Source organism: Nuphar pumila, chromosome 6 (assembly GCF_984573655.1).
Source record: "Nuphar pumila chromosome 6, dmNupPumi1.hap1.1, whole genome shotgun sequence".
In the NCBI taxonomy this organism is placed as follows: domain Eukaryota; kingdom Viridiplantae; phylum Streptophyta; class Magnoliopsida; order Nymphaeales; family Nymphaeaceae; genus Nuphar; species Nuphar pumila.
The window spans coordinates 81,530,948-81,675,126 of NC_143254.1; the positions used below are offsets into that span (position 1 = coordinate 81,530,948).

General features: G+C 35.9%; 1 protein-coding gene across 1 annotated transcript; it reads right to left on the reverse strand.

Moving 5' to 3' along the window:
- Positions 1–28,554: 28,554 nt before the first annotated feature.
- LOC149834952 (S-adenosyl-L-methionine-dependent methyltransferases superfamily protein) lies at positions 28,555–95,290 on the reverse strand. The gene is made up of 7 exons (XM_090010348.1): positions 94,323–95,290; positions 75,424–75,694; positions 75,221–75,313; positions 52,438–52,609; positions 52,089–52,334; positions 51,711–51,902; positions 28,555–29,602 (listed from the first exon to the last, which is right to left on the reverse strand). The coding sequence occupies exons 1-7, from the start codon at positions 95,238–95,240 to the stop codon at positions 29,407–29,409; spliced, it is 2,088 nt and encodes a 695-aa protein (XP_089866474.1). The 5' UTR covers positions 95,241–95,290; the 3' UTR covers positions 28,555–29,406.
- Positions 95,291–144,179: the final 48,889 nt, after the last annotated feature.

Sequence of the window (144,179 nt, forward strand, 5' to 3'; positions counted from 1 at the left end):
TTCCTACAGCATCGCAGTGTGCGTACAGTGAAATATCAGAAATCTGGCTCAATTTGATCTGAAATTTGATATTCTTTTGCCTTTATCAGCATGACTTAGGCATCTGAGCCAGAGTAATTACATTCAAACCATCAAATCTGTGTTTGTGCATTCGTCGGATTTCAACATTTTTTTACAGATTGATCGATCATCTAGATTGGTCACTGTGTTTTCCGGCAATCACTATTTTCAAAGATACTTGAAGTTGATTTTCGGCATCGATCAAAGAACTGGATCAATTCTAGCCGATCGGAATTGTGAAGGTATGTAGCTGGCTGGAATCCTCTGCTTAAGCCAGAAACTTCACATTTATCGTGAAGATTTCTGACGTTGTTGCTATTTCTGGTGGAGGATGTCTGTTGTTTGAAATTCCAATCAATGCGCCTGTTTGAAATTCCAATCAATGATTGTTGTTTGAATCTGGTTGATACTTATTGTTTGAAATTTCTGATCGATGCTGGTACTATTTTTCGGTGATTGTTGTTCACCACATCTTTCGGTGAATATTACTGTTGTTGGAAATTGTGATCATTGCAAAAAAAAAATCTTGTTTCCCTCTTTTCCTTCTCTTTACCTTTCTAGCCTCTATTTCCCTTTTTGAAGGGGAAAATAAAAGATAGAAAAGAAGAGAGAAGAGAAAAGAAAGAAGAGAGAGAAACTCTTTTGCAAAGGTCTCACTTGACCTTTAATTTTTAAAAAGATTTTGAAAATTACTCACCTCCATTTTTGAAAAGTTTGCGGAAAAATATGGCGAGACGGGATTCGCTCGTCGGTACGAGATTCGACCATTTCTGGCGCCTTTACGAGGGGTAATCGAACCAAGGATCAAATTTATGCCTTTTGCTTTGCCTAAATATTGTCTAAGAATTTATTCTAAGTTTAGAAAATGCATAAGGAATCATGCTTGTGCAATGCAAATGCAGATATTTTTGCTTTTGAGAAGAAGATATTTAGAACTTTGATTTTCTCAAGTGATTTTAAAATACATTTGAAGATACTTAAAGAAATGATTCAAAGGGTTGAAATTGGTTTGAAAAAGTTAGATTTTGAATCTAACTCAGAACTTGAACAATGGATCTGGAAGAAGGAACTTTGAAATTCTAAGTCTTGGAATAATCAGAGTTTGGAAAATGGATTTTGAATTGAATAAATGAAAAGAAAAGGAGATTTGAAACTTGAGATAGAATTTTTGAGAAAAAAATAAAGTTTCAAAGTCAAAATGAGTTTTGAATTTTTGAATCTAGATTTCAAAATTGAGATGGAATTCGGAAATGGAATTGAATTCCGGATTTAAAATTTGAAATCAGAATGGAATTTGGACTTTAAGAAATTCAAATGGAATTTGAAAATAGAATTGAATTTAGGAAGTCTAGATGGGATTTGAAAATGGAATTGAGTTTGGAATTGAAAATCAAATTGAAAAATGGAACTGGATTTGAAAAATCTGAATCCAGGATGAAATTGGATTTGAAAATCTGGAATCCTAGATAGAATTTGGAAAATTTAGAATTGAAATCTGGAATCCTAGATGGATTTGGATTTTGAAATCTGAAATCTGATGTAGAACTGGATTTGAAGTCTGGAGTCCTAGATGGAATGGGATTTGAAATCTGAAATTCTAGATGGAATTGGTTTTGAAATCTAGAATCCTAGATGAACTTGGATCCAAAATCTGGAATCCACGATGAAATTGGATCTTGCAATCTGGAAAGATGAGATTGGATTTGAAACTCTGAATCCAAGGTGGAATTGGGTTCTAAATCTAGAATTGGATTTTGAAAATCCAAATGAGACTTTGAAGATGGATTTGGATTTTGGAAATCGAGATTGAATTTAGAAGTGGGCTTAAATTTAGAAAAAAAATCAAATTTTGAGATTCAGAATCAATCTCAAAACCTTGATTTTGTGTAAATGAATTGGATTAAGACTTAATTTTTAGATAGAACTTTGGAGATTTTGAAAAATAAAGAATAAACTTGATTTTAAACTTAAATCTTAAAATCAGGAGATGAGTTTGAAAATTCCCAAGTTTAAATTGAACTTTGAAATATGGTCTGGGATATTGAATTGAATTTAAAATCGAAGCCTGAAAATGGAAGTGAATTTGAATTTTCAAAGTTGAATTGAACTTTGAAATTGGATTTGAATTGGAGGTTGAATTTTGAATATAGAAGTGAATTCAAAATTTCAAAGTCAAATTGGACTTTGAAACTGAAGCTTGAATTTTGAAATAAGATAGAATGAATTTAAAAAAAAATTAGAGATTGATTTGAGAAATAAAGAAGATATTTGAAAACATATCTCAAAATCACTTGGATTTTGAAATAATATGAAAAGAATTTTGAAAGTATGATATAATTATATCCTAAATGATGAATGAATTAAAAGAATTTGAAAATTGGATATTGAAAAGCATATTTCATTCTTTAAGTGAATTAAAAAAAGATTTAAAATATAATACATCTCTGACTATAGTCATAAAATGTATTATAAAATAATCTATATTTAAATTCAAATGAAGAATAAAACACATTTTTGTGCCTTTATAGAGTTTGAAATGAAATTAACTCTCAATATATTTTGACTATGGCCATTGATATATATATATTTTGAGTTAATTTCAAGTTAAACTCTGATAAGGGAAGAAAAATTCAGAAAATATGATGATTTTTTAAAGAGATTCAGTGTGGATCCAATGTTATTCCATAAAAGATGAAAACCCTAAGTTTTGTTCACATTTTGACTATGGCCATAAATGCAAATCGTCAACTTAGGATTTAATCACCTTTTATTGGAATGGTGCACATGTCATTCATGTTCTCATTCGTGAATTTTTGAAATAAAAGAGGAAAATGACATGAAACAAGCATTTCTAGAAAATATGTGTGCTCATACATTCTAATCTAGTACAGGAAATGTAAAGTTTTCATTAATATCTAGCTATTACAATATTGAATTTAATTTAAAATTACAAGAGTCTCTAATTCTATGAAGGAAAATAAAAATTTTCATGTATTTCTGCAAAACAGGGTTAGTACAAGGTAAAAGATACATGTGGAAAGGAAATATTACATTGTATTTAAAATGCAAGATGATGAAATATTAATATATCTACTTACTGCTAGAAGGAAAATTTAATATATCATATTGGATGAGAAAATGTATATATAGATTTAATGCTCTACACTAACAAGAAAATAGATGGTATAGAGTGCAAAAAGAAATGCAAATGGCACCAACAAAGGTAAGTGGGTGAGGTGATGAATTGACACCGGATGGGGATATGCAGGAGTGCAGCTACTGGTAAGTGATGCTACTACACAAGGAATGAAAGGAGATATGCATGCTTGGATGAATAACAAGCTGTAAATGCAGCAAAGGAGCATGAGGTAATGCTTGGTGGAGTGGCTGGGCTAGTAACTTATATGATATATCAAAAAAAATGGCAGGTAAGTGGTGAGGGTTGATATGTAGGAGCATCAAGGTGGTGAGATGGTATGCAAGTTCACAGGTGTTGATGTGAACATATTGAGAATGATGTTATGCCTATTGTAGCGGGAATGCAGATGATGTGTTGTGAAATAGTGACAACAGGTGGGTGTTGTGAAGTAAAATGCATGAAGATGGTAAATGTAACAGTGAAGGGAGATATGGTAGGGTGTACTGTACATATGAAGTGGAGAATGAAAGGTGTTGGTGGATATGTGGGTGTAGGTGAAGTGATGGGATGTGGTGCAAAGTGTAGGTGGGTTGTACATTGATGAATGTGAAATGGTGTATTGATGAAGGGGCTATAACAGATATGTGAAGGCAACAGCTAGTGTTGTGTAGAGGGTAGAGATGTGTTGTAGATATATGGGATTAGGTTGAAAGAGGTGCACAGGTGAATGGGACGAACAATATTGTTTGCAGGAAAAGCATTAACAGCAAATATGCTGTATAGTGGTGGTATGTGGTGAAGATATGGGTAGTGTAATGCAGTGAGAAAATGGTTTTGCATGGATGGAGAGTGTTGGTAAGGCACAGGCTGTAGGTACAGCAACCTGAGTTGCTTGTGAATGGAGTGCAGTGGTGATTGTGCAATGGAAGTTTGTTGTTGTAGCAGGTGATTAAAAGATGCAGGTGGAAATGAAGAGGTGACGCTATGCACAGCGAATGGGAGGGAAAGTGTATGATAGCAGGTGATGGACGTGTAGTGGGGGTGCACAAGTGGAGACTCTAAATGTGCATACAGTGCAGGCGTGACAAGTGAAGTTGGAGGTAATAACAGTAAGGTAATTGTGAACAGTGCAATTTGCAGCAGTAGAAGAATTTTGACAGTAGGTAAGTGGATGCCGAAGATTACGGCAACATGGTGGGTGGCTTGTTGTTCCAGGTTTTATTTCTTTAAAACAAGTGGCAAATAACAGTAAAAATGAACAGGGACAACCCTTCATCGACTATCACGTTGCATCCAGGAGAACATATTCACAGCAGAGGTCCTCAGTTGCTACTGCAGTAGCTATTGTATTTTCTAGTATCTTCAACTATAACTTATTCAAGACATACTATCTTCATGGATATATAAAGAGATATTGGTACCATAATCTGGAAGACAATGACAAACCTTAGAAAAGAAAAGAACATCTCTAATGCTAGGCCACAACAGTTGTAACCCTTTTCACTAATGATCCCATTTGTGAAGTATCTTTTCCTGAAATGAGGCATTGTATCCCGTTGATTCTCGTATCTTTTTAAACAAAGACCCATTCTAATAGCCACTAAAGCACACACAATATCTCCCTGTTCATGTAACTTTCCAATTTGCTTCTTCTTCTTCTTCTTTTTTTAGGAAGAACATTGTAGTACTCAGCGTTGCTCTGGTTTCTTGACCAGTATACCCAACTACACCGATGACCCATTCTGTACTCTGGAGTTGGCAGTGTTGTAGGGGTGGGAGGTATATAATGGGCATTGTGGAAGGAAACGAAGGAAGATGTGCAGTGAAATGGTGATCTACAATGATGCCCAGAATCTATGTACTAATGATAAAGCAAATCTTTAGAAATATTAATAACACCGAGTATGCAGAAAAACACCAGCAACACGATGAAACCTAAAGGAATGCAATAGAGAGACATATACGGGATCAGGAGGCAAGAGGAAAATAAGAAAAAAAATGCAAAAACAGATCAAACTTGCAACAGTAAGATCAATTCATGAAAATTTCTTAATATTCTAAAAAAAAGAAAAGTGTTTTATCCATGCATATTCCATGATATTGAATCAGGCAGAAATTTTCAATGAAGAGGGTGATGAGAGTCCAAACACCCTAGACCAATCGACCGATCCGAGAGGTTGCAGGGGAAGAGGATGCAGCAGGAGCACTGCTTGGGGGAACAAGACCCCCCCCCCCCTTATAGTGATATACATATTACTAGTAGCATCTATCAGGTATACAGATGTATATATTACAAGAAATGGGAATGGATAATGTTGGTTAAACATACGCATGGTGATATATAAAATAAAGTTGAAATTCAAACACTGATATAAAGATGGAGCAGGATATTACATGATGAATTCTAAACGATAAATATCATGGGATGTAATAATAAAACCAGAAATGTTAACCAAGGGATACCAAATCATTATACTATATCATGATGAAGCAAATTAGCGTAAATGGCAACCCTAGACCATAATATGATGCTGAGAAAATAGGTAAAAGCATATAAGGGAAACAGAGGCCATACAAAAATGAAGATGTTGGTTATGCAAGCCACAAAGAGAGGCAAACCTGATAATGATCCTATAAGCCACTTTATGACAGAGACGATTTACAGAAGAACAAAATTGAAAGGGATAATGTTGATGATGAGATAAATGTAGAATGTGATGCTTTAAAACAAGGCCATGGAGAATAGCATGATAAGAATTCAAACTTCCTTGAATGGATCAGTCAAGAATAGATCTCATAACCAATGCCAACTTGTTCCTAAAGAAAATAAAGCATCTCTAATGGGTTATAATGATCTTCTTTTGCAGCAAATGTAAGCCCAGATTTTACAGTAGGATCACACACAAACGATTTAGGACCTTGCTTTAGAGTAATGAATTGGAATTTGGCTATTTCTAGCAAACCAAATATGAATCCCACCTCTTTTTCTTTTAGCACCAAGCACATATTGAAACTTCACGAACAAACATTAGATCTTAAAGTAACACTACGACCATCATGAATAAGGAATTTGCAGAGTCAAATGTTATTAAGATAGGGAAGATATAAACTGAAAAAATAAAAAAAGAGATAAAACAAGAAATCAGAGTTGAAACAAGAAAGGGAACTATAAATCAAAAATATCAATCGATTATTAAAAGCAAAATAAAAAATCTGATGCGAATAGGGAATTGAAACAGAAGAAAATAAAAAAATGGAATCAACTACACAGTAAAGAAGTAAAATACGAAAGAAGAGAAATCTGTTGGAATGGTGGCATTCCAATTGACGTTGCACAGGGTGGATCGATCCTGCTATATGCAAGTCGATCGTATCCTTGGTGCTTCTTAGTAAAAATAAAAATAAAAATGAGAAAAACAGGATTAAATGATAAATGTTCTACAGAAATTAACACGGAAAGGAAATAAACATAGAAAGGAAAATTTCAAGAAAGGGATGTCGTAGAACCGAAAAGAGGGACAAGTGATATAAAAGAGAGTGGAAGAAAACAGGAAGAGGGAGGAGAAGTCACTTACCTCCTACTGCTTTCGCTGATAGCTGAAGATCCTTCGGTCTACCAAAGGAGAGGCTCCAACGAGAAGGTAATGGGAAAAGGGAGAGAGGAATGAGAGAACGGATCGGAGAAGAAGAAGAAGGGGGTAAGGGTGAAAACGGATGCAGAAAATGGATGATCCCTCGTCAACCAATTGATGTGTTTATATAAAAAAAAAAGAGGAAGAAGATTCGAGAAGGGGAGAAGCGGTTGGAGATGAACAGGTGATCCATGAAGGACGAAGCAGATGGAGGGGCGATCGATGAATGCTTCGAGAGGGAAGAGGCACATGGAGAGATCCTCCACTCCCTTCCCTGCGGTCTCTCCTCTGCAATGAGAAGCCGTTGGGTTTTTTTCAAATCGAGGGTAAATATTTTTAAAAAAATTCAGAAGAACGGCTCCTTTCAAAAAGTTTTCTAAAAAGGTTGTTTTTAACAAAGCGATATTTCGATTTTCTTTCTCTTTTCTTTACATTTTCTATATATTTTTGTGTTTTTGAAATAAAAACTTTGAAACTAAGGGATTTCTAAACTATTTTTGTAAAAAAAATTGGAAATATTTACAAAAAAAGGGTTTTCTGAGAATTCGGGGTTAAACTTTGGAAAATTCTTCAGAAAAAGGGTTTAGATCCAGATTTTGAGAAAATATTCAAGTTTTGGACCTTGAATTGAGAAATACATAGCAGTGGATCCCAACGGATACCAGATGGACTGTCCGAGTCATTCAAAAGCTATTTTTGGTATTTTGGTAATTTTAATTTGAAAATTGGATAATGAGGCTCAGATTTGGGTTTTGACACTGAATACGGATCCCAAAATTGAGTCAGATATAGAAAATAGATTCTGATTCCAGTGAATCCGAGAAATAATTAGAATTTTAGCTCAAAATTGACTCAATTATTCAGAAAATGGGGGTCAAGGGCAAAAGGAAAATATTTACAAAATTTTGAAATTTTTGGGGTGTTCACAGAAATACTGGTGAATGCTATTGTTGTTTGTTATTTTTGGTGAATGTTTTTAACAAAATTTGATTGGATGTCTGAATCCGATGTGAATGTTGAGATTACTGATTTTTGAATCAGTGATTACTGTTTTCCAATAAATGCAATGAGGTTTGTCTGAGCACTATGTTTTCACTAATTTTTGACAAGGGGATTGTTCTCTGATCGTCGCTGAAGAAGAAATTTGATTATCTGAGTTTTCTGGGATAACTGAGTAGTGTTTTCTGGGATAACTGATATCTAAATTTCCTATAATGTGTTGATTATCTGAGTAATATTTGATTCCAGGCCAATTGATTTCCGACATCAATCGATCTATTGATTCTTGAGCACTAATTGTTGAGCAGTGTCAAATTTGAATGTTGATCATGGACATTGAGAATTCAGAACTATCAAACTATTGTTTGAAAAGATTGAATCGGATTTCAGGCTTGTTGTTACTAACTGTTTGATACAATGTTGTTAGTTAAGTGAGCTATTAGTTGTTAGTTAAGTAATTAGTTAGTTGTTTTGTAGTTAGAATTACTTAGTTACTTAGTAGTTAGATTTAATTAGCATGTTTGTAATTAGATGACTTTATTATTTTGATATTAGATTTAATTAGTGCTTCGGTATTAGGTACTTAGTTGATTTGAAATAATTAGCATTGTCAATTAGGTGATTAGTAATATTACTTTACATAGTTAGTAGTTAGTTTGCATACATTCGCATTATAGGTTTAGTATAGTTTTATTTGTCATTTCATTTCTTTCACATTATCTCTCATTTGTTTTAGCATTTAATTAGTATATTTTACATAGTGTAGTTTCTATTATTCTCATGTGTTGCTCGTGTTCTTTTGAATTGTGCAGGATAGCACGGAGTGGAGCAGAAGCGACTAAGTGACACGAAGGCACATGCATAGAAGACTTTTGCTTTTCTTTTAGAATTTAGGAATTTAATTCAATTTTTTTATTTGTAATAAAACCATTTTAAGCCCTCTGCATAGGGTATTCATTTGATGTAATAGTTAATTAGCTTTACTTTTCTCGTACTTTTTCATTTTGGCAATAAATAGTAGTTTAGTTGCTTGTTTGAATACAAAGTATTCTCGTTCTCTGAGTTCGGCCCGATCTCTACCACTAGTGAGAACCAGTTTTTATTATTTGATGTCTGGTTTTCACATTGCTTTCACTTAAAAATCTTTTCAATACTATAATTTCTTCAAGAAAGACATCAATTCCAATTTTTGATAGTTGAGATCTTTGATGTGTGTGGGATCGATTTTATCGGTCCTTTTTCAACCTCATTTGGTTTTTTGTATATTTTTGTTGGAGTGGATTATGTTTTCAAGTGGATAGAGGCAGTGGCCACTAGAACCAACGATCACAAGGTAGTGCTTAAGTTCTTTAAGTATAACATCTTTAGTCGGTTCGGTATGCCACGAGCCATTATTAGCGATGGGGGAAAGCATTTCAACAACGTGCAGGTTGCTTCTTTATTGAAGTGGTATTATATACATCATAAGATAGCCACCCCATACCACCCACAAACCAGTGGGCAAGTTGAGATCTCCAACAAGGAGATCAAGAGGATCTTAGAGAAGATAGTCATACCAGACTGTAACGATGGGTCTCAGCATTTAGATGATGCCTTATGGCCATATAGGACCCCTATAAGACTTCCATTGGCATGTGTCGTACCGATTGATTTTTGAAAAAGCATGTCATCTTTCTGTTGAGTTGGAACATAGGGCCTACTGGGCCATCAAAGTATCCAATTTTGATTTATCCCAGGCTGGCAAGGAGTGCAGATTGCAGTTTAGTGAGCTGAAAGAATTCTGCAACGAGTCATACGATAATGCCAAATTTTATAAAGCTTGAACCAAAGCCTTCCATGACAAGCACATTCTTAGGAAGGAGTTTGTGCTAGGATAAAAAGTTTGGCTATTCAATGCTAGGTTGAAGCTTTTCCCAGGCAAGCTTAGGTCTCGATGGGATGACCCATTTGTGGTCCACATAGTTTTTCTCCATGGTGCAATCACGTTAGTGTACCCCAAAACGGGAGGGCTTTTCAATGTAAATGGGCAAAGTTTGATGCCCTACATCTTAGATCTTGGTGAGGGACAACACATTGAGTCCATTGACCTCATAGACTACAAGGGCTAGCAATATCTGAAGTTTGGCTAAAGACTTAAAACCCAGTGTTGCATGAGAGACAACTCATGATAGATAGGATGAATTGTTCTTAGGATTGAGCCATGCATATACTTGATATGCTTCAATGTGTATGAATTTTTGAATCATACAGGAGATTGAGGAGCCCTGTGTTTTATATTGCAACATAAGACATCTTATCAAGGGCGCTCCAGCATTTATATCCAGTCGTATCTTTCCTTCTTTCACTGCCCTATTCATGCATTCATATAGTTTCATTCAAGCATGGGGGAGTGTCACTAAGGACAGTGACATTCAAACATAGGGGGAAGGTATGATATACATAAAAAAATTTGTCTATGTATAAAAATTTTGAAAAACTTATAAAATTAGGTATTTTTAAAGCAAAAGTTTAACAATATATGATGGCTTTTACATATCTTTGACATTTTTAAGATAAATTTTAAGCCTCATGTAAAAAAAATCAAAAATGATTTAGATGAAAAGGTTACTTATGTGGCGTTGAAAGAAAATATTTGTTTATAACTATTAAAGTCTATTATAATTTACATAAATACAGATGCATTGATTTTTTTTAAATGAGCAATGTTAGCAAAGAAAGAAAAGTAAGAGCATATAAATAGTATTTTGACACTTCTAGTTGTAACACATTTAAAAGCAAGGTTTAGGCACAAATTGAAGTGCTTGCACTTAGGTGATTGAACTTCTAATCATTGGGTCCATATATGAGTTTAAGTGTCTGTACTCAAGCGAATAGGGCAGCCAAGAATATCAAAACTCTCTATGCACTTATCACATGAGGCATTTTGGATTCAAGTAATAAAGTATGAGGGATGTTCTACACCTGGTGCCCTAAAGTCATCTGTTATGAGAGCCACCGGCCCAAAACTCGCTGCAAGAATGTTATCATGCAAAATTTTACTTTCGCAAGTCAACTGACCTTTTGAAAAAGATTTTGAAAACTCGCCTTCATTTTGAAAAATATGAGAAAACATAAGAAATTGGGACTCGCCTGTCGGTATGAGGTTCAATTGTTCCTGGCACCTTTACCAGGGGTAATTGAACCAAGGATTGAACAATATGCCTTGTTTTGTTTAAATGTCTAAGAAATTATTCTAAGTCCTAGAATGCAAAAATAAGGAAATAAACGCCCATATGACATGATTTGGAAAAGTAGTTTGTTGAAAATATGATGCATGCCTGAAATTCTTGGAATTGCTTTGAAAATGCTTTAAAAAAAGAGATATTTTAAGAAAATTGATTTTTAAAGAAGGAAAATCCAGATGATTGGGCGTGTGGCTCTATGATACCTTCTTATTCTAAGTGATTCATGAATGTAATTTTTCAAAATTACTTTTGAGAAAAAAATTGAGAAAAATCATTGAGAAATCTCCTTTGTTTCAGAAATTTGTTTTGTACAAAAAGATAAAAGAATTTTTTTTGCCTTATAGAATTCGAACAAGATAAATTTGTCACATATACCTGACTATGACCATGAATATGTATTGAATGTACTCTATTGAATCATAATAGGAGGATTTTGAAATATGGAAAATTATTGGAAATATGCAATGATTTCTAAAGATGACCTAAGAGTGTAGGTTGTTTGTAACTTAAAAGAAATTAATAAATCTGAGTTTCATTCGTATTCTGACTATGGCCACAAATACGAACTCCACTAAGTTTATTGACTTCTTAGAAAAAGGTGCAGGTGTCATTTGTGTTAACCATTGTAGAATTTGAAATATGCATATGAATGTCAAACCATAGCAATTAATTATTGAAAATAAACTATATGTAAATGCAACCCTAATCTATTTAGAAAAGGACATTTCTACTATTTTTGGTATTTGATTAAAATTTATATTGAATAATGAAATAAAAAAAGAGAAAATATAAAGAAAATATAGTCTTGGACTTTCCTGCAAAACTAGCAAATAAGTTAGTAGTTTCGGGATTTATCCAATAATATCTAGAAATTAAGGGATATTTGTTTGTAATAAGTCTTTTTCCCATGCATTCATAAAATAATTTTTTTTAAATAAACTAAATAAACACACATGATTTAATAAAATATGAAGTTAAACTAATTATAAAATTAGAAATTCGGAATTGAGGAAAAAATAACCAAAATACCCCTAAAAATTTATATTAATTACAAAACAGGGTTAAAAATTAGGGTTTTCAGAAAATATTTTGAAATACACTTAATCTGAAGACCAAACAAATTCAAAATGTTGCCAAATTGGGTGGAGAGAATCCTGACATGATCAAGAACATGATCAAAGTCTGAAATCATGAAAACAATTTATTAAAATAATAAAAAAATAATAAAAAATAAATTTGCCAGTAGTTCAGCAAAACAGGACTTTGCGGAAATCCAATTTTTGAGAAACAACTAAATAAAATATCAAATGACTTCTAAAAATCATGAAAATTGACATGGTCACTGTTAACAATCCTAAAAATAGCATGTAATCTAAAAATAAACTTTTATGATTATTCAAGAAATAAATATTAAATAAAAAAAGAAGAAAATCGGATATTGAACATGCTATTTTATACCTATCATGGTGTTGGATCAGAATAAAATATCAAATAGAGGTAAAAATTTATGAAATTTGGTAGAGATAAACTAGACATGATGATAGAGAGACTCCTTTTTACGGATCAGAAAACTAACCTATGGTTAGGGAGATATGATTCTGGCAAGATGCACTTGATTCTGACCAACGCCTAATGATTCTAGAAAAGTAGATTATGGTTTTGAGTTAAAAGAAAATAACAAATGATGATAAAAAATCACCAAAATCACATGATAAAAAGTATATATGCAGTTGAATTAGTCACTTTTTACGGATTAGAAAGATCATCTTCGGTTAAGGAGATATTGCTTCGACAAGATGAACCTGGATCTGAACCATGCCTGACAATTCAAGAAACATAGGCTCTGATGTCAGGTAAAAATAAAATAATAAATACCATAAAAAATCACAAAGATTACACAAGAAAAACTAGATGCATAGACAAAGATGCCACTTTATACGGATATGAAATATGATCTCCAGTTAGGGAGATATGATTTTGACAAGTTGCTCCTGATTCTGCACAGCGTTTTGACGGTGCAGAAAATAGGTTTCGGTTCTTGAATTTAAAAATGGGTCATCTCATACCCAAAAATCATAAAATTTTGCCAGATTCATGCAGACATATGGATATAACCCTCATAAAAAATTTAGATCAAAATGATGAAAAAAATGCACATGAAATAATGTTGTTAATGTGTGGCCAGAATCAAGATTTATGCAGGACAGTCAAAGAGCATTAAAGAACTTGATCTAACATGCATAAACGAAAAGGAAACTATAGATTCAATATTTTTTGATTTTTTTATGGATGAAATAACATAAATCTAAATCTACTATGCTCATAAAAAAAAATACAAAAAATGAAAATAGCATGGGATTTGCTTTGATATAGCTGATCAAAAGAGAGATTCGAGCTATGAAAGATTGAATCGCCTTCTTTTTTGTGGCTGAAATAAAATCGATATCCAAGCATCAAAAATATGAAATAAAGTCATGAAGAACAAGGGTTTACCTGCAGCTGGATTGGTCATGGAAACTACCATATAAAAAAACACATTAAAAAGGAAGAAGGAAAGAAAAAGAGGGGGGGAGGCACCATGAAAAAAATAAGCAAGGAAAGGGAGAGAAACTTTACCTTGGGTTGGAGGAGCCGGAGCTAAGGGAGAGAGGAGATGAGAGATAGTTTGTATGTCCACCCTATAGCCCTATTTATAAAAAAAATTAGCTAAAGATAGGGCTTCTAGATGATTTTGGATTAGCACTCAAAAGTTTTAAAAAATTGGAGACTATGGGGGTGATTTTCCTAATTGAGTCTTAATTGGGTTTCATGTTTTGATTTTTCTAACTTCAAACTAACAAAAACACCTAAGAGACCTAAGCAAATTGAAAATTTCTCAAATGTGGCACCACCTAGGTGGGCCCCACATTTGGTTTTAAAACAATTAAAATAAAGGTTTAAAAAGATTTAAAAATAAAAGATAAAATCAAAAGTAAAAATCAAAGTCCTAAACCAACTAAAATTCTGAAATAATAAAGTTTAGAAAATCAAATGAAAAGGCAATCCAAAAGTGATGCCACCTATATGGATTTCATCTAATGCAAATTGAATTGGATCTAAGATCCATTTTGAAGTTTGAGTTTGATAAAAATTCAAATCAAAAATCCGATTCGGATCCAGATCTGACACACTGAAAAGATATTTTTCTGAAAAGAGCATTTCAAAATATCTAATGTAAATCACTAGGTTTTAAATTTAAAAGATCAGTTTTGAACCCAGGATTGAAATCAAAAGAAAGTTTAAATTCGGATATGGATTTGAAGTTTTAAAATGATAAATGGATCTGGATCTCGAACCATGAGTCTAATCCTTGTTTGAAAATGATGAAAGATCCTAGATCGAAGATAAAAACACTTAAAATAGATCCTGAATAATGAAAAGAATAAGTTGAATCAGATCAGAGATAGAATTGAAAATTGGATCCGGATCAAGATAATGTGATGAAAATGGATCCTGGATATTAAAACTAAAGAATGGATCTGAAATGACAACTGGTTGGATCCTAGATATCTAATGAGATAATTCAGGTTCAGAAAGAAAATTAGACCCTGGATATAGATAATAGAATGAATTGAATAAAAGATCTAGATTCAGAATAGAGAATAGATATCATATTCAGTATTGGATCTAATGTCTGAATTAAAACGTGAATTGGATCTCAGATATAGATAAAATATCAGATAAAGGAATTGATCTAAGTCCGGATTGGGAATTGTCCCATCTTAGAAATCGACAAAATTGATGTTCTAAATAAAAATGACCGAGAAATGATTTTCGCCCTATAGGGTGAAGGGTGACACTGGGCTGAACTGGTTTAAACTAGATTCTAGGGTTTCTAAACTCAGATGAACTAAAAAGACATTGACTCAACTAAACTCCTAGACCAAGTGATCAAGAAATGACGCAATGGTGAGAATTCACTCTGGAGTGAAATGAGTGACGAAAATGTGTTGGGTTTGAGCTGAAATGAAGGTCAGTCATATTGAGGTGAACTAAATTTGGAGCTTAAACACTAGCTAGGCTGACTGGGGTTAGTTCAATTTTAACTGAACTGAGCTGAAATGGACTCCAACAATGTGGAAAACAACTTTGAACTTGAACTGGACCAGTCAAACTTCTGATGAGCTCAAGTTAGACACATGGGAATAGGATCTACTAGAATTTACTGACTCTAAGATAATTGGATAGACTTCGAGCTAGAAATGAGCTCATTATGTGAAATGAACCAAATTTAGCTGAAATGAATTGACACTACTCATTGTGAGCTCAGAGGAGGTAGAAATGACTGACATTCTAACTCTTTTGAACTTAAAAATAAGCTGGGTTGAACCTAACTGACATGGATCTAAGATGACCTAGGGGTGAAATAGTAATTTTATTGACAAAATGAAGGTGAACTGACACCTAAACTGGAATAAACCTAGGGGTTAGACTCCTACATTGTACTACAGGGTCGACATCTGTGAGGGGAGGTGTCCAGAATGGACCTGGAAAAATTGGGGTGTTTACAAAGAATTCATTAGAAAGCCCGATCAATATTGCTAAAAGCATAAAGAAAAACTATATGTAACTATGAAAATTCAAGATGTAGTGACCCGAGTGATTAAGTCTGAGGGATAGTCTATGTCTAGTGCCCTAAGGTCGTTTGGCCTGGGAGTCACTGGCCCAAAGTTCATTACATGGGTCATGAAATCTGAAAATTGACATAGCGCTCAATGAAAGAAAAAGAAAAATAAAAGAGCTTAAAGAAAAGAAAAACATTGCTTGAAAATTTTTACAAAATAGTTCAAAAGCATTTGTGTAATAATAAATAGAGGATGACATGAGTAAATAATTTTTTCTAAAAATAAAACATACATAATCTAAAAGTTTAAAGAGATAGAAAGAAATTCTTCTACTATGGAGGCATAAGTGATTTAATAAATAAAAAAGAATGTGAATACCTAAAATATATTTGTTAAAAAATAGCTTTTAATTACCTAATATTTTTTTTAAAAATTATAAAATTATGCATGAAAAAGATGTTTGTAGGTATCATCACTAGAAACCCTCATGAGACCTTACTTGTCTACTGGGGTAACCCAGGGGTTTAAAGGGCTTGTTTCATAAGCTAAATGCAATTGTGATTCCTACGAAAGTGAGTTGGGCATTTTACATTAATTCTGCATTGTTTAGAATATAGTTTTATTTTTTTGTAGTCGTGGAGTCGCATTTGCTTGAGGACTAGCAAACAGTAAGCATGGAAAAATTTGATAATGCATTCATGATTAATACAAAAATCATGCATTTATGTATCTTTTATTGTTTTATATCCCATGTTTATGATGTTTCAGGAATCAAGGAGCTATAATTCGAATCTCGTAAAATTTGGAGTTAAAATGAAGAAATTATCTTCATTTTATGGTGTTAGAATAAAATTCAAGGTGAATCGGATCTCAATCCAGTCCAAATCACATTAATTGGATCATGGATCCAATTCAAATGTGATCAGTAAACTCAAAACCCAAATCCAATTCAAAAATTTTCAATAAACCCCTTTTGGAATTGGCGCCACCTTGTTTTTTTCAATTTCTATTTTAATTAGGTAGTGTTTTAAATTTTTTAAGAATATTAGAATTTAATTTATAAATTGTAATTAAAGGCTATAAATACCTCACATGGGGGGGCTTGAAAGGGGTCTTCACCCCATTTCATGCATAGCTCCTCTTCTCTAATCCCCTCTTCTTCTTTCATGTAAATCCTCTAGACTCTTCTCTTCTTATTCCTCTGCTTCTTCCTCCTTTCCTTCCTTTCTACTTCCTCTTCTATTTTCACCATGGATCTGAGCATGGAGATCCACTCTAAAGGCTATGTTGTGTGTTTCAAGAGGTGTTGATTTCTCTTTATCAACCAAAATCCAATGCAGTTGCTAGATCGCACACCCGGTGAGTTTGATCTCTTCTCTACCCCCAAATCACGCATTTGCGTATTTCTCTTTTGATTTTTCATTCTCAATTTTTTTTTTGTTTCTTTGATTTGCTGCAATTTAATTCTGTAATTTTTATTTTTCTTCTTGTTCTTGTTCTTGTTCTTGTTCTTGATCTGATCTTTAATTTGAAAATGCAAAAAATACATCGATTGATGTTTTTGGGATTGACGCATGTTCAATCTCCAAATCGTCAATTGATTTGCAATTATGTTTTCCTCTTTTGTTCTTTCTTTTTTTTATTTCATTTTAGCAATTAGAATTCTGTAATTTTCAGTTCATGCTTTAAATTTGTTCTTCTTTCATTTGAGTTCCAATTTGAAAAATCCAAAAAGAAGAAGAATCGATTGGCGTTTTTGGAAATGGTGCAAGTCCAATTCCAATTGGCCGATCGGATTGGATTCATTAGATCTAGTTTATAGTTTTAATTTAAGTATTGTTGCTTTTGTTTTTCTTCATTAGATCATATTAGATCGGATCAAATCAAATGATCTGTGTTTGATCTGATTTTTCATTTCAGCTTTAGCAAAATCATAAAAAAAGAATGATGATCCATGCTCAATTGGCGCAAATCCAATTATAGTTGTTGATTGTTTCATTCCATAAGCATAGATTTAATTTTTGCATTTCATTTATTATTTCTTTGATTGTATTCTGTAATTAGTTAGATTAGAAATTGTTTCACTTGCTAGAATTTTGATTGATTCATTCCTTGATTCGATTAATTAAATCAAAGTGTAAAAATTGATAATTCTAAATTTCTGTTTCATTTTAATTTTCTGTCTGATTTTATTTTTAGTATAAGTTGAGTTTTCAGATTCTAAATTGAATTCCATAAATTAGATCAGATTCTTGAATGAATCTAGTTTCTTTCTGGAGAAATTCGTCAAGATCTGATTCTGTTTCACAGATTATCACGGAATTTTTGGTGACTTATCTAGAAAACTCTAGTAATTCTGTTATGTTTCTTTTTGTATTTTTGTTGCATTTTGTTTTTAGGATATCTGAAGCTTCCAGATTTTGAATTTGAATTCGTAAAGTGGATTTGATTTATGGATGAATCTACTTTCAATCTGGAAAATTTTGTTTAGTTCTGATTAAGTTTGATATACTGACACAGTCGGATACAAGAAGTTGTTAGAAAATTTTTGAGCAATTTTCTGTTTCTATAATTTCCTATTCATTTAACTGTTTCGAGAGTTTTGCACAAAATTTTTTTAATTTTGTAAATTATTGAGAGAAATAGAGAGAGGAACAAAGATTTGCATATGGTTTTTATTGATTTGGAGAAGGCTTATGATAGAGTACCTAGGGACATTCTCTGGTGGACAATGATGAAGAAAGGTGTTTCTCTCAAGTACATTAGTATAATTAAAGATATGTATGAAGGAGTAGTAACCAATGTTCACACTTGTGGAGGGGTGACAACCAATTTTCCTATAACGGTTGGGTTACATCAAGGATCTGCTTTAAGCCCTTTCCTATTTGCTATAGTGATTGATGAGCTTACGAGATCAATTCAAGAAAATGTGTCATGGTGTATGTTGTTTGCTGATGATATTGTTTTGATTGATGAGTCTAGAGTTGGGGTTAATGCTAAGTTAGAATTATGGAGACAGACATTGGAAGCAAGAGGTTTTAAGTTGAGTAAGAGTAAGACAGAATACATGGAATGTCGATTTAGTAAGCAACGAAGTAGTGATGGGAGTGTAGTGAAGCTTGGTGAGCATGAAATACCTGTGGATGATTGTTTCAAATATTTGGGATCTATCATTCAAAAGTATGGAGAAATTGATGGAGATGTAAATCATAGGATAAAGGTTGGGTGGATGAAATGGAAGAGTGCAACTGGAGTGTTGTGCGATCGTAGAATGCCATTGCGGTTGAAGGGAAAGTTTTATAGGACGACTATTAGGCCCGCTTTACTATATAGTACGAAATGTTGGGCTGCCAAGAGACATCATATTCAAAAAATGAGTGTAGCTGAGATGCGTATGCTGAGATGGATGTGTGGAAATACAATAAAAGATAAGATTTGAAACGAGGAGATACGTAAGAAGGTAGGCGTTGCACCCATTGAAAATAAGATGAGAGAGAATCGTTTACGGTGGTTTGGACATATTCGACGAAGGCCTAATGATGCTCCAGTTAGAAGGATGGAGAAATGGGAAAATATATTAGTTAAAAGAGGTCGGGGTAGGCCTAAGAAGACATGGATGGAGGTGATAAGAAAGGATATGAATGCTTTGAACCTCACCGAGGACATGGCATAGGATAGAAATGAATGGAGGAGAAGGATTCATGTGGAAGACCCATAATGATTTTCTTTGTTGGTTCATATCGCCGACCCCAATTGTTTTGGGATGAAGGCGTAGTTGTTGTGGTTGTTGTTGGATACAGTTCCTACGCGTGTTAGGATTCTTTCTGCAAATTTTTAGCAGAAACTGAATTCATTTGCTATACTGGTCTGCAATTTTTCATAAACTAGTTCTCACAAGTTTTCTGAAATTGCATAGGACAGGTTTATAGTTTAGTTTGCTAACCCCTTTTAGCGTAGTATTTTGCATTTCATGTTTGTGTGTTCACTTTTTGTAGGTAGTTACCACATACTGGGTGCAGTGTGTTGAAGTAGATTTGGATCTCCCGTGAAGGAACAAAAGCGAAAGCCCCATTTTCTATTTTAGTATTTTTTTTAATTTCTAGTTAAGTAGGGCCTCAAGGCCACATTCAAAGTTTGTAATTAATTTTCTTTCAGCACTTGGGTTGTAATAAGTATTTGATCATTTTTTTTTACATTCTTAGTTAATTTAAAAAAAAAATTGGCAATAAAGCATTCATTTGCTTAGATTACAAAGTTTCTCAAAACCGTTCCTTGAGTTTAACCAGATCTCACCCTAGTGTGAGTTGGTTTTTATTATTTGGTGTTCGACTTTTACAAACCATTTTTGAAAAAATATATCTTTAAAATCATTTTTATAAAACTTACAACAATTATCAATAATATTTCAGCATTTAGTTAAATTATTTAATCATTGATTTTATAAAAATTGGGGAATTTATGTGGTTTGAATAAGGTATTTGGATCTAGATCTCAGTGAAGATCCAAGAAAACTAAAACTACACAAACGTAAGTTCGAATGAACACATAGGATCCATTGGATCTTGAGTTATCCAAATTTAGATCTTTGAATGATTTGGGTCAACCCGAATGGGTTTGGGTAAGGTTTAGACTCATATTGGGATTTGAACCAGATATGGGAGAGTTTGGATCCGTCTGAGACCCCAAATGGGTCTCACCTCACTAGGGATTTGGATCTATTAAAAATCTAAATGGATATTCTAAAGGTAAATAGGATTTTAGGTTCATTTGGAGACCCAAATAGATCTCATCGAGGTAAAAATGGTTTGGATTCATTTGAGATTCAAATGGATCTCATTCAAGGTAAATGAAATTTGTATCCATTTAGAGACCCAAAAATATCTTTCTAAGTAAAATGAGACTTGGATCTATTTGGAGACCCAAATAAATCCTACTAAGTAACATGAGAATGTTGGATTCACGTGGAGATCTAATTAGATTTCATTAAGCAAATAGGGTTTTTAGATCCATTTGAGACTCGAATGAATCCCATTAAAATAAAATGAATTTATGAATCTATTAAGAGACCCAAATAAATCCCATTTAAAATGAATAAGGGTTGAGTCTACTTAAACCCAAATAAATTTAATATATATATATATATGTTCCCATTAGACCCCATAAAACCCCCTATCACCTCGCTTCACTTCAGCTGCCCGCAGCACCCATAACACCCTCCCCTAAGTTTTTTATTTAAAAACCTTACACTCCTCCTATCCCAGACTAAGCCTTCGGAATGGTGCAGGTACAGTACAGAGCTCTACTGAGTGAAAAATGCATCGAGTATAGGAACAATGTGCCTTGGCTTGATTAGTGATGTGTGGTGGTAGCACGACACGCGATAGGCAACGATATCATCATTAGTGCATTATTGTATGGCAGCACAAACGTGGAGCGTTGTTTGGTTAAGTAGTGTCAGCAGATTAGAGGATGTTGCCTTTGGAGATTTGGTTAAGGACCTCTCGACATGCAGGAGATTCCTATGCATAGTGTTTGAATGCACGGAAGTGCATGTGGGTTAGGGCTAATTCCCTCAGGGATCACCTTAGGTGATTTCAACCGAGTATGGTGACTCAGAACTAGGCGAGTGAATGTCTAGGCATCGATGAATGAGTCTGGGTGGTACTCTTTGCTATGGTGTTCAATCATCAACTGGTCTTCAGATTGGGGGCCGCAAGGTCTTGTTCCTTCAGTGGCGAGGTTTGGCTGTAGCGTGCACATGAATTCATAATATGATCCATGGCACGCAAGGCTAAGGCAAGTTTGTGTCATTTTCAAAAGTGATAGTTGGTATGAGACAACTATGCACTAAGTGGCATGGACTAGATAGAATATGCATTTGAAGATGCGCTTGATCAGCTTTCGCTAGAGAGTTGCGCACGAGGTGGTGCGTAGGGCAAATGAAATGATTTAGCACATGGAAAAGTATTGGTGTGCGGCCTTTGATTGTTAGGCTGGCCAGACTGGGCAGTATGGCGCCATCGCGGGTTTGCAAAAAAATTTATGTCTATGACAAATTAGCATTAGAGCAAAAAGATTCACGGAGACTTTGTTGTTCATTGAGTGTGACACTAAAGGGGACAGTGATGATTTATCTTGGTTACATAAATTTGTGCAGTTGAAGTATTGTTGACCAAGCACAGAAGCAATATATTGTCAATGGCAAGCAGAAGTGTAAAGTTGTTGTTCAGTTAGCTAAGGAAACGTAGATAAGTCAAAGATTCCTACCAGTTGTGTGTTAGGCTCGCAGGTGAAGCATGATGTTTGCCTTGTGTATGCAGAGAATGTGTGTTGGATTCATTGGATGGATTTACACCTTTGGGTATGGGAGACTCAACTAAACTTCTATATTCTCTGCCAAGATTGTGGGTTATCGGAGTGCCCATCTTGAGCAGAATGCTCATTGTTTTAGTCTCTTTAGTTGGCAATTCTTTTGTGGATTATGTGTGCGGAAAAAGTTATTTGTAGCTCATCGGTTTGGTTCCTACAGGAACGTTTTATTAGCTCCGAATGAGAGTTGCAACATGCTAGATCCGGATGAGAATTATAGTGTTGAGCTATATTCTATATTGCCCCTTGTGTGGACGAGTGCCTGGAAAGACGCTTTGAAGGACTTCTTTGAGGTGATACGCAAGGTGATACGCAAGTAGGCATCCCCCACTTGAGGACTAGTTTGGATCATTGGAAAATCGCAACTTGGTGCCTTAAGCGAGTTGATTTCTCTATGGCACACGTTGATGGTTGTTCTTCTCTATGAGGACCATGAAGGGCTTGGAATTGTGCTTGTTGTGGTTGAAAGGCACCTCAGTCATGAGCATGAAGATGATGAATTTTTCATGTGGGCGAGGATGACCCGCTTGTGTATGGGACTACACTGGGGTCCCATGAGCAAAGAATGCTCAATGTTGATAGAGCAGAAGACCGTTAAAGTGATCGGAGGTGCATTAAGGAATGGGACTTGGCGTGTTAAGGTTGCGACGATGGATGAAAACCAAAACAAGTTGAGTAGGGTGAAGAAAAGAATTAAACAAAAGAGAAGTACAAAGGAAAATTGGCATATCAGTTAAGACTATGTTCTTACCTATATCGACATTATTGAGGACGACAATGGTTTTGGTGGGGGAGAATGTCCTAGACCGAGCCTTCGGAATGAGGTAGGTGCAGTGCTACTGAATAGAAAATGCATCAAGTGTAGGAATGTGTAGTGTATATTGGCTTGATCGGTGATGTGCAATGATAGCACGACACGTGATAAACAACGGTATCGTCATTAATGCATTGTTGTATGGCAGCACAGACGTAGAGCGTTGTTTGGTTAAGCAGTGCCAACAGATCAGAGGATGTTGCCTTTGGAGATTTGGTTAAGTACATCTCGACTTGTGGGTGCATCCCATGCATAGCGTTTGGACGCATGGGTGTGTGTGTGGGTTAAGGCTAATTCTCCCAGAGATCGCCTTAGGTGATTCCAACCGAGTATAGTGACTCAGAGCTAGGCGAGTGAATTCCTAGGCACCGACGAATGAGTCTGGGTGGTGCTCTTCGCTATGGTGTTCAATCATCAACTGGTCTTCAGACTGGGGGCTGCAAGGTCTTATTCCTTCAGCGGCGAGGTTTAGCTATAGCGTGCGCATGGAGTCATAATATGCTCCATGGCACGCAAGGCTAAGGCAAGTTTGTGTTTTTTTTGGAAGTGATAGTTAGTATGGGACAACTATGCACTAAGTGGCATGAACTAGATGAAATATGCATTTGAAAATGTGTTTGATCAGCTTTCGCTAGGCAGCTACACACATGGTGGTTCGCAAGGCCAATAAAATGATTTAGCACATGAAAAAGTCTTGGTGTGCAGCCTTTGGCCGTTAGGCTAGCTGAGCAAACTGGCATCATCGCGGGTTTGCAAAAAATTCTATGTCTGTGACATCCCCCTCCCCCTCCTCTCTCAGTTTCTTGTTACAAGAGCCCCCCCCCCCCCCCCCCCTCTCAGTTGCTGATACTTTGAAAAATATATATGACTTGAATTTTGTATGCATGAATCGAATTATGTAGGAATTACATATATTCGAGGTTTAGATGTTCATATTATGGAATACTCATGTCCATGTATGCATGCATGAAATTTCATGTATTATATACACATGCTTGGATTTGCATACATATGATTTGGATTTACTTGTTTTGTATGTGCATGCTTCGAGGTTTAATTTATAAATATCTTAAATGTGATGTTCATGTGGTTATGTTATGATATTCATGCATATGATGATATACTTTTATATGATGTTGATATGCCACATGATATGAAGTTATGAATACATGCGATAAATTTTTAAACTCATGATTGAGCTATGGTTCATGAAACTTTATTGGTTATACTAACTACATGATGGTATGACTTGAAATGCTATATGATGTGATGCATGTTGAACATATACATGCTTGTGCTCGAATTGGTGGCCATCGACCATGCGAGCAGTCAGTTGCGTTTATGCATATATGGCAATATAATCCACTTAATAAAATAACTCATAAAGGAACTATTCCCAAGAGGACGATCCTGTGAGGTTTTACATATCCAAGGCTGGATAGTCCAACCAGGATGAGTCTGTGAGGACGTACAGGTTCAACACCAATAGTCCAACAGAGTTGAACCTGTGAGGGTGTACAAGTCCAATACCAGTAGCCTAGTTAGGACAATTCCATGAGGGTGTACTGATCCAATACCATGTAATTCAGCAATAATGAGCTTGTGAGGAGGTACGTTTTCAAGATCAAGTAATCTGACAAAGAACTTGTTTCAGTATGAGATAAATCACGGTGAGTGAACAAGTGAAATATATTGATTGTGACGAATTGTGATAATCGAATGAGCTGGTTGAGATAGCCATTTATGAATTTATGGATTTAGTTTTACTCTAATTGTTGTAGCATGATTAAATATTGAACTTGGATCGACTATATATGTAACACTTTGGATTTTCAAACTTTTATTAATAGTGTAAATTTATTTATTATATGTGTGCCCTTGCTTTGAGATTTGGTATTTAATATTATTGAATTTAGTTTATCTTAGAAATTGGATCACAGATCAGTTAATATGGGTTTAGATCGGATTTGTTTTGGCTCAAAGGTAAAGAATATGATGTTGAGGGGATACGAGATGTGACGGCGTTGTCGATGAGCCAATTATTTTTCTTTCCTGGGAACTGAATTTGGATACATGATATTATTTTTGGTTTTGTAATATTATGTTCTTTGGAATGAAAGTACTTTATATGTATCATGTTGTCCGTATTCTTAAATTCAGTATAATCGTTGTTGAGTAGAATATAACCCGACCAAGGTTTTGAACCTGAGTTAAAATATGCTTCTGCTGATGATTTTAAATATAAAAAAAAAAGTTTTAATTTTCATATAATTTTAAAAATGATTAAAAAATTTTGGGCATTACAATAGATCACGATATGATTATAATGAATATGTTGATATATTAGGTGAATGACATATTGTGCCAACTTAGTTACTTTGCTAATAAATGCATTATATTTTTCTCGTTGACATATATCATGTATGTATACCATGATAGATATATAATATCATGGATATATGATTAAATGAATTATGTTATTATTAATGTGCTATCTGTATTAGCTTTGTACACTTACAATGTGTTCTAATATAGACCTACCAAGCTTTCACGAGTTTGACTCATTTTATGGGCATACAGGTTTTGTTGCAAATGCGAGATGTGATGTCATCGACGAGTCAATCATTTTTATTTCTTGGACACTGAATTGAGATACATATTACTATTGTGTTGGTTTTGTAATACTTTATTCTTTTGGAATTGAAGTATTTTAAATGAGTCATAGTATCTGCATTTAAATTAAATACAATCGTTTTTGTGTGGAACGTAACCCATCTGAGGTTTTTAACCAAAGATAAAAATATTTTCGTTGATGATCTTTAGAAGAAAAAAGATTTAATTTTTACGTGTTTTACAAGTGGTTAAAATCTCGAGGCATTGCAACAAGCCTATGTCTCGACATCGGATCAGAGAGATACAGCTCAAAGAACAATGACTCTTCTACAGAAAATTCGTAAATTTTCTTAAATATATGTGAATTTCCTCCCACTTAAAAAGAGGTCTGCACATTTTTTTTTGGACATTATGAAGTTCACATAATCATATTTGTGAACATCATGAATTTTGCATATATGATATGAAAATCGCATAAAAAATGTGTGCACTTTCTATTAAACTGAACCTCATGGTCAAAACTTTGCATAAATAGTGTGAAGTTCACACAACCAAATCTACGAACTTTCTGAAACTGAAACCTCTTGAAACTTGCAAGATTCGCATGAAAATAACATATTCATACGACCTTATTCCATTCATTCAAACTAAATGTGGTCAAACATATATTCATTTCATTCATTAAAAAATAAACATACTCATACATATATATTCATTTCATTCATTAAAAAATAAACACTCACATATATATTCATTTCAATCATTCAAAAATAAACATGTTCATACATATATTCATTTCATTCATATAAAAATGAACATGTTACATTCACAGTACATATTTCACATTAGAGGGTTTGATCTTTGACTTCTTAATGCCAATCGGGTTACTATTTTTGTCCACAGATCTTCTCTTCTCTCGAGCAAATGATTGAAACGAAACTGCCTCCTCTGCAATCCGACTCTTGATCATGTGAATTCTACAATCCGACCTGAAGCATGCACTTGCTCCTTCAAGAGCTCATTTTCAATCAAACATAGCTCCACATTGGTGGTTTGATCTTTGGCTTCTTAATACCAGTCGGATTACTATTTTTATTTGCAGACCCTCTCTTCTCTTGAGCAAATAATTAAGGTGAAACCGCCTCCTCTGCGCACTCTCCACAAATAAGATCTTTTACTTTTGTTGAAGATATCAAGATCATTTACCACCTTAGCATCTCCACCTCCTATCTTCTCTACCTTAACCATAACATCTTCCCCTTGTTGTTCTAAATCCTTAAAATATGAACCATCATTTTGTTATTTTTGAAGCATTTTAAATATCGAAGCATCACAATTAATGCTAATAGAGACATTTATAAAAATATGAGGACCTTTACATTTAAGTCTTCAATAAATTTATGAATCACATGTGCAATATTTCCAAAATTTCGACATGTTTTAATTATAAGAAGTTCACAGATAAAGTTGTGCGAACTTCGTTAGTTACAAAAACAATTCACATATTTGGGAGAAATTTTCTATATTTGTGAGAAAATCTACATATTTAGGATGGTATATATGTGAATTTAGTCAAGTATATTTACAAAGTTTAGAGGTTTTGGGTTTAACAAGATATTCACAAATATGATTATGTGAACTTCATGATGTCCGCAAAAAAAATGTGTGAACCACCTTTTGAGAGTTTGTGATAGCGAACAAGCAGAGTGATATCGCGCGAACTTTATGAGTTTCACACATGCGAAGGTTAAAAAAGTTCTTTTATAATTGACTATTTAAGATGTCAAGCATTGCGAGAAACATGACATTTTTTGTGTAGAGTACGATCATTTTCTGTATTCTTTTCTTGTTGCCAAATAAGGTCTGAACTAAACCCAATCAAGGCACAACAAACATCTGGACTGATCCAAAACCACCATCGATGGTAGTCACCAATCACATAGCAAGTCTAACAAGCAGTGATACCAAGCAATAGGGTTGGTGAACAGATGGTGTTCAAGCTTTCCCTGTTCTTGTGGTAAGTGGAGCCGAGCTTGAACACATGGCAAGCCCAAGCTGCCTTGTTTATAAAAAAATGTATTTTTTAAAATAAAAAATAATAGAATTTTGACTCTAAATCTACTGAGTCAAGCTTAATCTGGTTTGTTTACAAAATAAATGCATTGTTTCAATGCTGCAAGATATTGAACTTGCAAGCCAAACACTTCAACCATCTATAATGCAATATAAAATAAATATATGTAAAACAGATTAATATGTATGTGTGAAATGATAGGTGCTAAATGATACAGGTTAAATGACATTTTCAGGGTTTCTTATATTTTAAATTCTTACCATACAGATCTATGTACTTGATTTTATAGGAATCAGCTCTTAAAGTGTTCTATTTTGATACATGGGTGGGTTTTTATAATATTCAAAAAAATAACGGTGCAAAATCTTTGTAAAATTTCAAGGCTTCAAATATCATTTTTTCATCAAAAATACATGATACAGGTGTGGATTCCTCATAAATCGACCATGCCCAACACACTTATGAGGTCAGAAGTGCAAAAAAAAACACCAGAAGAGCAGAAAAACCCATTTAGCACATATTCGCACCTACCCATTTCTCATGTAAAATATTTTTTTTTTTGAAAGGCAAGCTGGGTTTAGGCAGACCCCCGACCAATTATTATTCAACGCACCACTGGATTTTGAACCTACAACATCCCACCAGAAGGAGACGTGCACTGACAACTACTAACCAAGGGGAGACCTGTTTGTTGTAAAACATATTTATTTCTAATTAACAAGCCTATACTAGCCGAGCCAAGCAGAACACGAACTAAGACACGAGCAGCTTGTCTTGTTTCCTACATCAGCAAATTGCTCTTCAACAGTGAACATTCTTCTAGCAGGAAGGTCGAGTTTAGAATGTTTGTTTGCCGTCTTTTCTTCTTTTTTTTTTGGCATATGGAGTGTTTGTAACGGCTAATCATTCCCGCACAGATATTGAAAGAGGTGAAACACTCATGAGGTTGCAATTTAATATGGTAAAGAGAAGCCAAATCACCAATATTCGATTTTTGTTGGCATTAGGCTAGTTGATACTGATAAGCAGTTGCAAATTTTTTACTGATCAAAGCATAGTTTGAACAAATTAACTCGGTTACATCTTTGGACAAATCAAAAAAACTAAATGATGCATTTGAAAAATGTAATAGTTGGAGAACCCACCAATAAGCGTGTGGTATAGAGTATCAGAAGCTTTAAACAAAACTGCACATATCATGAGCATTCCACCTCTCCTTACACTGCTATACATAAGATCAGCACCCATTTCTCCTTTTCTTCCCTGAAGAAAAAAATAAATTGGAAAAACAAAAACTAAAGTAGCTGAAACCATAGGCCAAAATTCCCTTATGCATTTCCTCGGTAACATAAAAAACTCACCCTTGAACGTAACCATATGTATCCCATGGGTTAACCATATGTAACATAAAACATTATTCTAGAAAACCAGTGAACATTTAGTAGACCCTCTCATTCTCTTCTTGCCGCTTCCAGTACAGGGAGAGCCTTCCACTAGAGTCTGCTTCCATAGCTGCAGGCCTCTAGATCTGTGTAACTCATGCAGTATCTAGTACAGGAGAACTTCACTGGCAAGGCCCAAGTGACAGGAGATGATGAAGAACCAGAAATAAGTACCAGGATTTGGAGCCCCGGTAACTTAATTACTATGATATATGATTGTTCAGCCTGCAAAGACAGCAACAAGAGCTCCTCCAAAAGCCATCTTATCACACTCTTGGGCAAAAGTTCTACAAGACGTTACCCACCGGTGTATCTTTCATGACAAATAGAAAGCCATATACAATATCAGGGATCTTAACTTTCAAACATTCTTAGGACTGTAGCTGCAAAAAATTGATCAACATATTATTAGTGGGCCCAAAGAAATCCATGTGATTCAAGGCCGCCACATGGTTTTTTGAGTGCAAATGATCCCCTCCTTGTCCTGGGAATAAGTCATTCTGATATCCCAGTGCAATGTTTGGAATATGGCTTCTAGAGGATTCAATATCTCAATCTTATCACGGATGATTACCCAACCACCAGGCCTCAGTATACGGTCCATCTCAACCACCACTCCCAGAGCCCTGCACCTGCAGCATAAGGCATTGTATCGATTTAAACCATAAAATGTTCCTTTGCAGAAAATACATTTTAGTTTGGAAAAAAGTAATGGGAAATAATCATAGCACAAAATTTACCAACCAACCAGAAGCAAGATTAAAAATCTGAAGGTCACATTAGCTAGAGCAGATTATAGCTAAATACAGGGCATGTATGTTCATGAGATATTTTTCATTTCTCTTGTTCTTTTATTTGCCATCATTGAGGACACACGCAAACTGAAGCAGCGAGAGACGAAGAGCAAAGATCACCAGAGGAAGAGATAAATAGAGTTTGAGATTATTGAAATTAAGGCCTTCTTCGGGGGGGATGGGGGGGCTCTTTATGGTTTTCTTTTTCACTGTTTTTTTTTAGCAAGAACCTCTCCTTTATAAGGGAGAGTTGCTGGAACTACTCTCATGGGTAGCCGTTACCCAGCAAAACGGGATTCTACCGACTTTCCCTCATTAGAGGGAGCGGTAATCGTATCCCGTTTTCTTATGTCCATCCACATGAGGCATATTTGAATATGCCTCATCTGGATAGGCCCACTACTAGGTGGTTCATGCGTTGGAGAGAGAGTGGGCCCACCTCTCCTCAATGCATGAACCCATATATGAACATGGTCATCCATGATCATGTATAACCAACATCTCCCACTTGGCCATGTGAATAGAATCACGATAAAGAATTTTACATCTTACTGTTGGAGTATTTTACTTGCATCAAAGTTCCTTAAATGAGTTATTTTCTTTGCTACTCATCCAGTTATATGTCTTATTAGACATATTTTAATCTCATACAGGATACATGTTTTGAGAACATTTTCTCTGATATGCCTTTTGTTAAGAGATCAACAATCATATGAGATGTAGGTAAGTAACTAACTGTGATTTCATTCTTTTCAATAATGTCATGAATATAATGATATTTTACCATTATATGTTTACTTTAGAATTGTTTGCTCGGCTCTTTATAAGAGAAATGGCAACTTGGTCATCACAATAAATTTGTATTGGCCCGTTGGTTATATCCCGCTTCAAATCATTAATGAAGCGGCTTATCCAAATGGCAAATGTACCAGCAGCATTGCTGGTAATATACTATGCTTTCTAAGTATGTTGAGCTATGCAGCCTTGTTTCTTGCATGACCAGGAAACTGCTCCTCTTCTGAGGAAAAAAATATATCCATAAGTGGATTTACTATCATCTCTGCTACCAGCAAAGTCAGCATCAAAATATCCAATCAGTTCCAAGGTATCATCTTGAAAATATAATTTCAAGTTTATAGTCCCTTTAAATATCGAAATATTATTTTCACTGCTTGCCAGTGAGGCCAACCAAGATTACTTTGGAGTAACTAACGAGGCCAACAACAAAGCTCATATCATGCCTCTTGCATCAAGCTTCCAACAGTTTGTGCATAAGAGACATTTAGTCTTTCTTATCTTTCAAAAGGATTATCATTCTTGCTTAATTTGACACATTTTATTACAGGTGTTCTAACAGGCTTGCAATCACTCATTCTAAATTTCTTGCGTATATGATTTATATACCTTTCTTGACTCAAGCTTAAAAGTTTAGAATTTCTATCTCGAGTGATTTTAATTTCAAGAACATAAGATGTTTCTCCTATGTTTCATATCGAATTAGGAATTTAACCATGGCTTGGTTTTGACAATAATATCATTATCGTTTCTAGTAAAAAGAATGTCATCTACATACAGTGAGAGGATAGAGAATTTGCTCTCACTTTTTCAAACATAAACAGAGAGGATAAAAAATTTGCTCCCACTTTTCCAAACCTAAACAGAGTCGTCAAATTTATTTGCCACAAATCTCAATGAAGTAATTGCCGTATGAAACTTTAAGTACCATTGACGTAGTGCTTTATGGTTTTCTTTTTCACTGTTTTTTTAGCAAGAACCTCTCCCTTATAAGGGAGAGTTGCTGGAATTACTCTCTTGGGTAGCCGTTACCCAGCAAAATGGGATTCTACCGACTTTTCCTCATTAGAGGGAGCGGTAATCATATCCCGCTTTCTTATGTCCATCCACATGAGGCATATTTGAATATGCCTCATTTGGATAGGCCCACCACCAGGTGGTTCATGCGTTGGAGAGAAAGTGGGCCGACCTCTCTCCTCAATGCATGAACCCATGTATGAACATGGTCATCCATGGTCATGTATAACCAACATGACCCACTTGGACATGTGAATAGAATCACGATACAGAATTTTACCTCTTACTGTTGGAGTATTTTACTTGCATCAAAGTTTCGTAAATAAGTTATTTTCTTTGCTACTCATCCAGCTATATGTCTTATTAGACATATTTTAATCTCATACAGGATGCACGTTTTGAGAACATTTTCTCTGATATGCCTTTTGTTAAGGGTTCAACAATCATATGAGATGTAGGTAAGTAACTAACTGTGATTTCATTCTTTTCAATCATGTCATGAATATAATGATATTTTACCATTATATGTTTACTTTAGAATTGTTTGCTCGGTTCTTCTTCATAAGAGAGATGGCAACTTGGCCATCACAATAAATTTGTATTGGCCTGCTGGTTATATCCCGCTTCAAATCATTAATGAAGAGGTTTATCCAAATAGCAAATATACCAGCAGCAGCCTTGTTTCTTACATGACCAGGAAACTGCTTCTCTTTCGATGAAAAAAATATATCCATAAGTGGATTTACTATCATCTCTGCTACCAGCAAAGTCAGCATCAAAATATCCAATCAGTTCCAAGGCATCACCTTGAAAATATAATTTCAAGTTTATAGTCCCTTTTAAATATTGAAATATTATTTTCACTGCTTGCCAGTGAGGCCAACTAAGATTACTTTAGAGTGACTAACGAAGCCAACAACAAAGTTGATATCATGCATCTTGCATCAAGCTTCTAACAGTTTGTGCATAAGAGACATTCAGTATTTCTTGTCTTTCAACTGGACTATCATTCTTGCTTAATTTGACACATTTTATTACAGGTGTTCTAACAGGCTTGCAATCACTCATCCTAAATTTCTTGCGTATATGATTTAAATACCTTTCTTAACTCGAGCTTAAAAGTTTAGAATTTCTATCTCGAGTGATTTTAATTTCAAGAACATAAGATGTTTTTCACATGTTTCATATCGAATTAGGAATTTAACCATGGATTGGTTTTGACAATCATATCATTATCGTTTCCAGTCAAAAGAATGTCATCTACATACAGTGAGAGGATAGAGAATTTGCTCTCACTTTTTCAAACATAAACAGAGAGGATAAAAAATTTGCTCCCACTTTTCCAAACCTAAATAGAGTCGTCAAATTTATTTGTCACAAATCTCAATGACGTAATTGCCTTATGAAACTTTAAGTACCATTGACGTAGTGATTGCTTGAGTCCATATAGGAATTTTTTCAAACTATATACTTTATCTTCTTGGCCTTTAACAACATAGCCTTCAAGTTGTCCCATGAAAATGGTTTTCTTAAGCTCACCATTTAGGAATGCAGTTTTAACATCCAATTGATGTAGATCTATATCGTAACAAGCTACAATAGCGAGAATTATCCTTATTGAGGCAAATTTTGCAACAGGTAAATATGTATCAACATACTCTAACCATTCTTTATGAGAAAAACATTTAGCTACCAAACTAACTTTAAATTTATCAATAGTACCATCGGATTTGAATTTTTTCTTTAAAATCCATTTGCATCCAATGGCTTTCCTTTTCTCAGGTAAATCAGTCAATTCCCAGACTTGGTTTTTCTCAATGAACTCAATTTCTTCGTTCATGTCTTTTACTCGGTTTGTTGACTAAGTGATTTTATTGCCTCATTATATGACAGGTTATCTTCTATGTCATCAAGGTTTAAGGCATAACATAGTTCCTCTGACAAGTAGACATAATAGTCATCCAAGTATGACGAAGGAGCTCTAGACCTTTTGTGGCCAACTTGAGTCTGATGAGAAGTAGACAGAATAATAACAGTTGGTTCATCATTACTTAACTGTTCTTGTGAATCATCAAAGTCATACTATAAATCAAGAAGATCATCTTCATTTATTTCAGAAATAATTGGTTTCATGTTTTGATTTTTCAAGAATACATCTCTACTTTAAATTAAACCCTTATCAGCATGGTAAAATCTATAACCTTTGGATCTTTTAGGATATCCAATAAAGATACACCTTATAGATCTTGTATCGAGTGTATCTCTTGATCGCTCTGTAACCTTTATATGAGCTATTGAACGCCATATATGAAGATGACTTAGGTTAGGTTTTCTTCTAGTTCATAACTCATAAAATGTAGAGACAATAGCCTTACAAAGAACCCTATTTAGAACATATGTTGTATATATCGTTTCTCCCCAAAATACTTTTGGTAACGAAGCATTAGATAACATGCATCTAACCATGTCAAGAAGAGACATTGTATCTTTCAGCCACACCATTTTGTTGGTGTGCCCGAAGTGGTAATTTGAGGTTTGATCTCGTTAGCCTTACAATATTTAAAAATTTTATTTAAGTTATATTCTCCTCCTCGATCAAGCCGTAAAACTTTAATCTTTCTATAAAGTTGGGTTTCAACTTCCTGATGATATTCTTTAAATTTTTCTAATACTTCATACTTTATGTTATAAGATATATATAACTATATCTTGAATAGTCATCAATAAAATATATGAAATATTGCATTCTTTTATGAGTTTGAGTCCTGAAGGGATCACAAATATCTAAATGAATGATTTCTACCAATTCAGATACTCTAATTACATTATTTGAAAATGGTTTTCTTGTCATTTTTACATAAATACATGATTCACATATGTGCAAAGAGGTTTCTTCAAAGTTAGGCATTATATTTAATTCAACAAGTTTTTCCATTTTTTTTAAATTAATATGTTTGAGTCTTTGGTATTGTATATTCACATCCACATTAAGGACATTATCACTATAAGCAAAAATAGATGAGATTTTATTCATCTCGGAATCTGAAATTTTAAACAGTTCATGTTCTTTGTCAAAAACCCTATCAAACAAAACCCGACCATGTTTGCCCATAGTAACCTTTTCAGGTAAAAACCTAACTTCAAACCCCTTAGCGACCAATGCTGAAACAGACACTAGGTTTCGTCTCATGGATGGTACAATCAAAATATTTGATAACAGAACAGTTTCTTAGAGTTTCAATACGATAAGCCCCAACACCCATATCATCATAGTAGATGTTGTTCCCCATGTACACCCGATGTCCCGGAGTTTATACTCGACCATGTCCACCATTCCTTCCTTGCTCTTGGCTATATGTCGCGTCGCTCTAGAATCCACCCACTATCCAGAAAGTGCCTGGTCCACATATGAGCATTCTGATTATATCATGTCTCTCATTTTGCCTGCCATTTTTATTGTTCATGCTATTGTTGTTGTTCGGGTAACTCTAACAATCTTTCTTGAAGTGTCTAGGTTTTTCACACTTGAAACACTTCACTTAAGAGGCAGACGGCTTGTGGAATGTTGGACCCTTTTTCTTATCAAATTTGTCATTATTTTTGAAGAACTTTCTTTTGAAATATGGGTGCCTAAAAAGACTATGGCTACTACTAGGAGCAGCTTTAGCGAAATGTAATTCGCTCTTCTTGTCTTGCTGCATATGTTGCTCAATTTTCAGTTGAGCTGACAGCTCTTCCAGTGTCAGGCTTTTAGAGTTCAACCTAAGAGCAGTTTGGACAATCTTCCATGAAAATGGTAGGCTATGTAGAATAGATATTTGCATACGATCAGGAATCACATTCCCAATGACGGCCAAGTCTTTTGCCATTACTAACATTTTATTCACATGGTCAACTACATTGTCATTTTCTTGCATCTTATATGAATTATATTGCTCTGAGAGCAATTGAACGTGGGTTTCTGAGGTAGTGTCATACTTTTTTTAGATAGCTTCAAACATTGACTTTGCAGTAGAATAATCTTCAAACACCCTAATGAGATCAGTATCCATGTAGGTGAACATAATGGTTCTGGCTAACATGTTATCCTTTTTATATTTAATATAAGCATTTTTATCTGCTTCAGGAGCTTTGTCACCTAGGTCTATCGTTTCAGTAGTCAGGGTATTCTCAATGCCCTCTAAGGTCAAAACAAGAGAAATCCTCCTCTTTTAGATATGGAAATAGATTCCATTCAATTTATTGGTTTTGGCTAACTCGGTAGCACAGACCCTACTAGACATTTTTCTGATATTTGTTATTATATATTGGCAAGATATGATAAAAATATGTCCAACATCAAACAAAAGGATAAAGAACATAGCATTAGCCATGAGTACCCAAAATATCATGTTTATAATCAAAAAATAAATGATATAAGACATTTATTAAGGCAAATATCAAAAAAAAATGAAAGAACATTAAGTTCTTACTTATTGCAATCAAATAGATATTTATAAGGCAAAGTGTACAAACTGACCACTTTTTTGTAATTTCAAAAAAGTTAGAGGTGGTTCTATGAAAAAACAGAAAAGATAGAACCCTTAAGATAATAAACAGAACTTTCTGAGTTAATCAGAGAAGTTCAAGAGTCTTTCTATAATTTTCAGAAAATTAGAAGTCTACCTCAAGTATTATTTTATGTATAGGTCTCTTTCTGGAATTTACCAAAAATTGAGGCCCCTGCTTTATAAAATAGAGGGTATAGATGCAAATACGAAATAAATAGAGAGGGTAGAGTTGTAAATTTATAATGCAGGATATAAGCAAAATAATAGAAATGATCAGGGGAAAATCAGTAAATGAACTGCAAAAGGATATAACAAGTATTTATCAAAATGATTATGGGTATAACAGTAATTTTGCTTAAGAAAAAGTATAAAACTAAAAAAGAAGGTTTTTGGAAACAGACTCCCTTTCATTTTTTTTTGTTTTCGTTTTCGGCAGTCATTGGAAGCAAGAGGTTTTAAGTTGAGTAAGAGTAAGACAGAATATATGGAATGTCGGTTTAGTAAGCAACGAAGTAGTGATGGGAGTATAGTGAAGCTTGGTGAGCAAGAAATACCGGTGGATGATTGTTTCAAATATTTGGGATCTATCATTCAAAAGTATGGAGAAATTGATGGAGATGTAAATCATAGGATAAAGGTTGGGTGGATGAAATGGAAGAGTGCAACTAGAGTGTTGTGCGATCGTAGAATGCCATTGCGGTTGAAGGAAAAGTTTTATAGGACGACCATTAGGCCCGCTTTACTATATGGTACAGAATGTTGGGCTGCCAAGAGACATCATATTCAAAAAATGAGTGTAGCTGAGATGTGTATGCTTAGATGGATGTGTGGAAATACAATAAAAGATAAGATTTGGAACGAGATACGTAAGAAGGTAGGCGTTGCACCCATTGAAAATAAGATGAGAGAGAATCGTTTACGGTAGTTTGGACATATTCGACGAAGGCCTAATGATGCTCCAATTAGAAGGATGGAGAAATGGGAAAATATATTAGTTAAAAGAGGTCGGGGTAGGCCTAGGAAGACTTGGATGGAGATGATAGGAAAGGATATGAATGCTTTGAACCTCACCGAGGACATGACATTGGATAAAAATGATTGGAGAATGATTCATGTGGAAGACCCAGAATGATTTTCTTTGTTGGTTCATATCGCCGACCCCAATTGTTTTGGGATGAAGGCGTAGTAGTTGTTGTTGTTGTTGTTTTCGGTAGTCGTTCCTCCAGCGCAACCTTGTCTGGCAGAGCTTCCTCCGACGAAGCTCCTGACCGGCAAGAAAACTCCCAGACCGGCACAACCCTTGACCGGCAAGAAATCTCCCAACGCAACCTCAAGTCCTGCGAAAGAAAAAAAAATCCTCTGCCAGTGTTTCCTGTAGGTAGCCTCTTTGATCCCCTTTTCCCTTTGTTTCAGAAAACAGGGGTCACCAGTTTTCGGCAACCTTCTGTGATATTTTTTTTTTTTGTTTTCCAACGACAAATAAAGAACGAAATAACCTCTTTTTTAAAAAAAAAAAGTTGTAATATAGTAACAAAGGTCACCAAAATCCAGTGACCTTTCTGTGGCCAGATGCAAACCCCGATTCGGGGTCTGCCTTTCCTTAAAAAGAAACAGAACCCCAACCCAAACTGAAAGAGGGGTTTCCCTCTGTCTCAGATGGGGGCAGACTGCTGGATTCCGACAGAGATCGGTACCACACGGGCCCCCTCTTTTTTATTGACCAGGATTTTTTTTTTAAAAAAACTTTATATTTTTGTTTTGTTTTCCATCCGATAGTGAAGCAGAGGTCTCCAGATCCGGTGACCTTGTGTATGCCCTTCCCCCTTTTTTCTTGTTTTTTTTTTGTTCCGGCAAAAGCCAGACAAGAAAAAAAATGTTTCCTCTTTTTTTTATAATTATTATTTCTTTTATTTTATATACATATGAATGAAGAGGGGTTTGGGTTCACGCCTTACTCTAAAAAAAAAAGTGTTTCCAGAGTTTTTTTTTCTTACCCCAATGAGCCAGTTACTATTTACCGATTGGATTTTCGACAACCTTTGCTCGAAAAACACAAAAACAAAAAAAAGGAGTATTGACCATTTTATTGCTTTTCTTGTTTTCTTTTAATTTTTGGTGGGTTCGAGTGATCGACAATCGGATTCCCCGCACTACGATCTGCAACTCTGAATGACCATCGGTGAGCAAAGGATGAGTACACTACAACGTTGGCTCTGATAGCAGTGAGAGACGAAGAGCAAAGATCACCGAAGGAAGAGATAAAGAGTCTGAGATTATTGAAATTGAGTAAGGCCTTCTTTAGGGGGGATCTTTCTGGTTTTCTTTTTTACTGTTTTTTTTAGCAAGAACTTTTCGTTTATAAGGGAGAGTTGTTGGAACTACTACTCCCCTACGTAGTCGTTACCTAGCAAAACAGGATTCTACAGACTTTCCCTCATTAGAGGGAGCGGTAACCATATCCCGTTTTCTCATGTCTATCCAGATGAAGCATATTTGAACATGCCTCATTTGGATAGGCCCACTACCGAGTGGTTCATGCGTTAGAGAGAGAGAGTGACCCACCTCTCTCCTCAATGCATGAACCCATGTGTGAACATGGTCATGTATGACCAACACGAACACTTTTCTTTACACGTTACTCGCAAGCTCCATTCAGCAATTCCTCTCTCTCTCTCTCTCTCTCTCTCTCTCTCTCTCTCTCTCTCTCTCTCTCTCTCCATATATATATATATATATATATATATATATAACACTAAAACACAGAAAGTGGCATGGTGGCTTTGATGAATTAGTTGTCATAGGTATTTTAGTAATTTAAAAATAATACATTACAACTAGTAAAGTATGTTAATTTCTCAAATGCACATCCTGGTGAGAATTAATGCTTCAAACCACCAAATCATTTTCAAGTTAAGGGAACAAATTTGTGATGAACTTATTAACATTCCAGAAAAGCCACGAAAATAACCTCTCTCAATATAAGTTCATCACAAATTTGTACCCTTGAAAATGATTTGGTGGTTTTGAAGCATTAATTGTCACCCCCATGTGCATTTGAAAAATTAACATACTTTACTAGTTGTAATGTATTTTATTTTTAAATTACTAAAATACCTATGACAATTAATTCATCAAAGCCACAATGTCACTTTCTGATTTGTAGTGTTATAAATTCGTAGTGGACTTGTTAACATCAACAAAAGACCATGGAAGTGACAAGTCTGAGCTGGAACAGTTACAGAAGTAACCTTCATGTTAGGACTAACATCCCCCTCAGGCTGTACATTGGTAAGAACCATGTGCAACAGCTTGGCTTTTAGCTCCCAATGACATCAAGTGTAAAGACTCTCCAAATACAAGTTTCAGTTCCAACTCTTGATCTTCGGCCTTCTCTCAGAAAAATGTTTATCTAGCTCCATATGTTTGCTTTTGTTATGTTGAACTAGATTAACTGATATGGCAACAGCACTCTTTTAATCGCAATACAATTTGTGATAGTCTGCCCAAGGTTCAAAAATAGATGCCTCAGAACAGCCCCTGCACACACACACACATTCCTATAAGCATTTTTTCAAGGTATATCCGTTGTCTGCTCTTGGCATTGATGCACAAAGACTATTGAAGATTTATAGATACCTGGATCCAAACACACCCAATATCCACTTAGATTGGGGGCCACCATCCAAGCAGAATACCGGGTCTTTGAAACCCAAAAATCTCCTTTTAGTAAAAATAACTAGAAAAATCCAGAAATTAGGTTTATTTTAGTTTAAAAAAATGCATGGTTGATTACCTGAACCACACGTGCCTAGAGACTACCAAATATTAGATTTAAAAGTACATAAATAAAACAAAAAATTACACCCAATCAAATCATCCTCAGCAACCCTAGCAATCAGGATTAAATTGTATTTCTTGCCTCAAGATCAGTATACACGGTGCTTCAACGAAAACATTGTTCCTGCTGTTGGAAATGAGAAAAACACTTGAATACAGACCAAAAGCATGAGAGAGAGAGAGATTTAATCTAGGGTAATAAATAATGCATGAAGTTTTAGAAACATTTCAAGAATTCTTCATTTTTAAAGAGATTTTATGGAAAGGTAATGTTTGATTGTGCTAGTTTTGGGATGACATTTGCACAGAAAAGGATCAGAGAAGAGAGATACAATTGCACAGGGTTTGAATTGGTATTCTGCAATGAATCTTTTGAGGACTAGGATTTGCTCTACTGGACCCCAGCAGCTGTCATCCATTATTTCTTCTTTCTCCAACTCCGAAGATCGAAATAGCTGCTTCAGCTTCAGCCAATTGAATTTTTGATATTCTTTTTTTATGGCACAGAACAAATGGCATCTTCTTCTAGAAATCCTTGTTATTCTTTGGTCTCATTGCTTTTTCACAAACAGCATGAAACATACACTTGCATCATCAAATCAGATATGTAACCACTGGAATTCCATAATGAGAGTCAAATGATGGATATGAAGGATTTTTTATAAGACTGTTTTGGGAAAGATAACTACTAAACAAGAGCATTTTAGGTATTCTTAAAGACTCTTAGTGTTAAAATGGATAATGTTTGAAATAAAGATACTTTTAGAGGTAATGATGTTTGGCTAAATATCCAAAAATGGTAGGATTCCAAAAACAAGGGGGATCCACCAGATATTTTAAACAAAAACGAGGGGGAGACATTTTTCATATTTAGGAGACTTGGACTCTTTTCATCAACTCAACTTTGAATTTGGGTTTTAGAACACAAAATAGACAGTGTAGACTCTCTAACTCATGCATTAACTACACCCATATCCTGCCAACCATGTTTGACCTTGGTCTAGGGTTTAGTTTGATGTTTCAGCAAACTAATCATGCCTTTCTCGTCTGATATTCGATTGAGGTGCATGAGAGCTTGTTTCAAAGGTTTGAGTTCTATATATCAACAATGACTAGAATATGATTTGTTAACTAATAAAACTTTGAAAGAAAGACTAGTTATACCTTAAGCTCGGACTAAACTAGGTCAAGCCATAACCAATAATTTAGTTTAAGCAAAAAACATGGTTTTCTAGAAAAAAAATGGAGAAAGGAACATGTAAATGTGATGCATTACCCATATTATGAAAGATATAATAAGTGAATCCAAGAAAGATGATTACAAACAATTCAACATATAATCATCAAGGTCATGCTCATAAACTCAAAAGGCACATCAAAATAATGGGTGTCTACAATATCAATCTTAAGATAAAATATATAACCATATCTCTAACAATCTATCTGTGAGAAGATGAGCTCATTCAAGAATGTTTGCTAGATCACCAACAATGAATACTCAAAGAGCTCCAACCAAAGTACCGAAATGAACACTCATAAGAACCAAGAAAGGTTCATACACAAAAAAGGATATTCAACAACAAGAGAAAAAATAATAATATTATTGATGGTGATCCACACAAAAAATACACACATTTGAGAGGGGCAATGCCCCATATTTATATACAATAGAGGAGCAAGAGGAGAGAGTGGTTGGGAGCCCAACGACTCTTTGTATTTGACTTAGTCAAATGTTGACTAGTCAAATACAATAAAAAAGAAACTAAAAATAAAAAGAGAAAAAACTATACTAACTAAACTAAAAGGAAAAAAATAAAAGTTCCTAGTTAGCCTAGGTTATGATACATTATTTAACACTCCCCGTCAAACTTACGGTTGGATAACCAAAAGTTTGTCCAAGAGAAAATGAAATCTAAGAGCTGCGAGAGGTTTGGTAAAGAAATCGGTCAGTTGATATTTTAAAGGAACATAAGGAAGATCAATAGTGTCGTGTAGGAATTCCTCTCATACATAGTGACAATCCATCTCAATGTGCTTGGTTCGTTTGTTGAATGTTTAGTTGCTGGCAATGTAAATAGAACTTTTGTTGTCACAGCATAGTCGTGATGCTCCTGTACTGTGAACAATGTCATTAAGCAATCTCCTTAGCCACACTACTTTCATAGTAGTTGTAGTCATGGCTCTGTACTCGGCTTTAGTTAATAAGAGAGAGACTTTTTGTTGCTTATTGCACCTCCAAGAAATCAATGATTCACCTAAAAATACACAAAAATCAGTAGTTGATTGTCGATTATTTGGATCTTCTCCAATATGAGGAAGAAGCAATTAAATCTGAGGAAGAAGCAAACAAGAAAAATCCTTGAAAAATAGAGGTTTTAATAAATCTAATAATACGTAAAACAACTCAATATGAACAGTGGTAGGAGCATGTTGAAATTGGCCTGTTGTGTGAACAGGATGCGCAATGTCAGGTCTTGTAATGAAGAGATAAGACAGTGCCCTGACAAGTTATTTATAAAGTGTTGGATTTTCAAGAGGTTCTTCATCATCAATCTTCATTTTGACATTTACAACTTCGGAAGTATCGACATTTTTCTCATCAAAGATGTCAGACCTATCAACAATATCTAAAGCAAACTTAGATTGAATCAGCAAATAGCCTCTAGAAGAATAAGCAACTTCTATACCAATAAAAAATTTTAAAAAACCCAAATCACTCATTTTAAAGTGTATTTTGAGAAATCTTTTAATGTTTTCAACTCCCTGTTTATCACTTTCAGTGAGGATCATGTCGTCTACATAGAGAAGAAGGATAATAATACCTGCATCAGAAATCTTAACAAACAAAGTTGTATCATTAAGACAATATTGAAAACCAAAATCAAGCATAACTTGACTAAATTTGTCATACCAAGCTTTTGGGGCTTGTTTAAAGACATACAGAGCCTTATTTAAACAAACAACCTTTCTTTTAGGAATATCAATGCCAAGTGGCGGTTCCATATAAACTTATTAGGCTAAGCTTCCATTGAAAAATGCATTTTTGACATCTATTTAATATATAGGTCATTTCTTTATTGAGGCAAGGGCTACTAAGGTCTTAATTGTGGTCATTCTAGCAACTGGAGCAAAGGTCTCTTCATAGTCTATTTCATACTCTTGGAAATAGCTCTTGGCAACTAATATGGCCTTATATCTTTCAAGAGTTCTGTTACTCTTGGTTTTAACTTTATACACCCATCGACAACCTATAGGCTTTTTGCCTGGTGGAATATCTTGAATAGTCCAGGTATTCGCCTTTTTTAAGGCATTTAATTATGTTGTCATTGCTTCTAATGTTCTTTTGTTATAGCATAGTTAAAAGGTTCTATGTAAGAATGTATTAATGCAATGTATGCATGATACTTAGGTGAAAAAGACTCATAGGACATAAATTTTTCAGAGACTTTTGACACTCTAGATGACCTTCTTGTTTGTATTTTTTTCTGTTCTTCATTACTAGTATATTTTTCGAGAGCACATGGATATTCTAAATTAACCCGCCTAGAGTACTGAATACAATCTTGATTATTATGAAATGATTATGCATATATCATATCATTTTTATCTTCTTAGTTTTCATCAATATCACACTCATCAATCTTTGAAACTAAATACAATAAAAAAGAATACTCATTTATTTTCTTAGTGTTCTCACTTTCAAAAAAACTTTCTTTTTTCCAAAAAGGATATATTTCTTGACATATATAACTCTTTAGTTTGAAAGTCAAAACATTTGTAGCCTTTTTGATAATTTGCATATCCCAGAAAAACACAAGGAATAGCACAAGGAGAGAGTTTGTCATTTTTGTCAGAAAAAACAAAACGCTTGCATCCAAAAACCCTTAACCTAGAGTAATCTGAAATTTGTTTGAAAAGTTTTTCAACAGGAGATACATTTTTTAAAGAAGAGGATGGCATTCTGTTAATGAGAAAAACTGCACTTAGTGTGGTTTCAACCCAAAAAACTTTAAGCACTTGATGTATAATAAGTAAAGTTCTTGTTGTCTCTATAATATGCTTATACTTTCTTTCGACTAAACCATTTTTTTGAAAGGTATAGGGACATAATCTTTGATATATGATACCATGTAGATTTAGATAATCTTTAAATTCTTTTGATAAAAACTCTCTTCTTGAATCAGTGCGAAAGATGAAAATATCATTTTTAAATTGATTTTTAACTAGATTATGAAATATTTGAAAGTATGAGAAAACTTCAGACTTATGTTTAAGAAAATAGATCAAAGTAAGTCTTATAAAATCATTCACAAAAAATATATAATATATAAAGCCACCTTTTGATATAACAGGTGTGGGTCCCCACACATTCGAATGTATTAACTCCAGTGGTCGAGAAGAAACAAAGGTTCTTTCTTGAAAAGGTAATCTCTTTATTTTACCAAGAATACAATTTTCATATGTAAAGTTTTCAAAATTACAAAAAAAATCATCTTTGGTACACTAGCATGGCCAAGTCTCTTATGCCATATATCCAAATCCACTTTCTGAACATTACAACACAATATATTCTTGAGTATTTCCAAAAAATCCATGTAGTATAAGCTCGTTTATCTATGACTTTCCCCAATCAGCTTCCCTGACTGGCGATTCTGAACTCGACAACCATGAGAGAAGAAAAAAACATTACATCCATAGTCAGATAATTAAGAAACAGATAAAAGATTTAAGTTAAGTTTAGGAATATATCTAATTTGTGGAATACAAAGTCTTTTGAGTTTTGAGAGGTTTTTTTCAAATTTTCCTATTCCTTTTATCTCAAGAGATATTTCATCAATGGTGAAAACATTTGACCCACTTGAATTATAACCTATGTCACATGGGTGCGGGTGCGGGTGCGGGTGCGGGGGTGCGGCATTTTCAAAAACCTAGGGTGCGGCAAGGGCAAAAATGTAAAAAACAATTATATATATATATATATAATTTTAAAGTTTTAACAATTAACATTGTCATAATATCATTCATCAATCATCATTCATACAATATATCAACCTAAATATCAATCAAATAAGTAAAGCAATTACATAAATCAACCTAAATATCAATCAAATAAGTAAAGCAGAAAAGAACTAAATTACATACCAAAGTATATCCTGATGAAGTAATTGATCTTAATCATTTTTTTCTTCATCATCAAATGCATCATTAGAAGGAATGCTGGGCTCAGCTAAATCCATGTTTGTTATGTTGAAATCATGTTCTCCCTCGAAGTCACACTCTTTTGAGTTTACATCCCAAAATTTGGATGTTCCTTGTCTGCGTTACAAACCCAATTTAAAAATGTTAAATACAATACAAGTATATTTAAATGAAAAACTAAAAAATAATTAAATAACTAAGAGAGCAAATTAGTACCTGTATTCATCATTTGTTCGCGAAAGTAATCGAAGATTTGAATGAACATATACTAAATTCTCTGCATGCTTGCTTGTGAGTTTGTTTCTCTTCGTGTTGTGGATTTGAGAATATATGATCTAATTTCTTTCACAACAAGATGAACTTGCAGGTTGCATTAGCAATCTTAATGCAAGACGTTGGAGAAGAGGTGTTTTTTATCCAAATGTTGACCACCATGTGATAGGATGTATATTATCCTCTTCTCTCGCGAATAATGTTGGTCCATATAATCTCAAAGATGAAAATTTTTCAAACTCTTGTGTGACTTGACGTAGAAGATATGTTTTTGGAAAAAGTATTGTCATACACATATTTTTATGTCTTGATAGCTCTGGGTCTAAATTTAGAGGGACACGACCAACACCACCAACCCGCCACTTATTTGCATAATATTTTGGATTAAGAGAATGTGTCATGCAATGCAAAGGAGTGTTGCTCTTATCCCGTCTTCTGACTAAAATTGAATGAATATGATTAAAAATTTCTGAATCATCCAATGCAGAATTTTTTTCTTCATGCTTGAAAACTATAGCTTGTATTTTTTCAATCATATTATCCCACATTTCATAAATTCTGTGAAGCATGGGCTCATCCTTGTCAACTTCTCTTAACATTTCCCAAACAGGTTGCGTAAATTGAAGTATAACACTCTGTCCCAAAACTCATCATCAAGAATGAATTTTTTAATTTCTTGAGCCTTGAAATCATCATCAGCACGATAGAATGTCCAATTTTCATCAGTCACCATGTTAATCAAAGCATCATTCACTCTTTTAATCCTCTTCACCATCACAATGATGGACGCAAAACGTGTTTCAGCGACCTTCAACAATTTCAAGTCAGAATGCCTATTAAATATAGCATTAGCACGATGGTGGTTAACAACAAAATTCCTAATGCTTTTGACATTTCTTTCTAAATCTTCAATCTATGAACATAAAGCATATGCTTGTGAATTTTCTTCTTCTTTGGGGTTGCAGATGCTCTTTAGGGTCATATTTAAGTTGTGTGCTACACACGGAGTCCAAAAAATATGAGGGTACTCACTCTTCAAACTCAACGTTGTACTTTTACAAACTGGTGTGTTGTCTGTAATGATTTGTACCACTTTCTGATCACCCACTTCTTTTATGACTTCTATAAACAATCTCTTCACATACTCTGCATTTTTATATTCCCCAGATGCATCAACTGCTTTCAAGAATATTGGGACACTAAGCGAACAAGCAATGAAATTGATCAGTGGACGCCTTTGAATATATATTCATCCATCAGATACAATAGAAACTCTATTTTGCTCTCATGAATATTTTTTAATCTCTAGCAACCTCTCCACATTTGCCCTTTCTTATGCAAGAAGTGTGGTTCGTATTTTTTCTGAACTTAGAGACACATAGTCACTCAAATTACAATTTGCCAAGGATGTTACTAAATCCTTCCAATAAGGATTTCTAGCCGCATTAAATGGGAGTGAACTAGAATAAAAATACCTTCCAACTTTTCTATCCAATTTTTCTCTCCCATATGTATTGAATGTTGCTTGTATCGTTCATCTACCTCCTACATTGACTTTTCTTCTTTTTTTTTCAGCATCTTCTTGGTGGTTTGCAAATGGAACACTAACTGCAGAAGAATCGGCCATTGCCTTTCTCTTCTCATATTCTTCTTGTATTTTCTTGTATTGTCTTCGCATTGCCTCATCAACTTTTCTGCATCCTAAAATGTCATGTCTTGGTATCTTCAACAAATGAGCCTTCACTCTTGTGTAAGACCCAACAAAATCTCTTTGGCAGAGCTTGCGTCAAAATCTCTTGTTTCCACCATCTCCTTCCAGTTTTTGCAAGTTTATCTACATGTACCCATAGTGGCCCCTCATCACCAATCCCACTACAACTATCAGCAAAAGTAGCAGCAGAACTCACATGTTGGGATTAGGATGACGCAAGTCATTTTCCTTTATCCGTTATTTTTATCCTAAAAACATAAAAAAAAATACATTCAAAATTTTAAATCAATTATACAAACATTATCTTGATATAAAAATATATATAAAATCAGGAGCAAGGAGGGGGGATCTGCCCCTCTCTGCCAAAAACAGGGAGGGACTCAGCCCCTCCCCTGAAATAAGAGGGAGCAGGGACAGAGGCTCGACCCCCTCCCCTGCCGAAAACAGAGGGAGCAGGGGGGGATCAGCCCCTCCCCTGCCGACCCAACAAGAGAGCGAGAGGGGGGGGGGGGGGGCTCGGCCCCTCCCCTGCCGAAAACAGAGGGAGCAGGGGGGGCTCAGCCCCTCCCCTGCCGACCCAACAAGAGAACGAGAGGGGGGGCTCGGCCCCTCCACTGTCGAAATCAGAGGGAGCAGGGGGCTCGACCCCTCCCTTGCCAACACAAGAAGAGAGCGAGAGAGGGTACGTACCTGCGAAAGGAGAGGAGCCTAGGAGGTGGCGTCGGTAGGAGAGAGCTCGAGCTGAGCGGGAAAGGAGAGGAGAGATTAGGGCAAAAAAATTTTTGCCCTAATCCTCCTTTTCATCGGGGATTTTTTTTAAACGCCGAAAAGTGGACAAAATGACCCTGGGTGCGTTGACCGCATCCAGGGTCGTGTTGACCGCACCCGGTGCCACACACACACACCCGCGTCACGTCGCGGCAACGTGGGTGCAGCACCTGTTTTGCCGAGTCCCTGTGAGTTAGATTATAACATCCGGATAACATATCAATATTTAGTATCATATGAAAAGAAGCACCTGAGTCAAGAATTCAAAGAGATTTACCTAGATCGAAGATACTGAAAGAAGAGACCGCGGCTCCAGTGGATGAAGATGCTCCTTTAAGTAGAGGTTGAAATGTCTCCACTAATTGAGTTAAGGACATGTTTCCAATGGATGGACTTGATTCTTGTGGAGGTCCAAGAGAGGCAACCTTCTTCTCATAGGGCTTCTTTAATTTTGTACAATATGTTTTTGCATGTCATGGTTCACGACAATAGTAACAAATGACTTTTTTTCTTTCAAACTCATTTCCTTGCTTCTCATCGTTTGTCCTACCATAGTGTGGGGGTTTGTAGGTACCAACATAGTTTTCCGATCGAGATACGGCTAGGACCGAGTCATCGTCACATTTAGAGATTCACGTTTTAAGCCTATTTCTCTCTATACTTAATTCTTCTATCGTATCTTTTATCGAAGGAACTTTCTCTCGATGAAGGAGAATGGACTTGGTAGATTCAAACTCCAATCTTAATCCATTAATAAATTGGAAAAAATGCTTCGTATCTATTTGATTTTGACGGAGCTCTATGTCTTTCGAACAATGCCATTTTGGTTCAAGAAGAGCTAACTCTTCCCATAATTTGGATAAGCTATTATAGTATTCTCTAATGCTTTTATCCCTTTGAACCATATTTCGTACTTTATCTTGTAAATTTCACACACGTGAAATATCTTTAAGAGAGTACATTCTCTTAAGATAATCTCATGCATTGTTTGCATGTTCAAATTTTGCAAGACTTTAACACTTTTTTATATCAACACTACTAATGAACCAAGACATATCTTGGCATGTTCATTCCTTCCACTTTTTTCGTAAGTGGTAATGGCTTTATTTTTCTCAATCTTCGTAAGAGGCATCTCTTTCTCATCTTCTACCTTTGTAAGGATTAGTTTAGGTTTCAGATTAGTCTCATCTATTAAACCCCACAACTCATTTCCTCATATAAGGTTCTTCATAATTGAAGCCCATATTACATAGTTAGAGTCACTGAGCTTAATGGTTTTAATGGTGACATTATCATTGTCATCCATTTTACAAGGTTTGAGAAAGAAAAAAAGAAAGAAGAATGGGGAAGGAGAAAAGAAGAAAGTGAAGATAACGAGAAATCCACGACCGATAAAGAGCATGTACACTCCAACAAATAAGCACCACCAATCTTTTACACGATCACGATCTCACAAGTGCTTGAATAGGAATTTGCAAAAGAGCTTCACCACTTTTTAAATTTTGAATGGCACGTTTCTCGATATACCGAAAACAAATTTAGCTTGATCTACTAGCTCCGATACCATGTAAGAAGATGAGCTCCTTCAAGAATGATTGCTAGATCACCAACAATGAATACTCAAAGAGCTCCAACCAAAGCACCAAAATGAACACTCACAAGAACCAAGAAAGGTTCATACACAAATACCTAAAAAAGGGTATTCAACAACAGGAAAAATAATAATACTATTGATGGTGATCCACACAAAAAATACATGCATTTGAGATGGGGGCAATGCCCCATATTTATATACAATAGAGGAGCAAGAGGAGAGAGTTGTTGGGCACCCAACGGCTCTAAATAGAGCCGTTAGGAGCCCAAAGACTTTTTGTATTTGACTTAGTCAAATATTGACTAGTCAAATACAATAAAAAAGAAACTAAAAAAAAAGGAAAAAACCTATACTAACTAAACTAAAAAGAAAAAAATAAAAGTTCCGAGTTAGCCTAGGTTATGATACATTACTTAACACTATCTACATTAAAAAAAAGCATGCCTCGAATTCATTGTAATTGGTTCAGCTTAAAAAAAATCTATGTGTTCCTAAGGGAAAAAAAAGGACCACTTCACATGAGAAGCCCATGGGTTTAGATTTAGGATGCCCCAAATAAATTATTTATTTCTGTAGTCTCAAGAAGACTAGCAAGAATGGAGAGACTGCCAAATCTCCAATTATTTACTTCCGTTACCAGATGTAGAATAAGTTGCACTTAATTTTTCCCTAGGTTACTCATTTTTTACCAGCCAGCAGAGCTCCAACAAGCATTTGATAGGAAGGCCAAGTTGATGCTTTGGGTATTTCCAAACGAGCAGAGGTTTAACCAAATCTCCCATTATTGTTCTTAAATGGCCATTTTCCCCTTTCCAAGTTTCCCCCAAACCCATTAAATTAAACTGCCCCTGCAGCTGAGAGTGAGTTGATTTGTGATGCTAGAGTTTTAAGTTTTCACATTCTATCTTGCAAATAATATAGTCAATCCCTTATTCATTGATCCATGCCTTCTGCAGCCCCACCCCAACAAAGTCGCTCCTTTATTGACTTTTGGCTTCAAAAGTGAGAATAGGGGAAATAGATAGCTTCTACTATGGTTTTCATCCTTAGTGAAAAGAAATTAACCAAATACAACTCAAAAGTACATAATTTTGGGTGGATTGTCACGACATCTCGTCTAGTTGTTACTTTGTGTTCACATAGCTTGACAGGCTTGCACACAACGTTGTTTGCTTAGGCTTAGCCTGTATGATAGGCCACCAGATAGCCTCATCTGGTCATATATAAAGACCCTAAAGCTGGCAGGTCAATTCAATGATTTTTTGAACCTTCATTAAAGAACCTAATTTAACTACAAATCCTCGCCGCATCTGATCCTACATGCAACTCAAGCACATGTCTAGGATTAATAACTAATAAAGCCGGTATGCCAACTTGTATGTCTATCATTTTATCAAATTCTCCACTAAAGATCTTGACACCAAATCTTGTAGCAGGTCTATTGTCAACAAGCGACCAACCTCATGTTAAAATATATATGTTTGACGTACATAATACATATATATATGATGTATTTCTATATTGTAATAGGAAATACCTTCTAGGGGTATTTTGGTAATTCTGTTCATGTAATAAGGTCTGCCCATTAGGGACAGAACTGACTTTTTTCTTCTTATTTTTTGTACTTTTTCCTTTTTTATTTTGACCAGGGGCAATATGGTCATTTAGAGCAAAGAGTTGTTGGGAACGACTGCTCTATTGGTCCCATATTGCCCTCTTGCTGTGTATAAATAGGGACCTCTTGTCCCTTTGTTGGTTATGCATTATTTGTGCATTCCTCAAGTAATAAATCTATTGTTTTTAAGTGTGTTTGTTGGCCCTTAGTGGCTCGTGTGATTAAACCATTTTGGGTTGTGTTTTGCCGCTTGTGTGAGGTGTGAGAGCTCTTTCATTTCATTACACCTCAAACTGAAGCAGATTATGAAAGTAAATCTCCAATGTGGATTGATTTTCTATCACCTCCTACCCCAAATAACCTGCATTCACTTGGTATGCAACTACCAATGTTGGCATAAGTTAAATGAACAGAAACTCATCCTGATGCCAGTATTTAATTTTTTTTTATTCTACATAAACAACAAAAGAATCTCAACGTCAACAGTCATGAGCAATTAAGTATATACTTGTTTCTTCAGGTCCCTTGGATAAAATGTGCAAGAACTTTAAAAAAAAAACATTGATAACAAATGATGGACTGTATACCTGTTTTTAAGACTAGAGAATAAATGATCTGCATGCAGAAGATCATATGACCGTGGATAGGTACTAAAAGGTTCACACCAATCATGGTAGATACCAAGAAGACCACGTTCAAAGATGATAGATAGTGTGTCAGGAGAGATTGGTACAACATTCATCACCCAAACCTTGTGTGACCCTAAAGCTGCAGCCAATCTGTACAGAGCATGCTTAAAACTTTAGATTCCATTACCAACATTGCCAATGAGGCAATGACATATCTGATCCTTAAATATAGGACAAATTGGAAGTTGGAAACTATGATTGGTTTCATCACTGAAAGTACATATGGTAATGATATGAATTGAAGAATACATGAATATCTTCAACAGGAAATCTTACCCTCCATAGACGGTTTTCATATCCATTATGTTTTGCACATTAGACCAATCAATACCTAATCCATCAAGATATGACTTGCTAACAACGGCTTTCCAGTGTTCAGTGTCTGCAATAAAATTCTCCCTTGAATAACTCAACCATTCAGGGAAAGTTTCAAGCCTTTTGGGCCATTCCTCTGGCCACTCGGTTCCCCTTTGTTCAATGGAAGATGGAAGTACATTCAAACAAGATTTCATTGGTGTGTACCTGTGCCAATACTTGAATAAGAATGCAAACCAAATTCACCAAGAACATAACACAACCAACCAAATAAATTACCAACAGATACATCAAGAAAAAAGTAACTTACCAAGCTGCATCAGGATTTTCTTCTTCATTACATAGAGGTACAATTTTTCTACGCAACTCATATATATCATTTGAGGATGGTTTTTGATATATCTTAACACCAGTTTCACTAACTTCATCAGTTTTGTGAGCAAGTATATTCCAACAGATGGATGCTGTTAACGTTGACATTGCTGAAACACAGAATGTCAGAAAAAGGAAAGTCAAAAGACAGAAAATCATGACCAGAAGGAAATACTTGCATAACCACATGCTGAAAGATGGCCAAAAACATCTCTGCTGAACAACACTTGCTAAAGGGAAACCTGACATTTCCTTAACATTCATTACTTTTCAGCATTTATGCTGATATACCATGTAAGATATATGCAGACAGGCCCATCAATTCACCACGAAGAAAACATTCATATTTACATCATTATGAGATGGAACTTCAATGTCAGATGAAAGACTGGATCATCCTGTTGCAGCCTTCGCTTCACCAAATAAAATATATTTTATCATGGTGCATGAAGCAAATGTTCCATTTCATCCAAGAATTAGTATATAATATATAAGAAATGATAGGGTGCTCCCAGAGCACCTACTCCCACCTAAAAGAAGCTTCAAATTTTCAAAATTCTCAAACATTTTTGTTGACCAGACCCTATAGATAAGATCTACAATCATTATATAGTAGAAAACAAGTTTTGGATCATGTGATTATGGCATACATGCAGTTTTTTTAAGATCTTCAAAAATCAACGGCCCATAATGTACCAAAATTTCATTACTTAAAAATCCTATTTTTATGTCCACAACATGATCCAAAGATGATTTTTATCAAATAAACTCATTCTTGGATGCAACCTACAACTATGATTTCTAGTAGGTAGGAGTAGGTGCTCTGGGAGAACCGTAGCACTACTATATATATATATATATATATATATATATATATATATATATATATATATATATATATATATATATATAGTGTGTGTGTGTGGGTGGGGGGTGGTTGAGAGTAATGTTTGCTACCCTCGTGGGTAAAGAGCCTCTAGTGAAAAAATATAATATTTTTATTTTTTCAGTTTTTTTGTACATCTTACCTTCCCGATGTGATCAAAATATTAAGTTTAGTAGAAATTCACCTTTGGATCATGTTTTTCTGACATACATGTCAGACTTTACGAGGGTTGAAAAATCAATATCCTACAATGTACCAAATTGTCAAACCTCAAAAGAACATATTTTCACATCGAAAAACTATGATCCAAGGGTCGAATCCTACTATTTTGACCATGCTGAACACAACAATGAGATCAGATTTGGTCAAAACTGTTAAATTGTAATTCATAAGACAATGTATTTTCTATATATATATATATATATAAAAGAAGATACATATGATACATATACATATATATATTTCATATATATGTACATGTATCCATCTACTTTATATATATATATATATAAAATATATATTTATTTCTTGTATTAGTTGTAGGGGTATTTTAGTCATTTCAACATTTTACGCATATTCATATTTTTGAATATGATTGTAATTCCTTATTTTTAATTTTTCTTATTTTTATAATTTTTTGATTTCTTATTTTTGTTCTTTTTATGTAATATTTCTGTACACAGTCGGTACAATGTACAACAGTCAGCTACATAGTTTAAAAAGATAGACGTTGGGCTGATTCCTAATGTCTCTAATAAGAGCCGTTGGGAATAGCCCAACTACTCTTCAAGTGTGCCTTATAAATAAGGGCTATGTGAGCCCATTGAATACATGTATTAAAGTAAGGAGTTTTGTCGCCTTAAGCTTATAAACACTATGCATTTATTGCACTTCTTTTATGGTGTAAAGCTTATAAACGTTGTGTATTTATTGCACTTCTTTTGTGGTGTAAAGCTTATAAACGTTGTGTATTTATTGCACTTCTTTTGTGGTGTAAAGCTTATAAACATTGTGCATTTATTTTGTGTCTTGAGTATTTGAAGTATCAAGTTATTTGAAAACCTGATTTTTTGCAAGGATTCTTCATATGGTATTAGAGCCGTTGAAAATTATTGAAGAAGGAAGGTGATTATTGAAGAAGATCGTGTGCCTCGAAAAGCATGCACCTACCTTTCTCTTGATCCTCGGCGTGTAGACTACTTGCAATATATATCGAAAGAATCATATCACATCAAGTAAGCTCTAAAGACTCGCTTGTGGTAAAGATTATTGAAGAAGATCGTGTGCCTCGAAAAGCATGCACCTACCTTTCTCTTGATCATCGGCGTGTAGACTACTTGCAATATATATCAAAAGAATCATACCACATCAAGTAAGCTCTAAAGACTCGCTTGTGGTAAGGTCTTCTTCACTCACTTCTTCTCAAAATGGGAGAAAAAGACTCACTTCTTTCTTGGGTTCAAACTCAATGGCTCAAATTATCATATTTGAGCCGGTAACATGGAAGCACATATCAAGGGTAAAGGCCTTTGGGAATATGTCCAAGGCTCAATACCAGAACCGGAACCAATGATTACTTTGGTAGAAAGAGGAGAAATAAAGATTCTTGAAGGTGAAGAGAGAATCAAAGCGCTTGAAGACTATAATAAGAAACATGAGGAATGGGAGATGAAAAATTTTAAAATCATATCATGGATCTTCTCATCCGTTGAAACAAGAATCAATGCCAACATTATCAAATTCAAAAAAGCCTCTCAAGCATGGCAATATCTTGAAAAAATGTACACTTCAAGAGACTTGTCCCACAAGTACTAGCTTCAAAAAAAGGCCTTGACCCTCCAACAAGGCGAAATGACTATTATAGAGTATTTCGCGGAGTTGTCCTCTATTTGGAATGAGTTTGCTATGCTTGAGCCCAAATGGAGTGGTGAAGCCATTGAGCTTAGGCATAAACAATTAGAAGAAGATCGCATTTTCAACTTTTTAAATGGGTTTAGACCCGAATTTGAACAAATATGATCCTCCCTTCTATCCGCCTTTACTTCCCCTTCTCTCGAAGATGTAATTACTAAATTAAGTGGAGAAGAGACTCGTATGGGTATAAGCAAAAATAACCCAAGTGTTCTTGCTACATATTCCAACCAAGAAGAAGGTGAAGGTGTTAATGTTGTTTCAAGACCGGGAAACAATTTGAGAACCTACAAACCTCCCCACTTTAAAAATCAAAATCAATGGGCATGGTAGAAAAAGAGATTATAGCAAAATTGTATGTCATTTTTGTAAGGAACCAGGGCACATCAAACCGGTTTGTCCAAAATAGAAGAAGTTGCTAGCCATGGCTACCATATCCCAACCCCAAAAAGAAGAAAGTTCATCTTCTTTCAATGGAGCTCTCTCTTTACATCAAATTGTGGAAGTGCTTCAACATCTTCTCAATGAGGCAATTTTCGGAGCCGCCATGTCAACTTTCTCTTCTCTCGGTAAGACTTCTTGGCTCTTAGATTCGGGTGCTTCCTTTCATATATCTTCAAGTATTTGTTCATTTTTCGAATATTCAAAAAATTCCTCCCCATCTTTTGTCTCAACCGCGGATGAAATTTCTCTTGAAATCAAAGGAATTGGGAATTTTGAAAAAAAGGTTTTTTATCTCAAAAATTAGATTTATACCAAAATTGAACTTAAATTTGCTTTTGATCTCTCAACTCTCGGACCATGGATGTGATATAAAATTCCCATCTGATAAATGTTGGATACAAGATCGCCAGTCCCAGAGGTTGATTGGGGAAGGCTCTAGAAAAGAAGATTTATACTATGTTGACTTCCTTCAAATTCCAAAAAAACCTTTTTGTAATGTTGTCCAATATAAAGATATTAATGTATGGCATAAAAGGCTTAGACATCCCAATAATGTTAAAATTTCTTATTTATCTTTTGTTAAACATCTTTGTAAAAGTGATTTCACTTGTAATGATTGTACTCTTGGAAAGATGAGAAGTTTATCTTTTAATCAAAGATCAATGTTTACAACAAAACCATTTGAAATTGTCCATTCGGACGTATGAGGACCGGCACATGTTTTATCAAAAGGAGGTTTTTCGTATTATGTGATTTTTGTTGACGATTAAACTAGATATTGTTGGATATTTTTTCTTAAGCACAAAGATGAGGTATTTACGACATTCAAAACATATCATATGATGATCAAAAACCAATTTAATTGTGACTTGAAAATTCTTAGAACTGACTCTAGAGGAGAATACTTATCAAATGAATTCAAAAGATATCTTGAGAGTTATGGTATTCTCTATCAAAAATATTTTCTGAAAACACCTCAATAAAATGGATTAGCCGAAAGAAAACATAGACATATTATTGAAATTACTCGAACCCTTCTCATTTCGCAAAACATACCAAAAAAATTTTAGGCCGAGGCAGCTCTCACATCTGTCTATCTCATAAATCGGCTTTCATCCAAAAATTTAAACAAAATTTCGCCCTTTGAAAAGTTTTACACAAAATAACTTGATTATAATAGGTTAAGAATTTTTGGATACAAATGTTTTGTTCTTACGGACAAGAATGACAAGCTTTCACCAAAAGTTATCACATATGCTTTTCTTGGTTACTTTGAAGCCCAAAAGAGGTTTCGATGTTACGATATTAAAAACGATAAAAATTATGTGTCCAGAAATGTGAGTTTTCTGAAAAATGTTAGTGGTTTTGAAAGTTGTGAACCTTATGAAAAAAATATGGATTATTTCTTTTTTATTTGAGTTATTATCTAGAAATGATGATGCTAGTGATGATGAGTTCCCACATAATAACTCTAGTGATAATAAAGTTGAGAAAAATAACTCTTTATTACACCCACCCACCTATCAATGTATTGACGAAGGAACATCTAGAGATCCTATCATATATTCCCATAGAGATAAAAATAGTTTTAGAAGTGCAATAGAAAAATATAACGAATCTAGTGAAACTACCTCTTCAAACAAAGAAAATCCACGAAGAACAGAGAGAAATACAAAAGTCTCTTCTAGGTTCATTTCTTATGATTCATTCGCACCTAAACATAGAGCTTGCCTTAGTGTCATTCACTCATATGTGGAACCCAAAAACTTTGAAGAAGCCAAAAAAAAGTATTGAATGGATAGAAGTTATGGATAATGAACTTAGAGCTCTCAGAAAAGCAAAGAACTGGGAATTTCAAGATCTTCCTAAGGGTAAAAAAACCATAGGGTGTAGATGGGTGTTTAAGGTCAAAACCAAAAGTGATGGATCTCTTGAAAGATATAAAGTTCATCTAGTAGCCAAAGGATATAGTCAAAAATACGGGATTGACTATGAAGAAACATTTGCCCTTATTGCACGAATGGTTACTGTAAGATTGAAAAAGAGGAAATAGTGTTTCGGGTCTGGATCCTGTACCAGACCCGAATTCACTATTCACCTGCCCAGACTCGAGTTCATTCCTGTGTAAGTGTATAAGCTTGTTTTATATTTGTATCCGGGTTCGGATATTTTGCATTTTCCCTTGCATCTTCATCTTCAACTCCATCACCACCTTCGTCATCAATAAGATTAGCTTCTTCAATATTTTCAACTTCCATCTCCAAGTCTCTTAAGAAATCCTTCATTCAATAAAATATGACACATTTGAGTTAACATGCAATAGAGAAAGACAAAAAACTAAATTAAAAAAATTTTAATCAAGTTAAAATATCAAAGAAACTTTTACGGTTTTACCTCATCTCCATCTAAAACTCCTTCTTGCATGACCCATTCATCCATTGGTGTTTGCAAATATATATTGTCCAAAGAAATTGGGTCAAGACTTGTTCTCTTTAATTGCTTTTCTCTCAGACGTAAATTATAATGGACAAACACTAAGTCATTAAGTTTCTTTTGAGCTAATCTATTTTTTCTCTTAGTGTGAATTTGATCAAAGGTACTCCAATTTCGTTCACATCCAGATGAAGAACATGTTTGACTAAGTATACAAATAGCAATTTTTTTAAGATCGGGGGCACATATTTCATGCATTTTCCACCACATTGCTGCATAAAGTCAAAACACACAAAAATGAAAAGTTGATTAAAGAAATATTCTTTTGCACAACACAACAATAATGTTAAAGATAAATCACCTGGCTTATGCTCATCTCTAGTCATAACAGCTATAGAAGTACCAAAATCTGCACTTGCGTCTTCAAATAACTCAAGTTGCTTGCATGCTCTTACTCTAGCTGAAATATTTGGCTCCAACTTCTTAATACATTTAATTAAACCACGCCTTACTTCAAGATGCTTTGTGAATTACATGAAATAGTGCAAATAGTCAAATACATTAAATTGATAATTGATAAAAGAAAGTTCATATTCAAAATTTAAAATAATTAATAAAAAGATATAAACAAATACATACCTTAGAAAATTGTGGACTATAGTGGTATTTGGGATTGAGATAGTATGTTGCTGCATGAAGAGGGTGATGAAGTTGATTTTCCCAACGATTGTCAATTATTTTCCAATAAGATTTATACTTTTTCTCGTCATTGTCATGAATTTCTTGTATAGCCTCTTTGGCTCTATCCATAGCTTCATAAAGATAACCCATTGTAGGATTTTCTTCTCCATCGACCATTCTCAAAACTTTGACCAGAGGTTCTATAGTTTTAACAGTTGATTCTACGACTCTCCAAAAATTACTATTCAATATAATATCCTCCATCTCTTTTCCCTCAGCAAATGATGAATATTTTGAATTGTTCCATTCATCCGATGCCATCATTTTTCTAAGACCACTTCGATGTTCTAGCAAAGATTAAAGCATGATAAAATTAGTGGCAAATCTTGTAGTAATCGGTCTTAGAATTTCTTTCTTATTAGAAAATTGAGTCCTCATTAGGTTCAAAACAAAAGTATGATTGCAGATGAACTTCGTGATCCTTTTTCCTTTTTCCACACATTCAGCTATGCTTTTTATCTTAGACAAATCCTCAAGCATGAGAACTATGCAATGAGCTGCACAAGGAGTCCAAAATATGTTTTTTCTCCTATCCTCCAACATCTTTCCAGCTGCTTGATAGTTGGCTGCATTATCTGTGATTATCTGCCATTTTTTAATTTCAAAACATTATTAACATACTAAACAAATTATAAATATCAATGTTTAATAGAAAATTACAAAAGAACAGAATAATATACCTGAACAACATTCTCTGCACCTACTGTTTCCACCACTTCATCAAATAATTTTAATAAATTTTCTTGATTCTTCACGATACTTGTTGCATCAACTGATTTCAAGAAGTAAATGCCCCTTGGACAATGAACCAAAAAATTTATCAATGTCCTTTGTGTTGCATCTTTCCAACCATCAGTCATAATAGAACAACCCATTTCAACCCAAGACTCCTTGTATTCTTTGAAATAATCATCATTTTTTTTAATTTCTTCTTGTAACAATCTTCCAGAAATCTCAGATGAAGAAGGCGGCTTCAATCCCATTCCTACTGAGGAACAAACTTCAATCATCTTGGTAAAGTAAGGAGAATTGGCTGCGTTGAAAGGAATGGCTGAATGATAAAAAAATCTTGCAATAGCTGAACATAACCTATTTCTAGCTTTTTTATCCAAAGTTGCTTTTATTCCAAGTTGTTTCATTGATGGAGACCCTGCCTTCACTTGAACAAAAGCATCAAGATTATGCTTTGGGGCATCATTCATCAATTTTTTTCCCTTTATATATCTTTTCTCAGAAGACTCATCACTTTCATCTGACAAGTCCATATCATTATCATTTACTTCAACAAAGGAACCAATCTCATTTATAATATTTCTCTTAGATAATTTGTGTTCCTTAAATGACTCCGAATTCTTACGAATTTTTTTTCTTACAGATTCTTCGACTTTGTCACATGGTTTCACCTCTCCTTTAATACCAGCAAGATGATACTTAAGTCTATTAATGCCACCACTCATTTGTTTTGTACACCAAGTACATTGTACCCTCTTCTTTTTCTTATCAAGTGGTAAACCAAAATCCCACAGAGGGTCCTTTCCTTTAGTGAATGTTATTGGAGTCCTTGAAGATCCTTCTTCTGACATTTTTTTGATGATTTGATAAATCTAAAACTGTTAAATTTGAAAAGTTAAAAACATACGTACGGTTAGTAGATTATGCACAAACCCACCAAGGAAAGTTAAAAACATAGTGTCATACAAGTATAAAACTAAAACTATACATGGTACACTACATAATGCACAAAAACTGAACATTGTATATGCTTATGAGCATAAGCAAGTTATCATTTTTTTTACTATTAACACTAGCACAATCAAGTTATCAACAACAAAAAAAAACCATTAGTGCAAGCTTCGTTGCCAAAAAAAATAAATAATGGATCCATGCTAATTTTTTTGTCAAATCTGTTTGGTTAAAATAGCGAAAGAAATGAACTTGATCAGCGTTCACACATAATACATGTACACATGTATCCACGTAATCAAATTACACCTTTCCTTTTGCATTTTGTTTCCCTGAAAATACTGGTTGCTGAGATTTTACAAATGCATTTTTTGGTTAAAGTCATGACCATCAAATTAATACTGTTTGAGAGGAGCTTTTTCTTGTCCTTTTTGTAAAATTATATAAATACCCCTGGTGATGTACAATTTATGTAACCATGTGGAAGTTCTCAATGCAAAAATCCAGTGAACTTGTCATATATTTATTAAAGGCTGAGGAATTTGACTTGCAGTATTTGTGTGTTTGTGCCTAGTTTTCAATGTGTATCCCTGATAACAATTCAGCTCCTGAAGTCATCAGAATTTCAGTGTGCAGGGTTGTATGTGTACATGCATGGATATACAATATGTTTATCATATAGTGATTCAGATTGTCCTTGGACACAATTCCCCCAAGCATAGAGAGCCAAATGAAAGTTTGGAATTTGATGGAAGGATTTGAAGTCACATGATTTGGTGTGGAGAAAGCAAGAACCTGCTGTAAAAATGAGCACCTTTAGTTTGGATCTCTTGGAAGGATGAAAGATAAATTTCATCGAATCAAAAGCAAAGGCATGATAAATTAGCATGCTTTGAGACAGTATCGATAGCGTGCACCTCAGTACCTAGAGTGTGCGCCTCGCCTGTGAGGCGTACGCTTCAAGTACTGAGGCATACACCTCGCCTGTGAGGCGTACGCTTCAAGAACTGAGGCGTACGCCTCACAGGCGAGGTCGCAGCAGTCGAAGGACCACCTTGAATCCTTGAATCCTTTATAAAACTCGCCGAAAAATCTTGCCGGAAATTATCGCAGCGGCAGAAAGAAACACAAAAGGGGAAAATTTGAAAAAACATACCTGGTGGCGTCGAAAAATGTCGCTGATGCACTATTTTTGCTGGAGAAGACACGTCGGAGCTGCGACGATGCCTTACTATTCAGTATTCACCGTCGATGTGCCTTCGTCGGCGTCACTGTTCACGCCGGAGTTACTGTTCGCGATGCAAATACAAAACGCAAAAAAATAAACACTGTTCACGCCGGCGTCACTGTTCACGTCGGTGTCACTGTTCACGCCGAAAACTCCTTTCTGGCGTCACTGTTCACGCCGGAAACTCCTTTCCGGCGTCGCTTTTCTCGCTGGAGTTCTCGTCGAATGGATGGAGCTGCAGCCGCACCTTCTCGGCTTTTCCTCTCTTCAGTCGAGGGTTGAACACAATGAACAGTGAAAACCTAAAGGGTTTTCGACTTTTCGTTAACAACTTAAAGGGTAAAAGAAATAATGTTGCAAAAATGCCATTAACACAAACCATCCGAGTTGTCCGATTATATTTGACCCATGACTCGTCCCGAGTCGCACGAGTCCTCCAGCGAGTTTTGTAAATCCGAAAACGACAGAACTCGCCCGAGTTCAACGTGACTCGTGACTCGGCCGAGTCAAGCCGAGTCATGCCCGAGTCTTGGCAACCCGAGTATGCCTTACCGGGTTGACTCGCTGGAGGGCCGAGTCAGCCGAGTCAACGAGTTGACTCAGCGAGTTTTTAAACGTTGATAGAAACCAAGAGAAAGTTCACAAATACCAAAGACAGTGGAGAGATTAAAGATTTGCTGATATCTGCCTTGTCAGAGTTAAAGTTGAAGCAGAGTGATGAAGGCACTTGGTTTGTTGATTCCGGGGGCAGCGACTCATGTGACAGGCGATGCAGGTAAAATTTCTAATCCTATCCCTTATTTTGGAAAAAGTAAGATTGTCACTGGAGATGGATCCCACCATCCTGTTTCACATGTTGGAAAGATTGTCATTCTCATGTCACATTCCACTCTTACTCTTTCTGACGTTCTTCATGCTCCTGACATTAAGAAAAATATTGTCTTCGTCTCCAAACTTATTGATGATAATAATGCTTCAGTTGAATTCACTCCCTTCTCTGTGCAGGTCAAGGACCTACGCACGAGGGAAACATTCGCTGAAGGAAAGAGACGAGGCAACATGTATGTCTTTGAAGAAGCTCCATGTCATGATGTTCGCTCTTCTCACCTGATTTCGAAGCTTTCATCAGAGTCGTGTTTATCCTCTTCAGCTAGTGTTTTTAGTATCTCTGAATGTAATAAAGTCATTCTTATGGCATAGTAGGTTAGGACATTGTGGAAGTCATTTTATTGAGAAACTTGTTTCTAATAATCTCATTCCAAAAGAAAGCCTTATGGGGATGAGAGCAGTCATAAATGTTCCAGTTGTCTTTTATGCAAGAGTCATGTATTGCCTTTCCATTCCATTAATAAGAGAGCTTCAAAACCTTTTGACATTATTTGTTCTGATGTGTGGGGACCCGCCCCAATTGTCTCTGGGTCTGGAAGCAGATATTATCTAATCTTTGTTGATAGTTATTCTCGATACACTTGGATATATTTCATAAAAAATAAGTCAGAAGTCTTCTCTTTGTTTCAAATTTTTCTTTCTTCGGTCAAAAACCAATTTTCTGAGTCCATTCAGTTTTTCCAATGTGATGGAGGTGGGGAATTTTCATCCCGTGATTTTATTTTTTTTCTTCGAAATAACGAAATAGGAAGAAGGGTGTCCTGCCCTCACACTCCTCAACAAAATGGGATTGCTGAATGAAAACATAGACATATCGTTGAAAGTGTCATGAATATGCTTCATGACAGCAATCTTCCCACCAACCTATGGACAGAAGCTTTTCATTCTGCCGTGCATGTGATAAATAGATTGCCGATGGTTGTTCTGGAAAATAAGTCTCCTTATCATTGCCTCTTTGGAGCTCATCCTAGTTATCATGATCTGCGTGTTTTCGGATGTGTTTGCTATGTGCATATTGATCGGTCTCTGAGAAACAAGTTTCAAGACAAGGCCCAGAAGTGTAGGTTTGTGGGATACGCAGATGACTACAAAGGATATAGGTGTTATGATCCCACCAACAAACGTATCAGAATCTCAAGAAATGTTGTCTTTGATGAACAAAATTTTGATGACAAAGCTGATGCAACGAATATACCAACTGAAGTTTACTATCCTTGGTTGAGTTCAGAACTTTTTGCTAGCTCCAGTGAAGCATGTTCATCAAATTGCGTGCAGCAAGAAGAAGAGATGTCTGAAAACACTAAGACGTCGGGGCCACAGAATTCAGAAAAAATATCGAGCAGATACAAAGGCATTGTCTATTCTAGACAGAGACCGATAACATCAAGCCATTCAGATCATGTCTCAGTCAGCAATCTGACTCCTTCTCACTCTTGAGGTCAGAAAATCAAGCCGCATACGACATCCCATTGACAGGTGGGTTAGCTATAACAACTTCTCCTTGGATCTTCAACTGCTCTCAATAAGGAAGATGAGCCCACTATGTACTATCAGGCAGCCACTTCTACCAAGTGGGTAGAAGCCATGAATGATGAAATGCAAGCTTTGCATGAATGTGGAACTTGGGAAGTTGTTCCCAGAGCGCCTGACAAAAATGTTGTCGGATGTAAATGGGTCTACAAGATAAAGTACAAGCCAGATGAAACCATTGAACGATACAAGGCAAGGCTCGTGGCAAAAGGATTTACTCAAGAAGCAGGGCAAGACTATGATGAGACTTTTAGTCCGGTTGTAAGAATGGGAACAATTCGGATTATTATCTCTCTGGCTGTTGAACATGGGTGGAAGTTGAGTCAGCTTAATGTAAAGAATGCAAACCTCTGGGAACTCCGAGTGTGCTTCATCAAAAACTTAGCGTCCATGATGGAGATCTGTGTGATGACCCCACCAGGTATCGAAGCATAATAGGAATGTTACAGTACCTCACATTCACTAGACCTGATATTGTTTATTCAGTCAATCAAGTGTCTCAATTTATGCATGCGCCACGTACTGGACATATGGAACTTGTCAAGAGGATCCTTAGATATCTGAAAGGGATTATTGGGGATGGACTAACATACTCACCACAGCCATATGGCAAAGATGAGCATAGACTCACTGTATATTTTGATGCAGACTGGGCAGGAGATCCTGATGAACGAAGATCTACATCAGGATATTGTGTCTTTATTGGAAGAAATTTAGTCTCTTGTAGCAGTAGAAAACAAAAGGCTATCGCTAGATCAAGTACTGAGGTTTAGTATAGATCTATGGTTGCTGCTACTGCCGAAGTCACATGGATCAGACATCTACTGACTGAAGTAGGAGAAAAGATCTCCCACACTATCTTGCTATATGACAATCAAAGTGCTATAAACATGTTGTTCAATCCAGTACATCACAGTCGTACTAAGCACATTGAGATTGACCAACACTTTGTGAGACAGAAAGTCGAAGAAAAAGAGATTGAGCCTGAGTTCGTCAATAATGAAAGACAAGTTGCGGACCTATTTACGAAAGGGTTAACAAAGGATCGTTTTTGGACGCTTAAAGGCAAGTTGTGCATGGTCCATAACCATGATCAACTTGAGGGGTGGTGAAAAAGGTGAAATAGTGTTTCGGGTCTGGATCTTGTACCAGACCCGAATTCACTATTCACCTGCCCAGACTCTAGTTCATTCCTGTGTAAGTGTATAAGCTTGTTTTATATTTGTATCCGGGTTCGGATATTACACCAAACCCGACCCGACCCACTGTGTATACTTAAGTATATTAATTCAAACATTAGGTCATGATTTCAAAAGTGAAATCGTGACAGCCGCAGTCGATTTTTGCATCCCTCTTCTCGTCTCTCTCTCTCTCCTTTTTTCTGTTTTCTCTCTCTTAATGCAAATACAGATAAAAATCTAACAAAGATGCCTTATTACCATCGTTTCTATTAAAAAATAGAACATCTACCAAACGGATGTTAAAAACACCATTTTAAATTGCGATCTTAATGAAGAAGTGTATATGAATGCTCTTTCAGGAATGAAGACTCCTAAAAGAAAAGTATGCCATCTCAAGAAAGCACTTTATGGACTAAAACAAGCCCCAAGGCTTGGTATGACAGATTTAACTCTGTAATGTTGAAAAATGGTTTCTCTTCATGTTTTACGGACACCGCTTTATTTGTCAGAAAATCCAACGTAGGAATAGTAATATTGCTGCTATATGTCGATGATATGCTAATAATTGAAAGCGATTCTAAAGGAATTAAGAGCATAAAATCTATTTTAAAAGATAAATTTGAAATGTCTGACTTAGGATTTCTGACCTACGTTCTGGGAATTGAAGTTACATACTCATATAGAGGTTATTTTTTATCTCAAACTAAACTTGCTTCTGAGATTCTTGACAGGTCAAGTATTACAGATGATAAAATTTGTGAAACTCCTGTTATAGTAGTAACCAAAATAAAAATTGATGATGGAATTTTTCTCAAAGATCTCACTCCCTACAGACAGCTTGTAGGCTCCTTGATGTATATGAGTATTACTAGACCAGATATTTCACATGCAGTTCATACTGCCATCCAATTTCAACATGCACCAACATCCGTTCATATGAGTGCAATTTTGCAGATTATCAGATATATAAAGGGATCGTTGAATAAGAGTATTTTTATTCTCTTCCTCTAAATTAAATTTAATAGCTTATACTAACTCTGATTGAGGAGGTGATCCAAATAACCGTTACTCCACCACTGGCTTTTGTGTGTTTTTAGAAGACTCACTAATCTCATAGAGATGTAAGAAACAATAAAAGGTATCATTATCCTCTACCAAAGCTTAATACCGAGCAATGGAAACTACTACCATGGAGATTGGATGGATCCATCAGCTACTAGAAGATATGGGGATTAATGTAGAAGGGCCCACCAAGCTATGTTGTGATAATAAGAGTGCAATTGATATTGCCAAAAACCACACATTTCATGAGCGGACCAAATACATCGAGATGGACTGCCACTATGTCCGAGAAGTATATCTGAAATGAGTCAATGATCTTCCACATGTAACTTCAAAATATCAAGTGGTAGATTTCTTCACCAAATCGTTGTGTTCTTCGCGATTCAACTTCCTTCTTGGCAAACTTTCGGTCATTATGCCCTAAGATTGAGGGGGGGGGGGGTTAAATTGTAATTCATAAGACAATGTATTTTCTATATATATATATATATATATATATATATATATATATATATATATATATATAAGAAGATACATATATATATATATATTTCATATATATGCACATGTATTCATCCACTTATATATATATATATATATAATATATTTCTTTCTTGTATTAGTTATAGGGGTATTTTAGTCATTTATATATTTGATGCATATTCATGTTTTTCAATATGATTGTAATTCCTCATTTTTAATTTTTCTTATTTTTGTAGTTTTTTTATTTCTTATTTTTGTTCTTTTTATGTAATATTTCTGTAAGCAGTCAGCCCACTGACTGTTGTACATAGTTTAAAAAGAGACATTGGGCTGATTCCCAACGTCTCTAATAAGAGCTGTTGGGAATAGCCCAACGACTCTTTAAGTGTGTCTTATAAATAAGGGCTATGTGAGCCCATTGAATACATGTATTACAGTAAGGAGTTTTGTCTCCTTAAGCCTATAAACGTTGTGCATTTATTCACTTCTTTTGTGGTGTAAAGCTTATAAACATTGTGCATTTATTGCACTTCTTTTGTGGTGTAAAGCTTATAAACACCCTGTATTTATTTTGTGCCTTGAGTATTTGAAGTATCAAGTTATTTGAAAACTTGATTGTTTGCAAGGATTCTTCACAAAAACAACCTTCCCTTATGAGTTATGACTAGGGGGTTCCTTACCCAAGAGGGTAGCAAATGCTATATATATATATATATATATATATATATATATATATATATATATATATATATATATATATATATATATATATATATATATATATATATAACCCAAAAATTACATGTATTGGTCTTTAGCAGTATCAATGCATACAGAGACACACCAAATGTAAGTTTCTGATCTATGCATATATTAGGAAATGGATCACCCAACATTAATTTTTATGACTAACTACTTTAACATCACCTTATTTGCAGGTCATATAGACTTTGTAGACCCATCCCAATTGTGGCTGGGCCCTGGCTCATATAGGGATGCAAGTAGGTCAAGTAGACGCAACCAGTCACAACTGTACATGGTTAGCCCATACTTGATTGGAACCAAATAGTTGAGCCTAGTGACAAATCAACAATCAGTGAAGGCTAGGCTTCAGCACAATACTTTAGAAATATATTTTGGTTAACACAATTAGCCCTAGCTACAGACACCAACATGCACTCAAGCCAAGCCCCCCCCCCCCCCCCTCCCCCCGTGTGTGTGTGTGTGTGTGTCTTGTACATAGCAGTAAGCATGTTTGCACAAACATCAGCCTACAATAACAAATTTGGAAAGGATGATTGAGATGAATAAAGTACAATTGTCCTCTTTCTCTTTTATTTTTTATTTTACATTATCTACTCTCATGAATGTTGATTTCTAGTGGCCCTGCCAAAATAAAGAATGCAACGATCTATGCACTTCTCAAAGGACCATTGCTCCCCCCCCTCCCTTGATTTGCCAAGAAGTTGAGAACCATGCCAAATAAAGGCAAAACTATGTTGTAGGGACCCACTAGCTCAGATTTGTTGACTTTATATATTGCCACCAAATCTAGCAAATGAATTGTAATTATTCCAAGGTTGCTAAACTAGGAAGCGGAAGCGAGAAGTGAAGCATTTTAAAATTCATAAGAAGCGGGAAGCGAAGTATCAATTTAAAAGCAAAATATTAAAAAAAACGAAGCAATACGATAATTGAATAAGAATCGAACAAGAAACAAATAAAAACTAAAATAAAATTGATCATTCTTATATTTCATGATTTTTTAGTAAAAGAGTTAAATTTTTGTTAAAATCTAACAAAGATGGTTACTAATTTAAAGAAAGTACATGAAAAGTGAGTGAAAGTGTGAGAGAAAATACATGAAAAACATGAAAAAAAATGTGAGAAAAGCATATAGGAAGCATAGACCAGAAGCATAGAAGAAGCGTGGGGGAATCGAGATTCCCATGAAGTTTCGGAAGGGAGCTTCCCACCAACCTAAGAAGCTTCCGGTAACTGATCTATTCCATTTGTATAAGTTTTCCTAACAAAAACAAAAAGGAAGAGAGAGAAAGAGAGAGATTAAAAACTTGAAATTGAATAAACAGCATTTTCTTGAGAAATTGAATTTTTTTTCCAGATGATCAAGTTAGAGGTTGACCTCAATGGATTCAAACCTCAGGCCCAATTAAGATAGTGCCACTCTAACCATCCAACTATCTTACTCCTGTTATTTATTATTATTATTTGTGCAAATCTGAATGGAGCACACAGGAACCGAGGCAGAGAGAGAGAGAAAGAGAGAGAGAGAGAGAGAGAGAGAGAGAGAGAGAGGGAAAGTCGATAATCACTTTTAGGGCTAATCACCTCTAGTTTAAATAGAGGAGATTAGTCTAAGAATAAAATTACACATGGGTCCCTCATTATATATAAAATACCAAAACACTACTTAAGAATAAAAAGTACTTCAGACGACTAATCTTAACACTCCCCTTCAAGCTGGAGCATAGATATCAATCATGCTCAGCTTGCTGCAACATTTTGAGAAACTCGGCCTAGCCAGAAGCTTTGTAAAAATATCTGCAACTTGGTCCTCCGAGTTTAGATGCTTGGTAGAGATATGACCCGCTTGAACCATATCTCTTATGTAATGACAATCAACTTCAATGTGTTTTGTTCTCTCATGAAATACAGGATTATTCGCTATATATGTAGCTGCCTTGTTGTCACACATCATTACCATAGGCGATGAAACCTTCACTTGAAGATCAATTCAGCTGCTGTTTGGGCCATAGCCCTATATTCTGATTCGGCACTTGACCTAGCAACCATTGTTTTCTTCTTACTTCTCCATGAAATTAAGTTACCTCTCACAAACACATAGAATCCTGTGGTAGATTTTTTATCCTCTATAGATCCAGCATAATCAGCATCAGAGTAAGCAACTATCTCCAGGGTCCCCCCTTTCCTGAGAAATAGTCCTTTTTCGGGAGAGGATTTTAAATACCTGAGTATCATTATTGCAGCATTCCAGTGTACCTCAGTCGGTTTGCCCATGAATTGGCTAACCTTACTTACTGTTAAAGCAATATCAGGTCTAGTCACTGTCACATATAGTAGTTTTCCTACCAGTGAGTGATAGCTTCTGCTATCAACAGGTTTTGACCCCTCTTTCGATAACAGAACTTTGTGATCCATGGGAATATTTGTTAGTTTAGCTCCTAATATTCTTGTCTCTTTTAATAAATCAAGAGCATACTTCCGTTGAGACAAAACCATACCTTCACTGTTCCTGACAACTTTTATGCCCAGAAAGTATCTAAGTGGACCAAGATCTTTTTGTAACAAAATGTTTTTGAAGATGAGCCTTTGTAGCTGCAATATCTTTCATATCATCTCCTGTAAGAATGATGCCATCCACATATACCACCATAACAACTAGACCTGAGCTAGTTTTCTTAATAAATAATGTGTGGTCCGATGCTGACCTGTTAAAGCCAAATTTTGACATTACTTCAAACAACTTTTGAAACCATGCACGAGGACTTTGCTTAAGACCATATATCGCCTTTCTTAATCTGCACACCTTTTGACACTCCCCCTCAACCTCGAACCCAGGAGGTTGTTGCATGTAAATTATCTCAGAAAAATCCCCATATAGGAAAGCATTTTTTACATCTAATTGACACAAGCTCCATCCATGGTGAACAGCGACGGAGAGAACAAGACGGATGGTACCCATCCGTGCAATGGGAGAAAATGTTTCAAAGAAATCAACACCATATGTCTGAGTATAACCTTTTGCTACTAATCTAGCCTTGTATCTCTCAATCGAACCATTTAAGTTGTATTTGATGGTATATGTCCATTTACATCCAACAATGTCTGCATCCAATGGAGGATCGACCAGGTCCCATTGAGACAATAGGGAATCCATTTCATCTTGCATTGCCTGCTTCCACCTGCTGTCGAGCACTGCCTGTTGATAGCTTAGAGGAATAGTTTCAACAGATAAGGCTGAAATAAAAGCTTTCATCTGGTTTCCAATTCTGGCATCGGACACAAACTGAGACGTAGGATATAAGGTATATTGTCGTGTCCCTTTTCGTAAGGCGATTGGTTTGTTATCGTCAACATGAAGGTCACAGTTATCAGGAGTACTTACCTCAGGAGAAAAAGAAGGTGAAGGCACGGGAGAAGATGAAGCTCTACGCACATATACCAATGGAGGATTATGAAACCATGAGAAAAGTGGAGTTGGGCTCGGTAATTGTGGTACAGATTCCAAAGGAAAAGGAGGGACAGGAAGAAGAAAGGAGTGATCTTGATCCACTTGCATCTGAGCACCAGTACTAGAATAATATGGAATGGACTCCAAGAAAGATACACCCGCACTGACATACTCCCGACGGGAATTCGGTTCATAGCATCGATACCCCTTTTGATTTTTGGGACACCTGATAAACATACATTTAGTTGCTTGAGCTGCTAATTTATCACGGTCAGGACCAAGTCTATGCACAAAGCAAACACATCCAAAAACCCTGGGTGAGAGAGAAAAAAGCGGAGCATTAGGATACAAGATGTGCAAAGGAATTTTATCTTCCACGGATGATGATGGCATGCGATTGATCAGATAACAGGCTGTGATAACTGCATCACCCCAATATGACGCAGGAACATTGGATTGAATCATAAGGGTACAAGCAACATCAAGGAGGTGCATGTGTTTTCGTTCAGCTACCCCATTTTGCTGAGAAGTATAGGCACAAGAGGTTTGAGGCTGAATGCCATGGTCTTGATAAAATTGCACCAAGGCTTTGGTTTTAAACTCAAGAGCATTATCAGTGCAAATAATCTTGACAGCAGATTCAAATTGAGTTTTTATTTCAATAACTAGAGATTCGATAATACTAAAAACTTCAGACCTTTCTTTTATTAAGAATACCCAAGACAACTTAGAAAAATCATAAACAATAACAAGATAATATCGACACTGAGTCCTGGTAAGAATTTTACTAGGACCCCATACATCAGCATGAAGAAGTTCAAAGACCTTATGACTGAACTGACTCTGACTAGAAGGAAACGAACTCCGATGATGCTTTCCCAACTGACATGCTTCACACTGAAATGATGTAGTAGATGGAATTTGAGGAATGACACGACGGAGCTTTGACAATGAAGGATGACCAAGACGACGATGCCACTGAACAGGACTCGAGGAACAATCGACTGCAGCATGAATGTTTCCCACTGGATGATGTAGGTAGTAGACTCAATTTTCTTCATAGCCTCCACCAATCTTCTTCCCCGTCAGCAAATCCTGAAAATGACAACCCACAAGATCAAATGTCACTCTACAATTTAGCTCTTTTATAAGACAACTCACGGAGAGTAAACTTCGAGGAAATGAAGGAGCATGGACATTTTTCAATTGCAAGGAAGAAAATATAGAAACATTCCCCTGACCAACAACCGGAGAGGAACTCCCATCTGCTAATGAGACTCCCCGATGTGCAGTAGTATCCTTTAGATCTGAAAAAAAAATGAGAGATGCCGCATAGATGTCTGGATGCACCAGAATCAATAATCCACTTACTATCATTGAGATGAAGATGATCCCCTGTTGAATAGGCCACACCAGCTACAGGAGAAGAGGAACTTGAAGGGCGATGAGCTATCAGTTCATCATATTTTGCACGACTCAGGGTAATACAATCACTAAGCGAATAAGTCTCATTTTCATTTGCTGCTTCTAGTTTTGTGACATTAGCTTTTGTAACATTGGGCTTCGATGCCGAAAGAGCAGGCCGTCCATGTTTATCCCAGCAACAATCTTTTAAATGTCTGGATTTTCCGCAAAAAGTACATTGAAGTTTACCTCTACCTCCCATGCCTCTTCCACGACCTCGTCCTCTAATATTCAGAGTATTTCCACGTCCATAACCAGATGAAACAGCTAGAACAGATGTCTGGGATATAGGATGAGATTGTGGAAGAGAAATGGCTAGTCTACTCAAGCGATTGTATGCAGCAGCAAGAGTAGGCACATCAGATCCAGTCAACATTTGGACTTTAGCAACAGAGAATTCTGAAGATAAGCCTGTGAGGAACCGAGCAACCATAGTTTGTTCTTGATGATCCTTTTGCTTTGAACAACAAAGAGGTCTATGAGCATTGTCTTTCAAAAGTTGTTTTAACGGATGCATAGTACTGGGCCAAGGTTTGATCTCCCTGCTGCAAATTATGTATCTCTTATTCGACTTGTAAGATACGGCTTGCATTAGTCTCTTGAAAATACATATCTCGAAGGTTGTCCCACATCTGTTTAGCTGTATTATAATAAATTAGACCATCTACAATGTGAGCTTCAACATTATTCATGATCCATGACATAACTATGTCATTATCTTCATCCCAAGTAATATATTTTCCCACTTTATCATTCGGCTCAGTTTCCAACAGAATATGTTTTCTACGATGTCCAAAAACCGACATCATAAATGTTCTTGACAACCTGGCATAATTTACTTCATTTAATTTCACGGAAGAGCCGTAAGAGAAGGGATTTGCAAATGCTTTATATTCTCCAATAGCCTCATTCTTAGAATCGAATTTCTGAGTTTCACCCATAATAAAAGAATTGCTAACTCAGGAGATATTGCTGATTACTCTGCTGCAATACACGACCAAAAAAAATTTATCACAGGTTCACAGAAAAAATTAATCGATCAGATTTCCTCTCCAACCTATTTAGAGTCCAAATCTGGATACTACACGACCACAAAATCTGCTCAAACACACTGCAGAAACCACGACACCACCAGAGACGGTGATGAACCACGACACCTGATCTGAAATCAGATCTGAACGACCCTTTATAAATCCAAAAGGAACTTAAAGAAAATTAATTCTCCACGACACCTATGTCATAAAAAAAACTTTTAATCGATGATTTTGTTCTGAGCACATCTCAGACAACATACTCCTCATGATACAGGTTTCACGGGAGCACCAAATCATTAGAAACAAACTACTTCTGCAGAATCGTGAAAATCCAGATCCACAAATGAACAAAATAAATTTTATTCAACCCACTCAGATTCGATGAAAAAGAAATCACGGCCTTTTCACGTCACCCATATTTGTTGTTGCTTGATCCAGATGAGAAAAAAAATGAGGCCTTTAGATCTGATTACAGATATGTGTCATGACAAATGTCAGACATAGATCTGTTATCAGATCCGCATACTCATAAAAAAAATATTCACGCACCTTTTTCTTTTCTTTTTCACTCGAGCTTTTGTGCAGACCGAAGAAGTGCTCACACTCCCCAAAACTTATTGCTCTGATACCATATGCAAATCTGAATGGAGCACACAGGAACCGAGGCAGAGAGAGAGAGTGAAAGTCGATAATCACTTTTAGGGCTAATCTCCTCTAGTTTAAATAGAGGAGATTAGTCTAAGAATAAAATTACACATGGGTCCCTCATTATATATAAAATACCAAAACACTACTTAAGAATAAAAAGGACTTCAGACGACTAATCTTAACATTATCATCATTATTATTGTTGATGTTGTTGTCGCTTAAAGAATCTCCAAGATTTCCCAAGTAAAAAACACTTACTCAGGGTCCGTTTGTTTTGGTCACAGCTGTGATTGTGATTCTCAACTGCAACTCTTCAACCTGCGATTCCATGTCACAGATTCACACGAGTGACAAACTTTCACAGGTTAAAGGTGCATAGAATCGCAGCTGTAATTCCTAAGCCTGTGATTCAATTTTCACATGTTTGTGTTTCTCTATGAAAGTTGTATGGTTGTGATTTATAATCACAAGAACTTGAGAATTTCACAAGGTATTGCAAACATGTCCTTAAATTCTCCCAAAAATTCCTTGATGACATTATCAAGAGACTGATATTGGTGAATGTGATCGTGTGGGTGTGTTTATTGAATGAATTACATAATCTGCTTGGGTGCTTGATGATTTTCAAGCAGAGGTAAATTACAAATTCATTAACCAGGGCCATTAGCTGAAAAATCTAATAATTAGATGAGGCATCCTTTCATTCATGGCCAAATTCAAATTTTGATATCCTGAGATGAACTTGGTATACCTAACTTGCACAGATTCCAATTAGAGAAATGATTACACAAGGGCTACATGTGATACAATAACATAGAGCACTACTTTTGCATTTAAACAAAGTTCAAGATAATATAGCATGACACCAATATTTCTCAATGTGAAATGGCACCTTCAGATATATCAATATCTTCATTTTTAGTTGACATCAAAAAGTATCCACCTGGACGCAATATTCTGTTCATCTCAAGGAGTAGCTTCCCACCTATATAAAGGCAAAACAGGATAATAGAATCACAACAACAGAGAAATAATCTAACCAAACTTAGATTAAACATAACCACCACCATAAAACAACATAAATAAGACACGAACCATTTGAATGCCAATGCACACCGCAGCTACCACAATGTACAGCATCAAAAACACCACTAGGGAATGGAAGCCTTTGGGTTGCTAAGGCAGCAATCACAGCGGGGATACCACGTTCCAGTGCAACTTGGGCTAGATCTGCTAAGTCATCATTCAGCCCTAAGGACAATGTGAGAACATCCTTCTCAAATAGGGAAACTCCAAAACTAGCATCCATACATCCAATATCCAATATCAGACGGATGTTTTTCCCCCACTCAATGTCTGGTACCATCTACAACATGAATCCAACAAAGAATTAATATGACTTTATCCATTCTTCATTCACAAAACATTATCTATTTTGTTCATAATGTCCATGATAAAGCTAAAAGGAAAACAGAACAAATAATCGATAATGTAAGAAGCATAAAATATAAGTGAGGAACTCCAATACAACTATTACAAGAATTCACAAATTGGGGAAAATAAAGAGTAGCATGAACCTAGCACCATCCTTTTAGGTGTGCCACTCTGTATTCCATAGTACAATGTGAGCCAGTTGAAGCATCCAAAAATGTCAGAGCTATATGGCTGCTCAGATGATACATTGGAAACGAGTTCAGAGTCGGACTAGGATTCTCTCATTCCCCCCTGGCTGATGGAAACTGTTGGACCATTGGCTGCCTAGCGAAAGTAAGCCGGGCAGGATCTGAAAGAATAAGAGACCTAAAAAGCCAAAATCTCTTACATTCATTTTTGTTGGGGATCCAAGAAAACCTGCATCTCTTCTTCTCTTTAACATTCTTTCTTAATATTGTGATGTGGCAGTTTGACTTGAGTTTGACAAAATAAGGCAAACAATAAAATCTGTATAAGAAGAAAGACCTAAGATGCATACTCTCATCCTTTGGGAAGCCTACATCATTCATTGTCGATTCTGAGTTTCTGACTGATGAAAGAGGGCAACAATGCTTCTCTTGCAAGTGTAGATGGAGATGAGTGCACCATGGCACCCCTATATGGATCGCACATCCTTATTTGGATGACAATGGGGGCTTTGAGTCATTTAAACCTAGCCCTATGGGCTTGGAGGTGACTCAAGCCACATATATAAGTAATAAAGTTCTGGTCTGGTTTCAAGTTGTACCAAAGTGATGCAGTCTGATTTTTGTAAGGAATGCACAAGAGAGGAAATGTAATCCATTCTTTCAGAATATAGGCACTTAAATTCCTGAATGCTTATAATTTGAACACAAATAGGAGTAGAATTAAAACCACCAACAAAAAAACCCACGAGGGGTGTAACATGGCAAATTATTGAAAAACTAGCAACATACAAAAATACCTTTGTAGAAGAACAAATGAACAGAAGTTGCATAACCCTCACAGTCACATTGTGATCAGAGTTTACTTAGCAGGAACAGAAACAAGTTAAGAGATTTTATAAAGAAGTCAAGTCATGCCAAGCATGATGACAATGGGCATGGTATCTGTGGTAGCTGGATACTCGGTAAGTTGGTGGTGGAGGTGTGGCACCAAGGTTGTGGGAAATGGTGGAGATTGTTAAGTCATGGACATGGCAATGGTGCTGGTGCAAGCTAGTGATAACAGGAGCCCTCCAAGGGGTTGACACCATGGCAATGTGGATGCATCAGTTGTCTGATCATCTTTCACTGACTAATAGGAGACAATGAGGTAGTTATTGTGGTGTATGGTGGCAAACATGATGAAATGTCACAGCAGCAGCAGTGACAGATTTGGGGGCATATGATAACTGGCGGTGATGACAGGTTGACAGCATTGAATTGATGGGTCAATGACATGAGCATAGTGTGAAGAACCTCACAAATAATCAAGTTTATAAAAAACTTGACAAGAACATTCATTCATCAAATGCGCTAAGGCAAGAATAACACAAAGTGCTCTAAGGCACAAATATCAAAAAGTGCACTAAGGCACAAAAATGCTGAATATTATTGAGAAACTCACTTGAAAAGATTAAAATACAATGGGGACAACAGTCCCTTATTTATAGATTACAAAGGGGAGTAATAGCCGTTGGGCTAGCCCAACAGCTCTAATTAGAGCTGTTGGGAACAGCCCAACGTCTGGTCAACTAGTCAACATTTGACTATTGCCTCTATGATTCAAAAAAGAGAAAAAAACAAAATAGGAAAAATAAAAAATACATATTACAAAAAATATATCACATACGTATATACTTTAAATACATTTTTATATATATATACATACTCTTGTATTACAAAGAACATAATATACATATATATATGTGTGTGTGTGTGATTTTCTAACAGTCTCCCTCAAACTTATGGTGTAATCACCGAAAGTTTAAAAAGTTGAATCTTGGTGAGCAGAGTGCCTTGTGAAGAAATCAGTAAGTTGATATTCTGATGTCACATAGGGAAGATTAATAATCTTCTTTAAGTATTCTTCACAAACGAAGTGGCAGTCCATCTATATATGCTTAGTTCTTGAAATGAAAAGGGGATCTTCGAAACACGAGCTTAGATTCACAAGGGCAAGTGTCAAGAATGACACTAAAGCATAACCCTTAAAAAAGGTATAACTGAAAACAAAATAAAAATAAAAATGTATTCTTTATTGATATGAAAAACCAATTGCTTAAGAAGCATTGGGGTGAAATACAAGAGGGGTTGCACCCCTTTATATACACAGCTGAAAGAGGACTCAATAGAGTTGTTGGACACAGTCAGCTCTTTGTCAAGTCTTGAACTGTGTCAGTCCAACAGCTCTATTGCTAGTCAAGTTTGGGCAAGACTTGACTAGCAACAGTCATTCTAATTCAAACTGAACTAGATGACATAAAGACAAAAAATAAAAATAAAGAAAAAAATTTACAGAAAAGAAAGAAATGAAAAATATATTTATATATATATATATAATATAATATTATTATATATATATGTACAGTTTTACATTTTAACACTCCCCCTCAAACTTACGGTACAATGAGCGAAAGTTTGTCTAAGAGAAAGTGAAATCGAGGAGCAACGAGAGGCTTTGTAAAGAAGTCTGCTAACTGATATTCTGAAGTGACATATGGCAGATCAATTATCCCGTGTAGATATTCATCGCTGACGTAGTGACAATCCATTTCGATGTGTTTGGTGCGTTCATAGAATGTTCTGTTACTGGCAATGTAGATCGCACTTTTGTTGTCACAACACATTTGTGAAGCCTTTGTTGCTTCAGCTCCCATGTCAGCAAGCAGTCGTCGAAGCTAAACTATTTTCATGGTCGTGGTTGTCATGGCTCTGTATTCAGCTTCGGTGGATGAGAGAAATACCTTCTGTTGCTTTTTACACCTCCACGAGATCAATGATTCCCCTAAAAAGACACAAAAGCTAGTGGTTGAGTGTCTGTTATTGGGATCACTTCCTCAATCAGCATCAGTATATACAATTAAATCAAGAGAAGAGGAGGAAGATAAGAAAAGTCATCGTGAAAGAAAGAACTTGATGTATCTGATAATACGCATTACTGCTCCCATATGAACAGAAGTAGGAGCATGTTGAAATTAACTTGTTGTGTGAACAGCATGTGTTATATTTGGTCTGGTAATGGATAGATAGGAAAGTGCCCTGACAAGCTGTCTGTAAGGAGTAGGGTCTGCAAGAAGTTCTTCATCATCAATCTTCATTTTAACATTAACAACTTCTGGAGTGTCAACTTTCTTATCATCAGTAATACCAGACCTGAAAACAATATCAAAAACAAATTTAGTCTGAGATAATAAATATCCTCTAGAAGAATAAGCAACTTCAATGCCTAAAAAACATCTCAACAAGCCCAAATCAGTCATTTCAAAATGAGATTTAAGAAGTGTTTTTTATTGTTTCAACTCCCTGTTTATCACTTCCAGTGATGATCATATCATCCACATAGAGAAGAAGCACAATGATCCCTGCATCAGAATTCTTAATAAACAAAGCAGTGTCAGTTAAACAGAATTGAAAATCAATACCAATCATAACACGACTAAACCTATCATACCAAGCTTTTAGTGCTTGTTTAAGTCCATAAAGAGTTTTTTCTAAGCAAAGGACTTTACCCTTAGGAATACTTAGACCAAGAGGGGGTTCCATGTATACTTCTTCAACTAGCTTTCCATTTAAAAAAGCATTTTTGACATCCATTTGAAAAATAAACCATTTTTTGATAAAAGTTAAGGCAATTAAGGTTCGGACATTTGTCATACGAACCACCAGAGCAAAGGTTTCTTCATAATCAATCCCATATTCTTGGGCATAACCTTTGGCTACTAAACGGGCTTTATATCTTTCAAGAGTATCATCACTCTTGGTTTTAATTTTATAAACCCATTGGCATCCTATAGTTTTCTTCCCTAGAGGAAGATAGTAGAAGCCTTTTCAAGTGCATCTAATTCATCTTTCATGGCTTCTATCCATTTGATATCATTTTTTGCTTGAAAATATGTAGATGGTTCTTCATATGAGTGAATTAATGGAATAATTGCCCTATATGTGGGTGAGAAAGACTCGTATGATATAAACTTTCCTGGAGGCCTCGAGACTCGAGATGATTGTCTAGTTGGAATGTTAGAATATTTTTCAAGTGCACATGGAGGATTAGACTCTTGTCGCCTGGAATATTGAATACTAGTATCTCTATGAACTTCTTCATTTTCAACATTAAGATCAATAATTCTTTGATCATCATCAAAGTTACAGTCAAGGTCATATTCATCAGATGCTGATGTTAGATCTAGCAAAAAGGAGTACTCAGTGACGTCTTTTAATTTTCTAAAATCAAAGAAGCTCTCCTTTTCAAGAAAAGAAACATTTCTAGACACATATAGTCTATTATTTTTGAAGTCAAAACATCTATAACCTTTCTGTTTTTCAGCATATCCTAAAAAGGCACAAAGAATCGCACGAGGGAAAAGTTTATCATTTTTGTCAGTAAATATGAAACATTTGCACCCAAATATTCTTAGTCTAGAGTAGTCTGGAGAAATGTTCATAAGTTTTTCAATGGGAGTGATATTTTGTAACGAAGAAGATGGCATCCTATTAATGAGATAGGTGACAGTTAAGGCAGCTTCTACTCAAAAGTCTTTCGGGACTTGATTTGCTATTAATAAAGTTCTAGTGGTTTCTATAATATGGCGATGTTTTCGTTCTGTCAGTCCATTTTGTTGAGGTGTATAAGGACAAGATCTTTGATGTGTAATGTCATGCAATTTAAAATAATTTTGAAAATCTATGGATAAAAACTCTCCCCCTGAATCTGTGCGAAAAATAATAATATCATTTTGAAACTTGTTTTTAACCATATTATGAAAAGTTTGAAAGTATGAAAATACTTCAGACTTATGTTTGAGAAAGTAAATCCACGTATGTCGGGAGAAATCATCGACAAAAATAACATAGTAAACAAATCCTCCTTTAGAAATTACTGGTACAGGACCCCAAACATTCGAGTGTATTAATTCAAGTGGTCTTGAAGAGAAAAAAGTTATGTTTTGAAATGGTAATCTTTTCATTTTGCCGAGAATACAATCTTTACAATTAAATGATTCAGAGTTACAAAATTTTCTTAGATTTGGAAAATGTTGGATTTTGGCTATATATGGGTGACCAAGTCTCTTATGCCACAGTTTCAACTCTATTTTTTGAATATTATAACAAAAAGCTTTCTTCGGCATTTTCAAAAAATCCATGTAATAGAGTCATCCTTCTCTATGGCCTTCCTCAATCAGCTTGCCTGACTGACGATCTTGTACCCAACAACCATGAGAAGAAAATGAAATATTACACCCATAATCAAAAATTTGAGATATACAGATAAAAGATTTAAATTTAATTTGGGAACATGTCTAATTTCTGGAATAGAAAAATTCTTTGTTTTATAAATTTTTTCAAAATTTCCTATTCCTTCAATTTCAAGAGAAGTCTCATCAGTCGTAAAGACCTTTGACACACTTGTTTTATTTTTAACACATTTGGATAGACTTTGATTATTTGAGGTCATATGAAAAGATGCACCAGAGTCAAGGAGCCAAGAAATTTTACCTGGATCAGGAAAAAATGAGGTTGTTGCATCGGTTGAAGCTTCAGATGAAAAAGAGGCACCTTTGATGAGAGGCTGAAGAATCTCCATTAGTTGGGCCAGGGAAACTAGTGGATCCTGATCTTTAGGCTCCGATCCAGTAATTGCAGCTCTTTTTTCTCTCAGCTCCTTAAGTTTGGGACATTGTGGTCTGTAGTGTCCCGGTTTATGACAGTGATGACAAATAACTTTCTTCTTATCATAGTCACCATTTTGTTGGTTAAAGTGAGGAAGCCTATATGATCGAACATGATTCCCTGGTCTAGACACGGCTAAAACGGAATCATCTTCAACTTTTGAAGAACCTTTCCGGAGACGATTTTCTTCCATTGTTAACTCTTCAATAGTTTCAACAATACAAGGAATTTGTCCCCGATGAAGTAGGGCCGATTTAGTGGTTTCAAATTCTAGCCTTAATCCAATGATAAACTGGTAAAAATGTTCAGCATCGAGTTGTTTCTGACGAAGCTCGATGTCTTTGGCACAATGCCACTTTGGTTCTAAAAGGGAAAGTTCTTCCCAAAGTTCGGACAACCCATTGTAATATTCACGAATAGTTTTGTCTCCTTGTGTCATCATTCAAACTTTTTCTTGGAGATTGCACACGTGTGCAATATCTTTAAGGGAATACATATTCTTAAGGTATTCCCATGCCTTATCGGCATGATCAAATTTGGCAAGACTTGAGCATTTTATAATGTCAACGCTATTAATAAGCCATGACATTATCTTCGCATGAGATATTCTCCATTCTTTCCATTTCTTCTCGTATGAGGCAATAGCCTTGATTTTCTCTTCTTCCGATAGAGGGACCTCTTTATCTCCTTCCTTTTTAGTAAGAGATAGTTTATGTTCCGAATCGGAACCATCCACAATCCCCCATAGGCCTTTTCCCCATATATGGTGTTTCATGATTGAAGCCCATGTTACATAGTTCGTATCGCTTAGTTTCATAGGCATGATAGTGACTTTATCATTGTCATCCATCGATTACGATGAGAGAAAGAATAGGGATAGAAGAGAAACAAGAAGAAAAATGAAAAAGAAAGAAGAAAAAAAACAATACAACAAGATATGAAATCTTCCCCAATGAAGTGATGAAACACTTCTCTTCAAGTGGCGAACACTTTTGCAAACGGGGCACGGAAATCGAGGTAGCTTTTCCTCAAGATTTAATATTTCTGCGACTCTGATACCATGAAATGAAATGGGGATCTTCGAAACACGAGCTTAGATACACAAGGGCAAGTGTCAAGAATGACACTAAAGCATAACCCTTAAAAAGGGTATAACTGGAAACAAAATAAAAAAAAAAATGTATTCTTTATTGATATGCAAAACCAATTGCTTAAGAAGCATTGGAATGAAATACACAGCTGAAAGAGGACTCAATAGAGTTGTTGGACTAAGTCCAACAGCTCTTTGGATTGTGTCAGTCCAACAGCTCTATTGCTAGTCAAGTCTGGACAGGACTTGACTAGCAACCGTCATTCTAGTTTAAACTGAACTAGGTGACATAAAGACAAAAAATAAAAATAAAGGAAAAAATTACAGAAAATAAAGAAATAAAAAATATATTTATATATATATAATAATATAATATTATATATATATGTACAGTTTTACATTTTAACAGTTCTTTCATCAAACGTATGATTTCGAGCAATGTATATAGAGCTTTTGTTGTCACAGCACAATCTTGTAGGATTCTGAAGATGAATTCTCATATCTGAAATTAGTTATTTGAAACTTTGAACCACATGATTTTCATGGTAGTAGTCGGCATTGCTCTATATTCAGCCTCCATAGATAATAGTGACATCTTTGTTGTTTCTTGCACTTCCATGAAATCAAGGATTCACCTAAAACATGCAAAAGCCAGTTGTTGAGGGCCTATTATTTGGATCCCCTCCCAAATATGCAATAAGATCTAACAAGGAAGAAGAAAATAGAAAAAAACCCTTATTTATTGTACCTCTGATGTATTTGATAATTCTCATGGCTGCACCCATATGAGCTGATGTTGGAGCATGTTGAAATTGACTGATTATATGTACAGCATGCGCTATGTCTGGTCTTATAATACTTAAATACATGAGAGATCCCACGAGTTGTCTGAAAGGAGTTGGATTGTCCAAAGGAACTCCATCATCAGCTCGCATCTTCATTCTGAAGATCTTTAGAGTGTCAACGACTTTGTCATCTGATAATCTTGACATGTCAATGATATCTAAAGCAAATTTTGTTTATAATAATATATACCCTCTGTTAGAATATGATACTTCTATACCAAGAAAGTATCTTAGGAACCCAAGATCAGTCATTTCAAAATAATTTTTCAAAAATTGTTTTACTTTCTTAATTCCTTCTTTGTCACTACCTGTAATCAACATGTCATCAACATATAAAAGTAAAATTATAATACCTGCAGAGGAGTTCTTGATAAATAAAGTTGTCAGTATAACATAGTTTAAAACCATATCTTGTAATAACACTGTTGAAAGTGTCAAACCAAGCTTTAGGTGCTTGTTTAAGACCATACAGTGCCTTTTTTAATTTAAGCACTTTACCTGAAGGAACTATCAATCCAGGTGGAACATCCATGTATACTTTCTCATTGAGATTCTCATTTAAAAAGGCATTTTTAACATCCATTTAAAATATATTCTAATTTTTAATAGCTGCAATAGCTACAAGAATTCGAACAGTGGTCATCCTGGCAACAGGAGCAAAGGTTTCTTCGTAATCTACCCTGTATTCTTGAGAATAACCTTTGGCAACTAACCTCGCTTTATGCCTTTCCAAGGATCCATCACTTTTTGTCTTGACTTTAAAAACCCATCTACAACCTATGGTTTTCTTTTCGATGGGTAGATTTAGAATTTTCCATGTGTTGGCTCCTTCAAGAGCGTCTAATTCTATATGCATAGCTTTTACCCATTCGGGTAAATTTTTTGCTTCATTGTAACATGAGGGTTCAAAATATGAATAAATAGCTATAAGACATACTCTATATTTAGGAGAAAATGAGTCATAAGAAACAAATCTATTTGGAATCCTTAAAGTTCGTTCAGATCTACGAATAGTGATTTGTTTAGATAGAATTTCTAATGCTTCATGGTTACCTTGATTTACACTTTCACTGGATATGATGATGTTTTCTTTTTACAACACCATTTTGTTGAGGTGTATATGGGCAAGAAACACTGCGATTAATCTCATTATCATACAAAAACTCAACGAATTCCTTTGAGCAGAACTTTCCACCCCCATCACATTGGAGACTAGCAATAGGAAGATAAAATTGATTCATAACAAAAGCATGGAACCAGCGAAAGATAGGAAGGACTTCAGATTTATGTTTCGTAAAATAACTCTATGAATAATGAGTAAAATCATCAACAAAGATAACATAATATTTGCTTTCAAAGAATGAATTCTTGGGTGCCGATGCCAAACATCAGAATGAATAATTTCAAATGGTCTTGAAGTGCCATTGTCAGATAAAGAAAAAGGTAATACATGACTCTTACACACTTGACAACTAGAATATAAAGAGCCTTCACTTATCTTTCCTAGACTTGAGCGTTGCAGTATCTTACTTTCACATGTCCTGATTTAGTATATTTAGTGAATTAGTGATGCAGGGCAGGACTCGATTGGGCCCATCGTGCCACTCGATCCACCACACAGGGCAGATGAAAGACCCCGTGAATATGACTCACCTGCAGGGACGGAACCGCGACGCAGGGAGGTACCCTTGCGCACATACGTCAGGCGTGGTGGAGCTCGCACGCCCCAGAACCAGCAGCAAAGAGAGACCGAACCGGATCGTGGGTCGGATCCAAATCTGGACCCACGACCCGGTCCAGTAGACAGTCTTTAAGAGGCCTGTCTAGGGTTGCGTGAAGATCATGGAATATTGAAAAGAACCCCAGCCGACTTCTCTTCTGCAGTTTTTTCCTATTCTTCATTTGATTGCTGTTTTCCTTTGTTTTTTTCCTTACTGTTATTGCAACTTCCCATTGTTTTATTGAATTTTCTGAATTAATAAAGAAGTTCAGCCACCGATTCACGGTGGGTCATTAGTTTACTCTCCTCCTCCAACGCAGCTGCATCAAAGTGGTATCAGAGCAGCGGGCGTTCCAACTTCATCAGCGGTATGGCTCTTGAGGAGGGAACCGATCCGGTACAAGGCGAAGCGCGTGAGGAGGCGAGCAGCGAAGACCCAATGCTGCGTGTCATGGAGGTGTTGACAAAAATACAAGAAAATGTGTTGCGCATCAGTCGGGACGTGGCAACCATATCCCGACGACTTGATGGGGTCGAAGGCCGAGTCGCTGCCCTTGAGTCGCCGGTAGATCCCACTGCGACCTCAAGGCAAAGACTGGAGGGTGCACTGAAGGTCGTAGCAGACGCGGCAGCAGTCCAGCCGACGTCCTGTCAACCCGACGGTGTTGCTGCCCCACAACCAGTATTTCCTCCTCCATTCCCAGGTTCGACAGCCACGGCGTCACACGCAGCAGGTACCCCCCATCTGAACCAAGAAATTAGGACAGGGCAATCCCACGTCCTTGGTGCAGTATTGCCCTGGCCTCGAGTCATGGGGGCTATGCCGCCGGCAGGGCTGAACCTGCAGGAACCCAGCGACACGCCGGGTCCTGCCGCAAATCTTGGTCCGAGTGCACCCCAGCCCAGGGCGCGGTTTCCTGTGGGTCTGCCGCAGGTGGGGTTGGGTCCGCAAGAACCCAGCAGCACGCAGGACCCCGCTGCGAGCCCCAGCGCAGCGACCCGACCCCAGAAAGAGTTGTTTCTCCCTCCTGGTCCCGCACGCAGAAACATTGCGATGACCAACCAGCGGGCGGAAACTGGTGGACCCGTGTGGATGGGTCTGAACCCGAGAGGGTCCGGGCCGGAACAGTTTTCAGCATGACCCAGGCCTGGATTTCGGGGACCGTCCTTTGGGTCCCTGGGAGCGGGTCCAGGATCCGAACCCCCTTACCCAGCCAACCCAAGTGGGTTTGGTTCGCGGTTCATCCCGAACCAAACCCAACCCATTAATTTCGAACCCCAAAACGAATCCAATACCGACCCAGACCCATATCGGACCCGGACGGAGCTCCAGTTTGGATTTGAGCCGGGTCAGAACCAGACCCATAATCTCTTGGATCGGGGATCGAGTTCAGACCAAGCCTATTATCCCCAAAACTCGAACCACGATCCCTCCCATCCATATCTGGGTCTGACGAGTAGTATAGGAGTGGGCCCGATTCACATTCCGTCGGGCGAATCAACCCATCCATATACCCCCCAAGGCCCATACCCATACCCATACCCATACCCAAACCCAAATCCAAACCAACCCGTTTACCCAAACCTCACCCAAAACCCAACCCAATATCCGGCCCAACATCATATTCCTAACCCACAACCATATTATACCAATTCTACCCGTCCGGAACCAGAACCTCAACTGAACCTTCCCCCGAACCTTGGACTTCCCGTCATTCCAGTACCACAATATCGGCCGCAGATGGTGCCCGCCCACGGGCAAACCCAACCGAGGCAATGTCAGCAGGAACCGGCGCGCCCTGATCGCCGACCCCCCATCAGGAGAGTTCGACAGCACCAGCATCCCGGCGAACAATACCACCATATGGGCAATGAAGCAGCTTGGGACGACGACATTTTCTGGAACGAGCATCCTGCAGGAATGGTGGAACCGCGACAACAGAGACCCCAGACCACTCTTCCACCTATGGCGTGAAATTGGATCTTCCGGAGTTTGCGGGGCGATTCGACGCGGAGCAGTTTTTCGACTGGTCTTATGTCGTGCAGTTCTTCTTCGATTATCACACAGTTGCTGAACATCGTCGTGTCTCGTTAGCCTCTACACGATTGAGGGGCCTAGCACAGACATGGTGGGTGGAGCTATAACGATCAAGGGAGCGGCAGGGATTAGAGCGCGTACAGTCATGAGAGGAAATGCAAAGACTGATGCAGTCAAAGTTCGTGCCTTCGGATCACGCCGAACGAGCCTACAAGGAATACCTGACCCTGCGCCAAGGTTCCCGAACTGTAGCGGAGTACACCGCGGAGTTCCATCGTCTTTCCCTGCGTGTGCAGATCGAGGAAACAGCTCGTCAGCAGGTCACGAGGTACATTTCGGGTCTCCGCCCTGCTATCTCTGATGATTTTAGTTGTGTCACAGTCGAAACATTAGATCAAGCCAGCAGTTATGCCATGAACATCGAGGACAAGCTGAAGCGGAGGCAGGAATATAGGACGACCCGTAATGAGCCCTCTAGCCGACCCAAACCGAGTTTCCCAACCAGGGGAGCAAGCTCCCCTAGTGATTCAAAACCTAGGACCGACCTTAGCAAACCTGACCAGTCAGGTCCAGCTTTCCACACCCGGTCCAAAACCAAACCTACTGAGTCGACCCTTCGTTGCTTTAGGTGTCAAGAGTTAGGACATGTCGCGTCCAAGTGTCCGACCGTGAGCAAGAACACCCACCTGGTTGAAGGGATTGTCGAGTCTGCAAGTGAGAGTGATAGTGAGGACAATTCATTAGTGGAGGTTGAGGATGAGCGGGGAGTTATAGAGTTCGACGGCAACGTCGAAAGTTTGTTGTCCATCCGTCATGTGTTGACCACACCCCGAGAATTGACCCCATCGAAATGGCTAAGGAATAACATTTTCAGGACCCGATGCAACTGTGAAGGTCACGCTTGTGATGTCATCATTGACACCGGAGCATGTGAGAACATAGTATCTGAGAGTGTGGTGTCTACCTTGAAACTCAACACCGAAAAGTTGTCCCAACCCTATAAGATGGCCTGGTTCAAGAAAGGAAATGAGGTTCCCATCACTCAGCGTTGCCTAGTCCGGTTTTCCATGGGGGATCACTACCACGATGAGGTGTGGTGTGATGTGGCCCCTATGCATGCGTGTCACATTCTTTTGGGACGTCCCTGGCAGTTTGATCGCCAGACCACTCACGATGGCCGCAAGAACACTTACTCTTTTATCTTTAACGGCCATAAGATCGTCCTTCTACCTATCCGGGAGACAGGTTTCCCCACAGTTGACAAACCCAAGCGAGTCCCCCGACTCGCAGGCCTCTCATACCGGCTTTTCCTGGACCACTGCCAGGAAGATGGCTATTGTTATGCCCTGGTGGCTAAGCCAGTGATGAGTTCGCATGTGTCCATTCCCGCGGATGTTGCCCCTCTTCTCGAGGAATTCCGCGACGTTATGCCTGATGACCTTCCTGATGGATTACCTTCGACAAGGGTGGTTCAGCATGCCATTGATTTTGTGCCCGGGTCGAGTCTACCCAATCTTCCCGCTTATCGCATGAACCCCTCCGAGCACACTGAGTTGTTAAGACAGGTTCAGGAATTACTGCAAAAGGGTTTCATTCGTGAGAGTGTTAGTCCTTGTGTCCTGCCTGCCTTACTCACTCCTAAGAAAGGTGGGTCCATGCGCATGTGTGTCGATAGTCGTGCGATCAATCGCATCACAGTCAAATACCGTTTTCCCATTCCTCGTTTAGATGATATGTTTGATATGTTATCTGGGGCCTCCATTTTCTCTAAAATTGATTTAAAAAGCGGATATCATCAGATTCGTATACGCGAGGGAGACGAGTGGAAAACGGCATTTAAGACACGTGATGGATTGTACGAGTGGTTAGTTATGCCGTTTGGGTTGTCTAATGCCCCCAGTACCTTCATGAACATGATGACCCAAGTCTTGCGTCCGTGTCTTGGGAAGTTTGTTGTCGTCTACTTTGACGACATCTTGATCTATAGTTCTTCATTGTCTGATCATTTGAGTCACCTGCGTCAAGTCTTAGATATTTTGAGAAAGGAAAAATTGTATGCCAATGCCAAGAAGTGTGAGTTTATGACAACAAGTGTCGTGTTCTTAGGGTTTATTGTGTCTTCTGATGGCGTCAAGGCCGACCCTGCTAAAGTCTGAGCGATTGTCGATTGGCCTACCCCCAAAGACTATAGGAGAGATCCGTAGTTTCCACGGGTTAGCCACCTTTTACCGACGTTTCGTGAGGAATTTTAGTACCCTTATGGCCCCCATCACAGAATGCCTAAAAGGTACTAGCTTTCATTGGACGCCAGCGGCTAGCAAAGCCTTCACGATCATCAAGGACAAAATGACCAGTGCCCCTGTCTTAGCCCTCCCCGACTTTAGTGCAGTCTTTGAGGTTGAATGTGATGCCTCTAAAGTGGGGATTGGCGCCGTCTTGAGTCAGAATCGTAGGCCTGTCGCCTTCTTTAGCGAGAAGCTGACTCAAGCCAGGTGCCAATATTCCACTTACGATGTGGAGTTTTATGCCGTTGTACAAGCCCTTCGTTATTGGAGGCATTATCTCATTTATAAGGAATTTGTCTTGTACACGGATCATGAGGCATTGAAGTACCTGAACAGTCAGAAAAAGTTGAGTGTTCGTCATGCCAAGTGGGTCAGCTTCTTGTAAGAGTACACCTTTTCGCTTCGGCATCAATCGGGTACTCTGAACAAGGTGGTTGACGCTCTTAGTAGGAAGAACAGCCTGTTGATGACTATGTCGGTGCAGGTCATAGGTTTTGAACAATGCAAAGAGTTATACCCTACGGACCCTGATTTTCACAAAGTCTGGGAAGGGTGCACCTCCTCCGCTCGCAACCTCGACCCCCGTTTTAGTATTCATAATGGTTACCTCTTCCGTGGTAACCAATTATGTGTACCCAATTTCTCCCTCAGGCTTCAGTTGATTTCTGAATTACATGAAGGAGGGTTAGCAGGGCATTTCGGGCATGATAAGACGTTCGCTCTCTTAGATGAACGATACCTTTGGCCCAAAATGCGCAAAGATGTTGTCAAGTTTATCCAAGGTTGTCATGTGTGTCAAGTGTCCAAGGGTCATCGTCAGAATAGTGGTCTGTCTACCCCGTTACCCATTCCTGAACGACCGTGGGAGCATGTGTCCATGGATTTTATCGTGGGCCTGCCCCGCACACCACGTCGTTTTGATTCAATTTTAGTAGTTGTTGACCGGTTCTCCAAAATGGCTATCTTTATTCCGTGCAAACGCACCACTGATGCCTCTTTAGTCGCTTCCTATTATTTCAAAGATGTTGCCCGTTTCCACGGTCTACCTCACACAATCACTTCCGATCGCGACACGCGTTTTATGAGCCACTTTTGGAAGTCGTTATGGACCCTGTTGAAAACTAAGCTCCAGTTCAGTAGCGCGTATCACCCCCAGACTGATGGCCAAACCGAAGTTGTAAATCGCACCTTAGGAAATTTGTTACGGAGTTTAGTGGGCGAAAATGTCAAAACTTGGGATCTCGTTTTGCCTCAAACCGAGTTCGCCTATAACAACTCCATTAACCGGTCCACTGGCAAATCTCCGTTCCAGATAGTGTATGGTCGGTCCCCCACCCATGTCGTTGACCTCGCCCCTGTGTCTGATCTCTCAGCTCCCGCTCCGGATGCCTTTGATGCCATTGAATATATGCGTGACATTCACAGACAAGTCAGGGCCAAACTTGTTGAAAGCTACGAGACCTACAAAGCTTTCGTAGATCAGGGTCGTCGTGATGTCCATTTCGAGGTTGGTCAACTTGTCTGGGTGTACCTGCGTCCAGAGCGTTTTCCCGTAGGTACCTATAGCAAATTAAGTCCTAAGAAGTATGGCCCCTTTAGGATCCTTCAGCGGTTAGGTTCGAATGCTTACCTCCTTGAGCTACCCGATGATTGGCATATCTCCCCTATTTTCAACGTGGCTGATCTATATGCTTACTGTGGCAACAACAAGTCGACAGAGCCGACTTCTTTCCAACCAGGGGAGAATGATGCAGGGCAGGACTCGATTGGGCCCATTGTGCCACTCGATCCACCACACAGGGCAGATGAAAGACCCCGTGAATATGACTCACCTGCAGGGACGGAACCGCGACGCAGGGAGGTACCCTTGCGCACATACGTCAGGCGTGGTGGAGCTCGCACGCCCCAGAACCAGCAGCAAAGAGAGACCGAACCGGATCGTGGGTCGGATCCAAATCTGGACCCACGACCCGGTCCAGTAGACAGTCTTTAAGAGGCCTGTCTAGGGTTGCGTGAAGATCATGGAATATTGAAAAGAACCCCAGCCGACTTCTCTTCTGCAGTTTTTTCCTATTCTTCATTTGATTGCTGTTTTCCTTTGTTTTTTTCCTTACTGTTATTGCAACTTCCCATTGTTTTATTGAATTTTCTGAATTAATAAAGAAGTTCAGCCACCGATTCACGGTGGGTCATTAGTTTACGCTCCTCCTCCAACGCAGCTGCATCAATTAGGTATCTCAATTCATGCACAAGCCCCAAGCAAAACACATGGAAGTTGTGAAAAGAATTTTATGGTACATCAAAGTGATGTGTTTGTGTGGGCCTAGGTTCAAATTGTAAGATTTAGGTAGGCTTAGGTTAAGTTTGGTCAAGTCAAAGGTCAAGGTAAGTAAACAGGTTCAGATTTAGTTTTGGCAGGGTTTAAAGAAAATTCGGTTATCCTAAAATACAATACAATAAATGTTGAGAAATTAGGAGGTGACTTAGGACACACGTCAGGGAAGCTTGGGTTAAAATTTGAGGGTAAGGGGATTCAGGGTTGCAAAGATAAAATTCTGGAAAAATCTGGGTTTATATGAGAATTGGATTACCCTAAGAGAATGAGTAATTCCTCTCAGAATAAAAAACACAAAAAATAGGGTTATCCATCTTACACACTTGGGTTGTCCCCAATCACAGAATGAGTAATTCCTCTCTGCCCCTCTCATCTTTCTCTCTCAAGGGCTCATCCCTCTCTCTTAGCTTGGTGTGTTGATCCCTTGTGGGTCTAGCTCACTAAGTGGACCAAGGTTGCTGCCAAGGACTGTTCAAACCAACATGATCAATCAAGTCCCCGACGGTCTTCACTTGCCCAAGTCAATCCCTTGGTGCATCCGACCTCAACCAGCTGACCCAGCCTATATAGCAGACCCCACCTAAGTCAACCTAAACTCAGTAAGCCAACCAAGCCTTTTCTTTGACCCAAACCTAGGTTAGAACCTACCGAACCTACTTCAGCCCCAAACCTGAACTCTGACGAACCCAAAATTTTGTCAACTTTGCGGACTCACCTAGCCCAAACCGTGAAGGGTTTGAGCCTATAATTTGGACTCAATGTTCCTTAGAGTGTCTAGTTTTAACCCCCCGAATTTCAACATTTATAGAGTTCACAACTTTGAGAACTCTATTTATCAATTCGGATCTATCATATTCAAAACCCAGTCTGTTGTGTTTAACCGTGAAAAACCCATCACTTCCAAAAATCATCTCTCCTTGGATCTGAGTCATCTGACCCCCAAAATTGGTCGAAAGCTAGTCCAAGGTGTCTAGAATAATCCCTCCAAATTTGGGATTTTTTATGGTACCGTTTGGGAGTTCTGATTTTTCTCCCCGAGTCTGTCAAAAAACCCGACCATGTTTACCCGAGTTAGCCTCTTGACCTAATCGAGCCTACCCCTACCCAAAAAATTTGAACCCTACGCCCAAGCATGCATCATCAATACACCAAACGGTGCAGTTTTGCTATTCAACATGCCTCCCAGATCCTAATAATGGGTATGGGGGGGGGGGCGTTTGCACCTCTCCATGCTATGGTTGCGCATTCAAGGGTACAACACGTCGGTGCACATGACCTTCCATGGCCCTCCACTGACCATAGACCCTGCTCACCCCAACTCCACCGAGGCAGAAAACCATATAGCCATCCCACACACTCGGGTTACTTACCACCACATCACTCCTGCACGCACGCAGCATACCTGGACGACCAGTCGGCTATCCACCTGCAGCACTGCTCCATTCAGGCCCTAACAACCTAAGGTGGAGGTTTAAATTTCCAATCAAATAGCTAAAGTTATTGACAAAAAAAAAAAGAAGAGCAAAGCTTTAGGAATAAGAAATTCCTACCTGAAGAACAAACTGAAAACAACTAAATAAGTGGCATATACACTTAAAACAGAAACTAACTCAGTTATATACCATCCTGAAGCTTCTTAATCTTCCATGATGCAGATTTCCTATAAGACTATTTAGTTTTTAGGCTTGAAAGCCCAATATAATGCAGATGTTTATCTCCTTTTGAATTTCAAGAATCACAAAATCCATGCACCCTAGGTGATAGCTAAGGATATGCATTCCTTATCTTCTCTAGAACACAGCTTCTTCATTTTATGGAATTAGTTTCCAGTCACATTAACCAAACAAAGAACACGTATATAGGAGGGAATAGGAGAATCAGACAAAGAGATCAACACACATTCTGAACAAAAACTCAAAAAAAAATCTGTGATGTCTCCCATTATACCAAAATTCCAACATAAGATGTGATGAACCACAAAAAACAAGTTATATATGATTATCTATTGAAAAAAAGTTTAACATGGTTTTTTTTACTCTCTGTTTTTCTTTTTCATAAGAATGAACCAAACGAGACACCGAGGCAATTCCAAAAGAATGAGGTGCCAATACAAAGCCCTTCTGTTCATGATGAATAATACCAATAAGGTGAGCAGGTACTACATTGATTAATGCCAAAATAAAATTGTTGGGTTATTCTAGCAACTGTTAACTAGGCATACGCATTTAGCAAAAAGCGACCAGCACTGAGCAAGGTTCAATAACATAAAAACGGAAAAATAGAACAAACATAATACACAACAAATAGTTCAAACACCAGGCTCAGTTTCAAGTCGTGCTGAAGAAGGAATTCAGACCTCCTCGATTGATTCGATGTAGTGAAAGGCCCCACCTTTGAGTTGTGTTTCATTGTTAGGAAAAATCAGCCAATCGTCGGACACCCTGAACCATCTATGCTGTTTTATAAAGGATGCCAGTCGCGGGTGAGCAACATTCTTATACCATATCTTGGATTTGCTGTCGGGCCATCGGATCGGATACCGGTACCCCTTTGGGAGGGGCACCAGGCATGTGGGTGACGTTGCAGGGCAGCTCCTCTCACTATGCCTGTACCTCTGACCCCTCTTTCCGCTGTTCTCATTATCGATACAGGGGACGTAGTTATACTTGCGTCTAACACTACACAATTTCCACGTATACTCGGCCTTGTCGTCGAACAAGGGAACGGCCTTCTTGCTCTTCTTCTTCTTCTTCTTTTTCTTCCCTTTCGCAAGCTTGATGGCCTCCGTCGAAACGTTCATCTCTTCTTCAGGGGAAGAGGATTCCTTTTCCACGGGAGGAGTAGTTGAAGTGGTGAGCTGGATTTCGACGCCCCCTTTCCCCGCCGTTATCATTTCGCTTCCCTCTTCTTCCGTCTTGTTTTTAAGGTTGCCGACGCTCTTATTCTTGTCCTCCTTCCCATGATCGGGTCGAGCCCCTTCGGATAAATAGGAGTGTGCGGGTGGGACTGAAAGGTGTAACCCTGCAGTGGCGTTGGGGGAGCGAACGCTGCGGGTTCCGGAAACCCCAGATGAAGGAGAATAAGAAGAAGAAGGGATGGGGTTCTCGGAGGGAATGTCGCCAAAGCTACTTCTCCGAATCGGGTCAGAGGAAGAAGAGAAGAACGACAAAACAAGAACGAAGCATAGACCCAAGAATGCCACCAACGTGGACTTCAAGCACAAACCCGATGGACGCTTCGAGTGCCGGCCCAACCGCGCAACTCCCGCCGCCATTACTGTTGCTTTTATCGGTGATTCGGTATGGTCCTAGTAGTGACAGATTGTTGACGGGCGAATCCAGAAATGAATGCTTTGCTTTGCCAAGGATGGATGCGGATGCCTGAAAACTTGGCCACAGAGAGAGAGAAGAGAGAGTGGGAAATGATCGATAATGCTACTCCTTGTTATTCTTTATATTTTTAATTGTTTTAACAGTGATCACGACTCAAGCAGTATCTTTCTTCTTTCCCTCTCGTTTTCTGACAGGTGTGTTTCTTTGCTTTTCACCTCGCCGCTCCGGATCTTTCTGGACTCTTTTGTTCAAGGAAGATAGTGAGAGGGAGGAGGAAGTGTGCTCCCCTCTTCACGCACAAACATGTGGAAAATCCACAGTGGTAATGGCAAAAGACTATCTTCGGCGGACTCGAAAGGATTGCCGGCTGCCTACCTCCATCATTCACAGCACGGGATGGGTTACTTACGTTGGTGGGGAAAGGTCTCATTCACAGCGCAGGACGGCTTGGCTACTTTACTTCCGTTTGCAGGGAAGGCTGATTGACATGATTGCACCCGAAACCTTTCGGGTGCGTTCACCGAGTTTTACGCTACGGCAACAATGACCACAAGCAAGTGACTACGTTTTCGATCTTTTCTTTAATTTATAACCCGGAGAAAACCGCACCGTCACCAAGACCTGGTCGGGGCCATACAGCTTAAAACCGAAGCCGCACTGTTTGCTACAACGTCACCTATATAAGCTCATGGGGCTCACATCCCAGTGTCTCGGCATCGGAGTCTGGAGTCATTGCAAAGACTAAAGTACTTTTTTTTGCCATTTTCGCCAAGAAGCGATAGTTTGAGAAAAGGATAAAAATGTTTTTCATCTAGAAAAGAGAAACAACGGTTCACGATCCTCTATTTAGAAAAGTGAAACACCGGTTCGAGAATGATGTTAACTCTTCAAAATCCAAACATTCCGTTGGTTGACATGATTGCATCCGAAAAGTGATTGCACCCGAAACCTTTCGGGTGCGTTCATCGAGTTTTACGCTACAGCAACAATGACCACAAGCAGCGTGACTATATTTTTTATTTTTTATTTAATTTATAACCCGAAAAAAACTACACTGTCACCAAGACCTGGTCGGGCCATACAGCTTAAAATCGAAGTAGGTTATATGTTCCCCCCGAAGATGCATTGTTTACTACAGTGCATGTTCGGGTTTGAATGTGCGTCACGTATATAAGCTCGTGGGGCTCGTATCCCAGTGTGTGTCGACATCACTTAGCATCAGAGTTCGGTGCCATTGCAAAGACTTATAAGTACCCTTTTTTGTCATTTTTGCCAAGAAACGACGGTTCATGAAAAGGATGAAAATGTTCTTTATCTAAAAAAGTGAAACGATGGTTCGAGATCCTTCATCTAGAAAAGTGAAACGTCGGTTCGAGAATGATGTTAACTCTTCAATGTCTAGACGTTTTATTTTTACTCTAAGCAGTAAACTTTTGCACCATCTGTTGTAACAGGAGCTCCCTTTGACGATGCACCTGTTGTCGTTGTCTGCTGCCCCCAAACCTTCTTTTGCCGTTATCTGTTGCCGCCGAAACATCCTTTGTCATCGTCTACGCAGTAGCAGCATCGTTGTCATCATCGACTGTCTACTTTCTGGGTGTTTTTCTTCCACTGTCAGATTACCAAAACTCATTGTTTCGGTGAGTTTCGTGTAAGGTTTCGTTATGCAAATAAATCGATTTGTAAATCTTAATGCTAAATCTTACAACTGGTTTTACTATTCATGCTAAATAGCACATATTTTCATACTAAAACAAATCAATTTGTACCTATCCACCTTTGGGGCGTCAAAAAACAGTTAGCATGATTTATTCTTATGAAGCAACAACGATTTATATGTTCAAAGCAGTAACGATTTAATAAAATTACCACGATTTGTACTTAAGTTTGATAAATCGTACAATAATGTTTACGTATGAAGCTCAAACGTTACAAAGATATGTACTTATGAATGTTGAGATTTCTACAATGATTTATAAGATTGAAGCAGTAATGATTTATACATTTAAAGCAGTAGCAATGTGTATTTATGAAGTTACCTTGATTTATACTTAAATTTGCTAAATCTTACAATGATGTTTACTTATGAAGCTAAATATTGCGACGATTTGTAATGTTGGTGCTTGTTTAACGAATGGGATAATTTATAATATTACATACTTTGGAAGGCAGTTGTAACATATGATAATATGGTTAAATTTATGTGTTATGCAGGTTAGCAATGTCTAAAGCTCGTCAGACAAGAAATCCTCTGTTGTTCGATTTTATGAGACTTACTGAAATGATCCATCGGTCTCATCTATATGAGCATTATAAAAAGTACCAAAATATAATGAAAATTGAGAATGATAAAGAAAGGGACAAAACGTTGGAATTGTATTATGCGGAGCAATATCCATCAGATATTGAGGCTGAAGATCAAAGGAAGCATGAAGAAGAACTAAAGATGAAGAAGAAGAAGAAAAAAGATGACGAAGAAAAGAAAAAGCAAAGAAAGGAGGGGGAGAATGAAAAGCAAAGGCAAATGAAGGAGGAGGAGATGGAGAGGGAAAGGCAAAGGAAGAAAGAGGAGGAGGAGAGGGAAAGACAAAGAAAGAAGGTTGATGAGAATGAAAAGCAAAGACAAATGAAGAAGGAGGAGGCGAAGGAAAGGGAAAGGCAAAGGAAGGAGGAGGAGAAAGAAGGTGGGAGCATATTGTCACCTTGCGTCCTCAGTGTAGCTCTGCGATTTGTGTTTTTTCAAGGATCGGTCGGTGGGCTAGAATAAATGTAAAGCAAGATAATGCTAAGTTCATTTTAGATGGTCTACAATTAAATGAGGTAAATGGTTTTAAATTGTTTACAATCGTTTCAGCATTTATCATTCATTAGTATAAATTATTGAAATATTTAGCATTCTTAAGTAATCATCGTTGCAGGATTTTCACTTCGTTAATACAAATCATTCTAATGTTTAAAATTCTTAAGTAATGATCATTGCAGGATTTTGTATTCTTTAGTACAAATAGTTATTACTTTAGCATTTAACTTTCATTAGTGTAAATCGTTGTAATCATTAGCATTCTTAAGTAATGATCATTATAAGATTTTATATTCCTTAGTACAAATCATTATCGCGTGTAAATTATTGTAATTGTTAGCTTTCTTAAGTAATGATCGTTGCAGGATTATTTTTTTGTTAGTATAAAGCGTTATCTTTTTAGCATTTAGCATTCGTTATTGTAAATCATTGTAATATGTAGCATACATTAGTTTAAATCATTTTAATACAAAGCTCTCAATAGTAACAGTCATTGTAATATATTTAGTACTCGTTATTATAAATCATTTTAATATTTAACACTCATTAGCATGAATAATTATGTCTATACCTAAACCATAATCTCCAATGTACAGGTTATGTGGAGACCGTATGGAGATGGTGAGGACGAGGACCAAGAGATTATTGTTCAGGCTGCGAGACTGTCTGACTGTGATATTTGACTGTTTAGCAATTATGAAGCCGAGTTGCAGCATGGTAGTCGAGTTCTTCTACAAGCGGGCTTGGGACAGTCTACCCCAAAGCAGCCTGTGAAAGTGAGAAGGAAGATGAACAGTGGTAGGGCTAGGAACGTGAATTGACACGATCGTTTTAGGAAACAATTGGATAGCTGGAACAAAGGAGGTGTTTGTGTCATAGCGTATGATTATAAAGAACGACAATATGACCCCAACTACTTCAAAAAATATTTGGAACCAATGCGTCAAAATCTAGAGATTGAGAATAAGAAACATGAAAATGTTGGGAACCCATGCGTCCCTCCTGTCCCCCATCATGTCGTCTCCCAGCATAGAAAACACGTTCATCATGTCCCTCCGACTACAACAATGATTCTCTCATTTGCACTACATGATAAAGAGCAAACACAACTCACAAAAAAAAGGTAGTCTTTGCCACAAGGTTTGGGATGCTGGAGAGGGAGAATAAGAAGTTACGGAAGCAGGTGAGGAATTTGGGAGAGACAAATGTGGTCACTGGTAGAGTTGATTACCAGTGGTTTTAATAAGATCGTGAGAACTAAGAGGCCACCGAGGAAAGAGAGTTCACCAAGAAAAAGAAAGAGATGATTTGTATGTTAAAGTCCATCTGAGTCGTCAAGTGCCACTGAATAAACATTATATGATTTTTTATCCCAATATTTATTTGTTGTAATTCTATAATTCTTTTTTATAAAGTGATATTATATAAATGTATAATTCTTTTTTTAATAAGTGCAACACACAAGTGCCACTGAATAAATCATTGTAATGTTTGGCCTTCATAAAAAAAATCAAAGAAGCGTTTGGCATTGTGTACTGCGCAAATTATGAATTGCTTTTACGAGTTGTCTTTATATCATGATTTATACAAACATTGATAAAAGGATAAAATAATTTATACATATAAAGACTATGTACTATCACGATTTGTTACATCATGATCTGTACAACCATGCCACTAAAACCCATCAAATAATTGAACCAAATCCGTTTGAATATCATATTGTGATTTGCCTTTACGAGCTTTGTCTAAGCGAACGATACGTTCCATCGTGATTTACACAATGACATTCATATATGGCAGAAAAGAAAACTAAACAAATTAACAGGATGTTTAGACTTAGTAAAGAACAAATCGAGTTAACTTCAAAGATACAAATGTCATTATGTAAATCGCTCTGAGACAATATCTGGTATAACGATTCAGATACATTATATGTACAACGATTTGTCTTGTCGCGATTTACACTAACTAATCTATCTTTTAGAGACTCCCATTTTACAGAAGAGATCACCAAAACATCAATATCGTTTATCGTCGAGTTCATTTCTTGTTGTAAAATGATTCTATGTGCAGTTGATGATACATCCTCTCCAAGAAAATGAGCTCATTAGTAATGGCAACCCACTGCACCATTTTGTCATGAAGTCTATCAAAGATTAGGCAAATATTTTTTCAACTATGAAGTATGGTTTACGAACAATTGAGAGATGGCAGTCGGAATAGATCAAACATATGGGCATCAACATCACCCTTTGTCTATCATATAGAATATTTGTGCTTGCTCCGGTATGGCAGCAACGATTGAAGATGATTATGGTCGTTATATTCTGCGTAAGCTTCAATATACTTCATGACAAATACGCCACAATCGTATGTGTCATGAATATATCGATGTATACACAGAAGATAACAATCATAATCATCATCGAAGATTATACAGATCTTTCTTCATGGTGTGAAATAACTACGTTGTCAGCATCAAACCCCATCTATCAAGCACAGGTAGAAGGAACACAAAAGAACAAAGAAGAAAGAAAAATACAAGGAAGAAGAAGAAGAAGTTGTGTTGCTGCGGAAAAGAGGAAGAGAGGTTAAATAGATTAGGGTTTTAGACATGGACAACGGGTCTGGTTGAGTAGGATTTTACATAGAATAGGGTTTTACACAGATCTATATTAGGGTTTTACATAGAATAAGGTTTTTACCCACGTGTACACAAATCAACATGACGTTTAGACTTAGTAAAGTAAAAATCAATTTACAACTTGCTATAATTATTTAAGTAAAAATTGCAAATCGCTATCACTGTTTTATAGAAGGTGTTCTATCATGATCTATACAACAACGGATATAAAGCGGAAATGATTTGTCCTATCGCGATTTGTGTTTATGAGCTTTGTCTATGTGAATGATGTCCTATCACGATTTACACAATGCTATATTAGTAAGAACCCGTTATTAAAAATCGTTATCTCATGTTTAGCACTCATAAATAAAAATCATGATTCATACAATAATGCTATATTAGTAGGAATCGGGATTAGGGTTTGTTGTCTTATCGCGATTTGCTTTTACAAGCGTTTTCTACGTGAACTATATGTTGTATCATGATTTACACAATGACTAATTCATAAAAGACAAACAAGGAAAATAATAAATAAATTGACACGATGTTTAGACTTAGTAAACTATAAATCGAGGTAACTTCATAAATACAAATCAATGTAACTTCATAAATACAAATCGACGTCGTTCACAAAGATAAACAAAGACATATCATTGTTGTGGTAACTTCATAACTACAAATTGACGTGATTTACAACCATATTCATTTACAAATATATGAGTATTTAGGTACAATACATCATGACCAATGATTTGGCTTAGATACAATACATGACCTTCATCATCAAAGAAAACAGACATCATCATATGCCCAATCGCGATTAGGGTTTAGGATTTTAGGGGTTTAGGGTTTAGGATTCAGGGTTTGGGGTTTGAGGTTTAAGATTTAGGATTTAGGGTTTAGGGTTTTAGGGTTTTAGGGTTTTAGGGTTTAGGGTTTAGGATTTAGGTTTTTGGATTTTATGTTGTAGGGATTGAGGTTTAGGGTTTAGGGTGTAGGGTTTAGGGTTTAGGGTGTAGGGTGTAAGGTATAGGGTTTAGGGTTTGGGGTTTAGGGATTGGGGTTTAGGGTTTAAGGGTTAGGGATTGGGGTTTAGGGATTGGGGTTTAGGGTTTAGCGTTTAGGATTTAGGGTTTAGGGTTATCGTTGCAAAAATTTGGCTTTTCTTTTTAGGGAAAGAGAAAATTGTCGCAAGGTCCACTTGATCTTTTAAAAAAGATTTTGAAAAATTACCCGCCTCTGTTTTTAGAAATTACAGAAAAATTATAGACGGAACTCGCTCGTCGGTACGAGGTTCAACCATTTCTGGCAGCTTTACCCAGGGTGATTGAGCCAAAGATCGAATGCTATGCCTTTACTTTGCCTAAATTTGTCTAAGAAATTATTCTGTCTTAAAATGCACATAGAATCATGCTTGTGCTATGATTTTAAATTTGAAAATATGTATGCTTTTGAAGGGTTTTTAGAAATCTGATTTTTTTCCAATGATTTTTGAAATAGATTCGAAAATATCCTTTAATAAATGGAAGGATTCAAACTTGAATTGGAAAATTGAATTTGAATTGAAAACTTGTTATTGAGTTTGATTTAGAATTGAAACTTTGAAGTTTGAATTGAAAAACTTGAAATTTTGAATTTGATTTAGAATTGAAACTTTGAAATTTGAATTGGAAAACTTGAAGTTTTGAATTGAATTTGAAATAACTTGAAGTTGAATTCGAGTTTTTTTTTTTAATTGAATTCAATCTTGAAATGGAATTTGAAGCAAAGAACAAAATGAAATTGAAGGTTTTGAAATTGAGTTCAAAGTCAAGTTTCAAACTTTGGAATCTGAATTGATTGAAAAATCAATTTTGGAATTGATCTTTGAATTGAGAATTGAACTTAAAAATCATTTTTTTTGAATTTAGAATTTAAATTTGAAATTGAAAATCAAAATTTAGAATTGAGATTGGAAACTAAAATTGAACTTTGAATTTAAAATATGAAATTGAAAATATATTTGAATTTGAAAAGTAATTTGAAAAATAAAAGTTGAAATTGAAATTTTGGAAATGAAATTGGGATTTAGAATTGGAAATTCAAATTGGAATCTAAAATTTAATTTGAAATAAAAATCAAGAATTGAAATGAAATTAAGAATTGAAATTTGAAAATATAAAGTTTGAAATTGACATTTGAATTTGAAAATGAAATTTGAAATTTAGATTTTGAAATTTGAAAGAAATAGAAAATTGAAATTGATATTTGAAATTGAAAATGAAATTGAAAGTTTGGAATTTGAAATTCAAAGTTTGGAAATTGAAATTCAAAAATAGAAAATTTAGAATTGATATTTGGATTTGAAATGAAAATAAAATTCAAAATTTAGATTTTAAAAGAAATAGCAAATTCATATTTGATACTTGAAATTAAAATAAAATTGAAAATTGAAAATTGAAAATTGAAAATTGAAAATTGAAAATTGAAAATTGAAAATTGAAAATTGAAAATTGAAAATTGAAAATTGAAAATTGAAAATTGAAAATTGAAAATTGAAAATTGAAAATTGAAAATTGAAAATTGAAAATTGAAAATTGGATTTTGAAATTGAAAAATGACTTTGAATTTGTAAATGAAAATAAAAAATGACTTTGAATTTTTAAATAAAAATTATTTTGAAAATTATTTCGAAAATCACTTGGAAATTTGAAAGTGACTTGAAATAATTTAAAAAATGATGCAATTCTATCTTAAATGATGAATATGCTATTTATTTGAAAATCATTTGATTTTAAGGAGACTTTTATACTTTATAGAATTAAAAATAAGATTAATTTCCATATATTGATGACTAGGGCCACAAATATACTTTAAATTAATTTTTATTTAAAATTCTAATAAAGAAAAGAAGGAAAAAGATTTTATGCCTTCATGAAATTAAAACAACATTAATTTTAATATATTCATGACTAGAGCCAGAAATGTATATTGAATTAATCTTTATTTTAATTCAAATAAAGGAAAAAATAAAAAAAAATCATGGAAAAGATGATGATTTTTTTAAGTGACCTAAAAGTACAGGTCAATTTTTTATTTAATAAAGAATAATAACTCAAAGTATTATTCGTATTCCAACTAGGGCCAAAAATACAAATCTTACTTAGTTTTATTTATCCTTTATTAAAATTATGCATGTGTCATTCATGTTTTTCATAGTGTATTTCGAAAGAAAAGAAAAATGAATGAAATACATCAATTATGAAATTTAATCTAAATGCTCATTCATTCTAAACTTAACATAAAATGAAAATTCTCATTAATAGATTATTACAACACTTGAATGAATTTATATTAATTAAAAAAAAGAAAAATCCTACAAAATAAACAAATATTTTAGAAATGTAGGCATTTATGGATTTTCTTCAATTATTGAAAAATTAAATAAAATCCAAAGTTAGCCTTTTATGCCAAGAAAATAAAGGAAAAATCAAAACAAAATGTAAATAATGCATGATTTTTGCAAAAGTATTTCAAAAGATGTTTTTAGAGTTTTATATTTTTGAAATTGGGGTATAAAACATATAAATCCATTTTAAACTTTGAATTCAAAATGAATTTAACCTTGAAATTGAGGTTTTAATGAAAATATCTTGAAAATGATTGAAATAAAAAAAGCAAATAAACTCCAAAAGTTGTTTAAAATGAAGTTAAGGCATTCTAAGTTGGAAAAAAATACTTTCAATTCATAAAAAACATGAATTGCATTTAAGAATTGAATTAAAAATGTGTTAAAATGCCTAATTAACTCTATTTTAACAAAGAAGATGTATTTTGTGAAATTGGGTTGGGAAAATGAAATGAATGAATGGTCAAATGACCATAGAAATTTATAAACTTTTTTATATGGATGAACTAGACTAAAAATGAAAGAAAACCCTTTTTACAGATTTTGAAAATGAATTTTTATTAGAGAGGATACCAAGGTTGTTAAATGCGATGAGGCGAAGCGTTGAGCCTGTTATGAAGCGATGCGTAAGCCTCGAGGCGTTGAAGCGTAAGCTTCATGATCAAAATAATAAAATATATAATATTAATAAAATAATGAATTTTTATTAATAATTTTACCATAAAACATAGATGATAAACGGTGCAGGCCTTTTTTCTTATTTTTTCCATTTCCTTTTTTCCTTTTACTTTCCTTTTTTTTTCTTTCCCCCCCCTCTCTTATAAACGGTGCAGGCCCTTTGGTTTCCCCCTTTTACGAAAGGGAAAACTGAAAGAAGATGGAAGGTCGGGGGGCCAACACCGTCCTCATCTCCGGCACCATCGACAGGCTCGACCTGCCCCTCTTTAGAACCACCGGCATGGGATGTTCGGTGGGTGGAGGTTCGATGGAGGGGCAGCTTCTGATCATCGATTCAATCTATCATTCTTGCCCTAATTCGCATCTCCAATCAATGATGGACGCCGCTTCCTTGCTCTCCTGCTTGGAAAATCTTGAAATCAAAAACCTTCGTTGGGACTTCACCGCCTTCTTTCAACCTCTCCTGCAACACCAGAAGGAGAAGCAACAAAAGAAGAAAAAAGGGTTTTCCTGCAGAGCGACTTCTGTTTCAGAACTCGCTCGCCGTCTTCCTTGAAGTTGGAGATTGTAGAGCTCAGCAAAAATCGTAAGATTTTTGGGGATTTCGTGAGGGAGATTTCCTTTTTTGGCATTCTTTTTGAGTTTAAATTTGCATTTTTTTTCGTTACGTAGGCAGAGCGCCTTCTGTATAAGAAGATTCAGAACTCACTCGTCGTCTTCCTCAGAGTTGGAGATTGCAGAGCTCAGCAAAAATCGTAAGATTTTTGAGGATTTTTAGTGTTTCGTGAGGCAGATTTCCTTTTCTGGCGTTATTTTTGAGTTTAATAGAGAATTTGCGTTATTTTTCTTTTTTGTTACGTAGGCAGAGTGCCTTCTGTATCAGAACTCGCTCTTTGTTGTCCTCAGAGTTGGAAGTTGCAAAGCTCAGCAAAAATCAGTATGATTTTTGGGGATTTTATATTGTCTCGTGAGGCAGATTTCCTTTTTTGGCATTTTTTTTGAGTTTAGCAGAGAATTTGCGTTATTTTTTTCATTGCTGAGCTCTGCGTGGAGGCCGGGCTTGGTGACGCTGATGCTTACGCCTTAGAAGCGAAGCGCTTCTTGATGCGAGGCGCACGCTTCACCCATGTGAAGCGTGCGCTTCAAGACTCAAACACTTCACTATAACGCCTCAGTACCTTCAGCGTGCGCTTCGCCTCTGAAGCGTACGCTTCAGGTACTGAGGCGTTTGTCTCTCAGAACACTGGAGGATACATCTAAACAAGTTGAAATAAATTTTAAGAAATGCTTAATAAAGAAAAATGATAGTGTTTCAATTTTTTATCAGAATCAGATATGAAAACTTCATAGAAATTGATAAAAATTTATGAAGATAAAATAGACATGTAAAGGAAAAATATCCAATTTACAGATCTATAAAATGATCTCCCATTGCGGAGATCCAATCTGATCACGTTAGCTAAAACCTGTAAAATCCTGTGAAAGAAAAATCAATAGAGTTTTGGTTTTTTATCCAAATGAAAAAAAAATTGATGAAAGTTTATGAAAATTGGCATGTGTAAACTAGACATTTTAAAGAAAAAACTCTTTTTTATATATTTAAAATTTGATCTTGCATTAGAGAGATATGAATGCAACAATTTGGTTTTGGGTTTGAGCAATACCTGAGATTGCAAGCATGCAAGGTTCCGACTTAAAATGCAAAAGAAATAAAAATACTCCATAAAAATGGATGAAATTTTACCAAGATAAACTAGATTTTTAGATGAATAAAAACTTTTTTACAGATCTCAAAAATAATCTCCCATTAGGAAGATATTATTCTGACAAAATAGACTAAAAACTAGACCCTAAAAGTGATAGGGTATAATAGAGTTGCGATTTTTAACCAAAATAGAGCATAGAAATACCATATAAATTGATAAAAATTGGTGTGAACAAACTAGACTCAATGCAAAAGACATTCCATTTTATATATTTGAAAGATCATCTTTGAGTAGGGAGAAATCACTCCAACAAGTTGGTCTAATTTCAGGCCAAATTCGGACGAGGTGAAATGATAGGGTCCGAATACCGATTTTTTTGAGGGATCAAACCAACTTAGATTGATTTGATTTTTGGTAAAGATCTCGAAAACATATGTATAAACATGCAGTAAAAAAATTAGATCAAAATAATATATAATTATATGTGAATTGATGAAAGCAAAAATGAACCAGAATTGAAAATATCATCTCAACATAATTGAATGGAATGAAATCTCATAAGTGGAATGATCAATGATCAAAATGTGAGATCTATCATTCTAGATCATAGATGATGATAAAAATGATGTAAAAACAGAAATAAAAATATCTAAAATAAAATTAAAGCTTTGAGGCATAAATTGAAATTGATTTTCTCATAGAATGTGAAATTTGATATATTGAAGATCAAATCCCAATTCTAAATGGCTAGAATGAAAATGCACAAAGTAAATAGAAAATTGAATTGATCAAAATATAGAAATGGAAATTAACATGGAATTAAACTAAATCTACATAGTTATTTGCATGATATTGAAAATAAATTTCAAGAAAGAAGAAAAGACAAGGAGGCGATTTTGAGAAGAATTAAAAAAGAAAGAAAAAATAGAAAGGAGGAGAGAGAGGGCCTACCTTGAGCTAGAGAGCTTCTTTCTTCTTCAAAGATGGCATCAACTTCAAGCAACTTCAAGGAGAAAGGGAGGAGAGAGAGAGAGAGAGAGGAGAAGAGAAAGAGAGAATTATTTGATTTTCTCAATTTCTCAAACTTTAACTTATCGAAAAGAGAGACCCTCAAGGGGTCTATTTATAGTAGAGATTGGAGGTAGCTTAAGCAAAAATGAGTGATGCGATGTGAACACCCCAAATTTTTCAAAATTTCAAAATTTCTCTTTTTGCCCCTAGCACCTACCTTCTGAGCAATTAGGTCAATTTCTAATCATTTTTAGGATTCACTTCCTTGTTGAAGATTCAAAATCCAATTTCATTTTTTGTACTTGATCCAACCTCAGATCCAGATCGACTATACAAATCCAATTCTGAGCCTAGATCTTCTATTTTCAAAAATCCAAAATCAATTCTCTATATTGGCTCAAGTATTTTATCCAGATCCAATCTCTATTTGGATTCATTCTTCTAATTTTTTTTCTCAGTTCGAGCTCCAAACTTGATATTTGCTTAAAACCTCGGATCCAGATCCATTTTTAAACTCAATTTTTAAAAATTTAACCCTGTTATTTCATAAAACCTCCTTTCGAAAAATCCTTAAATTTCAAAGCAAATTATTTTACAAAACCTCTTAAAAAAACTTTATCTGGATCGCCTCCCTCATATTTTTAGGTTTTTCTTTCAAAAACATAAACGAAAAATTTCAGAAAGTAGCTTTACCCTCTCCTTGGAAATCCCTATAATTAAAACCCTCTTATTGAAATTTTTTGAAACCTTGAGGGACCATTTTTGAAAAATGGTGTAACGGCCTCCTCCTATATAACAACCATCGGAGGAGGAGGAGGCTATCATCGGTCACCTATCCATCTGATCCATCGAGCATGATCAAGCAGTGCAAGGCGAGCTCTCCCAGTTCTCTCTTCTCCCTTTTTCCTTTTTCTTTCCTGTTCCTCTTCCTCTCTTCTTCTCCTTCTTCCGCTTTCCTCTTTTTCTGGTTCTATTTTCTCAGTTGGTGAGGGAGCTCAATCAGTCTAGTAGTAGCACACAGAGGAATCACCTTTCTTCCCTCTTTCTTCCTCATTTTTGGTTGTTTCTCTCTCCATTATTGACGGTGGAACAACCATTCTTCTTCAACAGAGAAGATCGAGAGTTAGTCGACATTTCATCCAATTCGATCATCCCGGTTAATCTGGTGAAGATGCTATCTCTTCATTCATTTTTTTTCTTGTTGTTTGTTTCTTTCTTTTCCTTTTATTTGTTCTTCTTTCTTTTCTTTTCTTGAATAAGATTTCGTAATCCAATCATCTATAGCCGATGTGATATGGTCGTTTGTTGAAATTGGTTAGAATCTAATTTTATTTTACTCCACCGCATTTTTTTCTTCATTGCTTAGCACTGCTTGATTTCTCTGATTCATCATTCATCATATATTTTGATTTGTTGCTTTTCCTTTTATTATGTTCATCGAAATCATATTCCACCTCTTCTCATTTCATTAACATCGCATATTACTTGATTTTAATTAGTTTTATCGATTAGTTCCATGTGTTTCGATCTAATTCATTGTGTTTGATCTAATCGTTTATTTCACTTGTCTTCATCATTTGTTTCATAAGTTAGAATAGGGTTTTATCTGATCTGCATTCTCGGTGTTAGATCCGAATGAATCTGCATTCCCTACACTCATCATGTGTTTTTATTTCATTACATATTGGTTGCAGCTGAATCATTGCTTCCCATTTTGCGCATATTTTGCATCCTCATCATGTGTTTTCATTTCATTACATATCAGTTGCAGCTAAATCATCGCCTTTCATTTTGTGCATACTCTGCATCCTCATCATGTATTTTCATTTAATTACATATAAGTTGCAGCTGAATCATTGCATCTTATTTTGTGCATACTCTGCATCTTCATCATGTGTCATCATTTCATTGCATATTAATTGTAGCTGAAGCACCGCACCTCATCCTACGCATACTCTACGTCTTCATCATTTGTGCATCATTCTGCATCACCTTATTCATCATTGGTTCATCGCTGCAGCATCTATTCATTATGCATTAGCATTCATTCCTTCCGTTCATCACTTAGCATCATTTGTGCATCTGCATTTTCTTTACAGTACAACACTAATCTTTATTTCATCTATTTTCATTTGTATAAAGTCTACATTAAATTTGCATCAAAGTCCATATGTCACCACTGGCAACATTTCATTTCATCAAGCAAAGCTGCTTCTCGTTGTCTTCTTTGTTATTTCTTTTCCTGTTTCCATTTTATGAATTCATCCGTTTCCTTTCACACCAATAGGTGATTATCATTTCTATTGTTAAAATAATTTGATTAATTGTCTTTATTAGCATATTCATGTGTCATATTTACTAGATCAATTGCATCTTCTGCTTTGGTATAATTTATACAAACGATTAGATCATTTGTGTGTTTTGGATCTGATCAAACCATCACCTGATTGGATGTTGTAAGATCTTCATCAAAGATCACATGCTCTCCTTACAACACTTCACTTCACTGCACTTCTTACAACAGTTCACTTCTTACAACATCTCACTTCTTATAGCACGTCACTTCTTACATCTCATTTCTTTCAGCACTTCTGTACGTCACTCCGGCGCATCACCTGCACTTAGTCACCTACACATTACTACTTCATTACTTGCATGTTACATGTACATGAGCATCTGCACATCTCTGTCCAACATCTTCATCTACTGCACCTCATTTGCACCAAGCATAGCATCAGCATTGCATCCCCTCTTCATTTTAGACCTGTTGTATTTCACATATAATAACATCTGAAAATAGCAATGAAGTTGATCAGATGGAAAATGAATGTAAGTTTGTGTCATCACGTGAGAACAATGAGCTTACAAACAAAACCTTGTATGGTTCAGAATATAGTATAGGTACAACCAAGGATTCTTTTCATCTGAAGAATATAGTGAAGCTTCTTCTGAAAGCAGACTTGATGAGGTGACCTTGACACAAACTATTGAACCTAATGAGTTGAAATCTAATATGGTTGAATCCAACAATCTTGCTGTTAGTAGTGATGAAGTGGGAAGACAAGTTCAACTGCACTCTGATGTTGATGAATTTTCTGTATTACCTGATTCAAATCTAGGAACATCTGATATGTCTATTGTCGTTACTAATGATTGTCTTGATACGACTAGCTTAAAAATAATTACCAAACATGAATCCTCTGACACGCTAGACACAGACACAAGCAAAGAAACTATAGGCATTGATCATCCAGCTAGTTTTTTTTTCTATACCTAATGTTGATCTAGTTAGCTCTCAGGAAGAAATTGTTGTCTCAGTGAAAATTGAACATTCCAATCTCCATGCCAATGTAATTTATGTCTCTGGTAATAAAATTTTCCAAAACCCACTGACTTCTGAATTCTCATTACCTCTTGAACCAAGTGGTCATCAAGATTCTTCTTTGGAGTCTGATTTTGTTATGTCAACATCCACCTCAAGAGAGCAAACTTTTGACCTGGATGAATCAACATCACAGTTTCCTGTTGATGATATTAATGCATCTCTCAATGGGAGCACTTTAGATGGGAACAAATCAGTGGAGACAATTGATATTTTGGAATCTTCTTTACATGGAAATGAACTGTACACTAATGGTGTTTCTGAAACTAATAGAAACAACTCTTTCACTGTGTCACCAAGTCATGGAAATACCTTTTTCTACACTGGAATACCTGCTCCATCTTTAGTTTCTTCAGCTCTACAGATGACTTCTGGGAAAGTAGTGGTTCCTCCAGTCATTGATTAGGTTCAAGCTTATGCTTTGGCAGCATTGCAAGTTTTGAAGGAGATTCATTAATCTCGGAGAGGTGGTTGTTATGCATATTATATCAGCTATATGGCTCCCTCAAATGGTTCTTTATTCTAGAAATTCTGTATGTACATTCATTTGATCTCTACATATGCGGATTCCTCAATCATGGCATATCATCTACCTACATGTCACAGTAGCATTAATCACTGCATATCACATTAGATTAACACTTGCTTGTTAGATTAGCTTAACATCACTGCATATTGCTGCACTTGCACATAGGCATAGTACCTACATAGCATATCAGATCAGCACTTCAGTCCAACTATGCATTATATGTCATTCTACACCTGCATTGTAGTTGGTCTGGTCTTAACATATGCATTTTTCTTCATTTTAGCAACATATGCATCTTCACTTTAGCATATGCATCTCTTCATTAGCATAAGCATAGCATATGCATCTCTTCATTAGCATAAGCATTGCATATGCATTTCTTCGTTAGCATAAGCATTGCACTTAGGTATATGCATATGCATTTCTTCATAAGCATAGGCATTGCACTTAGGCAAATGCATGTGCATTTCTTCATTTAGCATAAGCATTGCACTTAGGTAAATGTATATGCATTTCTTCATTAGCATAAGCATTGCACTTAGGCATATGCATATGCATTTCTTAATTAGCATAGGCATTGCACTTAGGCAAATGCATACGCATATCATTCATGCATAGACAGTGCATTTCCATGTATGCATATGCATTTCCATAATAACATAGGTATAACCATATGTATGCTAGTTTTAACATGGCATTTTCAATTTATTTCTATATTTTACATTTCTGTTGCCTTGTGCTATCTTATGTTTGTAGGGAAGCCTGAGAGATCTTGATTTCTTTTCCTAGACTAGGAATTTCAATATTCAATTTCAATCTAAGATTGTAATAATTTAATATTAATGAGAATTTCTATTTTTCTGTTTAGATTAGAATGTATGAGCATATAGTTGCATTTTAAATTCTCATAATTGCTTATGGCATTTCATTTTACTTTATTTTTAAAAAAGCACTATGCAATAACACGAATGGCACGTGCACCATTCTAATAAGAGGTAAATAACCCTAAGTAAATGATTCACATTTATGGCCATAGTCAAAATATGAACAATACTTAGAATTTTCTATCTTTTATGGAATAGAATTTGACCTACACTTTAGGTCCTTTCTGTAAAACATCATATTTTCAAAAATGTATTTTTCTCTTTTATCAAAATTAAAAGTAAAGATTAAATCAAGATATATTTGTGGGCATAGTCATGAATATATAGAAATTTAATCTTGCTTTAATTCTATAAAAGCACAAAAATCTATTTTATTCTTTTCTGGAATTTAAATAAAGATTAAATTAGAATATGTCTGTGACCATAGTCATGAATATATTAAAATTTAATCTTATTTCAATTCTATTAAAGAATAAAATTTGTTTTTAAATTCCAACTTTTAAACAAATTCTTTTAATGCATTCATCATTTAAGATAGAGTTGCATCATTATTTTCCACATTTTTCAAACCATTTCAAGTTATTTTCAAAATTCCAAGTGATTTTTGAAATAAATTTTCAAAAACACAGTTTTCATTTCTAAAATTCAAAATCATTTTTCAACTTCCATTTACAAATGCAGATTTATCTTTTTCCACTCAGTTTTAAAGCTTATTTCAAATTCCAAATTTCAATTCTCATTTCTGAATTTCATATTTTTGAATTTCATATTTTAACTTCGAGTTTCATTCTCTTTATTTCCTTTCAAAATTCAAATTCTATTTTCATTATAAATTAAATTTCAAATTCTGAATTTTATTCCAATTCTCAATTTAAATTTGGAATTCACTTTGGATTTCTAATTCAAGTTACAATTCTGAATTCAAACATCAAATCAAATTTCAGAATTACTTCAAAGTCTCAATTCCAAATCAAAAATCGATTTCAAGTTCTATTTCAATTTCAAACTTTCAAAATTCAAACTCTTTTCATTTTTAAAATTCAGAAGTTCAGGTTGAAGTCTCAACTAAATTCTCATTTCAACTTTCAAATTCTAATTTAGTTTCAATTTACAAGTTCATTTTCTTCAAAACTCAATCTTTCAGAATTCTAAAATTTCAATTCTAAATTCAAATTTCAATTCTGATTTCAAAGTCTCAAAATCAATTTCTAAGTTCAAATTCTCAATTCAAAATCAATTCAACTTCGATTTTCAATCAATTTCAGAGTTCTCAATTTTGAATCCAATTTCAAAATCTTCAATTTCAAGCTTTCAATCCAAGTCAATTTCAAATTTCAAGCTTTCAATTCAAAAATCAATTTTTGGACTTCAAAGTCATTTCTAAAAAGGTATTTTCAAATCCATTTTAGAATCACTTAGAAAACCCAAATCTCTGAGATGTTTCTAAAAGCATACATCACAACACAAGCATGATTCCATGTGCATTTAAGATTTTAGAATAAACCCTTAGACAAATTTAGGCAAAACAAAATACATGAATTCGATCCTTGGTTCAGTTACCCCTAGTAAAGGCGCTAGGAATGGTTGAACCTTGTACCGATGAGCGAATCTCGTCTCCCTATTTTCTTGCAAAAATTTCAAAACGGATGCGAGTAAATTTCAGAATCTTTTTCAAAAGGTCAAGTGAGACCTTGCAAAGAGTTTCTCTCTTCTTCTTTTTCCCCTAAAAAGGAGGAAGAAAGAAAAGGAAAAAATTTTGTAATGATCACAAGAGTGGCGACCGTGATGGGGCCTGTCTTTTATTTAATCAAATTAATGCCTTTTCCTTGTCTAAATTTGATTGAGTTATTATTCTTTAAATGTCAGCTTCATTTTCATGCAGCCTTAGAGACCAAGAATCATACCCAACTGACATTAATGCATATAGGATTAAGTATGGTTTGGTAGGACCATATTGAAGAGATTTATGCATGCTCACTTAGACTTAGGTCTGAAATACAACTCTCCTCAATCTAGGGATTAAATGAAAACAATGTATGTAGGTTTGTGCTTCTTTATGATTTTCAAAATTCTATTTCTTTAGGACTTTGCATTAGAGCCATCTAATTTCTTGCATGCTTGAATCATATTTTCAAAAAAATACCTACCTATATTGTCCCGGTCTTCACATTGTTGGGTTGTCTTACTGAACCATAGTTCGGGAAAGAGCCTCACAACTCAGCCACTTATTTGGGCTAATACCCCCTCTGCCACGTACTAAGAGCCATAGTCCAAAGTATATCGGCAGGCGCTCAAAGATGTTGGAAAACCATTACCTTAGAACTTGAGAATTATTCTTAGGCCACGTACTTCAAGCCTCGGCTTGGGTATATCGGCATATCTTGGTTGGATTCAGATGATCTAAACCTTAGAGTTAAGATTAAGGTCCTATAAGCCTTTTTAAAAATTACATTTAGAGTCAGCTTTTTAGGGAGTGCTGTTTGTGCATCCTTGCTTGTGCAACTTTGATTCTGTGATGCTCACTTATTCCTTATACTTCCTTGTATTTTCCAGACTAAGTTTTTCTAAAATCCTGGGTATTTCTTTCAAAATGTCCTCTCTACTTTCAAAACTCAGGTATATATTTTCTTCTTCTTTTATCCATTCTCTTCAAATTAATTTTCTCAAAATCCTGGAAATCATTTTCTAAAATTTCCTTGATTTTCAAAACTCCAGGCGTATATCTCTTCTTCCTTCTGGATCTTGATTCTATCTTCTATTCCATAAAGTCTTGCATTTTATCTGATTCTTTTTCATTTTTTTTGCTTCAGTATTATTCAATGGCATCCAATTCACTTGATACTATCTTCCCCAAGGACCATGTCTTATATGAGATAAGGCAAAGATTCTCAGATCATCAGGCCATTCATACTCTTCCCTTCTTTTCTCGGTGGTATTATTCTTGGTTTGCCACCTTCTTGCGTATGTTTCTGGACCACTTGGATGACTGTGGATTGGAGCTGGCATCAGCGGTAGGCAAGCAAATCATCAATGGAAATCTGATTCAAGCTATGGCAGAATGATGGAATCCATGTACCTGCACATTTTGGTTTCTATGGGGAGAGATGATTCTGCTGATGGACAAGTTCAACGACATCATGGGATTACCGGAGCCAGCTGGTCAGCTAGATGATCCCGTCGAGCAGCAATTCCTGATCAATGTCAAAGGAGTGGATGTTCGAGATGTCGTAGCCAGAGCAACCAGGAGTAGATCTTGGCCACTCACTGAAATTGATGGAAGTCATGTCATTGATCTATTCGGGCTCTATCACAAGTATGGGGCATACGAGGAAGTTGATACCTTGTCCCGAGTAGCCAAGGAAAGGATTCAACATGCCATGATTCTATGCATAGTGGGATTAACTTTCTTTCAAGACGACCAGAACCTTGTTGATATTCAAGTTGTCCAACTCCTGCGAAGGTGAGGAAGTCGACAGACCGTCGTCTCTTAATTTCTATGGCCGCCCTAGCTTTCCTCTACCAAGGTTTGACTCACTTTGCTCTCGGAGAAACTATCTTTGTAGAAGAATGCATCTATGCCTTACAGTCATGGTTCCTGTGACATGTATCATCAAAAACCAGTTCATTCAGATTCAACAGCAAGAAGCCACAGTCTACCCTTCAGTATCGAGCCTTGATTGAAAGCTTGCATCAAGAAGAGATCATTTAAGACTACTTCAACCGGCAGGAATCAGTTCCTCGCTACACCTATGCACGTGGTAAGCACTACCGATTACTTGGTCCATTCTTCTGCGTCGACTATCAGCCAGAAAGGTGTCTCAGGCAGTTTTTGCAGCGACAGATTCATGTCAACACTCGCTTTCCGATGAGTATTATGCCAGAACTTGATCTATAATCAGATCAGTGGTCTAGAGCATACCATGCAGCCAAATATACTTGGGATTCTTTCATTCATCTCTCTATGTTTCCTGGACCTAATGTATCTTCTGAATATCAAGAGTGGTGGCAAACTGTTTGTCTACCCTCTCTTTGTCTTTGATTTATCATCAATAAAATTACTTTTCTCGCATGTTTGATACTATCTCAATGTCTTTTCAAAAGTTGACAATTCTGATTAAGCAAAAGTTTATTTCACTTGCGATGGTCACACCTTTGTGACAATCTTACCCCTTGTAATTGAGTATTCTTTCTAAATGACAATCCAATCTTCATATATCTTCATCATGGTTGATGACTTCGCCCAGGTAACAAGGCACATTTTCAGTTGTTATGAAAATAATAATGCAATGGTCACTACTCATGTGACGACCCAATCCTTGGTAATGGGATAATCTTCCTAAATTATCAACCAAATCTCTAATTCTTCAAATCTTTCATTAATAAATCATCTTCAGCAGTCTAACCCTTCCTTGTTCTGCAGAAAATTTTGGCATTTTCAAATGGTTCAGACAAGGACTGAGAAGAAAACCATTCAACAACACAGTGAGGCAGAAGAAATGAATTCCCCCAGATCATTCAAGGAACATGGCCAAGAAGTGGAAGATGATATTGATCCAGCCATATACAGTCTATTTCATAAGATAATGACAAAGATGGTATCAGAACAAGTTGAAGCTAATTCAAAGAGGGTATCTTCCAAGAGCAAGATCAGAAGAAAACCCATGAAAAATCATGTCAGGATCAACAAGAAAAAGGTCCAGTGCGATAACGCTTCTGAAGATACAAAATCAGCAGAAGAACAATCTGTGTTCATCCAAAACCCTCTGCAATAGTCTGAGAAGGTGGAAGAAGAGCCAAAATCAGTAAACAAACCCGTATATAGAATCCCAGTGGAAGATCCAATCCAAACACACTTAAAGGAAATGATCAAAATGGTCAAAGACTTGCAAGCCCAGGATAAAGGTAAAAGAGTATATACGAGTGAGAATTGCTACATTGGATTGGATGGGATGGGACGACAACTTAGAGAATCTTCCCAGGAAATTCATTAAGTTTGATGGATCCAGCGATCCCAAGGCCCATCTCGCAATGTTTTTTGTAGAATGTGACAGATTCAAGGATAACCATGCTCTTTTCTTATACTTTCCATGCAGTTTGGAGGGTGCAGCCGCAAAATGGTATGCAGAGCACATTAATCCAATTGAGTTGCGAGACTTTGATAAAGTTGTCAATTTGTTCATCGAGCGATTCCTATTCAACACGAAAGCCCTACCAACGCCCAATCATCTGTGCAACCTTAAGCAGGAAAACAATAAAAATGCTAGAGATTTTATTCACAAATGGAAAAGTATTTGCAACAAAATGAGGACTCCCATTTCTGAGGAGCACGCACTCCAGATCATCCTCAATAATTTCTATTAACCATTAAGAAGTCTCATCTCCACTTTTCCATCAAAATCGTTCATTGAGTTGACAGTGCGAGCCGAATGACTCAAAATAGGAATGGAAAACGGGGTATATAAAGGCATTACTCTTATAAAAAATACCCAAGATCAGAAGAAAAAAACATATTTTACCTACTCAACTGACACTTCAAGAAACAATCATGGTAATAAGGGCAATAAGAATGGTAACATTAGTGGTGCAAAATCTGATCAAAACAAAGGACAGAAAGAAAATTTCTTTAAAAACAATGATAAACCTCGTCTAACTGGCCCCCAACAAAAAGGGGATCTTCAGGAAAAACCCAAACACATCAACTGGAGTAGAGATCGCACATTCACTCCTTTAAATCAACCCTTAGAGAAAGTCTTGAAATATGTGTTGGTTCAGAGAATGGTCAAACTCTCTAAAATCGCAGACCCTCTCATGATCATGGGAATATTCAAAGAATAATTCTGCAAATTCCACAGAACAATGGAGCATGATACAAAATATTGCTTTGTACTCAAGCATTTGATATAAGACTGCATTGATAAAAATCTCCTTGTGGAAGATGAAGAGGAAAGCAAGCTAGAAATATTGTCAGCACCATTTCCAAATCATTCAGCAGTGGCCATTTCAGAATATCCTTTCTTGCCACAAAATCATATATGTTCATGCTCTAATAAGGATATCAGTCTCCAACATTGTGTCATGGTCCTTCACCAAGCTGAAATTGCCTCCAAGAAGATGGATATCATCTCGATCCTTAACCTAATGAATTCATCAGCTGAAACCAAACAGGTCCCTGCCTAAGAAGTTTATCAAAAATCAAATCTTTGCAGAGAAAGCAGAAACTTCCGAAGCAAGTGAAGATCGAGTTGACCTACTCCAGAAGCCAGTTACGACACTTTCCAATGTTTCAATCTTTGAATTGACTCATGATTCCTCAAAGCATCAGGAGATGCTAAATGATTTACTGAGGAAAATTAAAGTAAAACCAGGCACCACTCTAGAAGATATGACACAAATTGTAAATCAGGCGATGACCAATGCGCCTATGTAAACACCCCAAATTTTCCTCATCCATTCTCAAGACACACCCCTCGTGTGGATGCCAACTCTGATAGGTCAGTGTAGGAGTCCAACCCCAAGTTTGTCTTGGAACATTACCATTTTAGCCACTTTTATTAGGAAAATTACCATTTTACCCCTAGGTCATCCTAGACCCATGTCAGTCAGAGTCGACCAAACTCATTCTTAAGCTCAGAACATTTAGAGTGTCAATCATTTCTAACTCACCTGAGCTCACAATGAGTCAATCATGCTCATTTCTAGTCATTCATGCCAAATGGGTTCATTTCCTCAGAAATGAGCTCATTTCTAGTTCAAATCCAAGTCAATTGTCTCCAAGTCAGGTATCCCTAGTCAGTCATATTCCTCTGAATCTAGCCTGAGTTCATCAGGAGTTCAAGTGCTCCAGTTTCAGTTCAAATCCAGTTTCCACAGTCTAGGAGTGTGTTTTAGCCCATTTCAGCTGAAATTGAGCTAAGTCCAGTCAGTTGAGCTAGTGTTTTAGCTCCAGTTTTAGTTCATCTCAATATTACTGATCTTCATTCCAGCTCAAGCCCAGTTCTGGTTCGTAACTCAGTTCACTCCAGTGATAATTTCTCACCATTTCTCTGAAAATCTCACCATTTCTCAACCATTTAGTCTAGGAGTTCAGTTGAGTCAGTGTTTTGTCAGTCGATTTGAGTTCCAAAACCCTAGAACTCAGTTTATTCTAGTTTAAACTAGTTAAAACTCCAATTTTCAGTGTCACTCGGGACCCGACAGAGACAAAAACTATTTCTTGAATCATTTTGTTTATTTTTGTCAAAATTATCACTTTTTAAACTGGTATAATTGCCAATCGGGGTCTAAAGTCAAAATTTCTTCGGGTTAGCATTTCGCATGACATTTCATATCATTTCTCATTATTTTTTATCATTTTCCATCATTTCATTACATTTCATTTCATTTTCGAGATCCAAAACTTCAATTTTAAAAATTTCAATCCAGATTCGAATTTCAAAGCTTTTTGAAAGCAATTTTAAACCCTGGGTTTTTAAAATTGACATTTTTACCCCCAGGACTCCAAATTTGGAAATATTTTCCTGAGAAAATAATCTCGATTCTTTTCAAACTTGTTTTTCAAATTTTCAATCTGGATTTGCTCTGCAAAGGGGTATATAATTTCAAATCTTGAATTTTATTTCAAAAATTACCAAAAATAGTTCATTTTATCCAATTTTTTTTTGAGAAACCATTCTACCCCTTTGCTTTTCAAAATAAATTTTAAAATAATGCATGGACCCTCTTCCAAAGTGGCGCCACACTTTGAGCTTTCAAAAAAATAAAAGAATAAAAGATCTTTTCTTTTCTTTATTTCTTTGTTTATTTACCTTTTTTTTTTTTTATCTTTTATTCCACCTAACAATCGGGAGTGGGCCCCACAAGGGGGTCGACCCCCTCTTCTTTTCTTTCAATTCCTTTTCCGATTTTTTTCTTTCCTTCTTCTTTTCCCTCCTCTTTTTCCTTCCTTTCTTCTCCTTTTTTTTCTTTCTTTTTCTTCTTCTTTCTTCCTTCCTCCTTTCTTCCTTCCTCTTTCCTCTCTCCTCCTTGATGCCAGCCCCATTCCTCTCTTCCTTTTCCTTCTTTCCTTTTCCCTCTTCTTTCCTTTTTCCTTTCTTCCCCTCTTGCCTTTCTTTCTTTCCCTCTTACTATTTCCCACAACATCACAAGGCTGGCCCATTGACACATGACCTAACTCTCTTAACCCTAACACATCTCTTTCTCTCTCATTCATTCAAGGAACCATACGGCTGCCTCTCTTCCCCTCCTTATGATTTATCATCTTACCTCTTCTCTCAAGCTCTCTCATTCACGCCTAAGGAGACCCTCTCCAGCTCCCTCTCTTCAGCATCATTGACAGCAGCCATTGCTGCCACTTGCTCCAGCCGGTTCAACAACAGATTAGCTACCTACTTGCTCTAGCCGATTCAACAACAGACTAACTACCTGCTTGCTCCAGTCGGTTCAACAACAGACCAACTACCTACTTGCTCCAACCATTGCAACAACTTTCTTGGTGATGCCCAACCTTGCTTCAACCTTCAACCACCACAACTGTAGCGTCATCTCCTTCGGCCAACGCCCAACTTCCATCACTGCAACACCTCCCGCTTTGCTCCATTGCTCCAGCCACCTCAAGCTTCCTCCATTACAACCCATCTTCAGCCCACACAAGGGACGCCCAACCTTCTTCATTGTTCCAACAACAACCAAGCAGCCATTGCCGCCACTTCATCCAACTGATGCTACCCTTTGTTCCAGCCCTTCAACCGATCCAAGCTCCCTTCCAAGGTAGACTCTTCTTCTATGCCTATTTTTTTTTCTGTTTCTCTTCCTCTTATAAACATATATCCCATGTTAAGGCTGTAAGTAGAGGGATCCATTCGATTGATGGATCAGACCCCTCTTTTCGCAGCAACATAAATGAAGTATGGTTCATCCTCCTTGATCCTCTTTGTTTCTTTCCTTTTTTTTTAATATTTTTCATGATTGACTGCATAAACCAAGTATCATGTTTAGGTAGATTTGCTGTTTGCTTTGGTTTCATTAAGGTGTCATTGATAGCATATAGTTCTGATTCTAGGTGCGTAGTCTAGTCGTTATTTCATGAGGGAATTTTCTTCTATAAAACCTGATTTTTTTTCCAGTAAATGCATTTGTTTTCTCTCAGTTTTCTGCAGAAAACCCAGATCTATTTGGGTTTTGTAATCCCATTAAACAAATCAAGCATCGAACTGGGTTTTAAACCCTGTGGAAATTCTAAATCCCCCTATAGTATATTTGTTGATTCGAGATCTCCCTTATGGAAGATCTGATTCACCCTCTAAAAAATACAGTAGATCCATGAAAAAATCCACTATTTCACTGTATTTTATAGGATTTTTCTAAAAAGGTTTGTTATCTCTCAAAATTTGGGTTTTGCAGACCCTTGTGAAAAGCCTGTTACAAGTTTGTCAGGGTCTAGACTGACCTTAATCAGCTGTGACCTCTCAACCCGTAAGTCGGATGCTCTGACTATCAAAAAAAGAGTTGTTTCTCAAAACATCCTCTATCATTTCTTAGAATTTCAGGATTTTATGATCTAGATTTTTAATTTTACTAGATTTTACAAGTTTGCCTATCAATCACATGTTAGTTCAAATTTGTCAGAATTAGGGGCCTATTAGTTCGTTGTGTTTTCTGTAACCATAAGTCATATGCCAAAATAGTAAAAAATGGAATTATTTCTCTGTTTTTTAGTGCGGTCCTCCTAAAATTTTAGAGGTTTTGGCCTCTGTTTACTATTTTCCCTAATTTTTGTAAAAACCTGTCAGTTTGCCTTCAATCCTAAACTCACCGGATTCTGATCCATCTTGCTGGAGTTGTAATTCTCTGACCATAGGTCAAATTTCAAATCTAAAAAAGGCAAAAATCCTTGCCTAACTGTCCTCTGTCATCCTGCCAAATTTGGTGCATTTTCATGATAAGTTACTATTCAAAATTAGGTTGTCATTAGGGCAAATCTAGGCTTTTAAGCAAAATCATGATTTTCTAGTATTTTTTATTAATTTCTATATTAAAAAATGCTAAAAAATTAGTTTTTGGATTTCATTCTATTATTAGAGTTAACATAGGTGTCCATACCAAATTTGGTGCAATTTGGAATTCATTTATCATGTATGTTAGTTAAATTACCAAAATAAAAGCAAAATTCAGTGTTTTATGATATTTTTGCATTTTTAGGGTTTTAACATGCATATAATCATCTCATATCATATTGTGTTTGATTTTAATCTCATTTTCATTCACTTGAATTTCAAAATCATATGTTTTTGCAAAAAGTATTTCTGAAAACTCTGATTTCAAGGCCATAGTTTTTCTATCAGGGGCATTTTAGTCATTTTTATCTCAATTTGGAAAGTTCAAAATTTCATTTTTCATATTTTTATGCATACAATCATGTCATATTACCTTGTGTTTGATTTTTTTTATTTTAATTTAAAAAATCTCATTTTTACAACATTACTTTCTGAAAATCCTATTTTCAAGGCCATAGTTTTGCTATCAGAGGCATTTTGGTTATTTTCACCATAATTTTGAATTTCTAAACTTTATTTTTAGATTTTTAATTCATTTTTATCATTTATTTCTCATGTTTATATCAGGGAGGTATGAATCAAGGTTTATATCTGGGTAAAAACTGATAATTTCTCGATATTGTTGGATAAATCCAGATAAACCTACATCTCTACTAACCCCATTTTATAGTTTTGTAGGAATATTCAAGTGGAAGAATTTATTTATTTTTTTTCTTTTATTCAATTCAATGTAAATTTGGAATAAGAGTTACATTTCTGCATAGAATAGGATGCATTGCATATAGTTTGCTTTCGTAAATTCAATCTCTGATGTATGATTCATGCACATTTTTCCAAATCCACTACGATTGACACAAATGGCACATGCACAAGCTCTTAGAGAGTTGACAAACTCGGTGAAATTCGTATTTATGGCTATAGTCAGAATACGAATAAAACCTAGATTTGTGATCTTCAGATTAACCACATTCAACCTACACCCTTAGGCTAACTTCAAAATGCACAACATTTCTCAAAAACAAAAAAGAATTTTCTTAAATTCCTTGGAAAATATCTTTCAAATCTATATTCATTCATTCATTTCATTCAATATCTTTCAAACAATCATATGCTTTTATTTCAGTTCAGAGAAATCGATTTTCTCAAAATTTTCTATGTCTTTCTTAGAAATTGATTTTCTCAAAACTCTAAGTTTTTAAATGATGTTTCAAGTATTTTTTCCAGTTCAAATCATGATTTTTCAATGTTCTAACATCCTCAATTTCAAGATTCAAATCTCAAAAATTGATTTTTTTAAAGTTTCAATTATCATGAGAATCAATTTTTCATTTAGAAAGAGATTTCCAATGCAATTCACAATTTCTAATGAATTCCTTTTCCAAGTATTTTCTAAATATCAGAAGCAAACATCATCTTTTCAAAATGTGCATTTTTCAAAATCTCATAGCACATGCCTGATTCTCTGTGCATTTTAAGAAAAAAAGCATGATTTGGATATTTGAACTTAGCTGAGCACACTTTTGATCCTTGGTTCAATTACCCCTGATAAAGGCGCCAAGAACGGTTGAACCTCGTACCGACAAGTGAGTCCCATTCTACAAAATTTTATCGTAAATTTAAAAAACACAGGCGAGTTATTTTTAAAAACTAATTTTCAAAACTTTGGTCGAGTTTGACTCACAGAATCGTTTCTCTCTCTCGTAGAGGGAGGGAAAAATTTTGCGATGATAATAGCCTATCACTTTTTCTGATGAGGATTTGTCAAAACCTCAAGCTTTTCACAATAATCCATTATATATCGTGGTAAGGACCAAGGGCATGACCGTCTCACATGTGCTCGTTGATAGAGGCAACAACCTCAATATTTGCCCAGAGATAACAGCCAAGGCCTTGGGCCTGAAAGAAGAGGAATACATGCCAGACCCGATCATAATCTACGGTTTTGATAATCATGGGCATACAACCAAGGGGAAGATCTTTCTGAAATTTTTTATCAATTACTCAGTGCATACAGTTTTGTTCCATGTCGTCAATGTGCCGCCAACATACAATCTCTTGCTGGGTCAAACAAGGATACATAATGCAAATGTTGTTCCTTCAACACTTCACCAGTGCATCAAGTGGTCTAAAGGTGACATGATCACCATAATTTTGGGTGAAGACCCCGAGGAAAGATTACCACAGCCAATGATCCCTCACCCAACATTTATAGCGAACATTCTCAGTATCCGGGAAAGTAATGAAATTAACCTTAGTGAAAGTCTGAAAATGTTGAAGCTGAAAGAAGTTCAACAAGCCAAGAACGTCGTGGCAACGGTCCAATGGCAAGAACTGTTATCATCGCAAAATTTTTAACTTTTTGTGAGTCAAACTGACCTTTGAAAAAGATTTTGAAAATAACTCTCCTCCTTTTTAAAATGCGGGATAATTCCAAAGAATGGGATTCGCCTGTCGGTACGAGGTTCAACCGTTCCTAGCGCCTTTACCAGGGGTAATTGAACCAAGGATCAATCTACTGCTTTGCTCTGTTCAACTTGTCTAAACCATATTCTAATTCCTAAATGCACAAAGAATCAAGCATGTCCTATGAATTTCTGAAAATGCATATTTGAAAACATGATGTTTGATTTGAATATTGGAAAATATTTGGAAAATAAACTCTTTGAAAATCGTGAATCATGATTGAGATACTGTATTTGAGAAAGTGAAAATCAATTTTTGAAGAATCTAGAGGTTTTTGTGAAAATCGATTCTGAGAAATGTGAAATAACTTTGGAGAACTTGATTTCTTTGAATTCAAACTTTGAAATTGAATATATAACTTGGAAAATGGAATTTGGAACTTGGAAAATACTTGAAATATCATTGGCAAATCCATATTTTGAGAAAATCGATTTTTGAGTAAGACTTAGGAAATTTTTGAGAAAATTGATTTTTCTGAATTGAAATTGAAATTTGTAAATGCATGAATTGAATGAATATGGATTTGAAATACTTGGTTTTGAGGAATTGAGAAAATCCTTTTTGTATTTTTGAGAAATGCAGTGCATTTTTGAAGTTAGCCTAAGAGTGTAGGCTGAATGTGGCTAATACGAAGATTACAAATCTGGGTCTCATTCGTATTCTGACTATGGCCATAAATACAAATTCCACCAAGTTTGTCAACTCCATAAGAGCTAGTGGACGTGCCATTCGTGTAGACCATAGTGAATTTATGAAAATTTGCATAAATGATACATTCATCAGACATTTAATATTTGCAGAATTAAACTATATGCAATGCAATCCTAGTCTAAGCTGAAATTTAAATTCTTATTCCAAATTTAATTTAATTTACATCACTATTGAATTTAAATACAGGAAATTAAAGGAAAGTAAAGTCTTCAATGTTCCTGCAAAACTAGAAGACTTTGTTAGTGAAGATATATTGGCTTTTCTAGATTTATCCAGTAATATCTAGAAATTACTGGATTTTGCTAGATATAAGCCTTTTCCAAGATTCCCTTAAATCAAAATTGATAAAATATGAAATAAGATTGAATAAATATGAAAATGAAAATTGAAATTTCGAAATTGGGGTCAAAATGACCAAAATACCCCTGATAGCAAGACTATGACCTTGAAATCAGGGTTTTTAGAAAGATATTTTGTAAAAATACAACTTTTAAAATTCAAATAAGAATAAATTGAACTAAGTATGATGTGACATGATAAAAAATATGAAAATTAGGGTTTTGAATTTCGAAATTGAGGTCAAATGACCAAATTACCCATGATAGCAAGACTATGGCCCTGAAATCAGGGTTTTCTGAAATAGATTTTGGTAAAAACTTGGGATTTATGATTGAAATAAACACAAAATCAAACATGAAACACCCTAATATGATTCTAGATATGAGTAAACCCTAAAAACATGAAATTATATACGAAAATCAAGAAATATTACCAAAATTGTGATTGTATCAGTGTTTTTGGATCTTTCAGGTATCCTATTTTGCAATTGTATTAATTCAGACATCAAATGAATTCTAAATTTCATAAAAATTGGCATAAACACTTATTATAACCCTAAAATTAGATTGGAATTGCAAAAATAATTTTTTGACATTATTTTAATCCAAAAATTGCATTAACAACCTAAAACAAGCTATTTTTAACCTAGGTCACATATCAGTTTCAAAGTTAGACCCGAATTAGGAGTCAATCCTCCATGAAAACTTCTGAATTTTTACAAAGACAAATTAAGAAAAAAACAGAGATTTCCCAATTTACAGATCGGAAAAAGCATCTTCGGTTAGGGAGAAACCCTTCCGTCAATCTGAACTAAAATCTAACAAACCTAACAGGGGTTAAAACAACTACTTCAGATTTAAAATACATGAATAAATACCAATGTTCATAAAAAATATCTGAGATTTTAGCCGTCAACAGTGAACCGAAAGATAATAATACTCACTTTTTACAGATCATGAATCGGATCTGTGGTTTAGGATATATAAACAATATAAGTTTGATTAGGGTTTTGGTAAACCCTAACGAGTTTTAAATTTAAAATCACACTTTCTGTCAGAGGAAAAATACTAAACAGATATAAAAAAATCTCAAACTTTCACAGTAGATAGATCTGATTACTATGAATCCATGAAACTTTACAAATCTCAAATCGGATATAAGATGAGAAAAATATCATAACAGCAAGTTATCCTTTGGATTTTAGCCACGATTTTAAAGTTTTAAAAACCCGATTTGATGTGTGATTTTTCTGACAAGGTTCCCGAATCCCAAAAACTCTGATTTTTTACAGTAGTTCGTTTACACATCAATGTATCACATATAAAAAAAACAGCAATTAACAGTGAATATTTCAATCCGAAACAACATGCTCTTTTCTGTTCTAAACTAAAAACATACAAAAATCTAAGAAACTTAGGAAATCATGCATTAACTAATGAAAAACAATAAAATAAATACTAAAACAGTAAAATAAAAATTATTTCTATGCTGAAAAATGTGTAATAAACATGAATAAACAAATAAATAAATAAAATACAGAGAATCAATGGTTGGAATTTGATGTTACCTTTAAAAGCATGGATTTAACCCATTAAAAGGGTAAATCACATGTTTTATCGGTTAATAATATAAAAAATAATGCAATAAACAATTCTAATGGATTAGAATCATGAAAAACAACATGAAATAAAGTTAGATCATCTTCTTGAATTGATTTTGGGGTTCTTGGATGAAATCCATGGTTAAATCCATGAACACAAGAGTTTCAATGGTGAAATCTATTGAAAAATCATAAAAACTAATAAAAAAGCAATAAATTAATATTAAATAACTCACCTTGGGGCTGCAACTGCAATGGTGAAAGGTGGAGGTGCTGGAGAGGAGAGAGAAGCCACGAAAATTTGAGAGAAAAAGAGCTCCTTTGACCCCCTTTAGGTCCCCTATTTATAGATTTGTTTTTTTTTGGATTTGTTTAGGAAAAGTTTTGATTTTTTTGTTAAATAAAATTGACCCTATAAGCCACGTTTTTTTTTTCATCCTTGCCAAGACCCTATTAGCAAGGTTTAAAAGTTAAATAAAATTGATTTTCAAAATTGCTTTTGACTCCTCTAAACCCTTAACCTAACTAGGACAATGACTAACCCTAGTCTAACCTTGACTTCTTCAAATGTGGCGCCACCCCGAGTGAGCCCCTCTTGAATTTTCAAAATCTATTTTAAAACTTGAAAATGAGAGGTTTTTCAAAAGAGATTCAAAAGTAGACTTTGAGATTGAAAGTTTTGAAATTGTACAGAGTCTTGACTGAGTCAAAACTCCTCTAGATACGGCGCCAACGGGGTGGGCCCCACATCGAAGTTTTGAAAAACTTGAAATAAATACTAAAAATGGCTTTAAAAAGGGGTTAAAATCAATAGTTGAAATTCAGAATTTTTGAAAATAGAGTCTCAAGCGAACTGGAACTCCGGGCTAGAGTCTTGAAATTTTAGGACTATGAGATTTTGGATTTTAAAAGCCAAATGAAGGAGTTTTTGAAAAGATTTTATAAAAAATGGTGAAACAAGTAAGAAAACACAGTCAGAGTGAGATTCCTAACTCGACCAGAACTCTGAAATAGAGTCCTGGATCAACTGGACTCTACAAACTGACCTAATTTTTGAAAACAAATGGAAATAAATGAAAATGGAATAAAAACAGACTTCAAAACAGACTCCTAACTGGACTAGGACTCCGGGACAGAGTCCTGATCAGACTGAAACTCTAGATTTTTTTGGTATTTTTCTGAAAAACGGATGAAAGAACTTGTGAAAGCAGTGAAAACAATAACAAATATTGAAATAAGACAGAGTTCCGATTCAACTGAGACTCTGAGGACAGAGTCCTGATTGAACTAGGACTCTCAAATTTTTGGATTTTCTGAGAAAACAAATGAGAGAATTTTGAAAAACAGTTAAAAACAGGATGAAATTGAAGTTTTGGTTCAGAGTCCTAGTTTGATTAGGACTCTGAGAAAGAGTCCTGATTCGATCAGAACTCTAAGAATTTTGGCTTTCTGATAAGCAAATGATGAAATTTAAGCAAAGCTTTTGAAAACCAGTGAAAACGAAGTATAAAAACCAATTTTGGATAGAATCTTACTTCGATCAGGACTCTGGGGTAGAGTCCTGATTTGATTAGGACTCTGAGATAAAATCTCAGAATTTTGAAATTCTTTGATAAAAGTGTAATAGTTTTGGTAGATTGAAAGATTTCTGAAAGATTCTCTCAAAATTGAAATCAGGATCAGAGTCGTGATCCAACTAGGACTCTCTGAATAGAGTCTTGTTTTGACTAAAAGTCTGAGTTTCTTACTCATTTTGAAAGATTTGATTGAAAATAGATAAAATAGTTGTAAAAGATTAGAGTCCCAATCCAATTGAAACTCTAAAGAAGAGTCCTGATTCGACTGGACTCTTAAAGAAGAGTCCTGATCCAACTAGGACTCTGAGATTTTGGCCAAAACAGAAGATTTTAAAAGGTTTTCTTCAAAAACTGGTAAAAAGGTAGTGAAAAGTAGAGTTCTGATCCGACTGGGCTCTGGAAAAAGAGTCCTGATCCGGCTAGGACTCTGAATTTTTTAGAGATTTTTGACAAGTAAAGGAATCCAGAAGCAACACCACCTAAATGGGTCTCATCTGAGAATTGAAATCAATTGAAATTGAGTTTGAAATGAATCCAGATTGTTTTCTGAGAAAATATTTTGAAATATAAAGTTTTGGGGTTGGAAAATGACAGAATGTTGAGTAAAAACCCAGGTTTTGAAATTGATTTTTGAAAGAAAAAGTTTTAAAACTCAAATCTAGATTAAATATTTTGAAAACATGAGTGCTGGATCTCGAAAATGGGATGCAATGCTATGCAATGCAATGAAATGGTATGTCGAATTCATGCAGTGGTATGCAATGACACAAGAAATGTAGACACTGAACGATGATGAAAATTTGGGGTGTTTACAAGGACCTCATTTCTTTAAATTGGGAGGACGTATTAATTACTACCCTTTCAAAGATCATCCCTTATTCCCTGAGTTTTTCAAAGCCAAAAAGGAATTTGATCTTCTGCTAAAGCATGGTTATTAGCCCTTAAGAGGCATGGGTAAAAATGAAGACGACAGGGTGGAGCCGATCATCCCTGTTCAACATTCTGCTGGTTCAGGATTGGGGTTCACCGATCAAACATCCAACAAAATAACCATATTCATCAAAGGAATAAAATGAGAAGGATAATGCCATAGTTTTTCTGCTTTCTTTCCTTATTTTCAGTCATCCTGTAGGGATAACATAGTCCCAGTTTTTTATGTCTTTTGTCAGTTTCTATAAATACTCAGTCGTTGTTCTCAACTTTACTCAATCAATGAAAATTTGATCTTCTTCTCATATCTTGATGCCTATCATTCTTCCTTATATTTTGTCTATACCATTATTCTTTGCTTTTGTACAAAAGACTGTTTTAGGGTTTATAGTTTTCCTTAAAAACCTTTCTTTGCATTTTAGGACTGTCAAATCATGACTCCTAAACCAATAAAAAAGCTTGTTATCAATCCTAATTTTTCTTAAAATAACTCAAAGCTAGAAAGGATTCATAAGATAAAGGCAAGAGCAGAGGTCAACAAAGTGACAACAGATTGAAAAACCAACAGAATTTGACTCGGCTATTCAAGAATTGCCAAAATTTGCTCATATTCAGAAGCAAGATGAACCATCATCTTTTGTTCAGGGTCCAACAAAGGATATCAACATTGGTTTAGAAGATGATCCAAAAATCCTCAAAATTGGCTTAGGTCTAAATTCAGATGAGAAAGGAAGACTCATCCAGTTTCTTAAGTAGCATCAATAAGTATTTGCCTGGACTTATGAAGATATGCCAGGATTGGATCCCAAGCTGGTTGAGCATCACCTCAAGTTGAAATGGATTGCAGGCCAATCAAGCAAAAACTAAGAAAATTAGATCCTCGAGTTGAGCATCAAGTCAAGAAAGGACTTGAAGATTTGCTAAAAGTAGGGTTCATTCAAACCATTGACTATCCTGAATGGTTGGCGAACATTGTGGCAGCTCCTAAAAAGAATGACAAAGTTCGAATCTACATTGATTTCAGAGATCTCAATAAGGCCACACCAAAAGATGATTATCCGCTTCCCAATATTGATCTTCTGATCGATAGTACAACAGACCATGCCATGTTTTCCTTTATGGATCGATATTCATGCTACAATAAAATCAAGTTGGCCACTCGTGATCAGTCAAAAACTTCATTCACCACACTGTGGGGAACTTTTTGCTATACAGTCATGCCATTTGGGCTCAACAATGTTGGAGCAACCTATCAGAGAGCAATGACCGTTATTTTTCATGATCAAATGCATAAAAACAAGGATGCCTATGTGGATGACATCCTGGTCAAGTCTAAAGAAGAGGCGGATCATCTCGATGCTTTTGGCCAAGTCTTTGAAAGGCTGATTCTCTACAAATTAAGGCTCAACCCTCAGAAATGTGTCTTTGGAGTAGAGTCAAGTAAATTGCTTGGCTTCATGATCAATAAGAAAGGAAAAGAGATGAATCCTTCTAAAGAAAAAGCAATTATTGATATGCCACCTCCAACTAATCTCAAAGAGTTGCGAAAACTCTAGGGGCGGATTCAGTCTATTCGGCGGTTCATCTCCAATTTGACCATGAGATGCGAACCTTTCAATCATCTGTTAAGAAAAGGAGTAAAAATTGAATGGGGACCAAAGTGTCAACTCTCGTTTGAGCGCATCAAGCAGTATCTTCTTAATCCACCTGTTCTGAAGCCACCAAAATTGAGAAAGCCACTCTTGTTATATATCTCAGTTAATCAAGTTGCTTGTGGTGGGTTTCTTGCGCAATATGAAGAAAGCAGTCAAATAGAACATGCCATCTATTATGTGAGCAAAACTTTCATTGATTATGAAAAAAAATATTCTCAGATGGAAAAGACATGTCTAGCTTTAGTATGAATGTGTCAGAAACAGATGCATTACTTGTTGGCGTCAGAAGTTAAAATTTTATCAAAGCTTAATCCTCTCAAATATATTCTTAAACAACCATTTCTTACTGGGCGAACTACTAAATGACAAGTCCTCCTAATGCAATATGACTTAGAATATGTTTCTCAAAAGTCAATAAAAGGCCAAGCTATCGCAGATCAGTTGACAGATTTTCCTCTGATAGAAGAAATTAAAGTAGATGATGATTTTCCTGATGAGCGCATCTACCATGTCCAACAGTCTTCAATTTGGAACCTATTCTTTGATGGCTCTAAGAATATGTCTGGTATAGGGATTGGAATATTATTGATTTCTCTCAAAAAAGAAATGATCCCTTATTCTCTCAAACTTGGTTTCCAATGTACTCACAACATGACCGAGTATGAAGCTCTAATACAAGGCCTAAAAATTCTGCAAAACTTCAATGTCAAAAGAGTACATGCCTTTGGCAATTCATTGCTTGTCGTCATTCAAGTTAACATTGAGTGGCAGGTGAAAGATCCAAAATTAATCCCTTATCAGAAGATTGTCCTAGTTCTTGTAGACAACTTCGAAGAATTTCAGCTCAATCACATCAGGAGAGAACACAATCAGATAGCAGGCGGCTTGGCCAGTCTGGGCTTCATTTTGTCTTTTGAAGACAGTGAATCATGTTGTTCTTTTGAAGTTGTTAGGCTTGATCAACCTACCTTCATTTCAGCCGTGCAAGTAAACTAGGTCAATCAAAAGAAGAAGCCTTGGTATCAAGACATTAAGAATTTCATTGAAATTGGGGAATTTCCACCAGGAATGCCAAGAAGAAAACAATGAGCAATTCAATGCATGTCTTCTCGATATTTCATCCGTGCCAATGTTCTCTATCGTCGTGGATTCAGTGCTGAATATGCAATATGCTTAGACAAAGCTGAGGCTATGGAAATTGTCCAAGAGGCACATAAAGGAATTTGTGGTGGTCATGTTGGCTACCAAACTCTCATCAAGCAGATCGTTCGGGCAGCGTATTATTGAAAAACCATGCAGCAAGACTGTTACCGATTTGTGAAGTGCATCAAATGCCAAATGCACGCACCTTCCATTCATGCGCCCACCACATATTTGCAATCTGTTGTTTCTCCTTGGCTGTTCTCTATGCGGGCTTTCAATGTCGTAGTCCCAATTACTCCTTCTACTTCTAATGGTCACAAATATTTTCTTACTGCAACAGAATATTTCACCAAATGGGTTGAAGATGTTACTCTGCGTAAAGTAAAAGGCCTCCATGTGGTTTCTTTCATTCACAAGAATATTTTCTGTCATTTTGGCATACCGCATGACATTGTTTCAGACAAAGGCAGTCATTTCAAGAATGAGAGGATGAAGACCTTTTGTTATAAATTTAAAATTTTCCATTATTTCTCAGCTCCCTACTATCCTCAAGGAAACGATCAAGCAGAGGCCACCAACAAGATTTTGATTCATATTTTGGATAAAACTGTGGAAACAGGTCGCGATTGGCATGAGAAAATTCATGATACACTTTGGGCATACCGAACTACTATTAGGACTCCAACCAATGTCACTTCTTCAGAGCTCGTTTATAGAACTGCGGTGGTTTTACCTCTCCACATTCAAAAACCTGCTCTCAAATTTGCTTCACTTATAGAATTGTCACTTGATCAATATTAGCAACAAAGATTGGTACAACTTGATCTACTGGATGAAAGGAGACTCAAGGCAGCCGAACATGTTCAATCTTATCGTCAAAGGATAGCTCAACATTATGCCAAGTTCATCATCGAGAAGAGATTCCGAGTTAATGACCTGGTACTCAGATCAACAACTCATCTCAAGCATCGCCCGTGCGGCAAATGGTCACCCAATTGGGAAGGTCCCTATGTGGTCAAAGAAGCATTGCCCCACAATGCATATCGCCTGATCAATGCAGACGGGGTGTAATTGTTAGATCCTATCAATGCTCTACATTTGAAGAAATTTTATACCTAAAATGTCCATTCTATCCTTGGTATTCTCCAAAAGAGCCTTTTTCAATAACAATGATCTTCTGTCATCCTAACATTCTTCTCCATTATACTGGGGCATTTTTATTTTTGTATACATACATTCAGCTTACTTCAAAATTTTCATATGCAAGTGAAATTAAATTAATTCTTCTATCATCAATACCCATTCAGGATAAGGGGATAATCCTGAAAGCGGACCACATATGGTTAACTATGATGGTCTATTGAATTTAGAATTTTCATCAAGAATCTTTATTTTCCAAATGCAGCTTGCAAGTTGAATCCTTTGCAAGACCCAGTCCTCGAACTGGTCATTTTTAAATTTTTTGATCTTAGATCGAATCATTTTTAGAACCCAATCCTTGAACTGGTCATTTTCAATTTTTTTGATCTTAGAATGAATCATTTTTAGAACCCAGTCCTCAAACTGGTCATTTTCAAAATTTTTGATCTTAGATCGATTCATTTTTCAGAACCTAGTCCTCGAACTGATCATTTTTAAAAATTTTAATCTTAGATCAAATCATTTTCGGAATCCAATCCTCGAACTGGTCATTTGAATTTTTTTTGATCCTAGATCGAACCATTTTCAGAACCTAGTCCTCGAACTGGTCATTTTCAGAATTTTTGATCTTAGACCGAACCATTTTCTAAACCTAGTCCTCGCACTGGCGACTTTTAAAATTTCGATTCTCTGATTGAAGTTTTTTTTTAAATCTGAGTTCTGATTCAGACTTTCTTTTAAAAATTCAGACTCCCCATTTATACTTTCTTCAAAGGTTCCAACTGTCACTGGTCATTAAATCAAAAGTTTCAGCTCTCGCTGGTCGTTAAATGAATGGTGTCAGCTCTCGCTGGTTAATAAATCAAAGGTTCCAACTTTCGCTGGTCAATAAATCAAAGGTCCCAGCTTTCGCTGGTCATTAAATCAAAGGTCCCAACTTTCGTTGGTCATTAAATCAAAGGTTGCAACTTTCGTTTGTCATTAAATTAAAGGTTCTAGCTCTCGCTGGTCAGTCAATCAAAGGTTTCAGCTTTTACTGGTTATTAAATCAAAGGTCCCCACTTTCGCTGGTCATTAAATCAAAGGTTTTAACTTTCGCTGGTCATTAAATCAAAGGTCCCATCTCTCGCTGGTCAGTCAATCAAAGGTTCCAACTCTCGCTGGTCATTAAATCAAAGGTTTCAGCTCTCGCTGGTCATTAAATCAAAGGTTCCAGCTCTCGCTGGTCAGTCAATCAAAGGTTCCAGCTTTCGCTAGTCATTAAATCAAAGGTCCCAGCTCTCACTGGTTAGTCAATCAAAGGTCCCAGTTCTCGCTGGTCATTCAATCAAAAGTTTCAGCTCTCGCTGGTCATTCAATCAAAAGTTTCAGCTCTCGCTGGTTAGTCTTTCAAAATCTAGTGTTTTCACTGGTCGAGATTTCAAAATCCAGTTTCTATAACTAGTCGGGATTTCAAAATCCAGTTTCTACAACTAGTCAGGATTTTGAAATCTAGTATTTTCACTGGTCGGGATATCAAAATCCAATTTCTATAACTAGTCAAGATTTCAAAATCTAGTGTTTTCACTGGTCGGGATTTCAAAATCCAATTTTTACAACTGGTCAGGATTTCAAAATCTAGTGTTTTTACTGATTGGGATTTTAAAATCCAGTGTTTTCACTGGTCGGGATTTCAAAAACTAGTTTCGACAACTGGTCGGGATTTCAAAATCCAGTTTCTTACAACTGGTCAGGATTTCAAAATCCAGTTTCTACAACTGGTCGAGATTTCAAAATCTAGTTTCTACAACTGGTCGGGATTATCAAAATCCAGTTTCTTACAACATGTCAGGATTTCAAAATCCATTTTTTACAACTAGTAGGGATTTTAAAATCCAGTTTCTATAACTGGTCAGGATTTCAAAATCCAGTGTTTTCACTAGTTAAGATTTCAAAATCCAGTTTATACAACTGGTCGGGATTTCAAAATCCACTTTATACAACTGGTTCACTGGTCAGGATTATCAAAATTTAGTTTTTTACAACTGGTCGAGATTTTAAAATCCAGTTTTCATTGGTCGGGATTCTCAAAATCTAATTTTTTATATTATTTCATCCAAATTTCAGCCCAAGGTCCCATCAAAATTGATATTGAGTAATTGTTTCATAAAGTATTCTCGAACATTTTGCCAATTTGCTAAAAACATTTGTTGATTTTAATATTTTACTGCACAAAAGAATCACCTCAGATTATCTCTAGTATTCTTTCATAAAAGGTGAAGCTTTTTACGAAAAAGAGCAAAATTCAAAACTTTTCCTTGTTGATCAACCAAAAGGATCAAAGAAATATCCTTGGTATGATTAGCAAAGAAATTTTGATGATGTTGAAAAGCTAGAAGCGAATTGATATTGATCATAGCTATGGTGCATTTTAAAAGATAATTCTTTTGGCATGAAAGTAGTGGAAATATTTTGAGAAATATAGAATCTACTTAAAGTTCTTAATAAAGCAAGTATAATTGATTATCTGCAAAAGGGATCTCTCAACTACTGTCAACTTGAAGACTGATATGCGAGTTAATCCCTCGGGGATAACGAAGATTCAGATCACCCCCGAGTTGAAGAAGTGTGTGACGTATCCTTCCAGGGAAAGTTCAGATCATCACCAAGTTAAAGGCTGATGCGATGAACCGCCCGACCAACCCTAAAAGATATTTGATTCATACCATCAAAAAATTTCAATCAAGAGAGACATCTTTATCGATTTCTGAGGACAAGGAAGACCTTGATCATCTCCAAGTTGAAGGAGTGTGTGAAATATTTTCCTAAGAAAAATCAGAACATCTCCAAGTTGAAGGATGATGCGACGAAATTCCCACCAAACCCCAACAAAATTCAATTCTAGGGCTCAAAAAGTATATCTCAGATATCCAATTGCCCAAATTGCCAAGAATCATCTTTTCTTATGCAAAAATTCTTTCATCAATATATTTTCATTACTTGCTTTCATGAAATTGAGAATATCTCTTCTCTTTTCATATCAAGGAAATGGATAGCTTCATTGAAGAAAATCAACAACATTAAAAATTTGGATTTGACTCTGGAATCTCGGGAGTTAACCTCATTAGAGAAAATACTCTAGGAAAAAGAGGGAATATCTTTTACACATATGTGCACATTTTCAGACATTTGAATCAACTACAATTTTATCTTATTGGAATTTTTTTTTGGCTATTCAAACATGAAATAAATATTCAATGTCTATCTTGATACAACCTAGCATGGTTTACATCTTCAAAAAGGTTGCCTCATTTTGATGAGGTATTTCTTTCAGTCCCATCATGGTTTCCCCATTCTGACGAGGAATCCATATTTTTCATATCCATTCAGGTAGATTGTTGTAAACACCCCAAATTTTTCAAAATTTTGTAAATATTCTCTTTTTGCCCCTAACCCCCATTTTCTGAGTAAATTGAGTCAATTCCAATTTAAATTCCAGTTATTCTTTGGATTTTCTGAAATACACTCTATTTTTATATGTTTGACTCAAATTCGGATCCGGATCCGATGTCAAAACCCAAATCTGAGCCTCGTCATCCACTTTTAAACCGAATTTTCAAAAGTACCAAAAATAATTTCTGAAAGGCTCAGAAAGTCCATCCGGTACCTGTTTGGACCCATGGCCCTATATTCCTCGATTCAAGATCCAAAACTCAAATACTTTCTCAAAACCTTGGATCCGAACCCGTTCTCTGAGAAAAATCGAGCCCGAATGCTCAGAAAACCTCTTTTTAGATATTTCTTAAAAATACAAAAAAAGCATAGTTTTAAATCCCTTATTTTCCCTTAGATTTTAGAATTTTTATTTCAAAAACACAAAAAAATAGAAAACACAAAGCAAAGAGCAAAAAAAATAAAAAAATAATAAGAAAAAAAAATACAAAAAATTGATCAAGTAAGCCTCTTTTTATAAAAATCATTTTTTAGTAAAACCCCTTTTTAGCAATTTTTCTTATAAAAGAGCCGTTCCTTTGATTTTTATGAAAATTTCTCAGGATTTTCGAAAAAAATTTCCTTCTCGAGGCTTCTTCCTTTTTATAAAAAAGATACAGGGGGAAGGGGGTCAGACACCGCCTCTTCACCCCCGCACCCCTCTCTTTCCTTCGACGATCTCCTTCATCGTCTTCACCCCAACCTTCTTCTTATTCTCCACTGGTTCTGAGAGGAATTCCACAGTCGGGCTCCCCTTTTATCCAAAACCCCTGCAGAGTTACAGGATCTTCAGTTCCGACAATACAAGCTGAACCAGGTAAGGATTCCTCTTCCTTCTGATCCTAAATTTCCTTTTGATTTCTCGTTTTCGTCCCAATAATTGCACACCCTGTAAATCTGATTTACATATAGTAAATCGGTTTACACAGTGCGATAGCAACAAAACTTGCATGTTCCAACATTTTCTCTCTCTTTTCCTTACAATTTAACTTTGGATTTTTCTGTTTTAAGCCCTTGTTGTACCATCTCACGCTTTCTCATTTTCTCCTGATTTATAATGTATTTTATTGTCTGATGGCCGATGCCAGCAGCCGTTCTTCATTGATTTTGTTCATATTTAAAAGCTTTATAATCCTATATGCTCCTTTCTCTGGTTAGTTTCTTTCTCGACAATTTCCCTTTTAACAACATTGTTTAGTTTTCATGATTTTCTTTTATGTCATTTTTCTTGTTTCTTTATCTTTCTTATTTTCTCTGAATTCTCATGTTCTTGCCCCATTAAAAGCATCCGCATAGCATCGATCTTGCATGTAGCAAGTATCAATCTATGTAAATATGCAACACCTAGAGGAATGGATGCACTTCAATATTTCCTTTGTTTTGTAAGTTATTTATTTTATCTTGTTTGTGCTATCAGTTTCAGTAAGTTTACTGGAATCCTCATTCCATTTTCCTACCGATTCTCGATTTCTGCTTTCATTTTTATTCTTTTGTGAATTTTCAATCTCTTGCTTATGTTTTTATCTTTGTTTTGAGAATTCGATTTTCTGTTTCTATTTAATCATTGCGTTCCGGTTAGGCGAACATGGTAATTCCCTAGATTTTTTTTCACAGCATCCTGTTGTAATAAGAATCAGTGTTTTTCCTTTCCTTGGAATCGCTGGTTTACCACCCCTCTTTTTTTGATTTGTTTTGTTTATCGTTGTCATCCCCTGCGTGTGTTATTTTCACGATTAGTTTTGTATGGGTCATCCATCATGGTATGTGGATTTGCCACTCCCTATATGCGCTTCCCTCTATTCATCTCTATTTTGTCAGCATTGGTTCACCATCTCAAGTCGCTCTTGAGATCACAACTTTGTGTCCACATCTGTCCAACAAGTTCTGGCTTATGACGAATGAAGAAGAATCACGACTTCTCAAGAGCATCGTCTGTTCTGGATGAACCACATGTGCTGATAATTCCATTTGCTACACCTATGATGGTTCGGATTTCTGTATAAAATTTTAATTCTGTGTTAAAGAGGCCATAATCTTTCCTTTGATTCATTAAGGCAAGGAAACATCATGGGATGTTGCCCTGCCAATTTAGTGTTGAAGCTGGTATTCACGCTCTGACCTCAAGGAGGTCTGAAGATGTATAGAAGAGGATGCTCTGATGATATATTTCAGGTGACTGGTAATGTACTCATTCATCTGTATGAGATTGACATCTTAGCTGAGATTTCTCCATAGCATGTTAATCACTTGGGAGCTGTTGAAGGCACACGTTGAAACTTACCATCTGTGCTCCAATCTTTTATAATGGGTGGAGCTGTCAAGTTGAATCCCCACCAGGAGGATAGTCATGACCACAGTGCATTGTCTCCACTTTGCTTACACGAATCCAAAAATTATAGGTGCTATATTGCTAACAGGATGTCATATGCTTAGGATCTAACTTCAGGAGTACTTTTAGCAGGAGAATTCAATTCACTGATGTTACAGGTATGTTGATGTTACAGGTACGTTGCTGTTGGAAGTAACTTCTGTGGTTGATGTTACAGGTACCTTGCTGTTAGAAATGAGTCATTCCTCTGGAGCTATTGTCGGCAAAATCAGTCTCTTTGCAATTGGTGCACTAAGCCACTCCCTTAATACCTTTCACTAGCTTCGCTCATCCACCACCATGTCACTTGTTTTTTATCCCCTTCGCCATTCTTCATGTTCTGTCCCCATTGCACATTATGTCCACTATTGAAGCACATGCATCATTAGCCTTCACTATCTCCCTATTTCAGAATTGGGATTAAGTCTGATAAGACCCTATTAGCATTGCTTGTGAATACAGTTGCCAGGGCTGGTGCCGCCAACATGTGAATGTTCTTGGAGAGATGCTAATGTCCATCAAGATTGTCGAATACAAGCAAGCAGAAATAGAAAGCGAGATACCAGCAGAATAATCTGATGAAGTGGATCACTATGAGGACAACGCCAGTTATGAACCCAGGAACAACCTAATGAAGATTGCAATGCTAAAGTGAATGCTTGAGAATCAGGTATGCCTTCCCCTACCTTGCCAAATGGTGTTTCATATTCATTTAATGAAGTTAGGAAAGCTGTTGAGAGGTATGAAGCATTTCATTTTTTTTTCTTTTTAGACATGCATAAAGCTTGATATTCCTTCCCTTCATGATCCAGCACATGCACTGTCCCAATGTCTCCTTGTAGATCCTGCAAATATCGCTGTACTGTTACTTTAACTTCCAATTTCCTGTTTATAGTGATTGTCCAGGAAAATTCTAGTTAATGTGGAGTTAGAAAAGAGATTTTGTATTTAATATCATTGTGATAGTCATTGTGAGTTAGCATTTTCCTCTTCTGTATCATATTTTCTTCATCTTCGTTATATTCCATTCGCGTGATGTTCGCAAAGTTTCATTACCTGTTGTTATGATCATTGAACTTCGTCTGTATCAACAGTATCATTGATGTTCATTGCATTTGATATTCTGTCACTTTTTGCGTTTCTGTAATGTATTGTAGTATATAGCTTAATTTCTGTTTCAAATTCAGTCTCACCGTGTATAGATCTCATTTTCCTCTCTTATTTGTCTCATTTAATTTTTGCTATATTGCCTGAATGTAGCTGTTCATCATGCCCTCTGTTTTGATCCAGTCACAATGCATTTTCATCATTCTCACAGCGTGGCATTTCCCCTGTCCTCATCGTGATTTGCATAGTTGTCCCTGACTTCAGCATTTTCAAAGCCTGCTACTTCTGTTGAAATGAGTTAAAAGCCTGATTCATTAGGGAATCAGACCTGAGTTTGATTTCACAGTAAGGCAGTGGTTCATTGGGAATTCCTTCACATTAGCCATCCCTCTACCACGATGTGCCTGTAGGTGCCCTCAGTCGATTACCTTATTATCGGTATAATTATGTTTTTGTGTCTTCTCTGCATAGGGATTCATTCCTAGTACGACCGGAACAAGTCCCACGTGTATTAGCGCACCAAAAAAGCTTCAAAGAGAATGTATTCGTGAGTCTGATGCTTTCTAGTTTCTCTAATTCGTCTCTGATGACTGATCTGCAAATAAGCAAATGATGTTTGGAATTATACAAAGCTACAGTACCCAAAATCACTGTCAAAGCTCTGAGAAAGGCCCAACAGAGAGGAATTATTAACAAGGGAGGGGGTGACCTTGGACATCTGTCAGAAGATAAAGATTTTGTGTATTCATCGGATAACTGCCCTCACGATTGGCTTTTCTTGCACTATGCTGTTGTGGTAAAGTCAAGTTTGTTTTTATGAAGCATTCACCATAGCTCGTTTGTATTGAACCCTTCTGAAAGAATTCAGTTGAAGATTTTATGGTGGTTAGATTAATAGGCATCTTTCTGGAAAATGAAATAAAGACCATAATGCTTGCTTTTGTTATGATCTTCCAAGAGTGGGTCTGCATTAATACTGATTGTTGCTTGCAGATTCATCATGGTGGTGCTGGAACAACAGATGCTGGCCTTAGAGCTGTGTTGCAGTTCTGGTCTGTGGATATGTATACCATGCTGAATGTCTTGAAAGCACATCAGAAACTGACAGGTACGACCACTGCTGTCTTGTCTGCACATCCAGTGAGTAGTTGCCTATGAAAATACCTCCAGAAAAGGCATTGAGGGTTGGGTTAGATTCAAAGGGGTAGATACAAGATCTCAAGAATCGGAGTCACAGATGGTGATCTTAAACATGTCTCTTTTTTTGGGCCTATCAAAGGCTCAAGGCATGAAGACCCATTGATGCCAATGAAATATTGTATCATCACCAGGGATCTCTAAAACCTCATTATATGTTGAAACGAGATCAACATGGCTGATTTTGGTTATTCATTTGATGTCTTTGTCGATGATACATATTGCTGGAAGATGGTAAGTGTTTATAGAATTGTCATTTCTTATTCAATCAGATATGCCATCTCACAGTTCATTTTTTTTATGTATATGAAGCCTGTATCATTATTTCTATCATTCATTTTCAATCATATCCCTGTAGCATAACATTGCATTCATGCCTACATTTCTCAGTATATTTTTACATCATCTTACATATTGCTTGTATAAATATAGATGGATCATGTAGGTGACTCATTCGTTATGCATTTAGGTATGTCAAACCATTCATATATCATTCTTTTCATCAATTTATCAATATAGTTTCTGTAAGTTTTCTGCAAAATCGTGTATCGATAAATGCATTAATCTCCTCCATCATGCCTCTATATATATCACCTCCAAATCATTTTTTCGGTTCATCTTCATTAGTATTTCCAATATCTTAGTTATATGTTATATTTCTTATAGACTCACTCATTTAGCATAAATATTGAATTTAGATAGGTACATTTGCATTTTAGATATGACCATATGCTTGTTAGACTTCCAAAATGATGCCTATTTTACACACTGTTTATATTAACTTAAAATTTCGCAGAAATTATGTAGAAAAGACCTTTCTCTCTTTTAGTTTAGGAAATTTCAATTTTAATTCAATTCAATTCAGTAATAGCTAGATTATAATGAAAACTTTATATTTCCTGCACTAGAGTTGAATGCATGAACATATGAATGTTATGAATTATCTGTTTCATATCGTTTTCTTCCTTTCTTTCAAAAATTTACGAATGAGAACACGAATGGCACGTGCACCATTCTAATAAAAGGTGATTAAATCTTAAGTTGATGATTTGCATCAATGGCCATAGTTAGGGTGCAAACAAAACTTATGATTTTCATATTTTATGGAATAATACAGGATCCACACTGGATCTTTTTAAAAAATCATCATATTTTCAAATATTTTCTTCTTTTATTAGAGGTTAATTTAAAATTGACTCAAGATATATATCAATGGCCATAGTCAGGATATATTGAAAGTTAATTTCATTTTAAACTCTATAAAGGTACAAAAAAATGGGTTTTATTCTTCACTTGAATTTAAATATGATTACTATATAATACATTCAATGACCATAGTCAAAGATATATTATATCTTTAATCTTATTTTAATTCATTTAAAGAATGAAATATGCTTTTCAATATCCAAATTTCAAAATTCCTTAATTCATTCATCATTTATGATAGAATTACATCATGTTTTCAAAACTCTTTTTCAAAATCCAAGTGATTTCCTTCAAGTATCTTCTTCACTTCTCAAATCAATTTTCAACTCTTGTAAATTCAAAATACTATCTTCAGATTCTAACTTTAATTTCAAAAGTCCAATTTGATGTTGGAATTTCAAATTCATTTCTATATTCAAAATTCAATTTCCAATTCAAAACCAAATTCAAAGTTCAATTCAACTTTGAAAATTCAGATTCATTTTCATTTTTAGGATTCGATTTTAAATTCAATTTAATATTCTAGATTGAATTTCCAAGTTCAAATTCAATTCCAAATTCATTTCTAGATTCAAGTTCAAATTAATTTCATAATTAGCTATTAGTAGACTGATAGTTATCATCGGTTGACTGATCTGTTTATCGAGCTATTTGAAAATCTGAAGTTTTGAAACTTAGTTGACTAGAGAAAAAGTTAGTCGACTGATAATATCATTAGTAGACTGAAAAACCTTTCAGTCGACTGCTGCTAATTTTTTTTTGAAAAACACAAGTTCTGTCCAGTCAACTGATAAAAACATTAGTCAATTGCTGCTAAATTTCCAGAAAACACATGTTCTGTCCAATCGATTGATAAAGTCATTAGTCGACTACTGCTAAAATTTCCAGAAAACAAACATTTGTTCGGTCGACTAA

Excerpts from the sequence above, each read along its gene's own strand:
- LOC149834952 (XM_090010348.1), bottom strand. The coding sequence starts at position 95,240 with ATGGCGGCGGGAGTTGCGCGGTTGGGCCGGCACTCGAAGCGTCCATCG. Across the intron at positions 52,610-75,220 it reads AGATATTGATATATCTGAAG|CAATGTCAACGTTAACAGCA; the intron begins GTGCCATTTCAC and ends TCTGTGTTTCAG. Across the intron at positions 52,335-52,437 it reads GAAAATCCTGATGCAGCTTG|GTACACACCAATGAAATCTT; the intron begins GTAAGTTACTTT and ends GTATTGGCACAG.